We start from the raw sequence: 120224 nt of genomic DNA on the forward strand, positions 1-120224 counted from the left end.
TTTTTTAAATAAAAGGGAGCGTGGGGAGACAAGGAAAGTCTACTTGAGAGAAATTATAATAGAAACCTGGAACAAACCCAAAAGATGTGGGAAAGCACATATGCCTACAGCTTAGGCACACGGCCCAGGACAATGGGCGGAACTGCGCAGAGGGAATCACAGAGCTGATGTTCCCGGTCCTCTGTCATCACCCGCCGTGGGACTGTGGGCAGTCGGCCCACACTCCCTGTATCCGTTTCCTAGGACTGCCGGGACAAAGAACCGCAAACTATGTGGCTTCGAACAACAGAAACGTGGTTTTTCACGGCTCTGGAGGCCAGGAGCCAGGCGTCGAGGTGTCGGCAGGGCCCTGCAGCCTCTGAAAGCTGGAGGGAGCCTCCTCCCTTGCCTCTTCGTCGCTCCTGGTGGCTTGCCAGCGATCCTGGGCAGTGCTCCTCGCCTTGCAGTCACGGCACATTCAGCTCCCTCTGTGCGGTACACGGTGTTCTCCCGTCGTGTGTGTGTCCCGGGACCTCGTCTCCTAAGTACAGCCGATATATTGAACTAGGGCTCCCATGACCCTAATGACCTCGTCTTAAGCTTGCTTATGTCTGCAAAAACCCTATTTCCAAATAAGGTTGCATTCACAGGTCCAGGGGGTCAGGGCTTTGACATGTCCTTGGGGAAGAGGGCACAGTTCAACTTACAAGACCCTCCATTCTTGGTTCTCCAACCCCCCAAACATGCCTGAACCAAAATGAAGTCCAAGGCCCCTTCGGCTCCCAGAGCACAAGGCTCTGTGCGTCCACTCTTCCAAGTTGTGACATCAGCCGGCCTTGGGTAACTAAGGAGCCCAAGGGAGACTTGGTGAGGAGGAGGTTCCAGGTCATTACTGAACAGATAAGAAACGCGGCCTTTGGAAAACACGATTCTTGCACATTCCTGGCATAGCAGGCCGCTTTAGCTCGCCGTCACAGTCATCCTCTTTGTCTTCGTTTTGATTTGCCTCGGTGGTTGTTGGCCCAAAGTTTTCCAAGTTGAATTCCCATCCCGTTACCCATGAAATTACGTAAAATGAGATGCTAGCGTTTAAATAAATAACTGTCACATCGCAAGTGATCTCAGATGTTGGGTAGGCCACCAGCTGGAGCAGATTAATGAGGAAAATCAAGACTCCTCTCTCTGTCTTTGTCCTTCAGGCTAAAAAAAGGCAAAATAAGAAGAGAGGACGTTCTGTAATGAGTAAGGGCAGCTGCACCTTCAAACCGGCTCAGTCCCTCCTGCTGGGCCCGCTCTGGGCGCCCGGAGGAGGAGACCCTTTGAGGCCTTCGCCCTTCCCTTTGCAAGCAGAGCAGGCAGGGGGGCAGCATAAATGGAGATGAGAACTGTCCATGCTTTTTCCTGATGTCCCCGTGCTTCAAAGAGAAAACTGTGTCAAAGCACCGAATACCAAGTTGAAAGAGGACGTGTCCCCAGAACTCTGGGCCCACGGTTCTCAGTGTGACACGTTGTATACAAAGATGCATCTGCAACCCCTGCATCTCCCTCCAAGTGACCTAATGCAGACACACCAGGTGTCTGTAAACCAGGACAAGGTGGTGTCCCATCTGAGAAATCTCCAACTTGTGGCAGGAAGCAAAAGCCTCAGGGAAATGAAATCTTACCGGAGATTAAATAGTGTTTATTTTTCCTGACTTCCAGAAATTATATAGGTAAGCAGTTGGTCATTTTATTATAGCATTGCCTTTATGAAAGCCCGTTATGTCACTGGCTGCCAATACAAGATGAAAACATTGGGAATCCACACTGTGTTGTTATTATTCGTGTCTATCTCTGTCATTCCTTCAGCAGTGGGAGTTATGGGTTTGTCAGCATTTCCATTATTACCTCTTATTGCCAAGGCTCTGTCTTCATTGCTGAAAATTGCATTGTACTGGATGGAAGCCTGGGGACAATTTCCTTTAGGGTTATAGCAGCGACATTCCTTTATGGTCGTGTGTGACTTTGCAAGTGATTTCTTTTTATTAAAAGATTAATTTGCACATAAATCTCAACTCTTTATGCGTCTAGCTCTTATTCAAGATTGGAGTGTGAATCACACAAAGGAAACATTTACTAGCGGCGCACAATTCAAGAAAGGTACTGCCCTAGCAGCAGCAGAGCAAGGTGTGGTCAAGAAGTAATGAGATCTATGTGGCGGTAATCAGCCCTAGTTCTTTCTGGTCACACATTGTGTATCTCTGGAATTTGCAATATAAAACAGAGAAGAAAAGAAGATATGGTCTTAAATTATAATTTAAGTATTATACTTGTAGTATACTTGGTATCATACTTGCTACAGATATTGGGGATTTCTTATCAAATCATAGAATTTCAGTATCTGAAGAAGAACTTAGATTTGATCTTATCCATCAATTATGGATACTCATTCCTTCAATTCCACATTCCATCTTCCTCTTTTCCAACAGTGTATCAGTCACCTATGGCTGTGTAACAAATAACTCCACAACTTAGTGACTTAAAAAAAAGCAATCATCAAGTAACTCATGATTCTGGGTGTTGGCAGTTTGAACTGAGCTCAGCTAGGTGGTTCTACCGCTGGCCCCACCTGGACTCACCCACGTGGCTGCACAAACTCTTTTCAGGCCTCTGTTTGTGTACCATTTGCTAGTGTGTCATTGGCCAAAGCAAATTACATGGCCCAACTCACATGCAAGGAGGTGAAGTGATACGACTCTATCTCTTGGTGGAAGGGGCATAAATGGAAGTATGCATCCATTTGTTTTTATTTGGAAGCTGAGGTCCCATCTGTCAAATTCAGCTGGGATGTCCAGAGTATTCTGTTTTGCCTGAAAAAAACTAAACAAGAGATGGTTAGGGGCCAATGTGCCAAAACCAAAAAGCTTCCTAAGCGAAGTGATAATTCATCATAAGAGAGAGAGGACAGTGATACGATTGCCCAAGGACAGTGAGTCTGTGAGACAGGTGGGGACACCTCAGTACAGTCCCTGTCTGTCCCTCAGATGGCCCCAGCCCTGTGCCCATGATCATACCCAAGGCCTGAGAAGAGGCTGCAATAAAAAGAACAAAACAGAGTTTTAGTGAAGGCTCCAGGGAAGACGTGGAGGTTTAGAGGGTGAAGGGTGTATGGGGGGTGGTGCTGGGGGTGCTGAACCCAGCTAGCTTCTGGACCAGAATTGATATGGGAGAGGAAATCACCTGGGTCAGGCATCCAGGCCTTTGACACAGGCTTCGACGGAATGTCCAGGAGGAGCTCAACAGCCTCAGCAAGTCAAGGCAGGAGAGAGGACTCATTCTCAAGCACACATGAGACTCTCTCTCGGGACTCCCAGACAAACTAGGAGACACCCAGAGAACTGAGCATTCCATAGAGCAAGGACGGCTGGAGTCAGAGAAACCTTTTCTGATGACCCTTATCTTGACCTCATTTCTAGTTTCTGGCTGTCGTGGCCTGAGGAGCAGGAATGAGGCCTGTCCTCTACTGATGAGCCATGCATGGCCCAGGAAAAACTGTAGATTATGGTTTGCTCTTGACTCGTCTTAACCTCCTGTACAGATTCTCTTTCTCCTTTCTTGTCCTCATCTCCTCTATATTTTATTTACTGTAACGAAAAGTTCTGCTTTCTGTTATTTGACAAGCAATTCCCTCTAGGCTGAAATTACTTCTCTGACCTGGAGATCTTTTCATTTTCATAGGAGATTTCTGATGCTCCAAATGCCCTCTGGGTCTAAAGGAATAAATCTTTTTTTTTTTTTTTAATAAGAAGAGAAACTGGCTTTCATATTTTCATATATTCCAAAACGATCCACAAAAAGACATTCACTCTAATAAGTAAAATTATCAAGATCTAAAGGAAAAAAAAATCATTAATAGAAAATTCAGTTGTGGCAGGGGAGACACCGAGCAAAGAAAGCTTCCTGGAGTCTCTGAAATCACATCTCATGGGTAGCTCTAGGCTCAAGGCTGTGTTTGTGCTTCCAGGAACCGTGAGGACCAAAGGAAACTTGAAAAGGACAATGTACTGATTTTGGAAGATAAGAGAAGCTAATGAGCCCTTAGTCAATATTTTATTATGCAAATTTTCAAACGTAAGAAAATTCAGAGGAATTTATACTCAACATCCATGTGCTCACCACCCAGATTGTATCATAGTGTGTTAATATACTCTATCCTGTCCATCCCTAGCCATCAATCCATCAAATTTTTGGCTACATTTCAAAGTAAATTGCAAACATCAGTTCCCCCTAAATACTTCAATGTGCATTTCATTAACTAGAGTTTCATTTTATTTACCGCTGTTTTTTAGGTGCACAATGATACAAGCACATTTTAAGCAAACATTCCCTAAGTTTTGACAAATGTACACAACTGTTTAATGGAGACTCCAATCAAAATGACATTACTATTATCCCAGTCACTATTCATCCAAGTGGTTGCTGTGTCATTAGTTCATCCCTTTTGGTTGTCGAGCAGCTTTCCATTTGTTAAATTTACCACGGTATGTGTATCCACTCTCTAAGATCAATACCTGGAATAAGGCTCCATGAGCATTCTTGTATGTCTTTTGGTGGAAGTGTATTTTCATTTTTGTTGGATAAAGACTGAGGAGCCAAGATCCTGGATCATAAGATCAGCATGTGTTTCGTCTTACAAAAAACTGTGACATTTTTCTGAAGTGCTGTATCATTTTACAACCCCACCACTAATCGGTTGCTCTATATTCTCATTAGCATGTTATATATTGTCATTCTTGCTTAATTTTAGCCATCCTGGTCGGGGAGTAATGAGAGAAAGTAATGAACATGTAAAATGAGGTGAAAATATTTGATAGGGCAATGAAAGAAATCATTATGAGTTTTGTATTTTTATTTTTCTAGTTTTCTATTTAATCTCAGGGGGTATTCTGGATACCATAAAAGTTAATGATATTGGAGGTAGAGTAGCTCCTTTTAGCTCCTGAAAAAATACGTGAAGGTTTTCTCGTCTACACATAACACTGTCATGAAGACAAGAGAAGCATGATTACCGGTGGCTGTTGAGGAACCAGAATGAATTGAGTAAGTAAGTAGAAATTTATATTTCCAGAAATATGAGCCACTGGGCTCGAAGTCATAGAAAACAAACAAAACTATTGTTCTTAAGAATTTCGGGATCCCTGGGTGGCGCAGCGGTTTAGCTCCTGCCTTTGGCCCAGGGCGCGATCCTGGAGACCCGGGATCGAGTCCCATGTCGGGCTTCCGGTGCATGGAGCCTGCTTCTCCCTCTGCCTGTGTCTCTGCCTCTCTCTCTCTCTCTCTGTGTGTGACTATCATAAATTAAAAAAAAATAAATAAATAAAATAAAATAAAAAATAAAAAAAGAATTTCTTTCCTCTTCTTTCATTAGCTATTGCTTGACATCAAAGCCGATCAACTATTGCTCTAGGTGGGAGGATACACCGAAGCATTTGTCGTGGTTTCTGTTCTCCAGCTCGCATGCAAGTCTGCATGTGTTGTTCCGTGATGCTGTATGAGCAATAACTGCTATGCAATCAGCAAGTGCTGGAGAAGGGGCTCCTGGGAGCCCTTGGCCAGAGAGAGACTTCAGGGGAGGGATGATACTGAAAGTGGATCTGCAAATATGGGGCGATCAGGGGAGGGTTAAGGTGGAGAATATTCCAAAGACCAATCAAAGGAATACTCATGAAGGTAGAGTAACACCTTACTGAGAAACCTGCTTCTTTATTAAAAGATACTTTGTCTTTGGTCACTGTGAGAGCTCACATGTCCTTGATCCCCTGAGAGAAACTGTAGGGTCAGGGGAATTAGGGAGGAAGAATGTTCCTGATGCCCCCTAGAATTTCAATATTCAGAATCACTACAGAAATCGAGCTTCTTTGGCAATGGCGTTGGTGAACTATTGCCAGAGAGAAAGTGAGTGGGGTGAGTGAGTGTGTGTGTGTGTGTGTGTATCTAAAGCAGAGGCCAGAGGCAGCAGAAAGAACACAGAAGTCTTGGATAAAACAACATGTATATGACACACTTATTGATGTGTGTTTATTTATATGCTATTTTGTTGCAGAAGAAAGGATGACTGGAATGGATACGCACAACTTGAAGGCAAAAATTTTAAATATGGGCGAGTCATTGTTACATGCGTTTTCTCCTGCATCACTGTACTAATAGCTTTGCACTTGTGGGGACGATCGAATGGCGCTTACATCCTTCGACCTACATTTAAAAAGTGGGCTGTCTGACTGTTGTGCAAGCTGGATCCTTTCTGGGTCACCGCCCGCTGTGAGTCAGGTTTGGAATGAGTGCCACAACCTTGCTCGGTTTAGGTTAAGGGATACTCTTTATTGAGGAAAGGGGAAACATCTGAGGCAGGTCACAAAGAAAGAGAAGACATGGATTCACTGCCTCCCATGGGCCCTCAGAGAGACAGGCGAGGGGGCCTTGCAAGACTTGTAGTCAGGGTTGGTATTCCAATAAGGAACAATCCCCCCTCCAACACCCTGATTCCGCTTTTTTTCTAGAAAACAAGTATAAGAAAGCTGCCCTGTGGCTGGAGGCAGACTCGGGCAGCCCATCCAGGCAGTCTGGACTTGGAGGCCCAGGTGTTTACAGAAGTTGCTGGAAAAGCCAGCTGCCCAGCAGCTGAGGAACTAGGGTTTGTAGGATGTTGCGGTCCTCCTACCAGGAGAAGGACACTAGCCGTCCCAGGGGAAGCGGAGCTTAGATGCAGCTCTTCGGCCGTCACCAGGAGTCTCATCGCTGGCTCCTGTCCAGGTCACCAGGGTCATTCTCAGACTCTCTTGCTCATCACACTATCCTTAGTGAGAAGGCTGCAGCTAGGAAGCCTGGAACTTGCTATGGCAGCCTTGCAAAGGTCCCTTCACCTCTCTGGCCCTAATTAGAGGTTCTGGTACTTACCCTGTTGGTAGGTTGTTAGGGAATCCAGTGGGAGCGACCAACAGCCAAACAGCTAAATGGGCTGATGTGGAAGTAGGTGGTGAAAAGGTACAACCTTCCCGTTGAAGAAGATAAGGAGTAGGGGTGTGCGGCCCAGCGTGGTGACTGGGGCTGAGGCTGCCGTGTGGGATATAGGGAGCAGGCAAGAGAGTAAATCCTAAGAGCTCTCACCACGAGGAGAAATTTTTCTTTCCTTTTTATTGTATTTGTATGAGAAGACAGATGTTAACTAAACCTACTGTGGCAATCACTTCAGAATATATGTAAATCAAACTTCCACGCTGAACACAATGATGTATGTCAGTCATTTCTCAATAAGACTGGAGGGAAAAAAGATTAAAAAAAAAAAGGTATGAGCAACAGAAGTGTCTGGGTGGCTCAGCCAGTTACGTGTCTTTCTTGATTTTGGCTCAGGCCGTGATCTCGTGGTTGTGCGATCAAGCCCTACACCAGGCTCTACGCTCAGTGGGGAGTCGGCTTGAGATTCTCTCCTCTCCCGCTGCCCTCCTCATTTTTCTCTTTAAAATAAATAAATAAAATAAAATAAAATAAACAAAATAAAATAAAATAAAATAAAAATAAATAAATCTTAAAAAAAAATAAATCCTCATGGTCAATTTCACTTAATCTTTTTGCTTTCTAAAATGTGGCTACCAGGGCACTTGGGTGGCTCCATCTGCTAAGCGTCGACGTTCGGCTCAGGTCACGATTGAGCCCCACATCAGGCTCTCCACTCAGCAGGGAGTCTTCTTCTCCCTCTGACCATCCTCCTCCTCATGTTCTCTCTCTCTCTCAAATAAATAAATATGATCTCTTTAAAAATAATTTTTAAAAATATTTAATTTATTTTTTTGAAAGTGCTACCAGAAGGAGTTTATAAATCATTTTCTACAGTTATAATAAGAGAAAGATGAATTCAAAGTACTCTGTAAATAGGGTAATACTATATCCCAGTCATATCAGTTGTCCTAGAATAATTCTTAACAACACCCTCTTTTGTTTTCAAAAATTTCCTGGGTTTTACAATAAATTACAGTAATTCATTTTCTAAATATTTTGGGAATAAAGAAGGGAGGAAGAAGAATTACACAGACACAAAGAACTTTTGGAGGTTTTTCTGTTTCTGAAACTAGAATATGCGAAGAACGTCAGTGAAGTACCCCAATCCTAGTTCGTCAATGATTAGATTTACATTTCCTCAGAGCTTTGCACAACCATGCCTGATAATAAAAAGGAAAAAAAGGATTTTGTTAGAATTTCAGAAGAAGTTATCCTTAGTTTTTATCAGTTATTCAATGGTAAACATTTATGAATTCTTTTTCCTTGGGGAAGTAAGATTATTTTTAATTAACAGTAAAGACTAATGCTTCCCTGAGTTCTTTTCAAGAGCCTCGAAAGTGAGTCTTGTTATCTTAGATTGTCTTTTGTTTCTCATCCTTTCTTTTGATTGCAGCTGATTGTTAATTAGAAAAAAACAAACAAACTGATACAACACATGAATGTATAATAACTAAGTGGCTTTTTTGGGAATGACTTCCTGGTATACATATTAAAACACAATTCTGAGAATACCACAGTCCCTCAGCAAAACCATTTGAATTCAGTAAATAGTAGAAATGCAGGAGGATTAATTTAAGTCAAGAAGCAAAACATTGACTTCTGGAAACATGAAAGGTTTTTTCTATGAGGTCTATTAACCCTTTACAACGTGTTCATTTCTTGAGTCTTTAATTAAAATTTATTCCATTTGAAGAGAGCATCAGTCTCTATAACATGGCTAAAAAGTATCGTGAATTGGAGGCTTTTTTCATAGAGGAAGTTAATTATATGATGGATAGCTCAAGTTGAGTAAGATTGACCCCCAGGAAATTAAAGACTATATTTTATATATGTTGTCATGAAATTGCCATCCATATCTTGACATATAAGGCTATAAATGCCACATGGCCTTCTTTTCCTAAGACCAACACTGTGGCCCTCCCATTCTTCCTCTTTCACTGCTACTTTTTTTTTTTTTTTTTTTTTAATTTATTTTTTATTGGTGTTCAATTTACCAACATACAGAATAACCCCCAGTGCCCGTCACCCATTCACTCCCACCCCCCGCCCTCCTCCCCTTCCACCACCCCTAGTTCGTTTCCCAGAGTTAGCAGTCTTTACGTTCTGTCTCCCTTTCTGATATTTCCCACACATTTCTTCTCCCTTCCCTTATATTCCTTTCACTATTATTTATATTCCCCAAATGAATGAGAACATATAATGTTTGTCCTTCTCCGATTGACTTATTTCACTCAGCTAAAAATATTTTAAAAATAAATAAAATGTGGCTACCAATTCCTTGTTTACCGGGCAGCGCTAAAGTAGACCAGCGGTGATGTCAGGGTCATAGCTTTCAATGCTATAAAAATGTATTGAGCACATACAACGTGCCAGGGACCGTTCTGGGCACTAGGGACCCTGAGACAGTGAGGCACAAACTCTTGTCAAAGAGTCACAAAGATTTTGCAGGAAACAGACACGCAAACAAATCCACCGCGGTGGAGGATTTGGTTCTCAGCTTCACGTAGCTAGAAACAATCTTATCAGTTCCACAGAAAAAGGAACTGGCTCGCAGTCCCCACCCTCATGAGACACTGATGCATAAATCACGGTACCATCAGTTATCAGTTTTCCAGGAGATCTGTCATAATCATAGTTATGGCTTATTAAGCACCTACTGTATACAGACACTGCCCTAGATATCTCCTCGCATTATGCCATTTACTCCTCGGGATCGCCCTCTGAGATGGTGCCCTGGTCACCTCCATTTTACAGATAAGGGATTGAGTTGTAGCGCTTTGAAATAATTTGCCCCAAGTCACGCAACTGGGAAGGTCCTAAGCTCAGGAACTGTACCCTTTAACCACCACGCTCCGTCCTCTCTTGCCAAAGGTCCCAGACCTGAGTGTTGGCGGCTCAGTGGTTAGTTCCTCTGTAGGAGGATGCACACGCAAAGCACAATTACACCCGGAAAGGGTCTCTGTGAGCATCAAGTCAGAGCAAGGAGAGTCGGAGACAAAGTGAGAGGCTAATGACATGAAGACCCCCAGTAGGGTCAAATATCCCCATTGCAGTGATGGGAAATTGAATTTGTGGGGTCATCGAATCCCGGCCTCCGGATGCTGCCAACTTCGGCCTCTCCATGCTTCTGTTTATTTTCTTTTTCACTGTTTCTAGAATGGCAGTTCCCCTTTCATTGATTCAGTCCTACTTTTGACAGCATAATACCTGCAGTTATGTTCTTGCTCTTCCTGTTTTGAGTCTAGGAAATATTTTGTGTTTAAGTTGACTGATTTACTGCATTCCTTCACTGGCCGTTGGCTTGATTAGTCAAAGCAACAGGGTTCTGACCGACCGCGCTCCACCCTCCCTTCCCTTCGCAGTTCAAATCTGGGACCTGAGATTTCTACGCCACTCCTACCATCTCTGTCACAGCAACTGAGACAAGCCTGGCTTAAAATGATAGATCTTTAAAAAAAATTTTTTTTTTCACTGAGGGGGACACTTGACGGGATGAGCACTGGGTGTTATTCTGTATCTTGGTAAATTGAACACCAATAAAAAATTATTTTATTAAAAAAATTTTTTTATTCGAATTCAGTTAATTAACATGTATTATTGGTTTCAGAGGTCGAGTTCAGTGATTCGTCGGTTACATGGCACCCAGGGCTCAGCACATCGCGTGCCCTCCTGCATGCCCATCACCCAGTTATCCCCATCCCCCAACCCTGCTCCTCTCCAGTGACCCTCAGTTTGTTTCCTATGATTAAGAATCTCTTATGGTTTGTCTCCTTCTCTGATTTCATCTTTTCCCCCTTCTTTTTCCCTGTGATCCGGTTTCATTTCTTAAATTCCACATATGAGTGAGATCATATGATAATTGTCTTCCCCTGATTGACTTATTTCACTTAGCATAATATCTTCTAGTTCTACCCACGTTGTTGCAGATGCCGAGATTTCGTTTTCTTTTTTGGTGGCTGAGGAATATTCCATTGTATATATAGACCACACCTTCTTTATCCACTTATCTGTTGACAGACATCTGGGCTCTTTCCACAGTGTGGCTATTGTGAACAATGCTGCTATAAACACTGGGGTGTGGGTCGCCCCTTGGGATCACTGCATCTGTATCTTTGGGGTAAATCCCCAGTAGTGCACTTGCTGGTCACAGGGTAGCTCCATTTTCAACTTTTTGAGGAACCTCCATACCATTCTCCAGAGTGGCTGCCCCAGCTTGCATTCCCACCAGCAGTGCAGAGGGTTCCCCTTTCTCTGCATCCTCGCCAACATCTGTCATTTCCTGACTCTTAATGTAGCCGTTCTCACTAGGGTGAGGTGGGATCTCATTGTGGTTTTGATCTGTATTTCCCTGATGCCGAGTGACGTGGAGCATTTTCTCATGTGCTTGTTGGCCATGTCTAGGTCTTCTTTTGGGAAATTTCTGTTCATGTCTTCTGCCCATTTCTTGACTGGATTATTTGTTTCTTGGGTGTTGAGTTTGATAGGTTCTTTATAGATCCTGGATACTAGCCCTTTATCTGATACGTCATTTGCAAATCTCTTCTCCCATTCTGTAGATTGTCTTTTGGTTTTGTCAACTGTTTCCTTTGCTGTGCAGAAGCTTTTTATCTTGAGGAAGTCCCTATAGTTCACTTTGCCTTTGTTTCCCTTGCCTTTGGAGACCTGTCTAGGAAAGAGTTGCCGTGGCCGAGGTCACAAAGGTTGCTGCCTGTGTTCTCCTCTAGGATTTTGATGGGTTCTGCCTCACTTTTAGATCTTTCATCATTTTGAGTCTGTTTTTGTGTGTGTTGTGAGGAAGTGGTCCCATTTCATTCTTCTGCACTTGGCTATCTAATTTTCCCAACACCATCTGTTAAAGGGACCGACTTTTTTCCATTGGATATTCTTTCCTACCTTGTCAAAGATTAGTTGAACATATTGTTGTGGGTCCATTTCTGGGTTGTCTATTCCTTTCCATTGATTTATGAATCTGTTTTTGTGCCAGGACCATACTGTCTTGATGATCACAGCTTTGTAATGCAGCTTGAAGTGCGGAATTGTGATGACACCAGTTTTTGTTTTCTTTTCAACATTCTTTTGGCTATTCAAGGTCTTTTCTGGTTCCATACAAATTTTAGGATTATTTGTTCCAACTCTGTGAAATAATTTGATGGTATCTTGGTAGGGATTGCATGGAATGTATAGATTGCTCTAGGTAACATAGACATTTTAACAATATTTGTTCTTCCAATCCATGAGTGTGGAATGTTTTTCCATTTCTTTGTGTCTTCTTTGATTTCTTGCATGAGTGTTCCATAGTTTTCTGAGTACAGACCCTTTGTCTCCTTGGTTAGGTTTATTCCTAGGTATCTTATGATTTTTGGTGCAATTGTAAATGGGATTGACTCCTTCCTTTCTCTTTCTTCTGTCCCATTGTTAGTGTATAGAAATACAGTTGATTTCTGTGCATTGACTGTATATCCTGCCACTTTGCTGAATTCCTGTATGAGGTCTAGATATTTGGGTGTCGAGTCTTTTGGGTTTTCCAAACAAGAGTCCAGGGCCAGATGGCTTCCCAGGGTAATTCCACCAAACATTTAAGGAAGAATTAATACCTATTTTTCTGAAGCGGTTTCAAAAAATAGCAATGGAAGGAAAACTTCCAAACTCTTTCTAGGAGGCCAGCATTACCTTGATCCCAAAACCAGACAAAGACCCCACCCAAAAGGAAAATTACAGACCAATATCCCTGATGAACATAGATGCCAAAATTCTCACCAAAATACTAGCCAACAGCATCCAATAGTACATTAAAGGATTATTCACCACGACCAAGTGGGATTTATTCCTGGGCTGCAAGGGTGGTCCAACATCCACAAGTCACTCAATGTGACACAATCATATTAATAAAAGAAAGGACAAGAACCATGTGATCTTCTCAATAGATGCAGAAAAACCATCTGACAAACGACAGCATCCTTTCTTGACTAAAACTCTTCACAGTGTAAGGACAGAGGGAACATACCTTGATATCATAAAAGCCATATACAAAAGCCCATAGCTAATATCATTCTCAATGAGGTAAAACTGGGAACTTCTCCCCTAAGGTCAGAAACACAGCAGGGATGTCCACTATCATCACTGCTGTTCAACATTGTACTAGAAGTCCTAGCCTCAGCAACCAGACAACACAAAGAAATAAAAGGGATCCGAATCGGCAAAGAAGAAGTCAAACTCTCCCTCTTTGCAGATGATATGATCCTGTATATGGAAAACCCAAATGATAGACCTTCTTGATCTTCCTGCCTAGAGCTTTCCTCTCTCCTGAGCAACCTCCACGCACATGCAGCCACCCAGAATAGCTCCAGGGTTGACCTACACCTTAGGTAGCTCCCTTTTGATCTCAAAATAGGTTCCTTGGCTTGGTGTTTTCGGCTCCTCATGATCCAGCTCCACCCTCATCATCAGTGTTCCTCCCACCAGGAATCTTCTGTCCTTCAGGCCTTTGTCTTTGCTCATGGTAGTTTCTTCCTCTGAAAGCTGTCTCTATTAAAACTACCTACTCTGGCAGGGTCTCCCTGATTGCTCCCTCTCTTCTTTTATTTTATTTTTTACTTTTTTAAATATTTGACTTATTTCTTTGAGACAGAGAGAGAGAGAGAGAGAGAGCACCAGCGGCGAGGAGGGTCAGAGGGAGAAGGAGAAGCAGGTTCCCTTGAGCAGGGAGTCCCACGGGGGGCTCGATCCCAGGACCCTGAGATCATGATCTGAGCCAAAGGCCAACGCTTCACTGACTGAGCCACCCGGGTGCCCCCTCCCTCTCTTCTGCGTTAAGATTCTCTCTCTCTCTCTCCTCCAGGGTATGTTCAGTGCAGGAGAGCAGGACACAGTCTGGCTTATGTTATGTTTAGCTCAGTGGTTATGGGAAACTGGGGGCTCTGGAGCCCTGCTACCTGGGTGAGGAGCATGTCAAGTCATTATGACAATATTCGTAACAGCTTGGACTGTTTCAGGTGTCGCATACTGAGTCTTTATGGCATTTTCTCACTAACTACTTCTAGCTCTTTGAGGAAGGGGTTACCGTACTCATGATACAGATAACGAAACTGAGACTGGGGAGGTAAAGTAGTAACCAGGTGGGGCAGGGATTCAGAGCATGTTGCAGAGGCTCACGTTGGCATTTTGGTGCCCACCTCAGGGGTGAGCTGGTTGCTGGCTCAAGGGATGCATCAAGCCGTTCTGGTCTAGGCTGCCCTCACTGAACTCCTGTTCTTAGTAACTTGGCAAAGAGCAGATACAGTGGGTGCCGCAGCGACCAGAGGAGGAAACCAAAGCAGGAGTCCAGAGGAGCTGGTGCAGAGCAGGAGAGGGGAGCTAATCCACCCCGAGGGCGGAGGGGCCCCGAGAGAAAGGAGAGCTGGGAAGGTGGAAAGTACTAGGAGGGCTGGCGGACAGTGACGGGGGCTGCTGAGTAGTGGGACGAGGTAAGAGCAAGGCCGGGCTCTCCTGGGCAGCACCCGGTGGAGGTGTGAAGGCCCAGACAGGTCGTCTCATCTTCGTGTTTCTAGACTCAGCAAGTATGTGTGTGTGCGCGTGTGTGTGCGTGTGTGTGTGTGTGCACTCACTCACTCGCAGCCTCATCTCTCACCCCTTGCACACTAAGACTGAGCCCCATCACACCCCGTGAATCTTACTGACTTTCTTCTTTTCTGGGTTTGCCTGTGTTTCCCATTGCTGCGGAGAGAAGCTGTGGGGCTGTTGCATTTATAGAACACGGGGTACAGCCCATAGCAGTGGGGAGGCAGCAGGTGAGCAGCTGGATAAGAGTTCTGGAGGCTCTGCTTTAGCTGGAAGCAGGATCCTGGGTTCCATGTGGCACCACCTTGTACTCACCACCTTTCACTCCCTACATACACTTAATTATTCCGTACTGATGAGTCTGCTTCCTCATCTGTGAAGTGGGAATAATAACAGCGCCTACCTCATGGGGTTGCAGACAAGGGTAAAGGCAAAGGGGCTTGTGTTGATCGTTGGTAAATGGACACTGATGTTCTCTTTAAATCTCCTTGGAGGTTAATGGGGGAACGTATTCACAGTTTGCCTGTAGCCTTCTCATTCAGATGACTTTGGATTTTGAAATGCCAGGCTTTGCACAGATTAGCAGATGGAAACTCATAGTGCAAAACAGAAAACAAGGCTAGTCTGAGGACTTTAAGCTAGAGCTGGAATAAGGGATCCCAATCTTTGGAAAGTTGGTGAAATGGGTCCAGGCTTTAGAGCCATATTTTTATGGACTCCTGGGGCATTGTGGGCCTCGCCCCATCAAGAGGGCCCTCATGCTTGGATATTTGGGAGCTGAAGCTCTGTAGTGATGTGTCGTCCCCAAACCTCACTGCTGGCCGCACCATCTAAGGCTCGAGAGCACTGTTCAAACACGATGTAGCTTACACATCCGGGCTGCAGGCCTGCCTGCAACAGGGTGAGGAGGAGATGGAGTGAGGGCCTCTGAGGGTTTCCTTTTTCTCCCTCTTCACTTGGGGAATGTATTCAGTGCCTGCCAGCAGCACAAGAGCAGTTCTGGGCCCTCTCAGCTGGCTGATTCCCCGGAGGGGGACAAGGGCATCCCTGGCCTTCCAGCTGTGAAGGCCCCCTGGGCCTGTTCAGTCTAGACTCAAGGGCTCAAGAGCCAACAGTGCTAGTCTGTAGTTCCCTGTCAGAGTGACCGATGGGCAAACCCACCCAATACCCTCAACCAGGGCTCCCCACTCCGATGTTCTGGGTGAGCAGGGCATATCCGGAGAGAAGCCATAGAAAGATCCTTTATGATTCAGACCAGAGCAAGGACAGTCAGAGAGAGGCAAGTCGTCTGTCATTGTCTTCTAGCTGCAGAACTGACGAAGCCAAGTTAGGAACAGGCCAAGACGATCTAACTCCTGATTCATGGACCTGAATTTTGTTTTTGTATTTGATTCATTCAATTAATAAAATGCTTACATGCTCCAGTTTTCCTCTATAATAAGCAGAAAGATTGCTCCATAAAATGTCATGAGTGACTGTGCTTTTGAATGGAGTATGACGCCCTGCGGGTGATTTTTGTGCACATTGGAATGTGAACAGCTCAACAGCTCTTTTAAAAATGTCCATTAAGAAGGATGATAAGGGTCTGTCTCAACAGAGACGGAGGACAGTCTCTGCTCCCCTTACCCCATACATGTATCTTGGCGGGCCCTCTTGGGAAGCTGACCCATACATAGATCCTTCTTGGAAAACTTTTCTTTGCTTAGTTTTATCTGACAGAGATGCTGAGTGTTTTGCCAGTTTCCAAGGAAACTAGTGAGGAGAGAGAGTTGCTGCTGCTCAGTCGCAGTGTCAGCGGGCTCCTCGGTGTCCCATGGAGCCAGAGAGCCATGGCTCCGTCTGGCGTAACACACGTCTTTATACACAGTGTCATCTCAGGCAGGTCACACAACCTCTCTGGATCTCAGCTTCCTTATTTCAGCTGCCCCACCTGCCTTGTATGGCTGCTCTGGGGAGTGAAATGGCATAAATGTGTGACAAAAGGCTTTGTAGAGGCAACAAGCCATACAGATGCAAGGGGTAATTATTGTACTGTTACGGATGCCTGCCCTTAACTAGAATCAGTCCGGAGAATTTTATTTCCCCGGGTGATAACTCCTTTATTTCCATAAAAATGGTTAAATTCTGTCAAGGACTATGGGGCAAAGGCATCAATCTTCTGCTCTCACTGACAATGGAACGGTATCCCTTGGAGACAAGTCTGAACGCTATTTGTGCTACCCACTAGTATTAAAATGTGTTTCTAGATATTATGTCCTTGGATTTAAAAATTATTACCTGAAAAAGTATTTTCCTCTGATAATCTTCAGAGCTATCCTTCACCTACATGGAGTTGGCCAGTGTGGAGTCGGACACAGGAGCTCCATGTGACACTGGACACAAGACTTGCTTGTGGTTGAAGACTATGTCAGGAAAGGTGCAGGGACTCCAGGGGGTGAGGATGAAGGACTTCACTACACTGACCAATTTATTTGTGGAGACATAAGTCATCAAGTGGGAAAGTTATCTGGGCAAAACTCCTCATTTTAAGATGAAAAAATTATGGCTCAAAATTGCTAAAATAAGCAAAATCGGCTTAGTGATTTTGCTTATTTTTTGAAAACTTAGTTTTTCCCATTTCCAGGTCAATGTTCCTTGTATTAAACTATTGATAATATGAGCAACCACCACGGTAACAGCTACTGTTTATTTATTTATTTTTATTTTTATTATTTTTTTACAGCTACTGTTTATTGAACAACGAGTATGTGTTAGACATCGTGATAAGCTATTTACGTATATTCACTCATGTAACTCCTGCAACAAACCAGTGAGGTGGTATATTCCCCACTTTACAGATGAAGAACATGAAACTCAGAAATACTAATTACTTGCCAGAGATCTGGATATTGGTGTATACAGTTCACAGTACAGAGAACAAGAGGGAGTATAGTGCTGTGGTTGTTGCTGTTTCCTACACACCATATTGTGTCTACATTCTTAGAAAATTTAGAGATGAAAAACCACTTTTGACCCCAAATATCAAGGACCCTCAAAAATATACTCTGAATAGAACTGTCACACAAAACTCACCCCGAAGTGCAGCCCGACTTTATATCGACAGAGATTAACTGGAAATGAGAGTGTGGAGGCTCCACTTCTTCCACAAACCAAGCTTTCAGAATTCAGATACAAGATGAGTCATAAGAAAAATGTGCAGGCTTTTGGCCATGGTGGAAATACTCATTTCCCCAATTGTTCAGCACATCAAAACACCGAGGCCAACTATTTTTATGTACTCAGAATGTTAAAAGCATCTTTCAGTCTTCACGTTGCTTTTAAAATAATTGAACCAACCTCTGTGGCCCCTGCTGTGGTTTCATTCTAAAGATCCTACACTCTGGCTTTTTCTCCTCTTGCTTCGTGGGAGTCGTGATGAGAAACTTCTCAGGTCCACAATCGTCACTTGCCACAGTCGGTTTGCCTGCCCCTGCATCTCGGCATCATATGCTCCTAATGTTTGTTAAAAAGCGTAACTCCTCTATAAAGTCTTCCCGCACTCTGGCACAACTTGCGGAGCTGGATTTTTAAAACTCTGAATACGTATTTAGTTATAACTCAAAAGATTAAAGGATATTTTTCAAAAAAATCTGCCTTTCCTAAAAAGGTAACTGTACATTAAATAGTGCTATGAGCAAATGTCCTAAAAGCCCCAAAATAAGTTCCTGGAATTTCTCCATTATAAAATAAAAGCAAAAAAAAAAAAGAGAGGGAGAGCAACAATCTCTGAAATCTAGTCCAGACTCTTTAAGCCCAAATAGAAACAGGATGAAACTTGACAAGAAGAAAAGAAAAATAATCTTATGAAAACAATCCCGTATTTGCTTATTGGCTGGTAGTAAAATGTGGATGGGAAAGAGGATTGTGACGCTCATTTAACAGGATATTTAAAGAGGAGAATGAGCTGTGATTAGTGGGGTCTATGCCATCACTTTTACTTTTTTTGTCTCTTTTATCCATTTTTGCATATATTTGTAAATCTGTCTGCACCCAGTATTTCAGTGCTTAGGGGCTTGAGTCCTTACTACCTGCAGGCCCTTAGGATCCAACACTTAAGCTGTCACACTCTATGCCCTTGAGAAGCCCTCTCTCAATTGGTAGAAATAGACTATACACGGATTCCTATGAAAAGATGTAATACCTGCTACAGGGCAGGAACGTACACAATGGAGTGGAGTTCAGGCTGTGTACGTCTGAGGAGTCAGGGATGGAGTTGCCTGAACCTCAGTTGCTAACTAGTGGTTAGCCAGCTAGAGAGAGAAAAAAAAGGGGGGGCATTCCAGACAATGGGAAGAGTGGGTACGAGAGGCACAAATGCATGAAACACTGTAGTGAGTTTAGAATGGTGATACTGGTGTTACTGGCACGAGGAAACAGAGGAAGGCTGAACCAAGAGGTCGGGCCTGGATTTTGAAGGACCTCTTATTGCAGGTTAGGAATTGGGCATCATAGATAACTGAGAATTAGAGAGAACATCAAGGGAGGGCTGCCCTGCTTGCATATATATTAGAAAGATAACTTGGCTCGAAATATCAAGGGTAGGTGGGAAGGAGGGAAGCTCGGAAGCAGACATGGATGAAGATTGAAGGGCTATAGGGCTCCGCCAGCATAGTCACAGTTCTCCAGAGAAACAGAACCAGTAGGGTGTGTGTGCGTGTGTGTGTGTGTAAAGAGACTTACTATAAGGAATCGGTTCGTGTGATTATGGAGACTGAAAAGTCTAGACTCAGGAGAGTCAATAGTAGAGCTCCATTCTGGTCTGAAGTCTTGAGGACTGGTAGGGCCAATGGTGTAAGTTCCTGTCCAAGTCCAAGTCCCAGTCCAAAGGCAGGAGAAGACCAATGTCCCAATTCAAAAGACACTCAGAGAATTCTTTCTTACTCAGGCTCTTTATTCTGTTCGGGCCTTCAGCAGATGGGATGAGGCCCCCTCACATCAGGAAGGGCAATCTCCTTTACTCCGTCCACCAACTCAAATGCTAGTCACATGCAGCAACATGCCCACAGATATACTCAGATATAATATTTAATAAATATCTGGGCACCCCGTGGCCCAGATAAGTTGACACATACAATTAACCATTTCATTCAGCCACTGATACTCCCGGCCTGGTTTCCTGGCCCCTCCACAACCTGGAACTTTGTCACCTTCCAGAATGATCTTCCCCCAGAGCCAATATGGGTCTGCCGCTGCCTTGTGTGAAGTGCACCACAGGCCCCCACTGCCTTCAGGGTATAAGGTAAGCCCTTGGGCCGGGACAGGCCCTTGCTGGAGAAGACCCTGCCTTTCCAGTGTCCACAGGCCCATTTCCCCTTCACCCTACATCCCAGCCACACTACCTCCATTTCTCCAGAAGGGCCTATATGCTCTCTCCTGGTTTCCATTGGCAGTGCCCTCTACCTGAGCCCGGTTAGCCTTGCTTTCCTCTTCCATTCCCCTCTCTGGGCTAACTCCTACTTGATCTTCAAGGATCATTTTAGGTCATTCTTCTGTTCTAGAAGGTCTCCCCTGACTTCACCTTCCTCCCCAGTCTAGGTTCAGAAAAACACGCATCTGTTGCACAGCACCCATTTGCCTACCCCTATTTGGCTCTTGTCCCACTGTAATGCGATGGGAACAGAAACCGCTCGCTATTACTGAATAGTCCATTTGTCAGGCTCTGAGCTAAATGTTTTATATACTTTACCTTGTATAATCCTTGTACCAACCTTTGGTGGTAGGAATTATAATGAACCTCATGATACTAAGAAAACCAAAGCTCAGAGAGGTAGAGTCACTTGCCCAGCGCTGCAGCTCATAAGTAGGAGAGACAATTCAAAGCCAGGTAGTCAAACTCCTAAATCTGTGTTCTTAACCACTGTGCTTTACAACTTGAATTTCTTTGCCCTAAACCACGTGCATTTTAAGGAGAGAAACACCCTTTCTCTTTGTTTCTGTAGGACCTCGCGCAATGCCTGGCAACCAGGGAAGAAAAGTTTGTTGAATGAATGCAAATGAATGAATGCATGGTGGAGACAAGGAGCAAGGAGGTATGAAATTGGGCAGTGATTGCAGAGTACTCCTTCATGAACTATGGCTCAGTAGGAAGAAAGAGAAAATGAACCAGTAGGGTGGAAAAAAAAGAACCAGTAGGGTGATAGCGACAGGGATACACAAAACTGAGAGGAGTGTGTGTGTGTGTGTGTGTGTGTGTGTGTGTGTAGATGGAATGGACTTAATCACTTCTAGGCTGAAGAAGAGGAGCCAGTGAAAATAGAAAACCCGGGTGCCAGAGTGGCTCAAATTTAAGCATTTGCCTTCAGCTCGTCATGATCCCAGAGTCCTGGGATTGAGTCCTCCATCGGGCTCCCTGCTCAGAGAGGAGTCTCATTCTCCCTCTCCTTCTGCACCTGCCCCCCGCTCATGCTCTCTCACTTGTTCTTCTCTCTCTCCAATAAATAAATAAATATTAAAAAAAAGAAAGAAAATGGAAAGACGGAAGACATTGAAGAGAAAGCGCACCCTCCCAGAGCTCACGAGGCGATGACATCCACCAGGAGCTTGAATAATGTGAGTTAGCTCCTGGGGAGCACATGTGCATTCTCAGCTCCAATTTTTGCCTCGTAATATTTCTCAAAGGATGTATCTCCTGGAGCCTTATGTTTAGAAAATGTTAAAAGTATTTGTTACGAATGGGGGTGTTTGGGTGACTTGGTTGGTTAAGGGACTGACTATTGGTTTCAGCTCAGGTCATGATCTCAGGGTCATGAGACCCAGCCCATGGGGCTCCATGCTTAGTGCAGAGACTGCGTGGGACTCTCTCTCTCTCTCTCTCTCTCCCCCTCTGCCCCTTCCTCCTGCTCTCTCTCTCTCTCCTTCTAAAATAAAAATTAAAAAAGCGTTTGTTATGATTGCACAAATGAGGGAAATAAAATCCTATCAATCTCCGTAACCTGTTCGAAACACATTTGCAGCGGCTCTAAAGCAGCGAGCAGAGTGGATCTAGAAAGTCTCATTAGAAGAAAACCATGTTGGGGGTGCCTGGGGGGCTCAGTCGGTTAAGTGTCTGCCTTTGGCTCAGGTCATGGTCCCCAGGTCCTGGGATCCAGCCCCACATTGGGCTCCCTGGTCAACAGGGAGCCTGCTTCTCCCTCTCCCTCTGCCGCTCCCCTGCTTATGGTCTCTCTCTGTCAAATAAATAAATAAAATCTTTAAAAAAAAAAAAAAAGAAGAAGAAAAACATTTTGTAACTGTGTGGTAAAGGATGCTAACTGGACTTACCGCAGTGATTATTTTGCAATTTAAACAAATATTGAATCATTACACTGTACACCTGGAATAAACAGGCATAATGTCATGTCAATTATACCTCAAACTTAAAAAAATTTTTTTTTAAAAAAAGAAAGAAGGAACACCTGAAATTGCTTTGGACACTGCATTTTCTAAGCTGAAGGAGGTCCTCCATAAACATCACTTTTGTTTTTCAGGAGGTAAGACATGAAACATATTTTCCACTAGCATGAATGCCGCAGGCTACATCGCCAGTGATTTTTCTTGTTGTTGTTAGACCAGCTGGCGTTAGCCCAGCATTTTAGGTCAAAACGGCGGGGCAGCTGAGGATCGCAGCAAGCGGCTCAGGTGGGGTAGGAGGTAGGAACCCCTCCCCCAGCATCTGTTCCTTCCCTATCAATTGGAAGACTAATACCTGCCTTCCGAAGATCTTATGGGAATTAAATTTTAAAAAGTGTGAAAGGGCTTTCAATTTTCTAAGAACATCCCGGTTATAAGACTCCTAGGCAGTGAGCAGATATCAAACCATTTGATGTCAAAGATAAAATTAAACACAATAGCAGTTGTGCTAGAGCTCGCAGAAAGAGGGCCTTAAAAATAGAAGGGCCTCTCGCGTGCGGCCTGGTCCGCAGCCTGGACAGCCTCCACCCACCGCGCGGCCCCATCTCCCGTCTGCAGGCCACGAGGCAGGGTCCTAGGAGTCCCGCACCTCTCGGGCTCTCTCAGAGACTGTCTGCAGGCGTCTCCCACCCCGGAGGGAAGAGAAGAGAAGGGGGAGTCGCTAGGCGCTGGGCTGGCTGCTGGCGGGGGCGCCTGGAGACGGGTGCGGATTATGGAAGCTGAGACTGGGACTGGAATGTTCTAGTCCTGGCTCCTGGGTCATGCCCTGGTATCCTGGAGAAAGCCGCAGGCCCCAAATCCAGGGCGGGGGCAAGAACCTGTGGCAGGTTTAGGGGTCCCAGAGAGAGGACAAGTGAAGGGGTCAGCCACCTGGAGCTGGGACTTGAAGCGGAACCAAACCAAAGCACAAGGAGATGGAGAACAGCAACCTGCGAAGGTTCGTGAAGGAGGCGGTTCTGGGAACCTCCTTGGGGAGCCAGCGGCCCCGGAGGACGGAGGAGGAACCGGCTTATAAGCCACCTGGCAGTGCAGGGAAACCTCAAAGTAAACGCTGACCCGCCTTGGCCGCTCCAGGCCCGCCATCCTCCGCCGAAAGCGAGATGCGCTGTGGCCCAGCGGCCTTGCTCTCGGATCCCAGCTCCCTGCAGCGGGGGCGCCCCGACGGGGGGCGCAGTGTCGGGGGACAACGCATCCCAGAGCTGGAAGGGGAGCTGAGCTCACCAGCGGCCCTGAGGCGACAGGAGGCCCCTTCGCTGCTCAAAGGCCATTCTGGGGGCTCAAGGGGGTCCCCGACCCCCCAAATTCATATGTCGAAGCCCTAACCACCACCCGTGGGAGGTAATTACATTTAGATGAGGACATGAAGGTGGGTGCTCCTGATGGGATTAGCGCCCTATAAGAAGAGACCCCACATGGGACGCCCGGGGGGCTCAGCGGTGGAGCATCTGCCCTCGGCCCAGGGCATGACCCCAGGGTCCCAGGATCAAGTCCCGCATCGGGCCCCTGCACGGAGCCTGCTTCTCCCTCTGCCTGGGTCTCTGCCTCTCTCTCTCTCTCTATGTCTCTCATGGATAAATAAATTTTAAAAATCTTAAAAAAAAAAAAAAAAAAAAAGCCCCTGCAGAGCTTGCTTAACGGCCCCCTCCCTTGTACCCAAAGTGTCCCAAGAAGGTTCGCGCCGGGACACAAGGAAGCAGCAGCGTCTGGGACTCACGGAGGCAGGTGTCGCCGGGTGCCACTCCCAGGGCACCCTGAGCCCAGACCCCGCCTCCGGCCCGGTGAGACACCCATTCACCGAGACAGGCACCTGCTGCCTGGGTCCCGGGGTGCGGCGGGTCAGCACTCCGTTTCACCTACAAAACCCTGAAATGAAGCCTAAGAAAGCACCTTCTCCAAGTGCACTCAGGCGTGTCATGTACTACTGTCATGGATTTGCCGCTTGTTCGCAGACCAACAGACCAGATGATCCTGCTCGGGGACAGCGGTGTCCAGGCCGCCTGCGGTGTCTCAACTCCCTGTGCAGGTGTCCTTGCGGCAGTGAGGTCGCCGCTCCGGAGGCGAAGTGCATTTCATGGTCCCTGATGCCCCCTCGTCCGCAGCTCGCCCTTCCCTGCAGGGGAGCGGCCACCGCCGTGCGCTCAAGGCAGCAGTGACAAGACCAGGCAGTGCCACCGTCACGGGCTCACCTGGCACGTGGGCCGATCACCTGTGCCGGCCAGCTGGCTTCATCCAAAGGAAAACCGGGATTTCCTCTGGCCAGGAGCTGGGTCTGCAGGCTGGAGCCGGGGGGTCCCGGAGTCAGGCTCCTGCCCGTGCTCCCTGGGCTCCCCGAGGCCTGCACCCCAGAGGCGATTCCCACGTCCTCGAGAAAAGGATTCCTGGGACTTAAAGCTGGCAGGAGGCTGGTTTAGCTTTTAGAATGGTTCACATAAGGGGCACCTGCGTGGCTCTGGGGGTCAGGCTCGGGTCTCGATCCCGGGGTCCTGGGATCCAGGCTGCTTCTCTGTCTCCCTCTGCCGCCCCCCCTGCTTGGGCTCTCCCACTCTCCCCGCCAAGGAAGTAAATGGAATCGTTTTTGGATTTGTTTTAATGGTTCGCATACATCTCACAGGGACAGAGAAAGAACTGAGAATTACAAGTTTTCTAAAGCAAATGCTGGAAGGAAAGGGGGAGGGGGAGGAGGTCTCCCCTTTGGTGCCAGGGAAATGATTCTTTAAAAATTGGTATTGCCCTTATACTTGGCATTCAGATGTGTGGGCTAATCCTGAGTTTTGTTAAGGGCAGTCAGCGTACCCAAGCCCAGGCCACCAGGACGGCGCGGGACAGACTGGGTGTCGGGACATAAAACCCTGAGAGGGGCGCCTTCCGAGCGGTGATGATTTCATCTGTGAGAGTCTGTCTGAGAGGCCAGTTGGCTTTCTAGATGACCCTCCACCCGACAGCTCTCCACCTGACCCCAAGAGCTGTTAGACACTTTGAATATCAACATTTTTTTCACAGAGCAAACCCCAAGCCAACGCTACACCTACTATCACGGTACTAAGTGACACCTTGTAATGGTCCGAAGCTACTTCGAGTTTTGAGCTTCCCAGGAGGAAGATACTACAAAAGCTGAATAGCTGTTAGGAGAGAGTGGGGCAGGAATTCTAATCATGAGTGGAGTTTCGATTACATGACCTGCAATATTCGTCTCAAAACAAAGATACTGGTTCCCTTAGGCCTTCACACACATGGACTCCAAGATTCCAAAACCATTTTGCAGAAGAGAGGAGTGTCTAGGTTAGGAAAAGTCTGTATCATATGACCTTACAACTTCAGCTTGTTGGGGTTGACCAGGCCACGTTGGCTTTTATCTTTGCTTTAAGTAGCCTCCACACCCAGCGTGGAACAACAATGTGGGCTCCAACTCACAAGCCCAAAAGAGGAAGACCTGAGGTGCAATCAAGAGCTGGATGCTTAACCGGCTGGGCCCTCCCCACCTCCCCAGGTGCCTCATTGTCCAGATCACTTTTAATTTCTAGATTTATCCAGTCAGATACTGATGTGTTTATGCCTTTGAAGAGCCTAGTGATTAATAAAGGAAAAAAGAATGGAATGAAATATGCATGTGTGAGAGTTTATATGCTTAGAAAAATCTGGAAGGGCAAACGTTAAAATATACAGTGTTTATTGCTGAGATATGAAATTATGGATGATTTCAGTGTTTAATTTTGTTATTCTCCATGTTTCAGGTTTTTTCTTTTTAATAAGGAAACAAGATTTATGTTTACAATCAAATGTCTGCTTTTCTTTCTATATAGATCTCTTTCCCTTGGCGGGCTGGAGTATGAGTGGAATCGGGAGTGATTGGTAGGAGGTAGGGCTAGGAGTCCCGAGAGGCAATACATATCTAGCAGAAGGAGATGCCCGAAGACAAGAGGGCTGCAAGCAGTAGGCTGACACCAGGGCTGGGCCCATGGGAGCCGTTTGGGGAAATCAGCTAAGGCAGCAAGAATCCATGGCCCTGGACTTCAGGTGGGAGAGCGAGCAGACCGGCTCTCTACATACGGCGAGGTTTTTAACTCAGTAGAAGGAACAACTTTCTCCCCCTCAGAGCCTGCTGGAAACCAGATGGAGATCACTATAAACAGTAATGTGCAAAAAGGGCCAGAGGCCCTTGATGATCCACTGGGGCACAGATCCCAAGTAGATCTTGTGTGTCCCACACCTGAAATGTCCTGAGGCCAGAGCAGGGGTTCCATAACATGGGGTGTCATAACTAAAGTAATCCCAGGGATCCCTGGGTGGCTCAGTGGTTTAGCACCTGCCTTCAGCCCAGGTCATGATCCTGGAGTCCCAGGATTGAGGCCCACGTCGGACTCCCCGCATGGAGCCTGCTTCTCCCTCTGCCTGTGTCTCTGCCTCTCTCTCTCTCTCTCTCTCTGTGTCCCTCATGAATAAATAAATCTTTAAAATATATATATATATAAGGTAATCCCAACAAAACAGATAAGTGGCTTAAAATGACTCCTGTGACCAAGAAATATAAGAATGAGAGAACTTCAAAGAAATGGCAGCGCTGGCACTTCGCCAACACTGAGAAGAAGGTTTTGATCAGCCACAGTATAAGGTAAAAATAGAAACAACTCTGGCTAGAAGTTGGTCAAACACAGCTGAAATCATCAAAAAATTAAAAAAAAAAAAACCCTTTCTGAAATATGGATTTACATCCATCATGATACATAATAAATGGAGCAGTAGGGAATATCATGCCCTGTGATATCAGCCTAGGAGAGTAGGAAGCCAGCATGGTTATCGGGACATTTTAAAACTAAGCACTTATGATATTATTGATACTAGTTTCATTATGATGAGAACAAAGGGGATAGACCACATTAAGAAGGTAAAACGTGAGAGCACTTCAGAAGCATTCTGTATTTCGTCTTTATCTCATCATTTTTATTCCTGCTTTTATACCCGTTTTAATAGCAGACGTGTGCGGAAGTGTCCCTGAATGGAAACATCCAACATCCCGGTAGGTGTGCCCCGTGCTATGCGGGACAGGACAGAGGCCTGCACCCCAGGAACCACCCCGGGGACCAGACATGCGATCTCAGATGTATCCATGATGGGAGGGGAACAAAAACCAGATAACTAGGCTCAAAACTAGGAGTCCATGAGATAATGAGTTCCTGTCACTGGAGTCTTCAGATGTAGGCCAGCTGGTTGGTTATTTGATTATACCAGAGGGGATTCAAGGAACATTTGCAGAATTAAACTAGATGGGTTTTTTTTTTTAAGATTTTATTTATTTATTCATGAGAGAGAGAGAGAGAGAGAGAGGCAGAGACACAGGCAGAGGGAGAAGCAGGCTCCATGCAGGGAGCCCGATGCGGGACTCTATCCCAGGGTCACACCCCAGGCTGAAGACGGCCCTAAACCGCTGAGCCACCTGGGCTGCCCCAAACTAGATGATTTTTTTAAAAACCTTCTAAGTCTGAATTCTATAGTCGATTGATTCTTCTGTTTCCGATGTATTTTGATTCAACTGCTTCCACGGATTTTATCTCATTCTGCTTTTTACTATATTAATTTATATGTTTTATCTCTTCCAGTAGATTAAATTCCCCGAGGGCAGAGATTATTGTGTATTTGGTCCCCAAATCACTTGGAACCACATTTTGTACATTGGAGGCATTCAATAAATGCTTGTTAGTTTAAATGGTAAAATGTTATTATCTTAGTAAAGCAAAAAGTATTATCTGACTGTTGGGGGAATAAGATAAATCAAATACTGAAGAAAGCAGTGGAGGTTATTCAGAGGAGTCAGATCTTTTCTGATATTGAATGCAGATGATTTTCAGTATTGAATGCATCACATCTTAGTAAAACAATGTCCTTTAAAAAAGATGGTATATATATATATATAAATATACACACACACAATGGAATATTACTCAGCCATCGGAAAGGATGAATACTTAACATTTACATCGACATGGATGGAACTGGACGGTGTTATGCTGAGCGAAATAAGTCAATCAGAGAAAGAGAAAAAGAGAATTATCATAGAGTTTCACTTATATGCAGAATATAAGAAACCGTGCAGAGGATCATAGGGGAAGGGAGGGAAAACTGGATGGGAAGCCACTCGCGAGGGAGAGAAACCATGAAAGATGCTTCATCATAGGAAACAAACTGAGGGTCTGGAGGGGAGGTCGGTTGGGGGGGATGGGGTAAAATTGGGTGACCGGCATGAAAGGGGGCATGTGATAGGATAAGCACTGGGTGTGACATGATACGTTGGCAAATTGAATTTAAATTCAAAAAAGATCACGAAGTGACATATGTTTAGTCTTACATATAGTTTATGAAATACGGTAATTTGATTAAGAACTACCAGGATGGATAATCTATGAGATTACATCATACCTAGATATTACAACATTATAAACTGTTTCCAACCGAATGTTCTAGGGCTCCAGGGGCAAGAAGGTCCCTGTAGGCTGAAGTGACTGGCCAAGGCTTCTTGGGGGAGAATGGCTTGAGCGGGACTCTGCAGGCATCGACTGCTTTGGTACCTGTGGAAGGCATCCCACGTCAGGGGCCGGCCCTCTCTTTGGGATCCATCCAATATTTGTTTTCTGGGTGAGACTGGAGCCACAAGTCCGAAAACTTCTTTGTCATAGAGTCATCGACCATAGCCTTTGTCTCCTGCCATGAAAAAGCCCCTGACTTGGTGTATTTACCTATAAATGTGGTGAATTGCGGGTGACCCAATGTCAAACATTTCTTCTAGTTATTACAAAAAAAAATCTGTAATTTTATGAGAAAAGAGAATTTCCTGAAAGAAATCCAAGATCCAGATCCAAGGAACTTGGCCTTTCCAGATGGTGGGTCTGGGTAGAGCCTGAAGAGACAGAGCTTGTAGAGGAAACAAAGGGGCGGGGGTGGGGGGAGACTAAAGATCCACCCTCACCCTCTGAGCCGCGGAGCAGCCTGAGGAGCCCGCAGCCCTGGCGGGGCCCTGGCTGTGCCCAGCACGGGGTCCTGCTGGAGCCGCTCGGCACTTGTCCCGGTTGACTCAGCCTGGCTCTCCGCAGTAGCTGTGGCCACAAAGAGAAGCAATTTGGTTTTGTACTTTGGTCACGTCCATCTCAGCGGCTAAACCCAAGAGCTCAGCGCCTGTGGCACACGCTCACATGGCAGTTTCTGGAGCGAGGCCTTGTCATTAACGGTCAGGGTTGCCCATGACTATGAGCCCAAGAGACAAAGGGCAAGTGGAACCCAGGCGAGAGTCATTTTTCTGTTTGTCGTTATCAGGGGTGAGGATCTGTACGGAGGAAACCACCCACTAGAGACATTTCTGCTTTGGTTTTTGGTTTTTCATTTTAACAAGTGCTAATTGATCCAGTTTGGCTCTTTGTCTAGAATGCTGGGACACGAGGCATCCTCCTGCTCTGGGCCACGTGGTACACAGACGCCAGACCTGGAGGTGGGGTAGACGTCTTAGCTCTTGTGGGGAAAGTCGGCCTGAAGATGAGAAAGAGGCTTGCGGAGATCCAGAGCCACAGCCCCGGTGACACAGATGACACACGAGCCCACATACACGGGTGAAGCCGTCTCACCTACATTCTCGAAGCACTGCCCGGTAATGGGCTAGAAACGCAATGTCTCCGTTATCACCTGAGACTCCCTGAATCAGAAACTGCGGGGTGGGGGCCAGCAGTCTGTGCTTTACCAGGCCCGGCAGGTGATTCTGATGGTTATTAAAATGTGAGAACCAACGACCTAGAGAAGTCACTTAGGCAATAAATCTGCTTCCTAGTGTTCCTGTTACTGGGGTCGCCCGCACTTTGAACAGTAGGACTCCGGTGGCGTAAGGACTTCCTCTGTGGCCCTCATGGCCTTGTAAACCTGCTCAGCTGCGGGCAGTCCTTTTGCCAGCTGGGGAATATCTGGACAGGCCCCAGGACTTTTCCAGCCCTTCTTTTCCCCCTGATTTTTTTTTTTATATATATTGTAAAATACGCACAACAAAATACACCATCTTAACGATTTTTAAGTATAGGACTCTGTGGGATTAAGTACATTCACATGGTTAGGCAACCATCGTCACCATCCACCTCCGGAACTTGAACATTTTCCCCTCCTGAAAGCACATGCTCTTTAAACACCAACTGCCCCTTCTGTGTACCCTCCGCCCCCGGCAACCATCATTTTACTTTCTGTCTCTGAATCCGACTACTCCAGGAACCTTGTATAAAAAAATCATACAACATTTATTGACTGGCTTAGCTCCCTTAGCACGATAAAGTCTCACCCGTGTGGTTGCACCTGTTAGAACTTTAACTTCCTCTACAAGGTGGACTGATAGTCCGCTGTATGCATAGGTCACGTTTCATCCGTCTGTTCATTGGTCAACAGACGCTTGGGTTGCTTCCACCTCTAGACTATTGTGGGGAATGCTGCACAAACCCGGGCGGCGGGGTGGGGGGGGGGGTGGGTACAAATACCTGTGAAGTCTCTGGCTTCACTTCCAAGAAATTCTTATCACAAATCCACTTCACACATCATCCTCTCTTACTCTCCTCTCTGTCCCTTTGGAATGAGGGGATTCCAGTGTCCGGGAGTTGGTTTCGGAGAATTGGAGTGTTTTCTCTTTTATCTCAAAGTCTCAGTTAAAATGTACAACTCAACCTTCCATTGTACAACGGAAGACACACGAGCTGTTGCTAATCTCTTGCAAGAATTCTTTAAATGTGAGTCATAGCCCAACCCTCAAAGAGAAGAGAAAGCACCCAAGTATGTAGAGAGCACAGAGTGCTGGGCCTCACATAGGGCTCCCCGTTGTTTGGGTGCTGCTTCATTTGTGCAACTGCCCTGCCAAACGAGGTTCTCATCTTCTCTTCAGATGAGGAAGCTCACTTCAGGAAGGCAGTTAGCGGGTCTGGTCTGGTGTCCCATGGCCACCAGAACCCAAACACAGGCCTGCTGGTCTGCTAGGCCCTTCCATGACCTCTGTAGCCTCTAGGTTCACCTCTAACCCCACAGACAAAGCTTGGATGAGTAAGTTACGAGCCCCGATCCTATGTCAAATCTCAGGAAAGGGAAACAGGCCTTCGGGCTCCAGGGACTTCAGGGCAGTCTAGGTTGAAGACTGAGCATGGCCAGGACCTTGAAGAACGGGTAAGAGGTAGGCAGACGGAAGTTAGAGGCCGGGCGTTCCTGGGGTGAGGACGCTGTTGGACAAAGTGGGGAGGAGGGAGTCGGTGCGGAACCTGCGAGGGACAGAGGCGAGCCTCTCCCAACCGAGTGAGGGGTCCGATGCAGAGCAGCAGGCCGGAAGGTTAGATCCGCAGGGGCCTGCACGTCGCAGCAGACCCAGAAACGCACGGAGCTTCCCGAAGGCGGGTGGCCTAGCAGGTGCAGCGCGGGCTCACGCGTGGCCTCCAACTTCCACCTGGTCCTAACTTGGGCCATTTAAGTCGTAAACACACGCTGATCCTGTTTCCCTTCTTTTTTTTATTTTATTTTATTTATTCATTCATGAGAGAGAGAAAGAGAGAGAGGCAGAGACAAGGCAGAGGGAGAAGCAGGCTCCATACAGGGAGCCCGACGTGGGACTCGAACCCTGGTCTCCAGGATCATACCCTAGGCCGAAGGCAGGCACCAAACCACTGAGCCACCCAGGGATCCCTCCTGTTTCCCTTCTTACACAATGGGGAGGGTAGTGTGTGCTCAGGTCGGCCCCTCGTGAGGAATTAGTGGTACGAGCTGTCCAGGGTTTGCCCCGGCCCGTGCACGCCCTGGTCACCACGGAGGCCACCACGGCCATCCCCATCAGTGCACTGGGCGGCAGGGCCCCACGCTCGGGGGCTGTGCTGCTCCCGTGGGTGCTGTCCTGGGATGACTTGTCCCGCAACAGCATGCAGCCTGGACTCCGGGGGCGATGCTGGCGGCCGCTGACTGTCCGGGGCCCCAGGGCTCCTGGCCTGTGACACCAGGGCGAAGGGCAGGGCGGGGGTCCTGAAACGGAGGGAGAGGAATAAGCGGGAGGCACCCTGAAGGCGGGTCTGCACACCCTGCAGAGGCTCCAGCAAGAAACACTGACAGCCAGCTGTGTAGTGAGAGGGAGGAGGAGGAGGAGGGGAAGCAGAGGGTAGGAGGGGGAGGAGGGAGGGGGGAGTGGAGAGGGAGGGGGATGGGGAGGAGGGAGGGGAGGGGAGGGGGAGGAGGAGGAGGGAGGGGAGGGGAGGGGGAGGAGGAGGAGGGAGGGGAGGGGGAGGAGGAGGAGGGAGGGGAGGGGGAGGGGGAAGGAGGGAGGGGGAGGAGGGAGGGGGATGGCAAGAGGGAGGAGGATGGGGCGAGGGAAGGGGAGGAGGGAGAGGGAGTAGGGAGGGGTATGGAAAGAGGGAGGGGGAGTAGGAGGGGGAGGGGAAGGGGAGGAGGGAGAGGGAGTAGGGAGGGGTATGGAAAGAGGGAGGGGGAGTAGGAGGGGGAGGGGAAGGGGAGGGGAGGGGGAGGAGGGAGGGAAGGGGATGGGGAGGAGGGAGGAGGAGTAGGGAGGGGTGAGGGGAGAGGGAGGGGGATGGGGAGAGCGGGACTCGGGGCGGGGGTCCCTGGCCCTGCCGGCGGGGTCATCCTGTGGGGCCTGGCCCGTGCTCCTTAGGGGGTCAGCGTGGCTCCCCAAAGCTCTCCCTGTGGCCCATTATCCCTAGAAACTGGAATGGAATTAAGGTGACCTAGCAGTGGTCACAGGGTCTTATCCTTCTTAGCTTTTTTAATCGTTTTCTTTTTAAAGATTTTATGTATTTATTCCTGAGACACAGAGAGGGGGGCAGAGACCCAGGCAGAGGGAGAGGCAGGCTCCCTGCAGGACCGACTGGGGGCTCCATCCCGGGACCCGGGGTCACACCGGGCTCCACACTGAGCCCCCGGGGGCCCAGCACTTTGCTTTGGGGAGGAAAAGGCCCACAGGGTCGGGGTGAGTCCTGGATCTGGGCTCCACCCGTTGCCACCCTGAGTTCCAGCGGATTCTAAGAGAGTCTCTAAGGTATCCGCCCACGACTCAGAGCACCCTTGGGGTAGGAAGGACCGGGCAGGACACGGCGTCCTCGCCTTTGTGGCTGGCTCCTCCGGTGGCAGCTGCAGAGTGGCCGCGTGCAAACCAGCCGCAGCCGCTCCGCTGGGGACGGGCCACCTGTCGCAGCGGGTGGCCCAGGTGAACCAGGTAAAGCGGGACACCAGGCCCCGCCCGGATGTTTCGCTCTTCGTTGATAGACTTGGAATAATTAGGATCCACCGTCTGCGCCCTCCAGCCAGCTCCCGCTTCTCTTCAACAGTGTTTAACACAGAAACGCTGTGCCTATTTAGCTCCTCTTCCACGAAACTGTCAGTTCTTTTTTTTTTTTTTCTTTTTTTTTAAGATTTTACTTATTTATCTGACAGGGAGATAGAGCAAGAGGGCACACGCAGCGGAAGTGGCAGAGGAGCAGGCTCCCTGCTCAGCAAGGCCTCGATCCCCGCCCCCGGGGGTTAATGACCCGAGCCCGAGCCACCCAGGGGCCCTAAATTGTCAGCTCTACGAGGGAGAGAGCACGTGTGCCTTGTTCACCCGTGGATCCCCAGTGTAGGCCACGTGTCACATCGCGGTGCGAACGCAGAGCATAGCTGAGTATCGGAATGCCTGAACGCCGGGGACAACTTGGTTCATTCAGCTGATTACCCGCAACGCCCATCCGTTGCTGGATTATTTTAACACCATCTTTTACGTAACCTATCATTTTTACCTTAGAGTCAGAAACTTGGCAGAGGTCCCTTTACTGCGGCAGTTTTCAACTCGAGAAGTGCATTGGGGGACTGGAGGGTATTATGCTGAGTGAAATAAGTCAATCAGAGAAGGACAAACATTATATGTTCTCATTCATTTGGGGAATATAAATAATAGTGAAAGGGAATAGAGGGGAAGGGAGAAGAAATGTGTGGGAAATATCAGAAAGGGAGACAGAACATAAAGACTCCTAACTCTGGGAAACGAACTAGGGGTGGTGGAAGGGGAGGAGGGCGGGGGGTGGGAGTGATTGGGTGACGGGCACTGGGGGTTATTCTGTATGTTGGTAAATTGAACACCAATAGAAAAAAGAAAAAAGAAAAAAAAAGGAGTGCATTGGAATCATCTGGGAGCTTTGCAAAATACTGAGGCCTGGGCCCCCTCCCGGGGATCGTGACACCCTGGGTCTGGGCGGTGGCCGCGCCAGGAGCCCTACAGTGTCCTCAGGTGCTGCTGTCGTGTAGCCAACGCTGAGAAGCACCGAGGGATCGCGGCCTGTTACACAGGAGGAACTTGACCCCTGGAGGGCTCACGTGCCTTACAGCTAGTCATACAGCTGGTTAGCGGCAGAGCGTTGAAACTCAGGAGTCTGGCTCTCAGACCAGTGGTTTTCGATCTTTTTTTTTTTTTTTAAGATTTATTTATTTATTTCAGAGCTGGAAGCAGGCTCCCCGCTGAGCAGGAATCCCCAGGCAGAACTGGATCCCAAGACCCTGGATCATAACCTGAGCCAAAGGTGGACACTTAACTGACTGAGTCCCCCAGGTGCCCCTGTGTTTTTCCATTTTGACTCATTCACAAATGATTTGCCACATCATTCAATATTGTCCTTTAAAGTGACCCACTTTTTAGCATTTCTTTTATTTTTTATTTTTTAAGGTGTTATTTATTTATTCATGAGAGACACAGAGAGAGAGAGGCAGAGACACAGGCAGAGGGAGAAGCAGGCTCCATGAAGGGAGCCCAATGTGGGACTCGATCTTAGGACGCCAGGATCATGCCCTGGGCCCGAGGCAGGCACTCAACCTCCCAGCCAGCCAGGCGCCCCATAGAATTTTAATTATTTATTTTAAAAGAAAATTTTCGGGTGGTAAGTGGGGAGGGATGGGGTAACTGGGTGACGGGCATGAAGGAGGGTACATGACAGGTGAACACTGGGTGTTACGCTCTGTGCTGGAAAATCGAATTTAAATAAATAAAATTTTTGAAAAAAAGAAAAGGAAACTGTTCATTAGTTGATAACTGGAAGCTGTTTCACTTGCTATCCGAGGACAAGAACTAAAACTAACCGCAGTGAGAGGAAAACATGACTTTGCTTTAGCTGAGATAAAATTAGATAATTAGACTTAGCTTTAGACAAAATCGCCTGCTGGAGGTCCCCAGCTTAGGACCCGTTCTCTGCCGGGAAGGAACAGGAAGTGACCCAGAGGAGCCCACGGGAGCCGGCGTTAGGTCGAGCCTTTGTCCTCCGCCAGAGGGTCTGAAAAAGGATGAAGGCTGCGGGGCCGTTTCCCTACCTGGGTCAAATGATAAATTCTGGAGGAATTAAGTAATACTTTCATTGCCTCCGCCCGTGTCCGCCTGGAGCCCAGCAGGCAGCCTCTGCGCCCATGCCCCTCGCGGCCTGGCCCGGGCTCGACACCAAGGCACCCGTCGGGTGCAAATCTGCCATCGGAAGAACAGGGAGGGAAAGAAGAACGCAGAACTTTCTCTGATGGACCCGAGGGAAAGCTCACCAGGGCTTCCCTTCCTGGGTTTCAGGCTCTTTACGAATTCTGAGGTCCCTGGGTTGCGCCGCCAAATGCCCGTCTGGCCAGAGCGCTCTGCAGGCCGCAAAGGCTCTGACAGCGGCTGCAGCGGGGAGGGAAGATGGGACGGGGATGGGGACCCTGCTGGACGCCGGCCAATCCCGTCTGCTGAGACCACCTTTCACAATACGAATTCGTACCTTCGGAGGCCGAAGGTATCAGAGGGCGCAGCCCAGAGGCCCAGGACACATCTGGGGGGGGGGGGGTGGACATGGGCCTGATGTGTGTTTGCTCTAGAATGTTCCAGAACGAGAAAATGTTTGCTGGAACCACCCTGACACCCTCCCTAACCCGCGGCCTCACGGGCACTCCCTCCGGGTCTTTCTCAGAGGCTGAGTTGCTCTTTGTCTACTGCGCTGCCGTTCAAAGTCGCCTCGCCGGGGTTGGCCTAATGCTCGCGTCTTTCCTGCAGAAAAGCCAGCTGGGAGCTTTGCTTCCGTCGGGGGCCAAGTCACAATGCAGCCACGTCCCTTTCAACACATTGACTAGGAGATCGCCCCTGCCAGGAACTGAAAGGCTTTAATTTTATGAATCATCAAAGCTTTTTTTTAAAATTTTTTTCTATACATGATGTAGCATAACTTTTTCTTTTCGGAGCGCCTAATCCACTAGCCTCGCAGACCTCAGGATGTCACCAGATGGCATGTGCGTGGTGTGCGAGAGGAACAAAGGAGCTGAGCTGGGTCTTGCATAACACCCCGCATGAGGAAAATCTCGACCCATAAAGCACTTACCTACTTTGGAGTTTAAATAAAGCAGGATGGCGTTCCTTTTTAAAACTGCTTTACAGATATCTTCCTGTCAGAATTCCAATTATTCTATGACTCAGTGGGTATATGTCTAGCTTTTTGAAGATTCTTTTTTTCGGGGGAGAATGTGAAGAAGTTTTTAGGAGAAGTTTGTAAAGGAAAGGTTTATATAATAACGCGGAGCTGCCTCAAATACAAATACATTTTGCCTCATTATTCGAAATACAGTGTTTTGCAAATGATGTTTGCAGACTTGAGCCTTCCCTGCAAAAGTGCTGAACATGTTCTCTGGTGCCTTTGAAAATGTGGTAATTAACTTTTGCTTAGGGATTTTTTTTTTTTTTTTAGAGATGTCATTTATTTAGAGAGACCCAGAGAGAGAGGCAGAGACACAGGCAGAGGGAGAAGCAGGCTCCCTGCGGGGACCCCGATGCAGACTTGATCCCGGGACCCCAGGGTCACGCCCTGAGCCGAAGGCAGACACCCTAGGGGTCCCTCTGCTTAGGGATTAGCTGATATTTCTGGCAGGTTGAGGGGCTCCAGTAGTCACCTGTCTCAGTCTTTTGAAGTAAGACTCTCAGAAGAAGAAACAAACTGGACTATTTTACGTAAGGAATTCACTTTTCGTAATTTTCACATCACCTGAGCCTTGGCCCTTGCCGCGTCATCCGTAGCAGAGGCTGGCGGGGCACACGCCTCCACTGCATCTCCCGGACCCTCGCGTGGATGCACAGGGCTCGGGGCCAGCTCTGGTCGGGGCACATGTCCACACTGTGCACGGCAGCGGTGCGCTCACCTGCAGGCCTGGCCCACCGGGTCTCCACTGACTCCGGTCCCCGGATGGCAAAGGATCCAGGCAAGGATGCTGAGGCCACGCGCCCATTGCAAACACCCACCACGTTGAACTTTGAATAAGTAAGAAATAAACTTTCATCATATTGAAAACTATTTATACTTTTTAAAATATTTTATTTATTTACTTATTCATGGGGGACACAGAAAGAGAGGCAGAGACACAGGCAGAGGGAGAAGCAGGGAGCCCGATGCGGGACTCGATCCCGGGACGCCGGGGTCACGCCGTGAGCCGAGGGCAGATGCTCAACCGCTGAGTCCCCCGGTGCCCTGAATACTGGGACTTCGGAGAGCGTTTTCATTGTGTGTTGTTGCTGGTTGTCGTGGGAGCCACTAAACACACCCCTCATCCTCCTTTCCTCCCTCCTGCGCCTTCCTTCACCTCCTTTCCTTCCTCTTAGTGTCTCCATCCATCACGGGAATCGCTCCTTCTGAGTTAATCACCAGACCAAGCTGCTTTTATTGGACTTGGGGTGAAGGCCTTAACCGTGTCGAAACAATGAGACCCAGTGAATTTAATTACAGGGAACAGTGCAACGGACCCAACTTCTCCAGGAAGCTTCCACGCCGGGATAAGTTTTATGAAGCCACTATTTGCGTAAAGGATCCCAGGTACCAAGTTGGGGGCGCACAGGGGATCCTCACGGTAACCGTGACGCGTGTGATGCCCTCGGGGCCGGAGGCCCAGCCGCCGTGGACACCACAGCCACCCTCGGATGAGGAGAGCCGGGGTGCACGGCCCCATAATAGAGATAGGCCCCGGCGCTCAGCCTGCCGCCTTCCTGGGCGGGCCGGCCTGGGCCTTGCGCGGTGGGAGCGGGCGGGAGAAACGGCGGGGCTGCAGCCCACTGGCTGAGGCCCCCCCAAAGAATTAGAGTTTCAACGTGGCTCTTTTGAAAGTCCAAAAGGGACATTCCAATCTGGTTTTGTGTCAGCGGCTCTCCTTCCAGCTCGGCAGGGCCATCCGGCCTCCTCCTCCTCTTCTGGCCACAGGTGGGCGGTTCTGGAGCCCCTGCAGACCTGTCTCAGGAAGCGGGCTCCGGGCACCCCGCTCCAGCTGGACAGGAGAAGCTTTATTTGCATCCACTTTTCCCGTCGGGCTTCTGCAGAAGCATTTCTCTTGGGGTGTGAGTTGGGAAGTTTCCCTCGATTACAGGGTTCCGAGCCATCACTTTGTAAGTCCCCCCCCCTCCCCGGTCATCGCACCTACGCCACCGGTGTCGGTGCCACACTTCTGAGTCCACAGCACGCCTCTTTGCCGCCCCCGCCCCGAGCCCCACCCGTACTTCCCCACCTCCACTCGCTGGATGCCTCACAGCCACCTCTTCACGGTGCTCCCGAAATAGACCGCAGTCTCCTGCCCACCTTCCCTCCTGCATCGATGACATCACCATCCACCTGCTGATTCACAGGGAGCTCTGAATCATCCTGACCCCCTTTCCCTTCCGTCCCCAACTCCAATCAGTCACTGAGGCCAGTCTGTAAAGTGTTCTAATTCTCTATTAAATGCGCCCCCCCCCTCCATCCCCATGGCCGCTGCTCTAGCCTATGCCCCGGTCACCCTCCTTCATCCGGACCCTTGCAGTCGTCCCCGGGGGCGCTCCAGTACGCCTGTCCCTGGCTGCCTGCTTCTTCTGAAGTGCAGTAGGAATCGTGAAAAGTTAATACTTATTTTTAGCTTGGCAGTTAGCAAGCTGCTCTCCTGTACATTTTCATTTAAGTATCACAGCATTCCAGCAAGACGACACGCCTATTCTCCTTTAGCACGGGAACGTGAGGCCCCAGGAGTCTTGACCAAGGATCCGCCAAAAGTCAAAGGCTGTTGTTCGAACCCGAGGACTCTGGAGTTTATGCTGATAACGTTGGGCCACACTGCCAAACACGTGTCAGTCCTCAGTTTTAACTCCTCTGGCTCCTCACCACTGGCTACAAGAGAAAGACCAGAAAAGGCTCAGCAAAGGGGCGCCCGGGTGGCTCAGTGGCTGAGCATCTGCCTTCGGCCCAGGTTGTGATCCTGGGGTCCTGGGATCGGGCTCCCCGCAGGGAGCCTGCTTCTCCCTCAGCCTGTGTCTCTGCTTCTCTCTGTGTCTCTCATGAATAAATAAATAAATAAAATCTTAAAAAAGAAAAGGAAAGGAAAGGCTGACTGAAACTGCACCCCAGGGAACTTTAGTGGTTAAGAGTAATAGGTAACAGCGCAGCTCTGGAGTTAGAACCCACATTCTAGTCTAAACCCATGGATAAGTCATATAATCTCTCTAAGCCTCAGTTTCCCAGTGTGCCCACTGAGGCTAACAGTAGGGGCTGCTGTTTGGACCCGAGGACTCCCGGCGCGCATGATGTGGGCACTGATTCCCCAGCCTCATCCTGCGGCATGTTGCACCCTTTAGGCGGCCCGCACTCTCTGTTCCCCCCCTATGAGACGGTGAAGTCCCAGTGGGCGATTCCACCCCCACTGTGCTCACCCCTCTCTAGCTCCATCCTGGGTTGGGTATTTGCAGCCCTTAAGGCCAGCGGTGGAAGGTGCGTCTCCTGGGAGGGGTGAGCAGGTCTCGGAGAACGTTCCCACTACAGGATGCTCTTCCCCAGGCTCTCCCTGGCCCTCTGCCCTGGATCTCTCGGTCCCTTGCTCTGCCACTCCCATAAGCCCTGCCGTTCCTGATGTCACATTTGTCCTCCAGGCCTGCCCTTGCTCTAACTTAGCAGCCCTGCTGAAGGCATCTGACCTCAGCTCCGTGCCAGCGCTGCGCTCCACTCAAGGGCCAGGCTTTGGCAACTTGTCTGTCTCTCTCTGGCATCTGACTGCACTCTGTCTCCTGTTTCTAGCTTTTCTGAAGCTGACAAGCCCCAGGGGCTGAGCGGCGACAGTTCAGATAGGATGATCACAGAGCTTACTACCCTGTTCTGTGTTGTCTTTCTCGTCCATCAGACTGAACTCTCTTCCAAGACAGAGGCGTCTTGTCTGCGATCTCAGTAGATCCTCGGTAGCATCTGGTTGAGAATAGATCCTTAATAATTGCCTGTTGATTGCACGTGATGCCGTGAGCACGGGGGATTAGACTGATGAATCACTGACGTCTGCCTCGGACATGAATAATTAAAAATTATATGTTAATTAATTGAATTTAAATTTTTAAAAAGGATTTAAAAACTAATAATTGCTTGTTGAGCAAATTGACTGTTTTGTTCCCCAAACAAGTGGCTGTGAGTCTTGGGGGCTCCTGGTTTCTAAGTTCTTAAGACCACTTAGAGGCACCTGATAGTGCACTCAATCTTCTGAAATGCCTCTTATACAGCCAGTTTCAAATCAATGAAAAGTACACATAACGACGATAATAGTGTTTTTTTCTCACACCAGAATATAAAAGTATTTCACCTACAAAGTGCCTTTTTCCAATTTTTTTGCCATTGCTTGCTGACAGCAAATTTGACTATGTCATCAACAATCTATTTAGCTTCATTGTATTCATTTTCAAGGTTAACTGTTTTTTGCTACATACTTTGTTGATGTTAATCCCTTATGATTATAAATACATAAATTTCTTGAAAGAAGTCTTTGTGTAGTTTGTTTTTTTTTTGGTGGTACCTTCTTGAACAACCTTATGCAAAGTGCATACCACAAAATATTGCTTACATTTAAATACACTGCTGCTTTTCAGGTTTTGCTGCTGAAAAATAATCTCATTTTGTGTTTGACTCCACTATCATGGCTTTCATTGAATACATCTTTCTTTAACCACAGGGCCTTAGCTTTGATTTATCTATAAAACAACAAGATTGTCTAGGTGATCGCTGTTCTTTTCACTTCCAACCATATGTAGTGCGGAGTTCCGAAATACAATTAAAAACCCTGGTATCTCCTGGTCTCAAATGATCTCAGAATTAATAGACAAAAAAATCCTAAAAATCTATTGTTATATCGAAAAGAAAAACACACTTTGAAATTATTAAAAATTTGAAACCTATACCTTAGGGAAATGCAAATTAAGGCAACAGTGAGATACCACAAATTGCATACCAAAGAGATTTAATTATCCCAGTTCTGGGGCATAACTGGACAGCACTGGTAGAAATGTAATTTTGTATAACCTTTATACCAAAAGGGCAATTTGACATTTATCACCAGACTTAAAAATGCATATTTTAAAAATGCATTTGAACCAGGAATTATTCTTCCAGAAGCTTCTCCTAAAGAAATAAAGATAGATGCAAAGTTTTAGCTAAGCAGTGGTTCTCAGCATTTAGATCCAAAAAGAAAAGAAACTAATGAAATGTTTGTGGATTTTAGGAGTGTCATTTCCCAAACAGGTGGCACAGTGCTTTAAGGCCATGGCTCTGTATGAACTGTGGACAGGGCATGCAACAGGGAAGAAACATCTAATCACTTCTTTCATTTATTTCTGGGGCTCAGGCCTTGCAGTTGAATCATTCCAGGATTAGAGCAGGTGCAGACACCTTCCTTTATCCCCTCACCGGATTCATTATGGGACAAACAAGAGTGAACTGAGGATCACAAAGTCAGAGCCAGAGATCTGAGGAAGAAGTAGCTGGATGGGGCCAAGGAGCAGAGGAGAGGGAAAATCTAGAAGGGAGGAGGTGAGAGGAGGCCCTAGGGAGCTGCAGGAGTGGGTGCAGGGTGGGGTCTGAAACACAAGGTGACAATGGAGGATGAATGAGGACAGCACTCTCCTTTGCCACCTTCTGGTATCCACATGTTTGTGCACCAGGTAGACCTTTCCTTCTGCTCATAAACTCTGCTTGTTGCCCTTCTAAATGGCGAGAACATAGCTGAGGGTTTATGACAGATAATCACCAAAAAGTCTAATGATAGGAGATGGGTTGAAAAGTGTCTATAGAAGATTACTGCAGGGGAAGAAAAATAATTTTCCCTCTCCCTTCTAAGTTCTTAGCTGAGTCCTCTGTGATAAAAAGACAGATTAACAAAAGAAAAGCAGAATTTTATTAACATGTATACCTCCTATATGCATGGTAGGTACCCAGGAAACAATGAGTAACTCCCTGACATGGCTTAGAACTCAAGCTTAAAGTCAATTTCTGAAGAATATTTAATCACATGGGAATATGCTTATTCTGTGTAGGTTTTTTTTTTTTTTTTTAAGCAGGCTACAAAACAAAGCAATGCATGTCCCAATATGGAAAAAAAAGTGTAAGTATGGTATATTATCTAAGATACAAAGAAAAATGTCTGGGGTAACAAGTGAACACCAAGATAGAATCTGTGGTTATTTCCAGCGATGGAATTACAGGCAGCATTTATTTTATTTTCTTCGTTTTCTTTTGTATTGTCCAAAAATTTCTACAAGGAATAAATATTTTTATGATCAGAAAAAAAGGGTTTAAGTGTGTAAGAAGTGTGCAGTAGAGACGAAGAGCAGCGCCCTAAGGGTCAGAAGTCACCACGCATCCTATAATGTGAAAGAGATATAAGCAGCTGTTCGGTGGGAAAAAAACCCAGATTCATCTGAGGCCTGGATGGGACTCAAGGGCCCACGAAATTTTACTGCTATTTTTCTGTAGCAATTTAAATTGTAATCTGCATAGCAGTAAAGAAAGCTCTGTTTATCTTTTGATAATTCAACAGAAATTTCCCTATTGGCAGATAAGATTCCCCTGTATTGCTAATAGATATGTGCATATTCTGCATGTCTAATCATGTCATTTGCATATAATTTCAACCCATAAGTCATGTTTATTCGAATCCTGAGCCTCACTCATTGCACTCAGCAAGCAAGGTGAGCAAATTATATCCTGTGTCTGTTGAACTATTATCAGAGCAGCCGTGACTGTCCTGAGGAGGCTTTAATCCCAGCTCTTCACTGAAGGGCCCCCCAGTGACTTGAGGCCTACCGAGAGCTTCTCTCGGCCTCGGTTTTGTGATTCCCAACGAGGGAGGTGAGCTACTCTTGCTCGGGCCCAGTGAAGTCTAGGATTCGGGGATTTCTTTTTCCTCACGGTAACACTTGACAACTTCTTAAAAACATAATGAAGACTGCACGTTCTTTGAATACTAATAATCTTTATTCTGCATGTTTTTGCTGAAAAGGAACCACGGCTGTTTTAAAGAGAAATGTCTGAGGCTGCTTATGCACTCGGGAAGGTGGAACAGACCAGGCTGGTCTTTTGTCGGAGAATTACCTGAGGGGGGTTTGGGTTCTTAAAAGGCGATTTCTGCAAGGCATGTTCCAGAAGGAGGTACTTTGACAGAGGTTGGAATGTCCCGTAGATAAGATAGAGGGATGGTGGGTCTGCTGGGGTTAAATGAGGGGTGGCTACATCGGTAGAAGTGGCTTTAGCCGTTTCCTCTACCGTCCGTGCGACCCCCATCCCATTGACACATAATTGTGGGGTGCTAATAAGTTCTTTGGGGGAGTGACGGGGTCCTTATAGGGGCACGAAGGCAAGAGCAAGAGCTGGAGCTCTAGCAGGCAAGATGCGAAACTGGAATTCAGCTGAATCTGTCAGAGTGCGAGGGGACGTGAAGGCATGAGCCGCCCCACCTGCCACACACTCTGATCCTCTGTGGTGACACGTGAGCACACTCACACGCATGCTCGTGTGCACGCACACATGCAGGCACCCCCCACCGGGAATCTGCAGAAATACTGGAAAGAGACAGGACTTCTCCTAATACAGGGGTTGAGGGCTGGAAGCTCATCGTTCCATCTGAACAGTGTAGGAACAGGGTATCCTCAGAAGGCTGGAACATTCGAGAATGGCTTTCACTTGAATGTGAAATTCTTTTTTTTTTTTTTTTAAGATTTTGTTTATTTGAGAGAGCACGAGCAAGAGCACACACTCATGCAGCAGGAAGGAACAGAGTAGGAGGAGGAAAGGGGAGAGAATCCCAAGCAGATTCCATGCTGAGTGCCAAGCCCCACGTGGGGCTCCATCCCAGGACGCTGAGATCACGACCTGAGCTGAAATCAAGACGTGGACACTTGGGACGCCCGGGTGGCTCAGTGGTTGAGCATCTGCCTTCGGCCCAGGGCATGACCCCGGGGTCCTGGGATCGAGTCCCGCATTGGGCTCCCTGCAGGGAGCCTGCTTCTCCCTCGGCCTGTGTCTCTGCCTCTGTGTGTCTCTCGTGAAAAAATAAAACCTTAAAAAAAAAAAAGATGTGGACACAACTGACTGAGCCCCCTGAAGGTGTAATTCTTAATGGAGAACACATTTTTATAATATTAGTAAAAAGTAGCCTCAGCTGGCTCAATTCTTTTCTTTAAAAGACAGTAACAACCCCCATTGTAGTAGAAGTCACTTCTCCAATTGTTGGAACATTTTCAGCATCTGGTTTCTGTTCAACGTCTTGCTTAGTCAGCCGAGCTCAACTCACATCTTGCACGCACGAAGGCTGCTTTGCCTGGCCAAGCCTTCGGCCTCCAAGGCCCCATCCCTCCTGCGTCCTTCCTGAGATCCCTGCCCGTAAGGGGCCCAAAGAAGCACCTGAACCACCCACTCGGGCCGTCTTCTATTGTCGTTGGTGTTTTTTTTTTTTTTTTTTTTTTAACTACTGAGTTTTGGGATCAGATGCGTGTATCTGACACGGATGCTCCCCCGTTTGGAGGGTGTAAAACTAGGAACACTTAACATGTGACTGTAACAGAAGTCAACGTTCCAGGTGGGGCTTGGGTTTCAAGGATCTGTTTTTATCCTGATTTACTGTTAACTTCTAGGACCGCAAGTTGAAGGCAGGCCCGAGCCGTCGTGTGTGGCCTTCCCGCACCGCCACTTACACAAACGAAGATTACAGTACGAGGCCATGGAACGGTCCCGTGAGCCAGAGCTTGTCCCAGCTATTCATGAGAACATGCGAGCAAATGCTCTTGGGGTGTGCTGACTGTGAGGGCAACAGGGTGGCGGGAAGGTACTCGGTTCACAGCGGGGCTAAGAAGTGGTCGGGGAGAGCCTGGCTTCGGGGACACACCCCGCGTGCCTGGGCAGGAGCTCCCGGTGGACCGCGGACGAGGACGGAGGAGACAGGGAGAGAGACAGCGCCCGTGACCGCGGAGGCGGGTGCTGAGCATGACGGGCGCCCACGGAAGCTTCGCAGTCAAAAAAGAGTAATAATAAAATCACAGAATGTTCGGTGTGACTGTGCTTCTTGTGGAAGCCCGGAGAGGCTTGGAGGAGCCAAGCAGCCAGCAGCCCCTGTGTGGTCACAGAGGGAGGGACAGCGAGGGCCCCGGGAGGGACATGGCCCAAGGGGGGGAGGGACAGCGAGGGGACAGCGAGGGTTCCTGGGAGGGATGTGGCCCAAGGGGGGAGGGACAGCGAGGGCTCCTGGGAGGGACAGAGAGGGGACAGTGAGGTTCCTGGGAGGGACGTGGCCCAAGGGTAGGAGGGACAGCGAAGGCTCCTGGGAGGGAGAGCAAGGGAACAGCAAAGGCTCCCGGGAGGGACGTGGCCCACAGGCCGGAAGGACAGTGAGGGCTCCCAGGAGGGACAGCAAGGGGACAGCGAGGGTTCCCAGGAGGGACGTGGCCCGCAGGCCGGGAGGGACAGTGAGGGCTCCCAGAAGAGACGTAGCCCGAGGGGGTGAGGGACAGTGAGGGCTCCTGGGAGAGACGTGGCCCACAGGCCGGAGGGATAGCGAGGGCTCCCAGGAGGGACAGCAAGGGGACAGTGAGGGCCCTGGGAGGGACAGCAAGGGGACAGTGAGGGCTCCCAGGAGGGACAGCAAGGGGACAGTGAGGGCCCTGGGAGGGACAGCAAGCGGACAGTGAGGGCCCTGGGAGGGACAGCAAGGGGACAGCGAGGGCTCCCAGGAGGGACAGCAAGGGGACAGCGAGGGGACAGCGAGGGCTCCCCGCCGGGACATGGCCCGCAGGCCGGGAGGGACAGCGAGGGCCCTGGGAGCAGAAGCCACAGCCCCGCAGCAGGCCTGAGGCCTGGGGACCGGGGACGGCGGGGGAGCAGCGGCCGGAGAGCCACCAAGGGAGCTCTGGGTCCTGCAGGCGGGCTTGAGCGGGAGCCTCCAGCAGGGATGAGGCAGCCGGATCCTTGTAGGGGAAAGTAAAGTAAGCCTGTCGCCTGTTCTTAAACGGAGCGCAGGCGTGCCTGGAAGCGGGCCACCGGCCGCCGGCCCCCCGACAGGCCCCGTGATCCCCTGGGAAAATGAGCCTCAAGCAGCAGCCCCTGCGGGGCGCCCGGTCGGGGGGCTGGTCGGGGCCTGCGGGAGCCCCGGGCCCGGCACCTGTTTGCGGGGCGTCTGCGGCTCCCTCTGCCCCTCCCGGCTCCTGCCCTCTCTCTCTCTCTCTCTCTCTCTCAAGTAAATAAATAAAATCTTAAAAAAAAAAAAAAAAAAAAAAAAAAACGAACTGAAGAGCCCCCAGACCAAGGACTCAGCCTCACACAGGCCGCAAATACAAGCGGCCACGTGTCATCAGAGCAGAGCGCGTGTACCCCCATGTGATCACTCAAGACGATAAAATTGCTCTCGAGTTCCATAAAACAGGCACAAATGGAATAACTCAGGGTTTCCCAAGAGGCTCCAGCCCATATGCTACGACGTAAACAGTCGCACAAACCAGAGCAATAAAATTAACATGAACTATGTGAGCTATAAGGCGATTCATTAAACACTTTGCAGTATCTTCTTTGCCTTCTTAGCACTAAATGTCGTCTTACGGGGTAAGTGTGACTCTTAAAGGGTTATCCAAGAAACTTTGAATTAATGTTCTGTTTTCTCTTTTTTTTTTTCATGTTCAACAATATTGAAAGATTTTATTTTTAAATTTTTTTTATTAATAAACTTTTAAAATTTTGGACTCAATTTGCCAACACATAGAGTAACACCCAGTGTTATATGTCGTCATGTGCCCTCCCTCGTGCCCGTCGCCCGGGAAAATGTGTCTACATCAAGCAGCGCTGCTGGAAGTCAGTCCGTCAATCCCAAGTTGCTTAAGGAGTGGGGCTGATGCTCCCCGCCTGTTGGTCTTGCCGTTGTTGGGGGCGTTGATGATGATTCCGACACTAAGCCACGCGTTTGCGAGAAAGAAGCAGAGAGGAAGATACCAGAGGAGGGTCCTCTACGGTGCCAGTGAGCTGCGGTGGTTACATAGGCCACCACCTCTCAGGACGTAGGATGCTCTGGAGGCCATGGGGCAAAATTCACAGTTTGGTGTAAATAACGGGGATTTACCGGGAAGCAGTTGCTTACGAGTATTTGACGAGTCAGGACTGCATTAGGCTGCATGTAAGGGGCGCGTGTCTACAAGTAGGGGTGTATGGTTTCCAGGAATGAGACGTAGAAGCAGCCCTGCGCTGAGGGAGCCGCTCAAGAGCGTCGCCAAGGACCCAGTCTTTTGGGGCTCAGTGGGTAGAGTGTGCGACTCTTGATCTTGGCTGGGTTGTAAGTTGGAGCCTCGCGGTGAGCACAGAGATTACTTACAAATTAAATCTTAAAAACAACAACAACAACAAAAAACACCCCAAACCCAGTCTTCCATGCTGGCCTGCCTGAGCTCATGAGGATGCTTTTGCACGTCCAGGGGTCACGACCACATTTCAGGCCGGAAGAGGGGGAAGGGCCCAAAGCATGTGACCGGTAAGTTTTTACGAGGAAATCTCTAGTCTTTTCCGAAGCCCCGACTAGTGGACCTCTGCTGGCTCCCGCTGAGCACCACGGAACAGGGCCGCGTGTGCAATGGAAGTTGAACATGTTTCATTCCAAGGGAAACCGGGGTTCCGTAGGACAGAAGGGGAGAATGAATCATCCATAAGGAGCTAGCAACGTTGTTTTGCAAGTTGACTTATCTTAGGGTAGTAATTTGGAGCTCTGTGGTGGCGAACTCCACATTACAGGTTGTGTTCACCCGTCAGGGTCACCAACATTGTTTTCACCCAGATTGTCTGAGTGTAAATTACTGTACTTCTTACCAAGCCGGCCCACCCGTCCTCTCAAGATTATTTTCTATCATTTAAAAATACATACGCCTACGCTTTAGGTGAAATGACTTGTCCAAGGACATGCGGACTCAATGTGAACATTAAGTGTCTTCATCCAGGATTTCACATGTACAAAGTTATCAACTGTGCATCTTGGGCTCAGAGATAAGAGGCCTCAGGGATCACCGGGCCGGCAGCTGGTGGGGCAGGCGCCCGGGAAGCACACCTGCTTGGGCCAAGGTCTCCTGACCGACAGAGACGGGGCGAAAACCCAACCCTTTTGGCTTCCAGTCCAGTATACTTTCCACTCCTTGCTCAAATCTGCCCAGTGAATGTCTGTCTAAAGTTGGAACTCGTTTATGTCACGAGGAAGAAGAGTCACAGAGGTTTCACTCACTCGTCCTGCGTCTGTTTCGGAGTCTTTCCTAGGCCACGTCTTGTTTCCGGGACCCCTTCTGGACGAACCCAGTAACAGGTTTGTCACTTTATGGACTTAGACACATGCGTCCTGGGATAAATTCTATTTGCCCAGAGGGGAGAGCTCTATCACTCAGGAGCCTGGTGGGCCCCGCTTTGCCTCTGATGCTTGAGTCCGGGCCGTGTGCGAGGCGGTTCGCTGTAAGCATGTTGGGCCGTTGAGTTCTTGAGGTTCACCCTCTGGAGGTCCAGAAACACCTTCCGTTGACGGCACGATTTCGTCTGGGAAGGTTTTGCGCGCACCCAAGAGGCAGACAGGGAAAGGACCATGGGTCGTGTGGTCCGTCCCCCCAGGCAGGTGACCCCCCCTGTATCCCTGCGGGCCTGGGTGACGAGGAGCCACTATTATTTAGGTGGCTTGAAAATAAAGCCACCCTCTCTTAAGCTGAAATCCACTGTTTCTTGGCTTCTGTTTATTGGTCCTAATTTGTACTTGAGAGCTGATGGACGTTAGCTCCATCTTTTACGGGACAAATATTTGAAGAAAGCTGTCGTGGCTCTGGTTTATCTTTTCCCAAGGTCCTTCTACTGTGCTTCTGGAGCATCTCTAGGCCCTTGACCTCCCGATCACCACCCTCCAAAAAATCCAGCGTGTCAGGCGTGTTGGGAACTAGACAGGATGCCAGGCCGAGATGGGAGCCGCACAGCACAGGAGCATTTCCTCCCTTACTTTGGACACGCGACTCCCGGAGTCGGAAATCGCATTAGAAACCTCCTCCCGAGGTTGCTCCGCATTAAGCTTCGGGGCCGCTTGAAACTATTCCCCTTGCGCTGGGCCCCTGCGGTCGGGTCAGGCCCCTCCGGGTTGTCCTGCCCACGCCAACCTGTTCTGTGGTTGTCAGAGTCGGGATTCAGGGCACTCGGCACTCCTGTCTCCCAGGGTCTGGCCCGATTACCTCCTCGGCCGCCCCGACCCCCTAGGGACAGAGGCTGCCCGGAGCGAGCGGGAGGGCGGCCGTGCAGGTGGCCGTGCAGGTGGCCGTGCAGGTGGCCGGGCAGGTGGCCATGCAGGTGGCCGGGCAGGGGTGTGGCGGGGGAGCTGCAGGCTGGGTTCCGCGCCCGAGGGCCCCCGGCAGCTCACTCGTTCCCCCCACCCGGGAAGGGCCCTGCCCGGACCCACCCGCCGACGACGGGGACAGACCCTGCGGGAAGTGGGGGCGGCCGTGGCGCGGAGCAGAGCGCAGCGCGGGGTCGCCTGGGGGCTGGGGTGGGGTGGGGAGGGTTGGGGGGTGAGGGGGGTCGGGGAGCGGGGCCCTGACGCGAGCGGCACCGAGCCTTTTGCTTCGCTTTCCGGGAAACGGCCCTCTTCACTCCCGCCGCCTCCCACCCCAGGGCCTTTGCACGCGCGGCGGCCTGCGCGTGGGCCCCTCCCGGCCGCCCCCGCGCCGCCTGCTCGCCGCCCCCCGCCTGCCCGCACTGCAGCGCCCTCGGCCCTTTTAGGCCTTATGCTCCTGTGCCCGCGCGTGCCCCTTCCCGGCCGGGGACACCCCGAAAGGCGCCCCATCCCAGCTCCCCGACCTTCTCTATTCCTCACAGGCTGACGGGAGGGGGCGGGGATGACCGGGCACAGGGCAGATGCTTGGGGGCAGGAGCCAGCGTTCCCGCGGGAGGCTCCGTCGTCGTGTGGATCCCTTGGTCCAACTCCAGTAAAAAATATACAAAAATAAAATATAAAATAAAATAAAATAAAATAAAATAAAATAATAAAATAAAATAAAATAAAATAAAATAAATAATAAAATAAATAAAATAAAATAAAATAATAAAATAAAATAATAAAATAAAATAAATAAAATAACATAAAAATAAATAAAATAAAATAAAATAAAATAAAATATAAAATAAAATAAAATAAATAAAATAAAATAAAATAAATAAAATAAAATAAATAAAATAAAATAAAATATAAAATAAAATAAAATAAATAAAATAAAATAAATAAAATAAAATAAAATATAAAATAAAATAAAATAAAATAAAATAAATAAAATAAAATAAAATAAAATAAAATAAAAACTTCTACATTAAAAAAACAAAACCCCTCCTTGCTAGAAAGGCCGCCTGGGTGGGCCAGGAGCAGGGCCTTACACAGGAGGATCCTTGGGGACCTGCCCGTCCGCAGCCCCCCCAGCCCCGTAAGAGAACCACCACCCCGCAGCCGCCCCACGAACTCTTTCTTGGCCGCGGGCTCGGGGCCCCCAACCGCACCTGCACGTTCAAACCTGCTCCAAAGGTACTTGGGAGAGTGACGGAGGGTAGTCCTTGAAATGACGGAGAGGCAGGTACGGGAGGAAGATGTCCCACGGGGGTGGGGGGGGGGTGGGGCTCAGGTCCCGGCACCTGCTGGGGATGGGGGGGCGCCTGCTTCTCCCTCTCCCCGCCTCTGCCCCTGCCTGTGCTCCCTCCCACACATGCTCTTTCTCTGTCAAATAATAAAATCTTTAAGAAAAAAAAATGTGCCACAGAGTAACCATTTGGGGAGGTTTGTAAAGGAAGCATTACATACTTGGGATAATGGTTTGACTCGTAAAAAGGATGTATTTTTTTTTTAAGATTTTATTTTTCCAGGAGAGACACAGAGAGAAGCAGAGAGGCAGGCAGAGGGAGAAGCAGGCCCCCTGCGGGGAGCCCGATGAGGGACTGATCCCAGGACCCCGGGGTCACGCCCTGGGCCGCAGGCAGATGCTCACCCGCCGAGCCCCCCAGGTGACCCTAAAAAGGATTTTAATAGAAATGTGCATTTTATTAAAAGGAGAGGAGGAGCCCATAATCACTGGTGAGCTTTTCTTTTCCCCTTTAGGCAAGAGCTGTTTGTGGGCCTCCCTCTGAGCCAGGGCAGGGCCTGTTTCCGTCTGGACCATTCGCTCCCTAAAGCTGAGAGCCGGCGGGGACCAGTACCTGATACCCCGGGAGGGAGCCCAGACACCTGCGGGGAGGGCAGGGCCCCCAGGGAGCCCGGCACCCCCCCACCCCGGGCTCTGCAGCCCTGGCACCCGGGAGCACCCCTGGGTGGCTTTCCTGTGCCCTCTGCTGCCACCTGCCGTCACTCCCGGCTTCAAACAGAACAAAGAGATGTTTTCCCGGTTTAAGGGACAAAAGACACGCAGTGGAAAGTTACAGATCGACACTCATCCCTTCCGCTTTATATAATGAACGCACGAGGGAGGCTCATTTGCTGCACGTCCTTAGCAACAACTGGGATTTTGAACGTTTTAATTTTAGCCATTTCGGTGGTTCCGCGCTGAGGGAGAGCTCATTGATTTTTATTTTGCAGTCTCATGGTGACGGTGGAGCGCTGTTTAGAAATGATTTTTATTATCTGCAAGAGCCGATGCCCCCTTTGGCCCGTCCGGGGATGGAATCTGCAGCACCGCGCGACCGCCCCGCGAACACTCCCCACGCGAGCTTATTGATCATTCGAAGTCCTCTTGCGAGAGAGGCAGGCTTCGGACCTTTGTCCACGTGCTGCTGAGTAATGCAAATACACACGAGTGTAAATTGAATGGAAATTGTAAAGTCCAACTTGCCGATGTTTTCCTTTAAGGCCAGTCTTTTTTGGGTCTTGAGGAATCTTGGCCTACGTCAAAGTCATGAATGTGTTTTCCTGTGGTACCTTCCGGAGGCTTCAGCATTTAACCTTTACTTTTACATCTGCCATCAGCCTGAAATTCATTTTTGCGTGGGACAAAGGGATAAGGATTCTATTTTTCTCTGCTGTGGCATTCGACTGACCATTGAAAAGCCACCCTCTCCTCAGTGCACTGCGAATCACAGATCAGGTGACTGTGGGTCTGTGGGTCTGTTTCTAGACCTTACTCCAGAGGTCATCTGTTTATCCTGTCTGCAGCCGTGTCCTTTTTTTTTACAATAATAATAGATGCAAAGGGGGCAGCCCCGGTGGCTCAGTGGTTTAGCGCCACCTTCAGCCCAGGGCGTGATCCTAGAGACCCGGGATCGAGTCCCACGTCGGGCTCCCTGCATGGAGCCTGCTTCTCCCTCTGCCTGTGTCGCTGCCTCTGTGTGTCTCTCATGAATTGATAAATAAAATCTTAAAAAGAAATAGATGCAAAGTTATTTTAGGCCCACAGATTGCTTTGTGTTGGGCAGTTTGTCCACTCTACTTCTAGCCCTCCTAACAATACATTGTCCTACGCTCAGCCCCAGAGACGCTAATCTGGGTCTTTCTTTCAGAATCAAATATTAATAGGACTTCTTTCTGCTACTTCTACTAGCACGCGGCGACACTTGCAGAGTACCAGCCCTGTGCCAGGCATTCTTCTAAGCACTGCATGCTCGCAAACTCATTCACTCCTCCCCAAAACTCTAAGGCAGGTACGATTACCCCCCCTTTATGGGGGGGTGGGGGGGTGGAATTTAGTCACAGAGAGAAGTCACTTGCTCCAAATCACTCAGCTGCTAAGAGATAAGACTTGAATACAGTAGGTCTGGCTCCAGACTCTGCGTCGTCAACCACTATCCTTTGCTGCCTTACAGGCAACGCATTTATCTTTACGAACCAGGAAGGCAGCCAGGCAACACGCCAGCCGCCCAGCCCCTGGACCACCAATTCTTGCAGGGTGATTTGACTGTGGAGGATCCCTTCTCACGCCCTCTGTGCATTCACTCACTCTTTGGAGTGTTAAAATATTCAGCTGGTAAACTTGGCTTGAAGTCTTCATACCCTGTGGCTCGATGCAAAACTCTTTCATGATGCAGCTCTTACCTTCCTTTCCAACCTCATCTCCCTCCCAAACCTCCAAATGTACTGTTCCAGGTTCTGTCGTGTGATGGTCAGTCGGGTGGGGCCACACAAGGAAACACAGGAGGGGCTCGGGAAAACAAAGCTGATCATACTCACAGGTGCTAGAAACAAGAGGCTCGCCATGCCAAGCAGGCACCCACGTCACATGGGCCCCCGGGGAAGCACCACTGCTGGCTGGGAGGCAGAACAGGGGCAAGGGGGAACCTAGGTCCCAGCCTTTATTAGTTTCTGCATTTCTGCAGGACAGGCAAGGCAGGCCGGGTAAGCAGGATGAGCTAGCTGGCATCATTACAGGGGGCACTAAGCTACAATGGGCTCTAAGGGCTGGTCCTAAGCTGCCTGTCTGGGATGGTTAAAGCAGAGGAATATTGCTTCCTGGGGTGTACAGGGCGGGCGCAGAGGGTTAGTCTGCATGTCAAAAGCATGCGCCTGCTACACCCTTTGCTGAGATTCCAATCCTAGAAAACATGTTTAAGTCTCCCTATAGCCAGAGGAAATTAAGATGTCAAAACATCATAACATACAGCAAACTTTAAAAACATAAAGAACACGTGCTCTATAATACAAACTACCTGTAAGTGCCCGTCTGCTGCGCGTTTCCTCTCAGATACGGACTGTTCTGGCTCTGACTGCCCTTGTCCTGTTCAGGTCAAATGCCGCCTTTCTCAGGTAGAAGTCCTAATGACCACGGGTGCACAGTTTGGAGCTTTCCCATAACACCCTGGTGGCTGTAGCACTTTTCAGATCACTGAAATTATTGGTTAATACATCGGCTTCCTCTACCAATTCTAAGACCCTTCTGAGAGGCTCTGGAGTGGGAACAGGTGGAAATATTGTTTGAATGAATAAATACGTAACTCTCTCCCAAACACAATATTTCCCTCTCTTCCCTTTTTCCTAATCTGTACCATGAACCATGCCTACAACATGGTGTGAGGACAGCTCCATCTTGGCTCCCGTCATCGACCGCTGTGACATCTACTGGGGAGAGGGGGGGACCTCTTCCTGGTGAGGCTGGAAGGCTGAAGCGGAAGGAAGGCTCGGAATTTTTTTTTTGGTCAGTAATCTGGGTTTCAGTATTATGGAATTAATTTACTCGCAAGATAGAAAATATACTTGGAGGCAGATGTTTTATTTTTTTAAACTGTTGCAGACTTTCCTTTTTTTTTTTTTAAGATTTTATTTATTTACTCATGAGAGACACACAGAGAGAGAGAGAGAGAAAGAGGCAGAGATACAGGCAGAGGGAGAAGCAGGCTCCATGCAGGGAGCCCCATGTGGGACTTGATCCCAGGTCTCCAGGACCACACCCTGGGCTGAAGGCGGCGCTAAGCTGCTGAGCCACCTGGGCTACCCCAAGGCAGACGTTTTAAACTAAAAATTCTAAAACTTCTAGTGTTTAGTTTACTCACTGCCATAAGTTTATCTTCATGAGCTAATCCTTACCACAAGTGGTAAACCAAGGGTATTATTTCCATGGCAGAGATGCAGACTAAAGCTCAAAGATTTCAAATGATTTGTTTTAAGGTCCCAAAGCTGGTAAGTGACGGGGGCAAAAATTCTAATTTGAATCCAGGGCTTCTGTTACTAAATCTGGAGCATTTTCCATTAAGCCACATGGCTCCTTGACTTATATTCATTTCCCTTCAGCTTTCATCAATATTTTCAGACAACAAAAGGAAGACCGATTTCGTGCCTGCAACCACTGGATTAGTGATCATTTTGAATCCTTCTCAATCTAGGTAACCAGCGGAGCCTTCTCAAAAGGGAGTGTTAGGACAGCAGTGCCAGAGAAATAGGAAAATATAAACATCTCATAACACAGAGACTGATCCACAGAACCATGCTAGGGGCCTGGGCATTTCTGTGGGGGACACTAAACACACAGCAGCTTATGAAGAACCTCTGGGTGAACCTAGATTTTGCTTCCTTACCAGATGATGAGGAGACTTACCAACTGTTTCTAGGCAGTCAGTAAAATTGGGGGCAGAAGATAGAAAGTACAGTAAATCAGTGCTACAGAAATAGACAAAAGATTATGGATCTAATGGAACATTAGGAACCTGATCACAGAATTTAAATTGTAGCACTGTGAACAGGGGAATCAACAGTGTGTGAAAATCTGAACACATTTTATGTATCCAACCAAAATAAAAAGTAATATTGTATAAAACCAGTGTGAAATTATTCTTCAAAATGCCTTTTCTGTGTTAATTAGGTGAGCTGACTGATCCTGTTTTTTGAAATTCCCATTTTTAAACATTCACATTAATATTAACTTCTCATGTATGAATAAGAATTTGATTTCTCTCATATGCTTCTGAGCAAGTGGTTTTAAAAATCTATACTATTTATTTCTCTTTGTAGCTTGTATAAAGGCATTCCTGTACTTTGACCCTTCAGAAACTGTAGTTTCAAATGCTTAGCTTCTTACCCCTTTTTTCTCCTCTGTCATCCTTAAGATTCAAAGACATGTAAAAGATTCAACTTTGGCAAAGACTGTGGACGCCTGCTGCAATAGTGTTGTTCATTCCTAGATGTTATTTCATGAAATACACATTAATCAAACAGGAAATGAAAACATCTAAGGATTTATTCCATATTTTCAACTCAAAAACATAAACAATATTTACATAGCATTATATTTCAGTATTTACACAGCATTAACAGAAAAGGCAGTAAGAAATGATGGTTGGGGGTCAATGATCATTATACCTGGAATACAAGGATGCCTTTCAAATGGTATGCAATGAAAATCATATCATGGAAAATTATTAACTACATGGCTCAGAATTTACATTGAGTGGCGTTTTGGATCCAAATAAATACAAGCCTACTGACTTATGAAGCCTAAGTGTGTTTTCAATAAGTCACCTTGTCAATATAACATGATAAATTTATGGTTATTTATAATCTTTAAACATAACTAAAGAACAAAACCTTGTGAGTGCTCTTAAAATGCTAAGTAATTCAAAATGTATAAAAAACTATATTGGGAGAAATGTCACACATTATGGCTTGTTTAAAAAATGTAAATGATAATTAAGAAATATACACTCTTGATGGGAAGGACATATTGACACAATGATATAGGTATAAAAAATAATGAATATGTACTATTTCATGAGATGCCTATTAATCCAGTGGTGAATCAGTCCACTGCCAGTGTGAGCAATTAAAATGAGGCAAATTGAGTCAGCAATATACAATTTCAAATTTCTAAGTACTTGAAAGCATTTTCCAACATTTATTACCATAACATATGTAAAAACTAGAAAACACTGAACTGAAAACTGCTTGAACTTGGAATAATCTTGTCAAAGTGAGAAAATGTAGGCAAATCCCAGTTTATAAAATTATCTACAGAGACAAATGATGGGATTGTTTTATCATTAAAAAGTGTTATGCTGACAGCAACATTTAGATTTCTTTTGCCCCACTGTCAGTGTATCTAATTTATGAGTTCTTGAATTAAATACCGTCACAAACGGGAAAACAACATTTTTCATTATACCACTGTATATATGCATAAAGAAGTTATGAATCCACAGATTACAAAAATAAATCTTTCTTTAGCTTAGAAAACAAATAAAAATAGAAAAATTTGAATTCAAGGTTTTAAAAAACTATGGCAAACTAATCTGATAATTATGACTGTTTTTGCCATAACTATATTGTCTTGATCTATTCAAAAAATTAAATCAAAAATCTTTGATCCACCAATGTTTTGGATGCCAAATTCTTCTGTCCTACTGTATTACGTATAAATCTAAAAATCTGGAAAAAAAAATTAAAACAATTCAGAATGGAAAAATATATAAAGAAACATATGTACATCAATTAAAATATCTAACTATTTATTTTCATGTATCAGGCATCTGTATTCCATGGTGATGCACAAAATTATTTCAAGAGTATTTATCATCTTTCATAATACCAAACAAGTGCATATTCCTATTTAGAATAGATCTTAATGAATTAATACAAGTCCTCTCATGTTCACGGAATATACTATCAAATATTTTGAAGGCAACTTACCTCTAGCTTTAAAAGCTATGGAAACATCAAAAGCACTGTTAGGGATAAAATTTGCTTGTAATTTTAGATCTCTGTCAAAGACTAATTATATGTTACTAACTCATACTTCCTTGACATAATGGGGGAAAATTTGAGTGATATTAATAACAACATTTCCAGAGAAATTTGTCATTTTTTAAAATCTCCACTTCAGGCTCCATACCCATCCAGCAACTATTGTTTTAACCACACAGGTAGAAACTGTGTGACTGTCACAACAAAGGGGCTTCTCTGTGGTTGAGTCCTGAGCCCGATCTCCCATCCCCTGCCCTCTCCTATCCCCTGCCCTCCGGAGCTTGCCTTTTTGTTACAATAACAGCTGGTGCAGAGGGTGAAGGGAACTCTCATTATTGCTACTTTTTTTTTTTTTAAATTTCAACTTTTTATTTAAATTTTAGTTAACATATATGGTAAAATTAGTTTCAGGTTCTAATTACTGCTACTTCTGGCATATAGGAGATCAGCAATTTAAGTATCTTCCTTTCTTTTCACAGTTGTTCAAGCAACTTATGCCTTCCACAAGATCCCAGTATTTCACTGACCCTGAGGAGAGTATAGTTGATTGAAATGTTTCTTCTTTTTTTGGTGGGGATAATTATTCTAAATCTTTACAAATTCCTGATAAAAGCAGACATTGTTATTCTCTGCTATAAAATATCTACTTCCAAAGTATCTGTTTGAAAAGAAATCCAGAAAAGATTTTTAAACTTACCTCTTGTTGCAGGTATGTAAGGAAGGCCGCTAGAACAAAATTTTGGCAAGCCAAATCCACAACACAGAAGAACAGCAGATCAAAAATAAGAAGAGTGGCTTCATTTCCATAATATAGAACACTGCTGAAAGAATATCCTTCATCTATTAAGAAAAAAAAAAAAAAAGCAATGTATAAGATATAAATTAGAAACTTTAAAATAGAATAAGCTTCTGATAAATTTCTGGTGTTAAAATTTGGGTACTTAAAAAACATAACAGAAGCTACTACTTATAATACTTTATGGCTTTCAAAACAATTAAAGGGTATTAAAATTTGCTAATCTCAAAAGTCAGTAACGGAACTCTGCTCATAAAAAATAATTAAAAATAAATAAATAAATAAATAATTTTTAGCACTTGTACCAAGGGTTGGTAATTGCTAGTAGTGTGAGTATATATAGTCAATACCTTCCAAAGACCAGGTAATGAATATCCCTTATTTGTTTATGTAACTAAAGGTCAAAGAATCTTAGATTCTCTAAGATAGACAAAGTTAAAAACACAAAAACAAAACCAGCAAGGACGGAGTAGTGCATAGTGAGTTATAATTTGTGTCTTAACGGTTAGTCCTCTGAGGTTCTGCTCCAAGACCTCTTTTCTTTTCATTCCACAAGGAGGGGTTTGTTCTTCTTGGGATGTAAACCCTCTTTTAAGATTCTGATGAAAGCTACAGACCCTTTCACCATAGTCAGGGGGCGGAGGGAGTCCATATATACAAATCTGGCATGTAATTTCAGGGAGATCCAAGGAACCAATGAAGCTGTTCATGGATACCCAGTTAGGAACTCCTGTTTTAAAATAAGGGGACGGCCGGTATGCCTCAGAGTGTCAGACAAGGATTCTGGGATTTGCTCTCCAGCCTCTTTATCTTTCATGCACTCTTACTATGTCCCACTTCATATCAGGCTTCAATCATAAAATTCATAAATATAGAATGCCCTTTCCCCCTTCTGTACAAATATCTTTGCCTCTTTTCCCTTGATCCTCCCACTTGACAACTTTTTTTAGGATGCAATTCAAACTTTTCCATGTGGTCTCTTCTCGTTTGTATGTCTGGTTAGATTTCCCACTCACTATTCGTACCTGGTGTAACCTGTGTCTGCAGAGACTTCCATCCCAGCATCACCCCACTCATATATTCAAGATGCTCACTTGTCTGTGCTATGTATCCTGGGACTGGCATGACACATGACACTCAATAATGCATGAATAAGTGATACCCAAGCCAGGACATAGGTCATTCTTACCAACCCATATAGGAGGTCATCCAGCCACATTAAAAGTGACATATATACTACCCTTTTAATGATAGGAAACCAGATGTAGGCACTATTCCTATCACAGAGTACCTACAATTTTTAAGAATTTGGATAAAATGAAAAGTTAAATGTTAAAGATTAATCACAAATATTATTCTTAAGTGTTTTATTAGTTTTCCACTGACTGCACATTCCCATAAAATCTGAATTTTATCTTCACCCTCGTCACTTTTATTCAGCATAGTACTAGACATCCTTGCCACAGCAAACAGACAAGAAATAAAAGGCATCTAAATTGATAAGGAAGAGTTAAATGGTCACTATTTGAGGATGACATGATATCATACATAGAAAACCCTAAAGATTCCACCAAAAAACTATCAGAAGTAATAAATGAATTCAGTACAGTTTAAGACACAAACTTAATACCCAGAAATCAGCAGCGTTTCTATACATTAATAATGAAGTAGCAGAAAGAGAAATCAGGAAAACAATTCTATTTACAATTATATCCAAAATAATAAAATACCTCGGTATAAATAACCAAGAAGGTGTAAGATCTGTGCTCTGAAAACTATAAAACACTGATGAAAGAAATTGAAGGTGCTACACACAAATAGCGAGATATTTCATGCTCATGGATTGGGAGAATTAATATTATTAAAATGTTCATACCATCCAAAGTAATCTACAGATTCAATGTAATCCCTATTAAAAACACTAACAGCACTTTTTACAGAACTGGAACAAATAATACTAAAATCTGTATAGAACGACAAATAGCTAAAGCAATCTTGATAAGAAAAAACAAAAGAAAAACTGGAGGTATCCCAGTTCTAGATTTCAAGATATAATACAAAAACAGACACATAGATCAACAGAACAGAACAAAGAGTCCAGAAATAAGCCTACACTTACATGGTCAATTAACCTATGACAAAGAAGGCAAGAATATACAATGGGGAAAAGACAATCTCTTCAATAAATGGTGTTGGGAAAACTGGACAGCTATATGCAAAGAATGGAACGGATCACTTTCTTACACCAAACACAAAAAATAAACTCAAAATGTATCAAAGACCTAAATGTGAGACCTGAAATCATAAAACTCCTAGACATATGCAATAATTTCTATGATACTGGCCACATTAACATTTTTCCTAGGTATGTCTTCTAAGGCAAGGGAAACAAAAATAAAAATAAGCTATTGGGATTACATCAAAATAAAAAGCTTTCCATAGTAAAGGAAACCATCAACAAAACAAAAAAGGCAACCTATTGAATGGGAGAAGATATTTGCAAATGACCTACCTGAAAAGAGGTTAATATTCAAAATGCATAAAGAACTTACACAACTTAACACCAAAAACCAAACGATCCCATTTAAAAATGGGTAGAGGATCTGAGAGACATTTTCTCAAAAAAGACATACAGAGGGCCAACAGACACATGAAAAGATGTTCAACATCACCAGGGAATGCAAATCAAAACCACAATGAAAACTTTATACCTGATTGGCTAAAATAAAAAAAGATAACAAATAACAAATACTTATGAGGATGTGGTGAAAAGGGAACTTTTGTGCATTGCTGGTGGGAATGTAAATTGGTACAGCTACTGCGGAAACCAGTATGGAAGTTCCTTAAAAAAATTAAAAAGTAGAAATACCATATGATGCAGTAATTCCACTACTGGGCATTTTCCCAAAGAAAACCGAAACACTAATTCAAAAAGATATAGTCTCCCCTATGTTTATTGTAGCATTATTTACGGTAGCCAAGATACCAAAGGAAGCCCAAGTATTCATTCACAGACGAAGGGATAAAGAAGAGTGAGATATACAGATATATATAGTCTCTCTCTCTCTCTCTCTCTCACACACACACACACACACACAGGAATATTACTCAGCCATAAAAGAGTGAGATCTTGCCATCTGCAATAACATGGATGGATCTAGAAAGTGTTATTCTAAGTAAAATAAGTCAGACAGAAAAAGATAAATACCACATGGTTTCACTTAACATTGGAATCTAAAACACAAAACAAATGAATAAACAAACAAACAAAAAGCAAATCATACCTATAAATACAGAAAACTGATGGTTGGCAGAGGAGAGGGGGTAGGAGGAAGGACAAATGGGTTAAGGGGAGTGGGACACAGGCTGCCCGCTACGGAATGAATAAAAGGTACAGCACAGGGATTACAGTCAGTGGTATTGCAATAGTCATTTCATGATGATACGGTCGCTATACTTGTGATGAGCAGAGCATAACACAGAGTTGCTGAATCACTAGGCTGTATACCTGAAACTAATGCAACATCATCTGTCAATTATACTCAAATTTTTAAAAAATCTGAATTTTTTGTGTTTTACTCTCTCTCTTCTAGGTCTATCACTGATTTTGAAATTTTTGCACTTTCTTCAGAATAATTATCTTTTACATTTTTGTTTCCTGCTACATGACATAATAAAATGGAACACGGAAAACTACTATCATACCATGAAGTTAACTAAGTTCATTACGTTTCCTTTGTTTTTATATAAAATTATAAAATTTAAAAAAATAACTACAAGTACTCTTTCTTTTTTTTTCAAACTTTGAAAATAGTAATCAAGTTCCGCAAAGGCATTTGAAGGATACCATTGTAAAAGATGCTTTTTTCCATTGGTTCCATGAATTCTATTCCAAGAATTCTTTCAAGAAGCAATTTATCTTTTATAAAGTAGTCCATTTCCTTATGAACCTAATATAAAAAGATAAACATTATTTCAAAAATAGCATGAAATAAATGTTTCCCAACTAATGTAAATCAGAAAGAGAGAAAATGAAAAATGAATAGTACATGAAGAAAATCTGTTCTTTAAAAAGACTGGTCTTACTACAATGGGCTTTATAACAAGATTTTCTTCAGAAATGTTTTAAATTTTAAATGTCTTTAGTCGTATTTAGGGCTATATTTAAAATCAACTTTTAACAAGCTTTTCAGGAATACAACCACAGCATAGCATATTTCTATAATAAAAAATATAATAATATTTTACTAATTAGCTAACAAAATTCCAGCATAGGCATACTTTAAGGGAATCATCATTATGCTAATAGATGCATAAAATGTCACCTTATTTTTATATAACCTAAACTCTATCCTTAAGTCACAGTATTAATTTTGATAGGCGAAAAAAGAAGGGTTCTAAGTTCACTGACTGGTTAACTAAAATAACTGACATTACTGGTTAAATTTTTAAAAATTATATTTTGCTTCTAGTCGAAATATAAATGCTAACATACATACATGATCGATGAAAGAGCCAAGAAATTTGTTCATAGTATGATATGCTTTTATACTCTGCTCAAAAGTGCTTGCTGATGAACTCAATAGTCTGGCAGGGCCATTTTTCTAATGTGAAAAAGAGGTAAGAATAAATGCAACATGTCTTACATTCTTGGTTTTTAAATAAGATGAAATATTGGCAAAATATACCTGAATTGTACTTTATACAAACCCTTGTCAGTGTCTCATGAATTCTGTCATAGTGCTGTCTCATCTGGCTAGAAATCGCAATCTGAAAAGTCTGACCATCTGTGTTGGGTACCAAACCCCTCTGGCTACACAGATTTTCCTGAAAAGTTAAAAATTTAAGGATCATGAAAATTTTGCCTATTTCAAAAAGAAAATACAACACTTTTCTTTTAGTTAGTATCACATTACAAGACCACCTGAAATTTTACTGAAACTATATTTGAGATAGAGATTCTGACATTACCCAAGGTTCCTACTCCCCTCTGGATTTTACTAATTTCTATGTTGTCATACGCCGTTCAGGTCTCTGTATCATCTCCTGTATCCTACTTTTAAAAATCCACACTAAATTCATTGTGTATTGGTATTTGTAGCTTCCTTTATGATTCATTTTATTGCTCTTTAGTGCCTGTCAAAAAGTCTAATCTTAAACACTTTTATAAATAGCCTTTTTTTATTTTCTAAAAACTTTTAGAACACTTCCTTAATTAAATGCAATAAAAAAGTAGCATGATATATAACTAAACAGTTAATGTCATGGACCAGATATCCATTTCAGGTCTTCCTGACACAACCTGAATCCCGACAACCATCCACATGCAAAATTTTGCTTTACCTCACCCCCTAGCTACTTCCCATCCATGCTTCAAGGTCAGCTCAAGTCCTCCTGCCTCCCTTCTCTTGCCTTATTTGCTTATTCCAGAGCTTAATATTAATAATCTCTTTGTCTAAATTTAATCTGCAAACATAATGTAACACTTGGTTTTCTACAGACTGAAAGGAAGTCTACATGCAGTGAATTTCTCTAATTAAAAAAATAATAAAAGCTTTTTTTCCTGATTAAAACATTACATGCTACTGCAGAGAATTTATAAAATATGGAGAGGTACAGAAAAGAAAGAAAAGAAAAAAAAATCCCCTATGATCTCAACATCCAGAGATACAAGTATTTTAAGGTATTTTATTTCTAGTTCTTTGTCCAGGCATACAGATATAGATGGCATAAAACTGGGATCACATCGATTTCTTTTTCACCTAACATTATATCCTAGCAACTCTCTATGTCATTAAATATTCTATAAAACATGATTTTTATGTCTACCTAAGAATTTCACTGAGTAAGAAAACCAACTGATTTAATATTCTCTTTTAAATAATCCCTTATAAATAACCACTGTGATGAAGATCCTGAACCCAATTAGCTATTCACATTGCTAATTATTTCCTTGAGTGAGATTCACAGAATTAGTGAGTCAAAGATAATGATCTCTTAAAAAGCTCTTCGTATATACATTTCCAAATGCTTTCCAGAAGATTTGTAAAAATTTATCCTGAGACCAGTAGTTTTATGGGTGCTCATTTCATCATGTCCTTGGTACTAATATGTATTAGCTTTAAAAAAAAAAAAAAAACTAAGCTAATTTGAAGAGGGAAAAAAATATCATTTTTTACGTGTATTTATTTATGACGATACATTTTTAGGGGGTTACTAGTCTCTATTTCTTATTTATGTGCTTAAAAATTATTTTATCATTTTTCCATTGAGGTTTTAACTGTCTGCTTAATGATTTCTATGATTTTCAATATTGTTATCAGTATCTTTATCATATTTGTTATGAGAATTTTAGCCAAATTTGCTTTTATTATATGACTGTTGGCCACATAAATGTTCTCCATTAATGAAGTAAAATCAATTAATAGTCCCTTTATATTCTTTTTTTTTTTTTTTTAATAGTCCCTTTATATTCTTATGCTTAAAAAGTCATCTCTCGATCTCAAATATTCTTTTTTTACATTTAACTTTTCAAAACCAGGTGTAATTTCTAAATTTCTAAATTTCTAATTTCTAAAGAACAGTAAACCATCCATCACTCAACCCCAAATCTGTAAATACTTTCGTATATATCTCTAACTAATAAGGTCTTAGCAACAACAAAAAAGCCCACCATGCCATTTTCACACCTAATAAAACTAATCATTCCTTAATATAATTTAATATTTAGTCCTTAAATTAAGTCTCTCAGATTATTCCCAAGGATTTTTTTTTTTAAATTATTGGTTTGAATCAGGATCCAAAGCCTACACATTGTACTGTTTTGTTTCTAAATTTCTCTTCCTATCTAACAGTTCTTCCACCCCCACCTCCACCACCACTCCTCTTCTTCTTTACACACCTTAGATTTGCTGGAGACACTGGGTCATCTGTCCTGTGAGACATCCTGCATTCTGAGTATGGCTAATTGCTTCCTATGATACTATTTAATTTATCCCTCTATCTCTTCTATTTCCTATAAATTGGTGGTTAGATCTAGAGGCTTGATTATATTCAGGTTCCACTTTCTTAGGCAAGAATATTTCATAGGTGATGTTATGTACTTCCTACTGCATTATAACTAGCAGTGATTAATGTTGGTTCTCCTAATTCTTACTTGTAGTAAGATGGAGCCAGTGTGTTCAGACTATGTCAATCTGATTCTTCATTATAAAGCTCCTGTCAGCCTTCACTTAATTGTTTTAGCATCCACTGCATTGTAGCCTATCTGCAATAATCCATTAGTCACTACAAAATGGTGACTTACCAAGTAAGAGTTCCTTTTATTTTCTTTTATAAGAAAGAATTTCCCCTCATGGAAAGAACTTCCCCTCATGAACTATATTTCAAAATAAAGTATTTTGAAGAGGGTAAAAAATATGATTTTTTACCTGTATTTATTTATGACTACACATTTCTTAGGGGTTTATTAGTCTCTGTTTCTTATTTATGTGCTTAAAAATTATTTAACCAAAATATTCTGGTTATTTTAAAATACAGTCCATATAGGAACCGTAGGATGAAATTTGATTCTTTCCCTTTATCAACATTCAGTGTAATGAGTTGGTTGGGTACTCTAGCAACTTTCAAAAGTAACCAATGGGGAATTTTTAAAAATATTACTACAAATCCTAGATTAAGAAAAGCAAACCCATTTTTCAATTAAAAACTGAAAGATGTTAAATATATTCATACCGCTTCTCTTTTAAGGTTCATATTCATTTCTTCCATATTAGTATCTGCATGCCCGTGTACGGATCTACCATGAATGTAATATCCAAAGCATTTGTGGGATAACAGAAACACTGATATCTATAAAAAGAGAAAAACAAACAGCAACTCATGTAGAAAACAATAAAAATTAAGTTTTTTAAAAAATTGCTTTTCTCTCAAAATAAAGAGGGTTGAATTCTTGGAAAATATATAAATAGGACAATAAGGTAATAAAGGGTAATTATGTTATTATTAAAAAGTTGAAAAGAGATTAAAGATATTTTCTAAGAAAGGAAGTGTTAAGATTGATATATGAAAACTTTTCAGGGACTCTGCTGAGTGAATCATTTGGTGGAGAAGGAATTCATAATTAAGAAATTGCAAATGAAGAAGAAACTAAGGCAGTAAACATTAACTTGTAGCTCATTACAACTATCTCTGGAATTAGCAATCAGTGGGAAATTGGACTAAAAAAATTCAATCATACCAAATCACTTTTAAAGCCTCTCTTAATGTACTCATGACCTTTAAAAAGGGAAAAATAACAGTTGCAAGATAAAGTCAGAAAGTACTTACATTGCTCATACAGCATAAATCCACAAACTGTCGAATTTTATCTTCTATAAATCTCTCATAAAAGACAGCAAAGAACATGATCTGAAACAGTAAGCCAACTTCATGGTTATTAGCTTTTAAAATTTAATTTTCTTTTATAGCCACAATGTAGTATCTTAAAAAGAAAGTCCACCCAAGAACACAGTGGCCTTTAAATGGTTCCTGTGGGATAAAATCCTATTTATCATTTCTGATTCCTCTGCCAAAGAAATAAGGTTTTGGGATTGTGTTAAAATTTATTGAGGGAGCCTATTTTGAATTTTAAGAACTTTTCTGTATCATTAAAACACAACAGGACAAACTTGGAGGGAGAGAGGGGCTTTAAAAAATTTAGCATAAACAATATATTAATGGCCAGATTTATGTATAGTTCTGCAGTCCTACCCATCTCCTAAATTTCAAAGCTATTAGAAAACTTGCTGCTTTTCTAATTAACATTCTGACAGAGTAGCACATAAAAAGCATATATCAAATATTCTACTTCAACTGCAGATAATACATTAAATATTGAAATGGAATGGTTTCAAGTATTTTCTTAGCTTTAATAATACCAGAAAAGGAAATTATTTTATAAATCAAAAGAGAAAAGTTTTAACATTTTAGACCTACTTAGACATATTTGAGAGAAAGATAACATTTCCTAACCATCCAGTTGAAAGGTGTCCCCCATTCGTAACTCCAACCCGCCTCTCCTCATTTACTCTGTATCTCATCTCCCTACTGATGCCCTTCACAGCACTTGCCACAATCTGTAGCTTGCTCTTGTTAAGCATATCCTTGAGCCCAGCACGGCGCCTAGAACACAAAATGTACTCCAATGTGTGAATGAATAAATAATCTACATCAGCTGATTTACTGGACACACTTCCCTAACATTCTATATATGTCTTGTTTTAAATCCGTGTAAAGGACCTGAAAAACAGCAACTTAAAAATTTTAAAAATAAAAAATACCACTTAAAAGTTGAAGAAGCTGGGTTTAGGGAAATAAAAGAAGCAAGCAATAAAGACTAACATTATGAGAATCAACAGGACTTAAAAAAAAAGATTTTTAAAAAATTCATTTAAGAGAAAGCGTGTGAGACAGAGCACAAGCAGCGGGGAGGGGTAGGAGAAGCAGATTCCCTTCTGAGCAGGGAGCCCGATGCAGGACTCCGTCCCAGAACCCTGGGATCACAACCTGAGCTGAAGGCAGATGTGTAACTGAGACGCTCAACCACTTTTTTTAAAGATTTTATTTATTTTTTTATTAGAGAGAGAGAGGGAGCAAGTGCATGCATGTGTAGGGAGGGGGCAGGACAAAGGGGGAGGAGGAGGGACAGCGGACTGCAAGCTGAGCACAGAGCCTAATGCCAGGCTCTACCCCAGGACCAAGATCACCACCTGAGCTGAAACTAAGAGTCACTATGACACTTAACCAACTGAGCCACCCAGGTGCTACAACAAGACTTTTTATGGACAAATTCATGGAGCTATAACACATTTTTTCTTAAAGATACTTGAGGAACAAACCCTGGGAACCCTAGAATATTACCGTGGAGAGAAATATAACCAGAATGATAGCAGAGTGAGAGAATGAGGTGAGACGGTGGTGCCTGAGATGACTAGTTTCTGCCCCAACAATCCTCTCCCCTTTCTCCTTAGTGATAGACCCCTCCTTGGAGGGGGCGCACACTGTTGCCCAATTAGAAGGTACCAGCGTGGCGAGGTGTGGCCATGTGCCTAAGTACTGGGCAAGGAGATGCTCAACAGCACTTCTGAGAAGGCTCTTAAAGAGAGTGTGCACTGTTCTCCCCAACTCTCTCCTTCAACTCCACCAGCCATTATGGACCACCAGGTGACCTGAGAGATGGATGTCCTGGGTGGCAGCCACAGAGCCACCCTGCACTGCACATCTCCACTCTTTTTTCTCATGGGAGAGATAAGAGTCATTTTAACTTCAGCCACTGCTATTTTGTTGTTGTTGTTGTTGTTGCTGTACTCAACCAAATATGAAAAGCAACAGATGGTATTCTTCTAAATTCTCTACATCCAAATGAATCCAATCTACTCAGAAAAATGTGTACTGGTATATCTTTAAAATGAATTATTTTCTCACTATTATATTGAAGATAAACATCAAACCCTATACTCTCTTGATCCTATCTCATTTCAAATTCTAATTTGTTTGGTTTTCTTTTCTGATTGTTAAGCTATCCCTCACTGGATCTATCTCTGTAGTTTCAAGTTGAAACAAGTCTCACCAATTTAAAATAAATGTAAATTTTAAAAGTCTATCCTCAGGTTACAGAATGCCACCTGGAACCAATTCTATAGGAATTTCTGGATTTTAATCCCAAACCATGTTTAAAAATAGGCTGTTTTAGGCAGGTATTTGTCTGGTTAGAGGTAGCTCAATCCGATCTTTTTTTTTAAGATTTTATTTATTTATTCATGAGAGACACAGAGAGAGAGAGAGAGAGAGAGAGAGAGAGAGAGAGAGAGGCAGAGACACAGGCAGAGGGAGAAGCAGGCTCCATTCAGGGAGCCCGACGTGGGACTCGATCCCAGGTCTCCAGGATCAGGCCCTGGGCTGAAGGCAGTGCTAAACCACTGAGCCACCCCGGCTGCCCCTCAATCTGATCTTTCTACAGGTCCCATGTTCATTTGCTGACTTAAAACATAAAGGAATTTTTAATCCAACAAAAAGACTCTTTCCATTCATGGGAATGTCTGGAAGTAAGATAAAGAAGTATAGATATAAGAGTTAAGTGCTTTAGCTGATGCTTCTGTTCTTCCTTTCTTCTTTTTTTAAATGTCTAAGACAATAAAGGAAATGATCATAGAAAAGATGGGGTGCTGGATGGCTCAGTCAGTTATGGATCTGACTCTTGATTTTGGCTCAGGTCATGATCTCAGGGTTCAGAGACTGAGCTCCATGCAGGGTCCTGCATCAGGCTCCCATGCTGGGGAGTTCCAGGGCGTGGAACCTGCTTGGGATTCTCTCCCCCCTCACTCTCTGTCCCTCCCCTCTGCCCAACTGGTACACGCAAACACTCTTCCTCTCTCAAATAAACAAATAAATCTTAAAAAAAAAAAAAAAAAAAGGAAATGATCCTCTGTTTAGAATCACAGGACTTGAAGCTGAGGTTTATTTTTATTTTCAGTTTTCTCAATAAGTATTTCAATAAAACTCTCACAAGGGCTACTGGTTATGATATATAAATGTAGACAATAAATTGTATTTTAGAAAAGGGGGGGGAGAAAATATTAAGGGTAGCTCAGCCATCCCTACAGCTTGTTTAAACTAAGCCATCCTCCGACTAGAAAAATGCAGGCTCTGAAAGATCCTTCAGAGCCCACTATTGATAAGAATGTGAATTCTGACATCAGATTGCCTGGGTTCATATTCCAGTTCTCCCAATCTCTAATTACATGACTTTAGCAAACTATTTAGCCTTTCTGTGCACCAGTATCCTCATCTATAAAATGAGGATACTAATAGACTCTATCCTCGAGGGCTTCTATAAAAATTAAGTTGTACAATGCAATTAATTAACACAGTGCCTGGATAATAACACCAGGTAAGAATTAGCTATTAGCTATTATTGTTCTCACCATCACCTTCCTTCTGTTGTAGAAACCAGGGTGTGGTCAATATTTAAAGATAATTAGTATGCAATAGTTATAAATACAGAAGGGCAATGTTGCCAAAAAGTATAATCTGTTGTTACCTGTATAATTCCAATGACTAGCCAAAGAGCAGTAGATACCGCATATCTCAAAATACGACTGTAAGGAGCTATGTAGCTAGGTGGGCTTCTGGAAAGACTAGAAGATGAGTCCATTAATGCTAAGTTCTTGAATCCCACGACCTGGAGTAAAAAGGAAAAATTTAAACAGATATGGATGAAGAAAATAGCTTTACTCTGAAAATGATATGTTCCTATTTCTAACCTTAAAAACTAAAATATTTACAAAAGATTATACAAACAGTAGAAAACCTAGGTAAAAATAATTATTCAGTATTTTTTAATTACAAAGCAAAATTTAGTTCATTTGGAATTCTCTTCAATATGACTAAGGGCCAAATATAATTGTATTATTATATACACTGACAAAAGCAAAAAATTCATCAAAAGAATAAAACTTTCTTCAATAAACTACCAATGAACAAAAAGTATTTCACGTACTTTTAACATATGCCAGGTACTATGTAAAATACTTTATACTTTTAAACAGTATTTTCCAAAATGTCTTTTGAGGAAGGGAACTTCTTTGAAAAAAGGAAGCCATGGTTAAGTAAATGTGGTCTGTACAATATACTCATGTCCATGCCTTCCACTCTCTTAGAATTAAAGGCTCTGGGAAGTTTTGCAGTAAGAAAGCGACATGATTTTATTGAATCTGCTGTTTTCTAAATGTGCTTAACTAAAAAAAATCTTTTTCACATATTTTAAAGCTCTTTATAAAACACTTAACAGACAATACTATAAATGAATTTTTGAAAAATCGTTCAAATGCCTTGGTGGCATATATATTCTTCTCTTGGCTTTAAAAAAAAGGAAAGAAAGGGAAAGGAGGGAAAAAGGAAGAAAGGAAGGAAAAACGAAGGCAGACAGAAGAGTTAATGATTCGTATCTAACTTTATATAAGCAGCAAATTCCCGAGAAAAGTTATTACCTATATAAACATTTTTCATAGCTTAGTCTCATACTCAGTACAGAATACTTCTTTTCAGTAATACCAGCCAGATCTGTGAAATAACTGTAAAGGTATCATAACATGTACCCATTCTCTGTGCATAGTACAGCTGAGCCCCAGCTCTTGGCACTGAGTAAGGTCCTCAGTATAGGATCCATAGGGCGTTCAGTGAGAATGTGCTGAAAACTTTCACCTTTAATACTAGTTCTAATGCAGATTCTAATTCTAGTAAGAACGTAAATTAGAGAGGAAGTTTTTTTCAAAATATAGATAGCTAGGCTCACCTCAGAGCTACTCAATCAAACACAATCTCTAGTGGTGAAGCTTTTCACAAAAGCTTCCCTAGGGATTTATTTGGATACAAACCAGTAGTTTACAAGCCATTCCTTATCTAGTATAGTCAAACTGAAAGAGACAGAGTAGAATGGTAACTGCCAGGAGAAGAAATGGGCAATTACTGTTTAATGGGTACAAAGTTTTAGTTGTGTAAGATGAAGAGTTTGGGTGCTTGGATGGCTCAGTTAGTGTCTGCCTTCAACTCAGGTCATGATCCAAAGGTCCTAGGATCAAATCCTACACTGGGCTCCCTGCTCAGTGAGGAGTCTGCTTCTCCTTCTGCCCTTCCCCCCTGCTCATGATAATAGATAGATAGATAGATAGATAGATAGATAGATAGATAGATGATAGATAGATGATAGATAGATAGAAAGAAAAGAAAAGAGCTAGTCTAGGGGTTGATGGCACAACAATGTGAATGTACCTAATAGGATTGAACTTCATACTTAAAAATGATTAAGATGATAAATTTCATATCGTGTATTTTAACACAATTTTTAAAAGCCACTCTTCATAATGGCTTGATAACTTCAGAAAACTCTTTAGAAAACTCTTCCACTAAGGTGAAAATGTATCTGGAATTATACAAAATTAGTATTTATGAGGTATACAAAAGTCACATAAAATTACAAAAGTTTATACCTCCAAAAAAAAGAGGACAGTAAGTATTTGAAAGAGTGGATTAATTTTTCTCACAGTCTGAATTTCATTCCATTCATTTGCTACAAAGTATGTTCTCCATATGCTCACAGGAACTGTGGCACTCCGAACACCACCCTCACCTGGTCAGAGAGATAAAATAAGTAAAAGGGTTTCATCTTTGTTCTGAAAAAGTAGCGAAAGAATTTTGGTACAATGGTTATTCAGTTACCTTCAACAGCTTTAAGAACCTTTCCTTTAGGTCGCTCCCAATCAATAAAGAATATATCTATGGTAATCTGGGACATAAGCTTATGCAAAAATTGCAGAGCCTGAAAATGACAAACAAAACACTTTAAAAGTATCCACACTAAGCCTGTTTATGAAAACAATACTGATTTTTGGGGGCGTCTGGATGGCAGTGTCTGCCTTTAGCTCAGGTCATGATCTCAGGGTCCCGGGATCTGGCCTTGTGTAGGGCTCCCTGCTCAGTGGGGAGTCTGCTTCTCCTCCCATGCCCACCCTTCACCACCGTTTGTGCGCTCTCTCTAATAAATAAAATCTTAAAAAAATATATTTTTTAAGAAGCAAATATACTGTTATCACAAGAATATACAATTTTCACAAATGACAAATGAAGTTATAATATCATTAGGGATCACTAAAAGCTCCTTAAATAACATGGAATCGCCAAATTCACAAAATTTTCATACACATTAATTTGTCTTCCCTTCTTTAAAATAGGGGAAAAGAAAGTCATATAATGAAATATCACTTTATTAAATTAGCTATAACTTATATTAATCTAAAACTACTTATCATGGCTTCTTAGAACAATTATTTAGGCTGGATTTTCAGAATGAACCACCTAGTATAGATAAAAGTAGATACCCTTGGTAAAATAAAATAATTCATGCTTTCTTTTAAAATCAGCTAAATTTTACACCGAAGATTTTGAAAGCATTTTAAAGACTTATAAGTTTATCAGGAACCTGTCCTTTAAAACTTACCTTCAGAGCAAAAGCACATCCCACATAAGTAACAAGACGTTCTTCTTGAGACGGGACTGGCAGCAAAACAGAGATAGATTTCTGTGCCTGTGATAAAAATTACCCTGGTAATGGTAAATATGACCATTCAAGGTTTTTAATACGCACACTTTACAAACCAAAAAAAAAAAAAGCATAGAAAAGGAAAGTGGTGATACTTAATAAACAGCACATTCAAGGAATGGTGGTGTAGCATGTACCGCCGTACTCTGGATCAGAAATACACCCAAATAAAAGTAGTTCCTTCATAATGACAGCTTACCATCTATTCAAGTATCAACATTTAGGTTAAATTCAGAAACTCACTTACTTTGAAGAAAATAAGCCAATAAAGACCTGTTCCCACAGTGATGATAAAGAAAACATTGGCCAGATCACCAGCATAGTACACCAAGAATTTCATAACTGTCTGCAATTTAAAAAGAGAATTATAGCTGTTATCGACTCGGTCTATTTATACTATCACTTTCAGTAACATATTCTGTACCCAGTTTCTCAAGCTTGAGGCCTTGTTTCACATGTCCATGGATCACTCAGTTATAAAGCCCAACGGTGGCCACCTCCTGGATTCCTTTGGATCTGTGCCTTTCAGTCCATTCCCAAAAGCACTTGTCTTACAAAACCCTTCTCATCTTTCACCATCTAAGAAAGTTATATTGCTTCTTAATTCTTTCACAGTTTGGAGCCCCCACCCCAATCAATCCTTTATACTACCACCAGACTTAGTTTTCTAAAATGTAAATTGGACTGTAAATGTAAATTGTACATTCTAAAAATGTACAGAGACTCTCCACTAGAGAATAAATTCCAGCCCAAAAGGTCCTTCACAACCTAAACCAAAATGGACTTTTTAGCCTCATCTGCCAGTTTCAACCACTTACTCCATGATTAACTTGCATTGCAATTATTCTGTAGAATGAAATGGACATTGGTTATTGTTTCATCAAATATTCTTTTCTTCTTCTGTGTGGCAAATTCTCTTGAACTCTGAGAGTAGAGACCAGAACGGTCTTTGCCCCCGAGTCAAAGCCTCCTGCTGAGCATGGAGTCTGCTTGAAGACTCTCCCTCTCTGTTCCTCTCACTGTATGCTCTCTCTCCTCTCAAATAAATAAATAAATCAGATGGGTCATATTTGGAGGAGATATTTCAACATCAAAAACCAAAAGGGGATTCATATTTAGAAAACACAAAAAGCTACTTTAAGTAACAAAAGAAACTGGAAACCTAACAGAAAAATTTGCAAGGGATATAAACAGGCAGTTCACAGAATAGGAAGCCCAAATGATTAATGAGGTATATGAAAAGCAGATAAATCAAAATGAAACTAAAAATGACATGCTATTTATAGTGCCACATTGGCAAGAAATGGAAAGGCTAGAAAAATAGCAAATGCTGATGAGGATGTGTGGAAACCAGAAAAATGGTTTCCCACTGCTGGTGGGTGTGCAGACTGGGATATAGCAACATGGGAGGGAAATGAGGTGTGCATATACCTCTGCTAGTTATATACCCCAGAGAAGCTGTATCTTAAAAGAAGGATACAAAGTAGTCAAAAGATGAAAATATACTTTAAAAACTCCTGAGACCATACCTGTAAATCAATCATGGGACTCCCAATGCGCCTCTTCCACCCTGCTGTCTTCAGAAGAGATGATAAAACAGCCAGTCCACCCAAAACACCCAAAGCAATCTAAAAAAAAGAACATTTTGGGATATATGCAATTTTCCTCATCAATGTTCAAATATGCAAATAGAGCATAAAGAAGTGCTCAAGAAAAGAAATTGTGGCAGGCAGGGTGAGAGGGCATAGGGGCCAAATTGAAGGAACTCTCAACAGTTAAATCTAGGAAAATTGGAGCAAGATAGATATATAGTAATGAATTATAATCACTAGAATAAAATAAATATCCAGGAGTCCATACTGAGTTAAAGAAATAATTGAATAAATAAATCCATGTGGGCAAAGGGACAACTTCTCCTTATAGTAGAATTCCATTTAACAAATATAGATGAAGGAAATAGAAAAATCATTATCAGGCAGATGATACAGTAATACTTTTTATAGATGAGAATCATCACTGGATACTAAAATTAGAGAACAAAAGGATTAATGAGAAGCAGAGTATTTGCATCCTCTCAAGTATTTCTCCACAAGATACTTAATTACAAATGGAAAAACACAGTGGAGAACTCCACAGACACTACCTTAGGCATATGACCCAAGTTAACATCATTAATAATAAGACATCCTGACACCATGTACCCTCTGATATGATGTACTGAGAAGAGCACAACATCGTATCTGTGGTATCTATGTTAAAACTACATGAACTTGATTTAATCAAGGGAAAATATCAGATAAACCCAACTGAAGGCCAAAATACCTGACCAGTACTCTTCAAAAGTGGATGGGGTTACGAAAGACAAAGATTGAGGAACTGTCACAGATTTAAGGGAGATTAAGGAGACATGACCACTGGAAGCAATATGCAACCCTGGGCTGGGTCCTAAAATGGATAGTGAAAAAACTTGTGAAATTCAGAGTATGTAGACCAGCTAATAGGATTACATCAGTATTAATTTCCTTATTGGGATGATTGCACTCTGCTTATGTAAGATGTTAACATTAGAGGAGACTGGCTGAAGGATATATGGCAAAACTATTTTGACAACTCCCCTGTATATCTAAACGTTTTTAAATTAAGAAATATACCATAGATATTTTAACAAGTTAAAATAAACTTACATCTGTCTGGACTTGTGCTTCTCCTTGATTCATTTCATATTTGACTGAGAAAGAAATCTGTCATTTAAAAGACAGTAAATTAACCATACTGAAATTATATAACACAAACCTACTTTTACTATAAAGATGTATTTGTATATAAATGCCATTATTTTTAATCTATCAATATTATTAGAGTTGACCCTTATTTATACATAAATGGAAATACTTTGAGGAATTATTCATGATGCTTTGAATATCCCTTTTGAACACATATTAAAGAAAGAGGGGTTCATTAGGAACTCGGTTAGGTTCATTAATATCAATCAAGCCAAACTAATGGTATTTCATTTTCTGATAGGTTTGTATAACTGAGGAATGTGACTAATCTTGTATTTAGCAACTGGCTCAACAACTGCACTCTAAGAAGGCAGATTAGATTATTCAACGGGCTGATCAAAAATCTTAGGGATACCACTATATTAAGAGACAAGAAGGGAAAGAACAACCAGTAAAGGGCAGAGAAACAGGACTGTGAGAGGAAGGAGAGGCGAGATAACTGAAGTCTTGCCAAGATCACAGAACAGAGGTTCAAAAGTCTTGAAATACAATGTCAAATGTTGTATGAATGTCAAGTTGAAATAAAACCACCGCATGTGGAATTCATTGTTGACCTTTAAGAAAGAGGTTTATAAAGAAGCAAAATGGCTGGAGCCAGGCTGCAAATAATGAAAAGATAAATGGTTGGGAAATCAAGGAAAGATACAGGATAGCAAGGTGAAATGCTGGCGGAATTAAGGGAAGTTTTATTGTTTGGTTGTTTTCCTTTGTTTTTAACATGGGAAGAAGTGACAGTTGTGAAAAACAGAGAAAAGGGCCCAGCAGAGGGGCTGGCTGAATAAGGGATTAGGGCTGAAACAGGATATTGGAGAAAGTACTGCAAACAAGCACAGTAGAAGATTAATTTAAGAAAGGAGGAAGGGCCCTTTGTTCTTAAAAACCGGAACAGGAGACAGGAAGGATAATGAAACAGAGATTCTGAAGCATTAAAGGGGGAATCTGAGGAAACTCAACTGAGGGGAAATCTGAGGGATGGTCCTGATCTGCTCAGAAAAGATGAGGGGAAGTTATTTGCTATTGATAAGAGCACAGAGATGTAGCTGAATGATTAACTAATGGAAATTTTTTGCAAAAGCTCTCATGAAAAATTAAGCAATGATGAAAGAACTGTACATTCTACACTTAGAACGAACCTGGGGTGGATGTCATCAGTATTGTTTCATGATTCTCCCAATTCTTTTTCTATTATTTTCCACTTTATCAAGACCATCTTTGGAATACTTTAAACAACAAAAATAGTTAAAAGTTTTTAACTGGAAGTATTTTATCTTAAAATAAAGGTACTCCTGGTTACCCAAGAAATTTTAAACCAGGCAGCCTTTTGCTATTCAGCGTGTTTCCGGATTTTCCTCTCCTCCTATTATGGTGCATACAAGCTCAGGCAATGGAAATGAATTTTAACACCCAATTAGGTCATACAAATGAAGATGTGAAATCTTTCAGAGGAAAGTTAATGCTATGTGCCTACCTTCTGCTTAATGAAAGCCTGAAACCAGTAGCAGCTGAGTATAAGCACAATAGAGAAGCCAAAAGTACTGGCTGTAAGAACTAGAACATGAAAATTCAGAAAAGCAAAATAGTGGAAATTAAAAGCTATTAGTGAAGTTTGTAGGTAGGGAATGTTTAAACATCTCTCGCATTTCCAGAGAGGGAATCTGAGGAAAAAGTATAGGAGGATTACCTCTGGTGTCAATGTCTAGCCCTCTGTCACACACCCCTCCTGAGAGCAGGGAGGCTTTCACTGACCCAAGAGGTTGGGAGGAGGAACTGAGCGTGCGTGCTCCGCCTGTTCCAGGCTCGCTACCTTTGGCGTAGGCCATCTTCAGGGTGTACGAGGTCTCTCCTTCATACAGGCCGTCCCATGCAACAGAGGCCTTTAGTTCTGTATTAACTTTGAGTTGAGGAAGTAGTCGGAAGACTACGTGGCTGCAGGACCAAACTGTATCCTCTACTTCACTTCAGTACTACTAGTTACCAACTACAGACAATATGAAACTCTTTCTACCTGCTGAAGTGTATTTCCATCCAGGGAGCAAGCCTGGTGAGAAGAGAACACATGTGCCTGCTGAACATTTGAGTTTCTGGTTTCATTCACCAAGGAAGCAAAATCTTAGTGCAAGCAAGTTGGCCAAAGAGGACAGGGGCAGATGCTGCACATCTCTGCATACCCCAAGATCCCAAACAGGGATGCCCAAAAACTGCTGGTGATGGTGTCTAGAGAAAAACTTAATTCTTGCTTTTTCACCTGAAGGATCCACAAGAACTCACCTTTCTCATTATTAGTAAAAAGTAATTAAGACCTGGAGGGAGTCCAAGATGATGGAGGAGTAGGAGACCTTAGTTTTGTCTGACAGGTCCCAGGAATTCAGCTAGATAGCTATTAAATCATTCTGAACACCTGCAGACTCAACTGAAGATCTAAGAAAAGAACAGCTGCAACTCTACAAATAGAAAAGCAACCACTTTCTAAAAGGTAGGAGGTACGGAGAGGTGAATCCGAGGCGATATATGGGAAGAGAAACAGCGGGCTGGCAGCCGGTTACTGGAAAGTGATACAGCATCCAGACGCAAAATCAGATCTTTTAAAAGTCAGCTCCAGAGAGGAACGGCCCTGCCTGCAAGATGCTCAGGCAGTGAAGTAGGAGCGGAATCCTAAGCAGAGCAGTGTGATCTCAGGATCCTGGAAGTCACAGGAAGCCCGGCCTGCCTGGGTGCGGCAGTGTCCCCAGGCATGGGGCAGGGAAGCCAGCTGCAACCAGTGAGCCCAGGAGGGGCCTTGCAGCTCGGGTTGCCATGAACAGAGAACGGAGGCACAGTCCACACCACTGCTCTCTAAGCAGGGGCTCAGCAAACGGCAGAACCATCAAGCCCCCGGCTCCCCTGGGAGAGCGAGGGGAGAGCGAGCTGCAGGAGTCTGCAGGGCTCTGAGACTCAAAAGGGGGTTGCATCCCTGAGGCAGAAATGCTCGCTCACAGGCTGGGCAAGCACACGGTGCAGCCGGAGGCCCCAGACACAGGCGTGGTTGACTGCTTTTCCCTGCGGGTGCACTGAGGAGGGTGGCCCGAGCTCTTGGCTCCAGGACTGGAGACTGGGAGGCCACCACTTTCAGATCACTGAGAACTGCAAAACGCCAGCGCTGACCGGGGTAATAGAGCCTATAGAATTCATGGAGTTCTTTTTTCTCATGATACTTGAGTCTTTTAATTTTAATTTTTTTCTCTTTCCTTTTCAACCAATTTCTTATTTTATCAATGCTGTTTAAAAATCTGTTTTAATTTTCATTTTTACAGTTATATTCTATCCTTTCATTGTACTTAATTTTTTTTATATATGTAAGTTTTTCTTTCTTTACAATTTTGGGATGGAGTTTCTTCTAACAAATCATACATAATACACCCAGAATCTAGTGTATGGCTGTTTTCTTTACCTGTATGATCATATTCAGGTTTTTTTTCTTTCTTCTTTTTTTTTCTGTTTTGTTAAAGTCTTTTTAAATTTTCATCTTTACATTCTATCCTTTTAATGTATTTAATTTTATTTTTGTATATATATGTTTTTCTTCCTTTACAATTTTGAGATGTAGCTTCTTCTAATAAACTGATCAAAATACACTCAGGATATAGTGTATTGCTCTGTTCTGTTCACCTGTTTACATTCCTTCCTTTTTTTCCTTCTAATATTCATTTTTATAACTACATTCTAACCTTTCATTGTATTTAATTTTTTTCATGTATGTTCTTTCATTACAATTTTGGGATCTAATATTCTAGCAGATGGAATAAAATACACACAGGATTTAGCCTATTGCTCTATTCTATTCACCTGTCTGATTATATTCTCTCTCTTTTTTTTTTCAGTTTTGGGTCTCTTCTGATTTGTTTAGCGTATATTTCTCTAGGGTCGTTGTTACCATTTTAGTAGTTTGTTCTCTCGTTCATCTATTCTTCTCTGGGCAGAATAACAAAATGGAAAAATTCACCTCAAAAAAGAGAACAAGAGGCAGTACTGACTGCCAGGGACCTAATCAGTATTGACACAAGTGAGAAGTCAGAACTAGAGTTCAAAATACTGATTATAAAGATAATAGCTGGGTTTAAAAAAGCATAGAAGACATTAGAGCATCCCCTTCTGGAGAAATTAAAGAACTAAATCTAATCAAGTTGAAATAAAAGAGGCTATTAATGATATGCAATAAAAAAATGAAGGCTCTAACTGCTAGGATAAATGAAGCTAAAAAGAGAATTAGTAATATGGAAGACCAAATGATGGAGAATAAAGAAGCTGAGAAAAAGAAAGATAAACAACTACTGAAACACGAGGGGAGAACTCAAGAGATAAGTGATACCATAAAATGAAACAATATTAAAATAAATGGGATCATAGAAAAAGAGGAAAAAGAGGGCGAGGCAGAGGTGTATTGGAACAAATTATAGGGGAGAACTTCCCTACTTTGGGGAAGGAAACAGGTATCCAAGTCCAGAAGGCACAGAGAACCCACATCAAAATCAATAAAAATAGGCCAACACCCTGACATATAATGAAACTAGCAAATCTCAGGGACAAAGAAAAAGTCCTGAAAGCAGCTCAGGACAAGAGGCCCATAACTTACAAGACTAGAAACATTAAACTGGCAACAGACCTATCCACAGACACCTGGCATGCCAGAAAAGACTGGCATGATATATTCAGGGTGCTAAATGGGAAAAATACATAGACAAGAACACTTTACCTAGGTAGGATGTCATTCAAAATAGAAGGAGAAATATAAAGCTTCCAGGATAAACAGAAACTAAAAGAACTTGTGGTCACCAAACCAGCCCTACGAGAAATAATAAAAGGGATCCTTTAAGTGAAAAGAGAGCCCAAAAGTAACATAGACCAGAAAGGAACAGAGATCGTATACAGAAACCATGACTTTACAGGTAATACAACAGCACTAAATCCATATCTTTCAATAGTTACTCTGAATGTAAATGGGTTAAATGCCCCAATCAGGAGACACAGGGTAAAAAAGCAAGACCCATTGATACTGTCTGCAAAAGATTCATTTTAGGCCCAAACATACCTCCTTCCAGATTTATGTATTTTTTTAAACTGTTTTTTTTTTTTAAGATTTTATTTATTTATTCGAGAGAGAGAGAGAGAGAGAGAGAGAGAGGCAGAGACTTAGGCAGAGGGAGAAGCAGGCTCCATGCAGGGAACATGACATGGGACTTGATCACACCCTGGGCCAAAGGCGGCGCTAAACCACTGAGCCACAGTGGTTGCCCACCTCCAAATTTAAAGTGAGAGGTTGAAAAACCATTTATCATGCTAATGGACATTAAAAAAAAAAAAAAAAGCTGTGGTGGGAATCTTTATAACAGACTAATTAGATTTTAAGCCAAAGACCCATAATAAGAGATGAGGAAGGACACTATATCATAATTAAAGGGTCTCTTCAACAAGAAACTCTTAACAATTGTAAATATTTATGCCCCTAACATGGGAGCAGTCAATTATATAAGACAATAACAAAAATAAAGAAACACATCAATAACACAATAATAGTAGGGGACTTTAACACCCCTCATAGTAATGGAAAGATCATCTAAGCAGAAGATCAACAAGGAAACAGGGCTTTGGATGACACACTGGACCAGATGAACTCGACAGATATATTAAACATTCCATCCTAAAAGCAAAAAATACACATTTTCCTCAAATGCAGATGCAACATTCTCCAGAACAGATCACATACTGGGTCACAAATCAGGTCTCAACCAGTACCAAAAGACTGGGATCACTGCCTGCATATTTTCAGACCACACTGCTTTAAAACTGGAACTCAATTACAAGAGGAAATTTGGAAAGAACTTAAATATAAGGACGTTAAAGAGTAGCCTACTATGGAATGAGTGGGTCAACCAGGAAATTAAAGAAGAATTAAAAAATCATGGGAACAAATGAAAATGAAAACACAACTATTCAAAATCTTTGCGATGTAGCAAAGGCAGTTCTAAGAGGGAAGTATATAGCAATACAAGTCTTCAAGAAACAAGAAAGATCTCAAATACACAGCCTAACCTTACACCTAAAGGAGCTGGAAAAAGAAGAGCAAATAAAGCCTAATCCCAGCAGGAGAAAAGAATAATAATGATTAGAGCAGAAATCAATGAAATAGAAACGAACAGTAGAACAGATCAATGAAACTAGGAGCTAGTTCTCCGAAAGAATTAGTAAGATTGATAAACCCCTCCTGTCCAGATTTATCAAAAAGAAAAGAGAAAGGACCCAAATAAATAAAATCATGAATGAAAGAGATCACAACCAACACCAAAGAAATACAATTATAAGAACGTGTTATGAGCAACTATATGCCAACAAATTAGGCAATCTGGAAGAGATGGATGCATTCCTACAGATGTATAAACTACCAAAACTGAAACAGGAAGAAACAGAAAATCTGAATGACCCATAACTAGCAGGGAAATGAAGCAGTAATCAAAATTCTCCCAACAAACAAGAATCCAGGGCTGATGGCTTCCCCGGGAACTTCCACCAAACATTAAAGGAAGAATTAATACCTATTTTTCTGAAGCTGTTTTAAAAAGTAGAAATGGAAGGAAAACTTCCAAACTTGTTCTATGAGGCCAGCATTACCTGGGTCCCAAAACCAAGGACCCCACCCAAAAGGAGAATTACAGACCAATATCCATGATGAACATAGATGCCAAAATTCTCACCAAAATACTAGCCAACAGCATCCAACAGTACATTAAAAGGATTATTCACCACCACCAAGCGGGATTTATTCCTGGGCTGCAAGGGTGGTCCAACATCCACAAATCACTCAATGTGACACAATCACATTAATAAAAGAAAGGACAAGAACCATGTGATCCTCTCAATAGATGCAGAAAAAGCATTTGACAAACTACAGCATATTTTTTTGACTAAAACTCTTCACAGCGTAAGGACAGAGGGAACATACCTTGATATCATAAAAGCCATATACAAAGGCCCATAGCTAATATCATTCTCAATGGGGTAAAACTGGGAACTTCTCCCCTAAGGTCAGGAACACAGCAGGGATGTCCACTATCATCACTGCTGTTCAACATTGTACTAGAAGTCCTAGCCTCAGCAACCAGACAACAAAAAGAAATAAAAGGGATCCAAATCATTAAGAGGTCAAACCCTCACTCTGTAGATGATATGATACTCTCTGTGGAAAACCCAAAAGACTCCACCTCAAAATTGGTAGACTCATACAGGAATTCAGCAAAGTGGCGGATATAAAGTAAATGCACAGAAACCAGTTGCATTTCTATACACTAACAATGAGACATAAGTAAGAGAAAGGAAGGAGTCAATTCCCTTTACAATTGCACCAAAAACCGTAAGATACCTAGGAATAAATCTAACCAAAGAGGCAAAGGATCTATACTCAGAAAACTATAGAACACTCATGAAAGAAATTGAGGAAGACAACAAAGAAATGGAAAAACATTCCATGCTCATGGATTGGAAGAACAAATATTGCTAAAATGTCTATGCTACCTAGAGCAATCTATACATTCAATGCAATCCCTACCAAAATACCATCAAGTTATTTCACAGAGTTGGAACAAATAATTCTAAAATTTGTATGGAACCAAAAAGACCCTGGATAGCCAAAGGAATGTTGAAAAGGAAAACAAAAACTGGTGGCATCAAAACTGCAGACTTCATGATTATTACAAAGCTGTAGTCATCAAGACAGTATGGCCCTGGCATAAAAACACACACATAGACCAATGGAACAGAATAGACAACCCAGAAATGGACTCCCAACTCTACGGTCAACTCATCTTCGACAAAGCAGGAAAGAATATCCAGTGGAAAAAAGCCAGTCTCTTTAACAAATGATGTTAGGAAAATTGGACAGCCACATGCAGAAGAATGAAACAGGACCATTTCCTCACAACACACACAAAAACAAACTCAAAATGATGAAAGATCTAAAAGTGAGGCAAGAACCCATCAAAACCCTAGAGGAGAACACAGGCAGCAACCTTGGTGACCTTGGCCACGGCAACTCCTTCCTAGACAGGTCTCCAAAGGCAAGGGAAACAAAGGCAAAAATGAACTATAGGGACTTCGTCAAGACAAAAAGCTTTTGCACAGCAAAGGAAACAGGTGACAAAACCAAAAGACAATCTACAGATGGGAGAAGATATTTGCAAATGACGTATCAGATAAAGGGCTAGTTTCCAAGATCTATAAAGAACTTATCAAACTCAACAACCAAAGAACAATCCAATCAAGAAATGGGCAGAAGAGATGAATAGATATTTCTCCAAAGAAGACATCCAGATTGCAAACAGACACACACAAAAATGCTCCACATCACTCGGCATCAGGGAAATACAAATCAAAACCACAATGAAATACCACCTCATACCAGTTAGAATGGCTAGAATTAGATGTTGGCAAGGATGCAGGGAAAGGGGAACCCTCATACACTGTTAGTGGGAATGGGAGATGGGGGGATGGGGTAATTGAGTGGTGTACATTAAGGAGGGCATGTGATGTAATGAGCACTGGGTGTTATGTAAGACTGATGAATCACTGACCTCTACCTCTGAAACTAATGATACATTATACATTAATTAATTGAATTTAAATAAAACCTAAAAATGTAAAGTAATTAAGACTTGACTATATTACATACAGCATTTATTTAAAAGTTGAAAAAGGACTAAAAGCCTTTGCCCATAATATAAACTGCATCAATATTCCATTAACAGACATAGAGGCACTGAACAGCACGGGACTTACCTTCACAGACTGGCTGTTGGGATCTTTGACATCAATGTCACTGTACGCAATGGTAATTAAAGGAGGGTATATATTTCCATTTTTTGTATTAGGTACAAGGTGGATGCTGTTTATGAGAAAATACATTTCTAGTTATAAAGATATCTAAGTCTTTAAGCATTCAGTTAACTTACTGGTTGGTTTTCTTTTTTTGTTTTTGTCTTTTTTTTAATATGGATAGTCTTGGTGATCTTGTGATCTCAGAACTAACCAGTTAATAAGGACTAGGGAAGGTCAAACATAAACTAATGATAACAACACAAGCTATCTTAAGTTTTACAAATGAAATCACTGAAGTATTGTGAACCACCTCTGAGGTTTTGATTTTCAAAAGAGAAAGATGTGGGTGATGGGCACTGAGGAGGGGCACTTGATGGGATGAGCACTGGGTGTTATACTATATGTTGGCAAATCTAAATTCAATAAAAAAAAGAGAGGTGAATTCTTCACAAAATAATGTGTGTCATATCTAGTACAATTTATGGCACATAGTGGAGTGCATTTTGCTGAATTCAATGCATGGTATAATTTGTAAATTCAAAAAGGAAAGTGCCAAACACTAGGGGCTGGCATGGTTTCACCACAATCACAGACCTGACTAGATCCAATTTCATTTTTACAAGTGATACTACATTAGTAGATTAAGGGAATGCTAAATAAAAACACAGTACATTTGGACTTCATCAAGATATAAAGGCTTCTTCTGTACCACTTATACCTCATAAGACTGAGATGAAAATCAGAATGAAATAACAATGAAAAAAGGTTTATTAAAGTGCTTCAAAGTGCACTTTGAAGTACATAAGATGATGGTGTTGATCCTCACCAGCGTTCAAAGTACACCAAAAAATATGGGGGTGGGAAAGTCGGTTACGATCTAGAGGCAGCAATTTCACACTGAAAACAGAAAGAAGAGCTGCATGGCACTACTCTTACAGTAGGGTCATCATTAAGACATCCTAAGAAGAGGGAGGTGTCGATAGTTAATCTGGGCCAACCCAGACCAGTAGCTATGAAAGGAGGTGAAAACACACAGGAGGCCTACTCATTGCAAACACTGGGTGGGCTCTTTCTAACATTCCCATTTCAGCCCACTGCTATTTAATTCCCCTCCACCTTTCAACCCATTCTAATTCAGCAGGGCCAGAGAATGAATTCTGACAAAACTCAGGTTCTTCTGATATAATTCTTCCCTTGGAGCTCCTCACTTCTACTGGTGCATACCAATCTACACAGATTAAAAAAAAAAAACTTACATATTATTCCAATTCACTTGTCCTTATAGTTTTCCTCTTGATAATTACTAGTAAATACTTTCATTATAACATTTTCCTGTACACTCCAAGCTTAATTTAGAAAAACAGATGTTTGGGATGCCTGGGTGGCTCAGCATTGGAGCATCTGCCTTTGGCTCAGGGCAGTGATCCTGGGGTCCTGGGATCAAGTCCCACATTGGGCTCCCCGTATGGAGCCTGCTTCTCCCTTTGCCTGCTTTGCCTCTCTGTGTCTTTCATGAATAAATAAAATCTTAAAAAAAAAAAAAAAGAAAAACATGTTTGTTCACCTCAGTGATATCTGGGTAGCAATTCGAATTAGTCTTGGCTGACTTCCTAAGTCATTTTCTCGTCCACTTAGTGCATCCACCAAGAAAACGCGCCGAGTCAGAAGCCACTTGCCAGAGCTACTATCTTTTATCATAAAAAGAAAGAAAAAAAGGTGGCATTAAAAAAATACCTTCAAATTGTTCAAGATGGCTCTCAAGGAGAAGTTTACTGAATAAATTTAAAACACAAAATCAGTACATTCTGTTTTAGATAAGATGGCTGCACAGGCAGTTATTGCTGTAAGAAATTCCTGGTAATAGCTTTTCCTACCTCACCTGACTACGGTCTGATTGTTTAGAAGATATTTTCCCTGCAAATTACCTAATAAAGATTTTAATGATACGAGAACAAAATAAATGAATTATCAGGAAAGCAGCTTTAGAACAGCTTGAAGAAGTGCAGCCCCAATTTTCAGTTCTACTAATTTTTCTCAGCTTATACTTAGGTGATAGTATTAATTTTTAAACAATACCCTGACACATTTGGTACAAATGTCTAAATAAACCAGCCCCTCCTATTGTTTTACTTTTTGGTAGACTGTATAAGACCATATAACAAGAGAAAATCCATAACCTTTTTTATAACCCATGATTTATTAAATTATCACGTTGTTGGACTTATTTATTGGTTTTTAGCTCAGATGTCTTACCTTGGTTCACAAATATTTTATTGTATTGAAGATTTAGGTTTAACACAGGCACGGCCCAAATATATTGGTCCTGATTTTCATCAGTATATTCAAGGTACACATCATAAAATACAGGAGAGGGAAAGTCCGTTAAGATCTTAGAGATAGGAATCTCACACTGGAAAATAAAATTAAAAATAAAAGCACTGACAATTAGAAAGCATATTTAGTATCTTTTAAAGTGTTTTTTAATTTTGTAAAATAAAGTATCTTTAAACTATCTTGTTTATATGCATTTCAATGCGCCTTCTAAAACACGGATACCATAAATGACTCTTTTAAGGGCCAAAAAAGTAAGAGTAAAGAACTGCCTAGTTCTTGTCCTACAACACAGCTGGAGAGGGTATGCCTTAATTCTCAACTTGAAGCGTACATTAGGGAAAAAGTTTAAAAACTACTGTCCTATAGGATGAGGTCTTAATTCTTTCTCCTGATGTACAATGTTGTCTGTGATTCCCTTAAAAGAGTCAGGCTTATCTCCCACTGCTCCCTACAGTGTTAAGGTCCATTCAAACTAATCTACTTGCAGTTCCTAAATACACAATGCTATTCTACGTCTCTCTGACATTGCAAACGTTCCTGCCTGACATTCCCTTCCCCACTGTGTTTCACTGGTAAACTCATATTCGTTCTATAAGCCCAAACATCACTCATTCTGAGAAGTCTTTTAGTACTTCCCCAGGAACTGCTGATGACTCCTCCTTTGTGTCAATATGGTACCTTGTACACACCACATTCCCCATTCTTTGCAATTCTTTGTCTAGGTAACTCTTTTCTCTACTAGGCTGTAAACTACTTCAGAGGCAGCCAGGGTGAATGGAAAACCCAGGGATTTCAAGCATAATAGAACACTGGCTCCACAATTTACCTGATGCAAGACCTTAAGTCAATTACCCAATCTCCCTGAGCACCATTTCCTCAACTCCAAAGCACAGATAATGAATGATATGTATCTCATAGCTATTTTACAGATGAAATGAGATAACAAGGGTAAAATGCTGAGCATCCAGCAGCAGGCATTAACCAGGATTGATTCTCCTGACTCACGGTAAACACATAACGGTTCTTTTTTTTTTTTTTTAAATAATACATAACTCATATATGATAATAAAAGTAAACGCATGTTCATGATAGAGGACTTGGAAAATATAAAATAAACCAGTCACTTGTAATCCCACCATGCAGAGATAACCACTGTTAAAAATGTTTATTGTCAAAAAGAAAGTGTTTATTGTCTTCCAATCTAGTTTCCATGATGACATTTTCATCACAGTTCTGTTCTATGGTGTGGGTATATGCATTTTTTCAAGAAGTATTTTTGTAGACAAGTCAATGTCTTTCAAAAGTTTAAGGACTCATAATATTCCTTTGTATCATACTGTAATTTCAAAACTGGGTTTCCAAAGGAAGGAAAGTCAGGGAGGATAGAGGAAGAAAAAGTATGGAAGGAGAGAAAAAGTAGCCTTTGTACTTGTTAACTGGGGCGGGGGTAGAGGGAGGTGAGAGTAACATTTTTATTAGTCACTAAAAATAATGTTTTCACTTTATTTTAAAATGCTTAGAATATATTTTTAAAACCTATATGGCTAGAAGTAAATGAACAAAAAATATGAAAATCTTACAGTAGATGGTATTTAAACTCTACAGAAAACAAGGTAAGACTTTCTGCACCCAAATTATTAAAAAATTTTATAAGTGAAATTATTCATTATTATTAAGAAACATTTTGAAAATTCAAAGATGATTCCAATTACTGTTGATGTGAAAAATGAAGCTAAAATATAGACTAGTATAGTTCAAACTTACATTTTGTTGATAGGTTGTTCCGAAAGAATAAGCAGCATTCAGTCTTGTCTCTGTGTCTGGACAAAGCTATAGAAAAAAACCACAACTGATTAATATTTCAGAATAATGTTTTTTTTGCTTGATTGGGGTTTAGTCAAGAGTTCTTAAACCCCGACATAACATATGCTTTATATAATACTATTTAAAGTAGTTTTAAGAAATTCCTTTTTTTTTTTTTTTTTTTTGGAAAGCAAGTCATCTTTTAAGAGCAGCCTATCTTATACTCGAATGTCATTAGGAAAGAAAGATGCACATAAACACGGCAGTATTCACATCTCATGTTCTGCTTTTTTTTTGATTATTTATTGCCACTATTCATTTACCTATTTATTTTTTAAAATTAAAAAATGTTAATTTAAATTCAATTAATTAACATAATGTATTGGTTTCAGAGATAGAGAGCACACTCAGTGCTCATTACATCACATGCGCTCCTTAATGTCCATCCCCCAGTTACCCCATCCTCCCACTCCCCACCAGCAACCCTCAGTTTGTTTCTTGGGAATAAGAATCTCTTATGGTTTGTCTCCCTCTCTGATTTCATCTTGTTTTACTTTTCCCCCCTCTTCCCCAGTGATCCTCTACTTTGAAGAAATTCTTATTTAAAGCACTAGAAAAGAATCAACTAGAGCATGCAAGTGATGCTCTAATCTAGTACATACCTAGTTTTCCTCATCTTTGCCTGAAGCAAAAGTAAGGCACATTAGTAATTCTTTAGCTAGAAGTATGCTTACCTGTAAAACACCTCCTTCTAAAGTTTGCCACTTAAGAAAATTTCCTCTTACATCATAGGAAGCAGCAACGAACTTCAGTTTTCTATTCTAATTAAATGAAAATAAGAATAAAATAATGTCACATATGCAAGAAGCAATACAGTATTTTATAAAGAAATATTCATTGTTGACTAATCCTTTCTTTTCCCAGAGATCAAATATCAAATACAACTATCTTTACTTTTAAGCAAAATTAATCTAAGTATCTTTATGATTAAACACACCTAAAAATAAATGAACTATATTTTTGCATTAAAACTATTATTCCAGAATTGATGGCAACGCTAGTGACAGATAACCTCCTCTGAAACCTGTTATGTGTGTATGTGCATGCGCAAGTGCATGCACTTGTATAGAAGAGTGAGGGAGTGACTGCGGGGGAGAATAATCTAGTCCATCTTTCTAGAAGCTCAAAAAGCTGAAAGTAAAAATTTGGACCTGTGAAATGCTCAGGAAATGGCACAGAGTCCCAATCAATCTTTAGAAGCACTTCTTAAACATGCAGAGATACAGAAGGCCTGAGTTTATCTGGCATTTGGTGACGTAAACTACCTTCTCAGTCCCACGAGCGCTACTTGCCGCCACAACCACATAATCCAGAGGTATCCATATACTGGTAAGACTGCAAAATGCTATACTGTTTAATTCCTATAAGCACCTGATTTTTAGGTTTAATAATCACATTTTTAAAAAACAACCTAAAGAATCAAGAATTATGACTAATAACATTCTTATGACCTTTTAAAATGAGAAATCAAAATACAGTTGTTCTTTAAAAATCTAGTGACTTATACCTGGTTTTCCCCTTTAAAACTGAAATTTGTAGGAAGAGGTGTGGTACTAAGTACTTGAGGTGCTAATCCCAGCTGGTCTCCATAGAACAGCCATGGAAGATTCTGTCTCCTGTAAACAATTAGAGTTGTTTTAGTAATGGGGTACCAAAAGGAACTGCACTCAATCTGGTTAAAATGACAATTCAACAATCAGGGTATCTTTACCAAAATGAAACAGAGTGAACAGTGCGCAGTCCAGCAGTATTTTCAAAGATAACCTGAAACAGTCGGCATGCATCAAAAGTGGTAGAGTCGTAAGAATTCATGTTCATCACACACATGTTTCCGAGAGCTTGGCAGGATGTTAGGTTGGCATACACCTAGGAGGGAACCATGGCAAAGAGATGTAACATGGACTTTAATACTCTAGCAAAAACTCATATAAAAATTATGCTTGGTTTTAATTGTACCTAGTCTACAAATTCTTTTTGGCAATATTCTTTTGCTCTTTAATACCTTTCCTCTAATTTAAGTAAAAAAGAACTCTCTACATGAATAATGTGGGCATTTTAATTGTAAGTTATAGGTGAAACTATAAAGATAAGCAACTGAATAAAGAACTAAAAAAAAAAAAAAGAACTAAAAACATAGCGTGACATTTAAAAAAACTATGAAGTAAAATAACTCTATTTAAAAGAATACTAATTGTTGAGTTCACCCCTTAAACTTCTCAGTTTTCCGTATCAGGAAGAGGCAATGCCATTTTTACAAGTTATTCAAGTTAAACATTACAATGATCTTCTTTCCCTTCCCAAACCCAACTCCTCAGTAGATCCTGTTGGCTCAATCTTCACAGTATATCCAGAAACTGAACTTCTCTCATTTCCACGCTACCACTCTTGTCCGTGGGTCCACCACCTCTCATTCAGATTACTGTAATACTCTCCTGCCTGGTCTCCCTGCTTCTGCAAAATCTCTTCTCCATGCTCGTGATCCTTTCAAAACCTGAAGTTCAATCATATTTTCCTTTGCACAAAATCCTTCTATCCTCATTGCAGCACTTGCTTTGGCAGCACATATATCCCCCTTGCAGTAAACTCCACATTCTCACCATGGCCACCCCCTGCATCCCCAAATTCATCTCTCCACTTTTCATCACTCACTCGGCTTTGGCCGCTCTAGCCCCCTTCCTGTTTATTAAGCATGAACATACCAGAGAACTCCTGCTTTGGAACCTCTGCATTTGCTGTGGCTCTCACTTCCTCAGAACTTTGTTCAGGTATCACACACAGAGATACCTATCCTGACCACCCTATATAAAATAGTACCCCTGTCACTCTCTATGCTCTTTATCCTGGTTAATTTGTCTTCATAGCACTTAGAACTGCCTGCATTTACCTAGAATATAATTCCATGAGGGATTTTTTCCCTGTCTTTTTCTGAAATATATTACCTGATTTGAGAATAGGGCCTGGAACACAGCAGATTATTAATAAATATGTACTAAGTGACAGTATGAATCACCTTCCCCTAACACTCAATTCCAGCTGAACAACCTTGAAGACATTCAATTTTGTATATTTTCTTTCCACTAGAAATGGCCTATTCTTCTTATAGAATATGACCATGGAGATATATCTACTTAGAAGACTTTTATTATCTGAAGAAAAAAACGGTGGCACAATTCTTCAAAATGAAATAAAATTATTTTTAAAAAATTCAAACTCACCCAACAAGCAGCTGCTGATGACTGCAAATACTTTGCAAACCATTCTGAAGTCAAAGACATGCCCTGTTCACAAAAAGAGAAGTTTCAGTTTCTTAATTTTATTTTTACTTTAAGATTTTTTTAAAAAAAATGCATTTATTTGAGAGAAAGAGAGAGCACAATCAGGGGGAGGGACAGAGGGAGAAGGAGAAGCAGACTCTCCGCTGAGCAGGGAACCCAATGCAGGGCTTGATCCCAGGACCCTGATCATGACCTGAGCTGAAGGTAGAAGCTTAACTGGCTGAGCCACCCATGCACCACAAGATAAGTTTTAGTTTTAAATGCAAATGAAGATTTCTTACCTACATTGCTAGAAAAACATTAATGTGCATATTTTCCAATGGAAAATATCTACTATTACTTTCTCAGTGTTACCAGAAAATAGTTTTAATGGAACTATAAGAATTAATTCTAACCAAATTCAGTTATCACAAATAAGGACTGCACTGCAAAATCATGTCACTTCAGCAAAAGATATAAGGAAACAAAGAGTGTCTATAATCCAAAAAAAATAAACGCCCATTTTAGTAATACGAGAAACAACAAAATGGCAAAATATAGAAGAAAACCTAGATACTGATTCAGTATTTCATTGTTAACATTGCTGATTTAGGATTATTATACTGCATTAAATTGGCAAGTAATAAAAGACAAATATTTATGAATGATTTTTAAGCAACAGGAAATCGGGGATATACAGAATAACCAATATTTAAAATCTCCAAAGTGGTGATTCTCAAACAATGATGAACATCAGAATCACCTGTGGAATTTCCTAAGAACAGAAAATGCCTGGCTGTATTCCAAATCAATCTCCAAGACGAGACCAAAGCATGCATGTGCTCTGAAAGCTGCAGATACAAATCTCTGGCTAAGAACCACTGGTTTAAAGCTTATCTGAACATCTTGCTAAAAAATGACACACTGAGAAACACCATTCAGAGTATATCTTCTGGACATGCATGTACAGAGGAGATAACACCAAATTATATGGAACATGGTACCAAAGCTATCAAAAATAAAATTATAAGTCATTATTTTCATCTCTCAAGAAGCAAAAATTCTCCCTTTTTATGAAAAAACTCACATGTATGTATAAGACCGCAGATCACATTAAAAAATTAGTAAAAATGGAAAGCAGTTACAATGGTGCTTGGAAATTTGTATAAAATAAACCCATGGACTATTCTAGTGGCAATGTTAAAGATGTATGATCTTTTCACAAAGTTATATCTACACATTTTAACCCAGGAGTTTAGAAACACTTAGGAAACTTAGCTTAAGGAAATAATCTCTCCAAAAGGAAAAACATATCTATGTGCATAAAATGGTTGATAGCAATATTATTAATAACAGAAAACCTAAATATTCAAAGGTACTACTATTATATAAATTTCAGTACATTAATGAGAGTGTTCGGTAACTATTAAAAATTATATTGGGGGATCCCTGGGTGGCGCAGCAGTTTAGCGCCTGCCTTTGGCCCGGGGCGCGATCCTGGAGACCCAGGATCGAATCCCACGTCGGGCTCCCGGTGCATGGAGCCTGCTTCTCCCTCTGCCTGTTTCTCTGCCTCTCTCTCTCTCTCTCTCTCTCTCTTTCTCTGTGACTATCATAAATAAATAAAAATTAAAAAAAAATTATATTGGTTGAGCCTGGAACATGGTATAGAGAAACCAACAAAGTACAAAAAGACTGATGGAGACATGTCCAAATAACACAGGAAATCTCTCAAAATTTAGGACAATTTGAGCTTTGAAAAAAAAATAATAGTAAACAATTATAACACATTGAATAAACAAAGATTTCATGAGTTCACAATAAAGTAAAAACAAAAAAAAAAGCAGAGAGAAAGGAAAGCACTCTTTACAGAAGATTGCTAACTAGTAAGTGTAGAGGGAATAAGAGAACTGTGAAATCATTGTGAAATGACCAATTTAAAACTTGACTCAGGCACGGGCTGGCTTATCAATGGCCATTAAAATGGGTATTTACACAGTGCCAAATTAAAATTTCAGACTAACTTATTAATCACAGTACCTTTACAATGAAGAGAAGTGGAAGATACCATGGTGACCTGGCCACTGAATTTAGCTTCACCAGGAAATGGAGCACTTAACATGTTGTGCTCTTTGTTATGATGCAATGGCAGTATACAACACCTATATCATATTCTTGCAAAAAAGATGTTTCATTGAATCTTAATCATGAGAAAACAATCAGAAATGTCTACATGCGGGATACTCTACATGACAGCTGGCCTTGACTCTGTATGCAATGGCATAAAACAACAGCAAAAACAATGACAAAAACCCATAAAAGCAAAACAGAATAGGGTCTAGATTAAAGAAAATTAAAAGATTAATTGCAGTGTGGGATCCTTAAATGGATTCTTGGATTCTCACCTCCCCACTATGTGCCTGCAAAAAGGGGAGAGGGCAGGCATAAAGGACATTCTTGGAACAAGAGGGGAAATTTGAATATGAACGATGTATCAGGTAATTCTATTACATTAATTTTAAATTTCTTTGCTGTGATGCCAACAAAAGCCCCCTTGTTCTTAGAAGCTACATAATAAAATACCTAGGAGTGAAGTGTCATACATCCATGACTTATTTTCAAGTTGCTCAGAAAAAAAAGTGTGTGTGTGTATATGTATGCATTTTATATACACATGGAAAGATAAAGCAAATGCAGCATCACATTAATAACTGGTTAACCTTGGTGAAATATATATATAGTCATGGTTTTGTATTTTGAACTCTTCTGTGATTTTGAAATTTTCAAAATGAAAGTGAGAAAAACATACAACCAAGATGCTAGATCACTAATCACTATTACTATCTTCAGCGAAAGACAATGGGAAGACACTGACTCAAGTATATAGAAATTCTTTATTACTGATTGGCAGGTACATTCCTACAGTGGGATTAAATGCCTCTCATAAAATTATACAAAACTAATTATGTTTCAATTTTGTATTATCCAAAAAACATCTGATCTGTCATGTTCTAAGTATACTTTTCCAGTTAGGAAGAGTGTAAATTATCAAGTTAATACAAGTACTTTAGTCTAGCTGCCAATTACAGGAACAACATAAACTAATAAGTATGCATTCTGGTTTATCAATCCATCTAGTATCTTGTGGATTTATTTTGAACTGGTCCCTTAGGCCCTGACCAACCTACAGGTGAACTGCCAAGGGTGCCCGGCTGAGGACTGGGCCAGGATAGTCACAGAATTTTGACTACATTTGTTTACATGTCTCATATAACTACACAGAACCTGTCTCAACACTAATTATAAAATAGTCGACTTAAAATCAAGGTTTCTAAATTTGTCCTTAGGAAAGCATCAGTTAGTGTTCAAGATTCATATGTTTAAATGAAATGCGTTCACTGAATCAGATGAACTTTAAGAATGGAATTGCCTTTCCCTGCCCACCTTTTCTTAACAGAGAAGTCTACAATGGATCTACTGCACAGGGGTGTGAAGAAGGGAGGACGTGCAGGTGGTGTGGAAAAGAGTAGCTTGGTTGAAAGACTGTTATACCAGGTAAACAAGTTAAGTGAGGATGAGACCAAGATTTCTCACTACTGGAGAAGGCACTTAAAATCTGTCAAAAGGAAATGTTAGAAGGAATGCTGAAGTATTGCTTTGGAGTTGAAAGTATCAGTATGAACTCATTTACTTCAATATATATACAAAATATAAAAATAGTTATAGATGTGTTTATGTATTTAACTGTGTGTGTATATATTTTTTGGCTCTGTCTCCTAAGAGGGCATTCTAAGTATGGTAACCTTGGTTTCTAAATACTGTACTCCAGAAAATCTTAGAAAAATAGCTGATGGGGTGCCAGAGTGGCTCAGCTGGTTGAGTGTCTACCTTCAGATCATAACCTGAGTGGGGAGTCTGCTTCTCCCTCAATCCTGCTTCTTCCCTCTACTCCTCCTTACTGTTTGTGCTATCTCTCACACTCACTCACTCTGTCAAATAAAATTAAAATAAAATAAATAAAATTAAATAAGTAAAATTTAAAAAAAGAAAATAAATAAAATAAAATAAAACTAAAAAAAATGTCTGATTCCAGGACTGGGGTAGGAAAAGTATAAGATAAGCCTGGAAATCTTGCTGTGTCAGAAAGGTAAGAAATCCTCAAAGAATGATGGAGACATATAAAAAAGATATAGGAGATAACTTGGGGAAAAAAAAAAAAAAAAGAAAAGGAGCTAACTTGAAGGGGCTTCAATGGCTAAATCTAGGACAATTTGAGCACCAAAACAAATAATGCATATACTGGATTATAACCAATTGAATAAAATAGGAACCCACTAATCTATACTGACAGAAACAAATAAATATATATATGGGGAGAAGGGAAAATTCTTCCTTACAGTAGAAGGTTAATTAATAAATGTAGAACGAATGATGGAAACATTTGGCAACCATCATAGTAGTGGTTGATAAAGGCAAGCATAACTGATGGAGAGTAAAGCTTACTGTTACTGAACTTATTGTTAATGTTTTGTGAAGATGAAGCATAATCTTGCAAATTGTCCTCACTAAATACTAACCAATTACAAAGGGAAAAATGGTACCCTTGTAGCAGACACGGTGACTTTACAGCAGGTGATCTACGTTAACATCACCAGTGATAGGACATACGGATGTTGCATGCCTTCTGTTTTGGTACAATGCACTGAGAAAAGCAGGACATCGTTTTTGTGGTTTCCTGCCAAGCATGTCCTGATTATGAGGAAAAACTGGATGGACCCAGGTCAAGAGTCATCCGATAGACTGTAAGTAAGACCTGTAACCTTCAAAGTTGTGGAGTTCATGAAAGGCAGGAAAAGACTAAGGACTTATTCCAGATGAGACTGAAAGAGATGGGAGCTCTAAATGACTGATCTGACACCAAAGAGGGAGAAGAGATCTGCTGGTCCTTTTGGCAAAATTTTTTTAAAAAGGAAAACACACAAAAAAAATGAAAATAAAGGCCTACAAGTTTGACACTGGTATACAGAAGGTCACTATCACCTGGGGAGGAACACTCCAAATGATATGCATCTTATTGCTAAGGAACCAATTTTTGGGTGATCTCAGAGCTCCCTATTTATACCTCTTAGTATTTATTTTGTTGTTTTGCAAATATTTGGTACTTGCCTACTATCACACCCACAAGACAATACTGGAGAATTCTTGCTTTATTCATCGAGAGCCTAGATTCTATGTTCATCATGGCTATCCTCCAACCCCTCCTAATCATTCTCACTGATCTAAGGACAATTTGAGCAATCAGATCCCAGCCAGTCCACCCCAAGCTCTACTGGCCTACTGAGTATTTTCAATGCTCATTAACTAATTCCTAGTCATCTAACTCCTATTCTCTTGGATTTGTGATCTCTTCAGTTCCAATTCAACCTCTTTCTTCCCATTTGACATAGAAGACACTGTCAGACCAGCATGTGTTGCAGAGGCTCTAACCCTAGGCCTCCGTGCTGTCATCTACAAAAGAAGGAATCTGGCCAGATATGAATAACCCTCATTTCTCCAGTGATTACCATGTGCAGGCACTGTGAGGTTAAGTATTATTACTATGTTCAATATACAGACAATAAAACTAAAGTTTAGATATATTAAGTAAGTCCAAGGATATAAAACTAGTAACTGGCAAATCCAGGGTTCAAGACTAGACTCTCTGGTGCTCTTAACACATAATGCTGCCTTCTTTCTAGGATCTGTAAAAGAACTTCCCAGCTTAAGCATTTGGTGGTTCACTCAAAAAGGATGAGCCAAGGTAGAGAATAACTGTACTTATAAATAATAATGCTAAGTGGTTAAAATTTCTTAGATTGATAATTTGTTTTAAAATGACTTACACAAAAAAAATAAAAATAAAAAAAATAAAATAAAATGACTTACACAAAACTGTTTCTCATTTTAGTCCCAGATTGATGACCAAAGGCAGTAACGCAATAAAAATGCAACAAAAAAAACTGAAACATACTCACAAGATCTCCATAACGGGCAGATGAAATTACACGTGAAGGAAAATTCCCTGTGCTGCTGAAACATAATCCCCCTGTCTTCATAAATTAAAAAAAAAAAAAAAAAAGTTTATGGAAAGGTATAAGCAACTTAATTTTAAAATATATACTTCATTAATTTGATGAGCCTTACTAAAATGTTCGGTGTTGAACATGCACAAGTCCTGCTGGTATTGATGAATGTTGGTTCACATCGGACACATCTGTCAACATAACAAAAAAAAATTTTAAATGTTAATGAATTATGCTAGACTTAATTCCATCAAACAGCTGTCTTCCTAAATGCTGAATAGATTAGATTAGAATAGATTCATTTAGCTAAGTAATTACTTGCAATAAAGTAAACACACTAAAAATACTAACATTGATTGGTTTTCTACCATTCCTTGTATTACAAGGTATAAATAAATAAAATTAACCAATAATAGGAGAGTATTCTTTAGAAACTATATGAAATGTACATAACAAGTAATATTGAATAGCAGATATGGTAAGCCACTCAATTAAGAGCCCAACAAACTCATAGAAATGAAATCCAATCTGTTCATATGCAGTTATATCAAATCTACTTTCCTTGGCTCTGTCACACAGTCTCCTTTGACTGTCACAAAGCAAAAAGAAGATATGTGTATCTATCCCTTCATTAAACTTATAATAAACACTTTTAAAGTCTATTCATTTTCCTTATTTATTTTAGGAAAATATAGCTTTCATTAATGCATGATATACAGGGAGGGAGAGCATCCGCCAGAGTAGTGGGGACACTGATGGGTTTGTAGTATTCATTACTCTTAAGATAGAGCAGGTGAAAGGGGATGGGACATGGCATAGTCTTAGTCCCATAGTCCTAGTCCCATAGTCCTAGTGTGAGGACTAGGGACATAGTCCTAGGCGTGAAGCAGAACTGGAAGGGAAGGCCTGGGGATGTAGTCAGCCTAAGAGAAGTAGTGACCCAATACTAAATATCCTCAGAAACTACTCAAGGATTTTTTTTTTAATTTTTATTTATTTATGATAGTCACACACACAGAGAGAGAGAGAGAGAAAGAGGCAGAGACACAGAGAGAGAGAGAGGCAGAGGGAGAAGCAGGCTCCATGCACCGGGAGCCCGATGTGGGATTCGATCCCGGGTTTCCAGGATCGCGCCCTGAGCCAAAGGCAGGCGCTAAACCGCTGCACCACCCAGGGATCCCTACTCAAGGATTTTCTATTTTAAACTTGGGAACTGAAGAGAAAACTGTGCTTAGAGGGAAGTCATCATGTAGCCCTTTAAAAAAAATTTGAAGAAGTTGAAATAGGGATATTATGCTTGAGTTAGAGAGGCAGGGGTGTGTGTGTGTACGTGGTGTGCATGCAAGCATGCAAGAAGGGGAGACAAGTAGTGATAGAGAATAGGGCTATAAATCAGGCTTCTTTTGGGTTACTATAATTATCATTTATTAATTTTTTATAGAACTTTATTACAAAGCACAGTTCCTAGCACATAGTATGCTGTGAATAGATGTTAATATTTATATACTATATATATTCTAGATCATACAAATTACATAACAACAACAAACAAAAACAGCTACCTTTTACGGAGCCTTTACTCTAAAGTACTAGGCTAAGAATTCACATATTGATTTCTAAGCTGTGATAAAAGCCTATGAAGTGGGTGGAGAATCTCCATTTTAAAGACAAGACTGACTTACTAAGCTTGCCAAGGTCAAACAACTGATAAGAGAATGGGCCAACGCACTCTAATCAGTCTCATTCTCTGAGCTTCAGTTTCTTTATATGTTAATGTCTACTTCTATCCTTAAGGTTATTGTGAGGAGAAGTGATATCACAGGAAGTATTTAAAAACGCAGATTTGAGGGGCACCTGGGTGGCTCAGTCAGTTAAGCACCTGCCTTCGGCTCACGTCATAATCTTGGAGTCCCTGGATCGAGCCCTGTATCAGGCTCCCTGCTCAGTGGGGAGTCTGGTTCTCCCTCTGCCCCTCACCCTGCTGGTGTTCTCTCTCTCTTGCTCTCTCTAATAAATAAAATCTTCAAATAAAAGGGTACAAATTCCATACAAATGTAAGATGGTATTTAAAGTCAGCACTCGGCACACTGCTTACCTGTTTCCTAAAGTATTTGCTACTGTGAAAGAGTTTTCATTTTCATCACAGAGCTTACAAGTTGCTTGAGACAACAACGTTCCATTAACATCTCTTTCCACTAAACAATCAGAAACAAAATTAAGATGTAACTCAAAGTCAACATTAATCTTCTATATACTTTGTGAAGCCCACTTGTAATTATTATCCTAATAATTTTCAAAATATCCGATTTGCAGAAGAAGCATGTTAGACATCACCATAAAAAAGTATTGAAAAGTGAAGACTTCCTCATTCCCACATAAAAAAAATACAAAAACTGATTTTCTGGGATCCCTTGGTGGCTCAGCAGTTTAGACCCTGCCTTTGGCCCAGGGTGTGATCCTGGAGTCCTGGGATCGAGTCCCACTTTGGGTTCCCTGCATGGAGTCTCCCTCTCTCTCTCTCTCATGAATAAATAAATAAAATCCTAAAAAAAAAAAAATAAAGAATAAAAAAATAAAGGAAGAATAAAAAAAAAAAAAGCAACTAATTTTCCAAATCATAAGTATTTTCTTCAAGTTTTTGTTTTTGGTTTTTTTTTTTTTTTTTTTTACTTCTTACCTGTCTGTTTCTGTTACAGCGAGTATATAGAGACAAGTAATTTCATAGACAGCTGACATATTTCTACAACTTAGACGGTTTTTGGTAGCTCCTATTAAAATTTTAAATTCACATACTTTTCAACACTACAATTTCATTTTTAGATACCTAACTTACAGAAATATTGGTACATGTATATACGGATATTTACTGAAGCATTCCTTGTTAGAAAACAACCTAAAAATTTACAATAGCAGGGATCCCTGGGTAGCGCAGCGGTTTGGCGCCTGCCTTTGGCCCAGGGCGTGATCCTGGAGACCCGGGATCGAATCCCACGTTGGGCTCCCGGTGCATGGAGCCTGCTTCTCCCTCTGCCTGTGCTCTGCCTCTCTCTCTCTCTCTGTTACTATCATAAATAAATAAAAATTCAAAAAAAAAATAAAATAAAAAATAAAAAAAAATTTACAATAGCAAAATGATGGTATATTCAACCTATGAAATACTATGAAATACTATGGAGTAGATTAAGAAGAATGAGGTAATCCAACAGATCATACTGGTAACTGGAGAAAGTATGCTGTAGAACAATATTTTTGGTATGAAACATTTATATAAAAATACCAGCTATATTTCCTGTGGGTATAGTGTATATTTTAAAAACAAGAAAAAAAGGTTCTAGAACATATCTAGAACACACATGCAAACATGTATGTGCACGCACATCAAAATGATAACAATTACTCTGAGGCTACGGGAATTAACAGAGAACCAGCATTGGGAAAATTGGTCAAAGACCATTAGTCCCAATCATAATGTTATCAATAATGTTTTATCCATAATGGTTTTTTTACAAGATGTTAAAAATGATTTTAACTGAAGTAAAGGTGAATGACTTGTTTCTCCTACAGTCATTCCTGTCTTAGTAAATGGCAATTCCATTGGACCATTTACTCAGGCCCCAAGCCTTAAGAGTATCGTTTCTTTTTACATTGCACATTAAAAACAATGAAATTAAAATTAAAAAATAAATCTGCAAATCTTGTTAGCTCTTTCTTCAAAATATATCCAGAAACTGAGTTATTCTCTCTACCTCCACAACTCTACCCCAGGCCAAGGGCCATCATCATCTATCACCTGGACTTTAACAACAGCTTCCTAATTGGAGCCCTGGCTCTATGCTTTAGGCAGAAACCATGTGTGATAATTTTAATCCCCTGAAAACCTTCCGGTGGCCTTGCATCTCACTTGGGGTAATTTCTAAGGTCACTATCATAGCCTACAAGGCCTTCTGTGGTCTGCACACAATCACCTCAACTTTCCAGACCCATCTGCTTGTTTTCCTCCTTCTTTGCTTCAGCCATATCGGTGTATCTGCTGCTCCTTGAACATGCTCGGTACGCTCCCACCTCAGGATCTTTGTACTTGCTCTTCCCTCTGCCTAGCATGAGTACCCTAGTCATCTCTATAGCTCTGTCCCTCACTTCCTTCAAATCTTCCCTCAGATATTACCTTTCAAAAGAGGTCTTCCACAATCATCCATGTAAAATAACACTTGTTCTCTCTCCCTTGTCCTGCTTCATTTGTCTTCATAGCACTTAGCATCACCTGGCATATACTGTTCATTTTTGAGATTCATTATTGTCTTCCTCTTGCCACTAGAACCTAAGTTTGATTCACTGCTCAATCAAAGGCAGTACCCAATAAACATATTTTAATTGGAAAAAATTTAAATCGAAAGGTTTCATATAAAAATTGTATATTTTTGGCATCTTTTAAAAATTTTTTCCTATTTAAAAAAATAGGAAAATCTGATTTCATGGGACCCACGTTCTTACATGATGACAACAATCTGCTGGCATTGACTAGCTAATGCCTCTTAGCTTAACTGCCCTTCTGTTTAGTGAAGTTTTAAAAATTTATTTTAAAAATTATTTTAACTTTTTGTCAACAAATATTTATGAATAAGTGAGCATGACAACATATAAATATTTTCAAGAACGTATAAAGACACACATACATAAAGCATTCTTGAAGAACACAAAAGAAACTTAATAGTGCTTACATTAGAGAACTAGGAATGAAAATAAGGGCAGAAGGGAAAGGGCTTAGTTTTTATATTTTTCTATACTATATATATTTCTAGCCATATAAACACATTAATTTTAAAAAGTAAAATTTTAAAGTTGAAAAATACATGCCTTTTTAAGCAATAAACCTATGTGTGCTCTTAGAGTACTCTCTCCAAAGTACACTGCAAATAAACACTCCAAAATATTTGTAATATTTTTAAAAACTTGGAAAGGATAGAAAATAAATAATTAACTACCTTAGGGTAGCTTCTGGGAAATGAAACAGATGAGAAGTGTAGACTTTCATTTCTCATTTTGTAGCCTCATGATTTGATATTTTTAATGATATATACTTACTGCATTTATTTTTAAAAAACTATTTACCTGATTATCTGAGCTTTTCTTCCTATGCCAGAAATGGCAAGAGTTGAAAGAGCTTATGCCAGAAGATGTACCTTCTTTCTGTCCACTCTCCCCTAGTAGGCCTTCTTGCAAATCCACAGAACAAATTAACAGCAAAAGTTCAAGATGGCTCTAAGGAGCTCACACAGAGAATTTTGAGTATGTAATAGTAGCCTCTAAAATAGTGAAACACTGGGGCGCCTGGGTGGCTCAGTGGGTTAAGCATCTGCCTTCAGTTCAGGCAATGATCCTGGAGTTCCAAGACGGAGCCCCATAGCAGGATCCCCTGCTCAGCAGGAAGTCTGCTTCTCCCTCTCCCTCTGCCCCTCCTCCAGCTCGTGCTCTGTCGATCTCACCCTTGCTCACTCTGTCTCTCAAGTAAATAAATAAAATCTTTTTAAAAAATAAAATAGTGAAATACTGTTTTCACAGCGGTCACCCAACCTTAAGGGGTCACTCAGTGTCAGAGCCCTTGCCTGATCCCCCTGGCATCTAGCCTCCGTTCTTAGCAATTCATTAAAACTGCAACCTCTGACTGTCACGAGTCATTTCAGAACTCGGTCACAGCATTTGAATCTATGAACCTCATCATCTTCATCTCCACTTAGAAATCCCAAAGATATTTTTGACTTTCCTTTTTCCTCATCCCCATATTCCTTCACTCATCTCATCTATTATCATCCTTTCGATGTTTCTGGCGTCTACTCCTGTGGGTATAATGTGTTCTAACTCTGGTTCAGGCCCTTGTCGCTGCCTGTCTACAGTACTGCAGCAGCCTCTTCACACTCTCCCTACTTCCGGCCTCCACTCCTTAACCATCAACTTCATGAGGGCAGGGACTGCATTCCTGTTCACGGTCTTTTTTTCACTGTCTTACCCTCCATGCTCCTGGACAATGGCCAGGCCACAGTAGGAGCTCAACAAAAGGCCTATGCCCATAGAACATGCTACCATTCAAGACTCCCATAATCTCGACCAACGAACCTTTAAACTCACTACACTGTTATTCCCATAATCCCTTTATATTCCACCTAGATGTTTATACTTATAATAATACTCCTGTTCACTCTTCCTTCTGCCTAGAATGTTCTCTTTCTTGCTTCCTTTTGAAATCCCATTAATCATTCAAGGCCCCACTATTATACTGCCATGCTAACTTTCCCAAATAACCCTGGCTGAAGTGAGTTCTTCCTTCCATTTATTGTCTAGAATGTTCATTTCATGATTTAATATATGTGTTCCTGTGAAAATATTTTGTTGCTATCTTATTCTGCAAATTACTTTTCCATTTGCATATCCTGCCTTCTAACTAGATTTTAAATAAATTGATGGCAGGGATTTTTCTTTAAAAATTCAATTTTTGAATAAATAATATATACGTAGAATATGAAAATAAAAGGCACAGAAAAATTTAAAGTGAGAATTCAGTCTCTTTCCCACCCTTTTCCCCCAGATAGCCAGTTCTCCACACTGGAGGCAATACTGCTCTTAGCTCCTTGTGAATTCTTCCAGAATAAAGCTGCGTAAGCACCTATGAATTTATTATTTTTAGAAAGCATAAATGGTAGCTCACCAGAAAAAGAAAACAGTACAAATAGGAGGTATTCAAATATTTGTGGGTGAGTAAATATGAACTTTTCTATAGCTTGTTTTTTTATTTAATGTATTTGTTTCTATAGTAATACTTAGAGAACTGCATTATTTTTCTGTATAATAATTATATTTTTCTGTATCCTACACCATTGCATGGATGTATGACAGTTTGACTAATATCTTATCGGACTTTGACATTCTTTACAATATTTTGTCTTGGGACTAATGTTGCAATAAGAAGCCATGCATATACTTCTTCAGACATGTATTTCCCTACACTAGAACGGAAATTCCTATATGAGGGCTACTTGGGTGATGATCTGCATTTGATAAATAACTGTAAAGCTGCTCTCCACAGAGATTGCACCAATTTATAATTCCCCAGCAATATACAATAACTATTTCCCTTTCATGCAACCTTAAGTTGGGTGCAAACATTATCAAAGTTCAAAAATGTTGATAATAAAATCTGGTAGGTTAAAAATAACATTTTAATTAATATTATTCTTACTCTAAGGTTCAGCTTGTTTCTCACATTTAGCATTTTTTTTCTTTCTGAAGCTTATTCATAATTTTGGGCCATTTTCTTAAATTCAGCTTTTCCTCTTGCTCTTATTTATTCATAACAGTTTTATATAGGGATGCCTGGGTGGCTCAGTGGTTGAGCATCTGCCTTCAGCTCAGGGCGTGATCCCGTGGTCCTGGGATTGAGTGCCACATTGGGCTCCCTTCTGCCTCTGTCTTTCTCTGTGTCTCTCATGAATAAATAAAATATTTTTTAAAAAAAGAAGTTTTATGTATATTGCAGAACTTAGACCTCTGTTGATTGTATGCACTATAAATTTTTCTCTAGTTTGGTGTTTTCCTAGTATTGTTTATAATTTCTTTATGTGATATTAGAATTCGTATTTAGTAAAATTAACCAATGTTTCCTTGTATAAATTCTAGGTTTCTCCTCATACGTAGGCCTATTCCACATTAAGACTAAAAAAATTTTTCCTATTTTTTACTGATCCTTTATAGATTCATATTTAATAATTAAATAATTGATTGACCTGAAATTCATTTGTCTTTAAGGAATAAGTTAGAAACCCAACTTAGCATTTTCCAAGGTTCCCCAGTATCATTACTAATCAGTTTTTTCTCCACTGACATAAAATACCACATTTATCACATATCACATTCCAATTGAGATTGGATCTATTTGATTCTCTACTTTAAGCTTTTTCATAATTGTCTTGGTTTTTCACACTTTTTCCAGATAAATTGTGGAATTAGTTGTGTAGTCTCTAAAACAGACAAACAATATCCTAGTAGAATTTATTAGAGTTCCGTTAAATGGACAGAGTGGCATTGGGGAGCAGACATCTTTATAGTAATTTCATTTTCCCCTCCTAGAACATGGTATGTATTCATGAAAGACACAGATAGACTGAGAGAGAGAGAGAGGCAGAGACACAGGCAGAGGGAGAAACAGGCTCCATATAAGGAGCCCGATGTGGGACTCGATCCCAGGACTCCAGGATGACGCCCTGGGCTGAAGGTGGCGTTAAACCGCTGAGCCACCCAGGCTGCCCTGTATTTCACTTATTAAAGCCAACTTTTGTATCCTACAGGAGCATTCTAAAGGTTTCTTCAATTGATTTATTTTATACATGTTAGGCACTTTTTTTTGTTGCTACTCTAGATGAGATCTTTTCTTCATATATTCTGAAGAATTGTTGTTTAGATAGAAGAAGGCTAATTTTTGGAAAATAATTTTGTATCAAAAACCTTAATTGTTTATAATAATTTTCAGTAATTCCCTTGGGTTTCTAAACATATAATCCAGTCATTAAAAATTAATTTTTAAATGATTTTTACCTCTTTTTTAATTACTCTACCTCCTATTTCTTTCACTTATCTAAGTGCACAGTTTACATCTTTATCTGGATCCTGACATTAATAGAAATGCTTATCATTTCTCCCTATTTGGCATTATGTAGGCTTTTGAGTTGAAACATATATACTTTATCACATTATTTTAAGGAAGTATCCATCTAATCATATAAAGACTTTTTTAAAAAAAAAATTTAAAAAAAAAAAGACTTTTTTTTAACCAAGTAGGGCTTTTTATTCTCTTCCTAATGCCTGCTGTTGTCTTAAATATCATTAAATTTTGGACAACAAAATACTCTTCACCAAGCAATTTCAATTAATCTTCTTATCAAAAACAGCCTAAGTGAAGATTCATTACTACTTTTTCATAAAGAATCTACTTCTTACCTAAAACATGGCCAGTGGGACAGTGACATTTTCCTTCTGCAGTTAAACCACCGGGGCAAGAAATGCAATTCCAGCCATCTTCAGTAATACCTCTCTGAAATGAAATGAAATGAAATGAAATGAAATAGAATAAAATCTATCCTTTTTTAATTTTCTCCTTAATTGGTGATGTAAATTCAAAAAGTATTACATCACACACACAACATCACAATAGTATATAATTAATAGTCAATACTCAAATAAATCATGCACATAGGAGCCACATAAAAAAAATTTCCTGGATAGCCAAACTATGCTTACATTCCAAAATGAAGTTATACAATATCACTATGTACTAACTACTGTTAACTCTGGGCAACAGTGCTGCTTCTTTATGATTTTCAGTTCAAATGAGTCCTTACTTTCAAAGTAATACTTTCATTCAGCTTTCCAATTTAAAAGATAAAACAAAATTCAACAGGATTTAATCAACAGATTAGCCAATTAATAGTTTAGTTTTACCTATTATAACATATTCTAATTTTTATAACCCAAATACATCCATTAACTTTTAAAAATTAAGCTATGATTTCAAATGGGTGAATTTTATGGTATATGACTATGTAAATAAAGTGGTTAAATTATAAAGATATTTCTATTAATTGTACTAACAAAGGTTTTTGATAAAATATGACATTCAAATTGGGATTATCGGGACTCCTCAGTGGCTCAGGATAAATAAATAAATAAATAAAATAATAAATAAATTTTATAAATAATATAAAAATAAATAAAAATTATTATAATAAATAAAAATTTATTCATGAGAGACACAGAGAGAGAGAGAGAGAGAGGCAGAGACACAGGCAGAGGGAAGCAGGCTCCACGTAGGGAGCCCAACGTGGGACTCGATCCTGGGTCTCCAGGATCACACCCCAAGCTGAAGGTAGACACTCAACCACTGAGCCACCCAGGCTGCCCAAATAAAAGCTTTTTTTTTTTTTTTTAAGATTTTATTTATTTATTCATGACAGACACACACACTCACACAGAGAGAGGGAGAGAGAGAGGGAGAGAGAGAGAGGCAGAGACACAGGCAGAGGGAGAAGCAGGCTCCATGCAGGAAGCCTGATGTGGGACTCCATCCTGGGTCTCCAGGATCACACCCCGGGCGGAAGGCGGTGCTAAACCGCTGAGCCATCAGGGCTGCCCCCAAATAAAAGCTTTAAAAAAAAAAAATTGGGATTATATAGTAACCAAAATGAATAAAAACCAAATGGCAGTAACAAAACAATACCACAAGTTATTTTTATTTTTAGTTGAAAAGACTGCATATATCAAGAAATGGTCCTATATTTGGTACTACATTATATAGAACTATTTAAAAATTAGGATTATTTTGTAATTTCACTGAAAAATAAATTTGCTTTGCAGCCATTTCATACTAGCAGCTTTTTATCATTGATAATTCAGGGATGGTCACTATTTCTAAACATATAAAGTAAGTATTAAAGTGATAAACTTACAAGTTGAATCAAATTGCCATAAATCAGTATAATTGGTAAATTATACTATTGATAGTAATTAATTTAATGGTAATTATTAAATTCCTAGATTCAAATTTTTTTATCCAGATAATGAGAAGAAACATTACTATAAAAGAACTGGCCCACAAAGACTTGTAATTATTGAAAATGATTGGAAAATATATTTCTGTTAATTATATAAGAATCATTATATATAGTACTAATTTACTAATTTTCAAAAAGTTATATGACTAACAGAGCAGCAACAGATACTATTTAACCTATTTAATGATACAATTGGCAACTCATGAACTGATCACACCTTATGTATCATTATGAACATATATTATTATAAAACTATTGACACAGTAGTTCCAAGACACATAACTCAATCTGTACTAGTCTAAAAATACACATATCCCAACTTGCTCTTTGTATCATTTATCTATTTTTTTAAGACAGAGCTACTCTGTGAGAAAATATAAAGAACATAAAGACACATTTTCACAGCTTTGTGGCTTTTTAAATTTCAGATTTTAAAAACTCAGGCAATACATTTGTTTATTCCAAGCTTGTATAAAATTTCACTGATCTCCTAAAATTTATTCTAGTTAAAACAAAGTTAATTTAGTAATTTTAGAATTTGAGAACATATTAGAGTACAGCATTAAAACATAGTTTAAAAAATAAAGATATTCAAGTGGCGCCTCGGTGGCTCAGTCAGTTAAGCCACTGGCTCTTGATTTCAGCTCAGGTCAAGACCTCAGGGTCCTGGGACTGGGCCCAGTGCTCAGCAGGGAGTCTGCTCAAGGATTCTCTCTCCCTCTGCACATTCCCCCACTCTCTAAAATAAACAAATACAAATTTTAAAATAAAGACATTCAATCTACTACGTTTTACAGTAAAATTATTTCAAAATAAATACTTGATACCATGTTTTCTGGGCACTTTTTACAAATAATATCAGGTCCTCCATTATTAGAGATCATCTGAAATCCCGGCAGACACACACATGAAGTTCCTAAAAAGAAAAGAGCCAATTTTGACCTTGGTAAATAAAAATAAAACTCCAAGATGGGGAAATTTTCAATATTCTCAAGATCCTGGAAACCAGGGCAGCTGTTAGGAGCACATCTGGAAACGTACTATGTGGGCTCTAATCTTAACTCTGCTACTTAGCTGTGTGACCTTGAGCAAGTTACTGAACTCTGTGCCTAGGTTTCCATTTCACCAAAATGGGGACGATAACAGTACTTACCTCGTAGGGTTGGTATGAGTAGTAAATGAGTTATTATATGGAAAGGTCTTAGACTATGTATGGCACACAGTAGGTATTGTGCTTGCTACTTAAGTGCAAGCATCACTGAACTACTGGAGTACTGGACTTTAATTTTAATAATCAGAGTTTTCGTTAACCGTTATGGGAAACTGTACGGTTCTATTTCATCTGACCACATACATATATTCGATGATTTCCAAGTTACTTTGCCAAAACAAAACTTTATGAACTAAGTTATCTTGATTCAAATAAATTATTGTTTTCCTCTGGATAGATGGTAGACTAAGATGATCACTGTTCAACCTGCTGGATGGGTGAGGACCACAGTCCCTAAGGAGACATCAGGTGGAAACAGCACCCACCGAAATCTATGCAGCAGATGCATACGCTATCTGGGTTCCTAAGTATGAAGCCAACACCCTACACTTTAGGAGCCTGTGCAACGCTTTCTCGTTCGTATTTCCTCACCTGGGGAGCCTGACATCATGACTTACAGGAGGATATATCAGATTTGGAGATGGCAGAGGGTTGACATCGTGGGTGACCAAATCGAGATTGAAGACATCCTGGACCTCAGAATACGGTCTATTCTACTCTATGCCAATTCTGTTCCTTAGTAATATGGGAAAAGTCTTGTTCTGTGCAGCTTCTCCCCCTCTCTAGGGGGAGAACTAGGACCAAATGACACATGTTTCAAGAAAAAGAAATAAGCTTACTCTCAAGAGACTTCAAGAGCAATCAGTAATATTCAGTAACAAAAGGGACGACTCCTAAGGAAATCTACGTTAAGGACACACGATGTAGGGGAAATTACGCTGAGGGCAGAGAGACTCCGGTCCTCCCGAGCTGCGGTGTGGGCGACAGACAGGGTCATTACAACACCGGCTGGGCTTCAATTTCCTCGCCTGTAAAAGGAGAAGACTGGACCTCATCCTGGTTAGGGTCCTTCTAGCTCTAGGTTTGTGGCCTTTGAAATGCAAGATCAAAGCGCTAGCAAAGGGCCGCCTGGGTGTTGAGCATCTGCCTCGGGCTCAGGTCATGACCCCGTGGTCCCGGGTTCGAGTCCCGCATCGGGCCCCCTGCGTGGAGCCTGCTTCTCCCTCGGCCTGGGTCTCTGCCTCTCTCTCTGTGTGTCTCTCATGAATAACTGAGTAAAATCTTTAAAAAGCAAAATAAAAGCAATAACAGATTTTATTATTAATTATTATTGTATATGTTTTACTTGGAGTCCCGTTTGCAGACACGTAACCTCCCGCGCCCCTCCCTCCCCCGCCCCGCCCCCTCCCCGCCCCCCGCCGTCCCTCTCGCCCTGCAGGGCGCCTGCAGACCCGTCCGCCGGGAAGCAGGGGATCCGCGCCCGAGGCCTGGGCTCACCACCCCCCCGCCCCCGCACAAGCTGCGGTGCTCCGAGGACACCCCTCCCTCCCGCGCTGGCGGTTCCCTTTCCCCCAGACGTTTCTCCCCGAGGCCGGGGCGTCAGGGCCCCGCCTGGGCCCCGCCGGGCCGGCTCACCTCGGGCATCCCGCCGCTGGTTGGCCCCGCACGGGACACAGGACAGCGCGGAGATGTCGAAGCGCTGGCTGTGGCCGCACGACTCCGGCTGCACGAAGGGAAAGGAGAAGGTCTGGGCGTGCGGGGCCCGAGGGAGGACCGCCAGGAGGCACAAGCTCAGGACCCAGCGAGCCGCCATGGCCGCCCCGACCCCTCCGCTGCCCGTTGCCATGGTGCGGACGCCGGCGTCTGCGCACGCCCCGGCGCCCCATCGGCCCCCGCGGCGAGTCTGCAGAGCTGATTGGACAGCTCCGTCGGGCTTCCGGAAGTGCCTGCGGCCGCTGCCCCGTTGCCAGGGGAACCGCGCCGCCGCGGGAGGCGGGCTGGACCCGGAGGCGGGGCGGGCGGGGCGGGCGGGGCGGGCGGGGCGGGCGGGCGCCGGGCGGGCGATGGGAGGCGTGTTGCCCGCCCTGGGCCGCCACCTGTTCCCGGGACGCGACACCGGTTCCGGGGGTCGGTGAACGGGACCCCGCGGCAGTCTCTAATGGTATCACGCAGATTGAGAGGAAGTATTTTTTTCGTGGAGCTGTTGAATGACGTTTACACCAGAATTTATTCAGACCGGGCGATTTCGCGTTAAAGGAGACATTGCAGCAGTGCATGTGTCCTGAGAAGTGTGTCCGTTAAAAAAATAAAAATAAAGTTAAATAAAAAACAAATAAATTTTAAAAATAAAAATTAAGTTTAAAAAAACTTTTAAATTTTTTTTTAAAAATCAAAAATTTTAAAAATTTTAAAATTTTTTAAATTTTTAAAAATAAATAATTTTTAAAAGGTAGAAAAACAAAAAATAGAAATAAAAGGGTAGAAAAACAAAACAAAAAACATCCCCGTTGATTTGAAATGGGCAATGCTGGAAGATTGGCTTGAGCATTTCAAAAAGGTCTTTTCCGGGCAGACGTTTCATTGTGTTTCCAGTTTCCTCGTTTTGGATAAAGGAAATCCTGTATATAAAATGAGATCATCTTTACCCCGTTCGTGAATAAAGAAGAAACCTAATTTTTAACCAAACGTACGCACACGTGAATGTTGCCTTTCAAAAGCAAGCACCCCGGGAGGCCCATAAAATGTTCACCAAAACATTTTAGAATTAGCTTTAGAGGCAGTTTACAGATCATAGAAAATTGCATTTTTTTCTTATATCTAAATCTCACTTCCGTTTTTGTTGGACTGTGTTTGTTTTATCTTGTTCTCACATCCCCCCGCTCTCCCAGTACAATCATCCGGCATAATTTTTAGCCATCTTATTCATCAGTCGCAGCTTGGAACAACTTTGGGCTTTCTCAAAAAACTCTTTTTTATTTTGTAATAAAAATGAGGATCTGACACTATTAAAGAAAATACACATACACACAATTCTTAATGCATGTGGAAAATGCATCTAAGTTAAGTTAGATGACTTTAACCATTAACTACCATCAGGCCTAGTATTTCTCATGTGGCCTTTTCCAAAAGACCAACATTCAGTCACTAATATCTATGATACAGGACACAGGAGAAGTACGTTCTGAAAACTTCCTTAAAGAGGAATTCTAAAAAAAGTTTTTGAGTGATTATGCATTGTTGGAGTGTCTGGTTGGTAGTGAAAATCACTCATCCGAATAAGATTTTTTTTTTTTAAAAGCATGTGACTAGGGGCACCTGGGGGGCGCTCAGTGGTTGAGCATCCGCTTTTGGCTCACATCGTGATCCTGGGGTCCTGGGATCGAGTCCTTCCTCTGCCTGTGTCTCTGCCTCTCTGTGTCTCACATGAATAAATAAATACAATCTTTAAAATAATTTTAAAAACATGTGACTATACAAATGTTAATGGGGACTCAGAGAAGGTATGGTCAGAATAGTTGAGATTAATCTGCAAAAGCTTCATATGCTGATTTTTAATTCTAGTCTTCCTTAATGAAGTGCATAGGGTTAAATGGTCTGTGAGAGGGATTGGTGCAATAGTATTTTCTCATTGCATACTATGTGAGTAAAGCAATAAAAGAGCTCCCATTCATGATGGCTTTCCTTGTGTCCTACACTGTGCACTATACTAGGCTCTTGACAGCATTAATCTTAACTCTCATAATAATCCTTTGATGAAATATTGTCTCTTTTTGTAACCTTTAAGAACAACAAAAAAGGAACTGAGTATCAAGACAGTTACATTTTAGGAAGAGGTGGAACAGAGAATTTGTCTCCATCTGGTCAACTCCACAACCTATCATTTCAATTTATGAAGTGGCTTTTTTTGTTGAATAGACAGAGAAAAATTTTGGCACTTTCTACATGTAGGACAAACCTATTGCCTTTAGTTAAGGAGGTGATACTGCCACTGTATACTGCACACAGACAAGGTGATACTGCCACTGTATACCACAGACAATGGAACTATGGTGGTATAAGACCTTTGGGCTCTGCACCTGGGAAGACTGTTCCAATAAAGCTAAATAAAGAGCTTAGTTGTAGTGGAAGGATTCAAAATAGAAACAGGTTTGCCTTAACTATTGATACTGTAGGCTCATTTGTATAAACTGCTTACAAGGATAGCAGAAAGAATGTGAGTGGGAACTGTTACGCATAAATTGGGACCATATCATCAGGGATATTTGTGCTGCAGGTAAATGGATCAGGTGGTGAAAGCCAGTTCACAGTGGCTTAAACAAAAACAAACACGAGGAGTCTGGAGATAGGTGGCCGCTGGTCTTCATTCAATGATGTCAGATAGTCTGCTCTGTAGTCTTCTCAGCCTTTCTCTCTTAGTTGTAGTGTGCTTGCCTTATGCCAGATATCAACATTCCGATTTAAGACACGAGAAAGAAAATGAGCTGAGCCAGAGATATATCCCATCTCCTAAAAACACAATCAAAGCAAACACTTTGTCTGTGTCATGTATTATGCTAAACTTCTTACATGCATTATTTTAATCTTTTTAATAAACCCTATGAGTGGACAGTGCATTTATCAGGCTTAAAGACCTACTGAGTATCACCCAGCTAACGTGAAGGAATTATCCACAGATAAAAGCTTCTTACTGGGGAGGCCCAGGTGGCTCAGTGTTTGAGCATCTGCCTCAGGGCATGATCCCTGGGTATTGGGATCGAGTCCCCGTCAGGCTCCCCACCAGGAACCTGCTTCTCCCTCTGCCTATGTCTCTGCCTCTCTCTCTGTGTCTATCATGAATAAATAAATAAAATCTTTAAAAAAAAAAAAGCTTGTTACCAAATACAGAAAAAAATTAAAGGTAGAAATTAAAGTTATAGGAATTATCTAATATGTTTGTGGGGACTTGGACCATGGATAACAATGTAAATACTTGATATTAATTGCTTGTTTTCAGTGTGTCAGGTACTGCAATATCTCATTTAACAAAATTGGGGCTATTATCACTTCTACTTTACAGATGAGAAAACCAGGAGTTAGAAAGCAATATTTAAATTCCTAAGGTCATAATCAGAGCACGATTCTAACTCTGGTAATTTGACTTGACCCTGATTCTTTACTGCTGCTCTTGAATCCCTGGCTGTGCTTTCCTAGCCATGAATAAAGAAAAGGGAAAGGTAAGTCAGCCCATCAGGGGGATTAATGAATTAAACTATTACAAAGAATGTGATGAACAAATGCAAAATGCAGAAATGGAGATTATGGTCAGAAAGGGGAATTAGGTCAAGATCTTACAGGCAGGGCTATTTTGTGTGGGAAGCCCTGTTCTCTAACCCAATCTTCAGATTCTTGGTGTTACTCTAGTTCCTACTAGAACTGCTGCATCAAATTCCATATGTTCTAAACTGAACTTGGCTTCCATGATGGAACACTTTCCCAGTTTTCTCCAGGTTATTCCTAGAGCAAACTTTCTGCTTATTCCTGCTCTTTGCTCTTTGTTGGCTCAACTTCCTTTACCTATTATATGGAGGATCCCTGAGGCTCATGTCTTTTCTCATACTTTGGTTTCTCTGTGGATGATGTCAACCGTGTCCTTGACATCAGTGACCACTTTTGCAGATCACTCACGTATTTATATTTATCCAGGCCAAGTATCTTTTCTGAGCTCTGAAGAGTATTTCCACTGCTGGCTTGAAAACTTCATTTGGATGGAATAAAGCATCTTTAATTCAAGGTTCCAAAAACAACCCATGAACTCCATCACTTCTCTACCTCCCACCTTTTCTTCTTCCAGTGTCTTATATCTCAGTTAATGGCAACATTAACCCACCTGTAATATAGACCAAAAATCTAAGAGTCGCTTTTGATGCTTTCCTTTCCTTCATCTTCCCATTTCAGTCTAGACTTCTTGATTTTTTTTATCTTCTAATATCTCTTTATTTAATTGCCCACATATCTCTTGAATACTTTTACTTTACCTTTTTTAATAAAGATTTTATTATTTATTTATTCATGAAAGACACACGGAGAGGCAGAGACACAGGCAGAGGGAGAAGCAGGCTCCATGCAGAAAGCCCAATGTGGAACTCGATCATGCCCTGAGCCAAAGGCAAATGCTCAACCGCTGAGCCACCCAGGCGTCCCCACTTTTCTTAACTTCTACATCACTGTCACCCTAAAATGCTACCTACTCCCATGTGAATTATTGCAATAACCTATTTAAACCTTAATTTGGGCAGCTCGGGTGGCTCAGCGGTTTAGTATCACCTTCAGCCCAGGTTGTGATCCTGGAGACCTGGGATCAAGTCCCACGTCAGGCTCCCTGCATGGAGCCTGCTTCTCCCTCTGCCTATGTCTCTGCCCCTCTCTCTCATGCTCTGGGTCTCTCATGAATAAATAAATAAAATCCTAAAAAAAAATAAGCCTTAAATTTTTAGGCATTATCAATTATTTTATTTTTTTATTGAGGTATAACTGAGATATATTAGTTTCAGGTATACAACATGATTCAGTATTTGTATATATTGAGAAATGATCATAACAGTAAGTGTAGTTAACATCCATCACCATATAGTCACAAATTTTTTTCTTGTAATGAGAACTTTTAAGATTTAGTCTTAGCAACTTTCAAATATGCAATAGTCATTAACTATAGTCCACAGGCTGTATATTACATACCATGACTTATTTATTCTACAGCTGTTAAGTTTATACTTCTTGACCCTCTTCACCCATTTCACTCACCCATTTCACCCCCTCCCACCCCCCAAAAAACCACCAATCTGTTCTCTGTATCTGTTTGGGGATTTTTTGACATTTTATTTAAAGGTTCCACGAGTGAGATCATAAGGTATTTGTCTTTTTCTGTCGGACTTATTTCACTTAGTGTAATGCCTCAAGGTCCATCCATGTTGTTGCAAGTGGCAAGATTGCATTCTTTATGACTGAATACTATTCCTGTAAGTGTTTATAATCACATTTTCTTTATCCATTCATCCATCAATGGGCCCTTATGCTGTTTCCATATCTTGGTTATTGTAAATAATGTTACAATGAGTGTAGGGTGCATGTATCTTTTTGAGTTACTGTTTTCATTTTCTTCAGATAAATAGAAATTCCAGTAGAATTCTTGGATCATATCATAGTCCTCTTTTGAATTTTTAAGGGGACCTCCATAGAGGTTTCCATAATGGCTGCACCAATTTAAATTCTCACCAACAACAGCAAAGGTTTTCTTTCCTCCATTTCTCCATATTCTTCTCAAAACTTGTTTTCTTTTTGAAAATAACCAGTCTAACAGGTGTGAGGTAATATCTCACTGTGGTTTTTGGTTTGCATTTCACTGATGATGATTGATGTTGAGTACCTTTCCATGTACCTGTTGACCATTTGTATGTTTTCTTTGGAACCTTCTGCCCATTATTTAATCAAATTGTTTCTTTGCTATTGAGTTGTATTAACTGTTTATATATTTTGGATGTTAACCCTTTATCAGATACACGATTTGCATGTGTTTTCTCCCATTCAGTAGTTTGCCTTTTCATTTTGTTGATGGTTTGCTTTGCTGTGCAGAGGGTTTTTAGTTTGATGTAGCCCCACTTATTTTTGCTTCAGTTGCCTCAGGCATCTATGTTTGTTTACTTAAGATGTGTTCATTCGAGAAAGGGAGAGTGGGCACACAGGAGTTGGGGGGGGGGTGAGAGAGGGAGAAGCAAACAATTCCTCTGCTGAGCGGGAAGCCTGATGTGGGGCTCTATCCCAGGACCCTGAGATCATTACTTGAGCAAAAGGCTAACACTTAACACTTAGCCACCCAGGTGCCCCCCAGGCATCTATGTTGTCAAGCACTGTTATGTGGCCTCTAAAGTACATAAGCCAATAATGAAAAGACTACGCAATCTATTATTGGATCTCAAATTACGTGTATAGCATATTCTCTTTCTTGGTTTACCTCCTTTGGGTAAATATTAGCTTCCTGAGAAAATATCATAAGATGTAAGTTTTTGAGACCTGCATATCTGCAAATATCTTTATTCTTCCCTCACAGTTACATAATAGTTTACTTGGGTATGAAGTTCTACTTTGGAAATATTCCCTCAGAATTTTGAAGGCACTGCTTTTTCTTTTGGTTTCTAATGTTGCTGTTGAAAAAAATCTGCCATTTTGATTCTTAATCTTTTGGGTTTGAATTTGTTTTTTACTTTCTAGAAATCTTGAGAATGTTCATTTTTTCTAAATTTTACAGTGATGTGTCTTGGGGTATTTCACTATCTTTTTTTTTTTTTTAAGATTTTATTTATTGGAGAGAGGGAGAGAAAGAGAGAAAGCATGTGCATGAGCAAGAGGGGGTGGGGGGCAGAAGGGGAGAATCCCTGCAGACTCCAGTGTGGCTCCATCTCACAACCCTGAGATCATGACCCTGAGGTCCTGACCTTAGCAGAAACCAAGAGTCAGACATGACTTAGCCACCAGGGGTATCTCATTGTCTTCTTTTATGTTGAACACTTGTTGGATTTTAATTGTTCCTCTGAATAGCTCTTACTTTTTCCTATTCTCTCTTCCTGGATACTCTATTTTCAGATATTGGACTTCCTGGACTGTTTTTATAATTTTCTTATATTTTTTTCCATTTTATTTTGTTTTGCTGTACTTTCTGGAAAATTTTCTAAGCTTTCTCTATCAAACATTACCTTGAGTTTTTCTTTCTTTTTTTTAAAAAAAATTTTATTTATTCATGATTTACATATATATATAGAGAGAGAGAGAGAGAAAGAGAGCAGAGACACACACAGGCAGAGGGAGAAGCAGGCTCCATGCAGGGAGCCTGACATGGGACTCGATCCCAGGTCTCCAGGATCATGCCCTGGGCCAAAGGCAGGCACTGAACCACTGAGCCACCCAGGGATACCCTACCTTGAGATTTTCATTTCCACTATCATTAATTCAATTTCTAAGAGCTCTTTTTCATTTTCTGACTGTATCATTTATAATATCCTGGTATTCTTTCATGAATGCAATATTTTATCTGAGGACATTACTGATTGTGTTTTAAAGTTTTCTTCTGCCAATGCAATTTGTTTTTTCAAAGTTCTGTTTTGTGTGAGAGCATTTACTCATAAATCTGGTGCCCCTTTGTTATTTCTGTATACATGTATTGTATCTGTGTATATCTATGTAATGTATGGATACTAGAGGGGCACCCAGAAAAGCTACTAGAAAGTTCGACAAGAACAGGTGGGTCTTCTAGACTGGGTGACAATGTGTGGGGTGATTTAACTGGGCTGTTTCTTAGGGCATTCTCCCATGTTAGTATTTTTTCTTTCTTCTCTCTTGTTGTACTGATCGGATTCCTCAGAGAATGTAAGCCTGGATGCCAGGTTTAGTGGGGAAAGAAGATGGGAGTTTCATCATTCAGCTTCATCATTACATACTGCCTTTTTTTTTTAATTTAATAGAACCCCTAATCTCATCTGTACCCATTGTCCCCTAGTCATACTCTCTCCAGAGAATAAACTTTCAACCTTCTGCTCTAGTGGGGGAGAGATAGGTTTCTTGGTACTGGAAAGGAGTCTTAAGTGCATGTCTTTAGTGCTTTACAAATTGATGTTCAACCAACTGTTTTCACCTCCTTCCCCCACAGAGGATACTGAGGATTTCTAAGGTTTTTAAGGACTTAATTTGGTGCATATCAGGTTGCTTCTTAGCTTTTCCCACTGTCCATTTGGGATCCAGCCTTCCTGTTTTCACAAAAGAAATTATCACCTATCCATCTGTTGTTTCATGCTTGCAAACTTTTATAGCTGTTGCCTCCTCTATTATCTTCATTTGTGTCCGTTCTTGCTTCTTTCCCAAGTTCCTTTTCTATTATTTTATTAGGATTTCTGGAAAGGGTGGAAGTAAATATCTGTGTTCAAACTGTTATCTTAAACTGGAAGTCAAAAAACCTGTTAACCTGTCCTCATACAGACACTCTTGCCAGCCTGCAATCCATTCTCCATACCTCAGCTGGAGTAATGT

The 120224-nt window shown here is 41.9% G+C and overlaps 1 protein-coding gene across 11 annotated transcripts; it reads right to left on the minus strand.

Moving 5' to 3' along the window:
- Positions 1 to 37650: 37650 nt before the first annotated feature.
- TMEM67 (transmembrane protein 67) lies at positions 37651 to 112025 on the minus strand. Of its 11 annotated transcripts, none has more exons than XR_012019847.1 (30): positions 111807 to 112025; positions 109948 to 110036; positions 107511 to 107604; positions 100621 to 100720; positions 98647 to 98716; positions 98478 to 98552; positions 92425 to 92487; positions 90921 to 91075; positions 90717 to 90825; positions 89884 to 89970; positions 89111 to 89176; positions 87266 to 87422; positions 86577 to 86700; positions 84974 to 85079; positions 76073 to 76129; positions 74918 to 75016; positions 73636 to 73734; positions 73287 to 73373; positions 72509 to 72608; positions 72280 to 72419; positions 70332 to 70472; positions 66581 to 66661; positions 65987 to 66103; positions 62963 to 63079; positions 62752 to 62856; positions 62100 to 62202; positions 58154 to 58296; positions 55799 to 55897; positions 39683 to 40295; positions 37651 to 39143 (listed from the first exon to the last, which is right to left on the minus strand). XR_012019847.1 is itself a non-coding variant. In XM_072803914.1 (28 exons), the coding sequence occupies exons 1-28, from the start codon at positions 112015 to 112017 to the stop codon at positions 55892 to 55894; spliced, it is 2901 nt and encodes a 966-aa protein (XP_072660015.1). In that variant the 5' UTR covers positions 112018 to 112025; the 3' UTR covers positions 54759 to 55891. The 11 variants fall into 11 exon arrangements, 5 of the variants coding, with proteins under 5 accessions (XP_072660015.1, XP_072660012.1, XP_072660017.1 ...); XR_012019844.1 differs by lacking the exons at positions 37651 to 39143; positions 39683 to 40295 and adding exons at positions 51724 to 52650; positions 53937 to 54173; XR_012019848.1 differs by lacking the exons at positions 37651 to 39143; positions 39683 to 40295 and adding an exon at positions 51724 to 52067.
- Between the last annotated feature and the right edge of the window lie 8199 nt (positions 112026 to 120224).

Source organism: Canis lupus, chromosome 28 (genome assembly GCF_048164855.1).
Source record: "Canis lupus baileyi chromosome 28, mCanLup2.hap1, whole genome shotgun sequence".
NCBI lineage: Eukaryota > Metazoa > Chordata > Mammalia > Carnivora > Canidae > Canis > Canis lupus.

Bases quoted from the DNA above. Each gene is read 5' to 3' on its own strand.
- TMEM67 (XM_072803911.1), bottom strand. From the start codon at position 112,017: ATGGCAACGGGCAGCGGAGGGGTCGGGGCGGCCATGGCGGCTCGCTGG. The intron at 66,662-70,331 runs GTAACAACAGAT...TTACTGTTTCAG, and splicing joins TAGTCATTGGAATTATACAG to ATCATGTTCTTTGCTGTCTT. The intron at 66,104-66,580 runs GTAAGTACTTTC...CTCTTTTTATAG, and splicing joins ATTTATGCTGTATGAGCAAT to ATATCAGTGTTTCTGTTATC.